Source organism: Lytechinus pictus, chromosome 1 (genome assembly GCF_037042905.1).
Source record: "Lytechinus pictus isolate F3 Inbred chromosome 1, Lp3.0, whole genome shotgun sequence".
NCBI lineage: Eukaryota > Metazoa > Echinodermata > Echinoidea > Temnopleuroida > Toxopneustidae > Lytechinus > Lytechinus pictus.
In genome coordinates, this window is record NC_087245.1 from 11967085 (window position 1) to 12075676 (window position 108592).

The window sequence follows — 108592 nt, forward strand, 5'->3', positions numbered from 1 at the left end:
TTAAATCTGTTCCCATATCATTTTTATTTTATTACGCGTGCGCGTGTGTATGGTTGTGGTGGTGGTGGGGGTCTTAAATGCGTTTTGATAATCTGACTGACCTGAAACGAAATTGCTATGTTGCATGACTCTCTTTCTTACTTCAAGTCTAAAGATACTGGTTCAAATTTATCAAAATCCGATGGATTTAAAAAAAAATATCTGAGACTTCAAATATGTTTTTTTGCTCCCAAAACCTCCCATAAAATTTAAGCATTTGATCAGGCATAAAAGAAGTCTTAAAGACTGAGATAAAAAAATAAAAATAAAAAGGGCCTATATCTTAAGGTCTCGGGAATTTAGAAAGATGGTAATTCAAAATACGGAAATGAATTGTAATTATAAACGAGCATGGTTCATCCAAAATCATTTCTTATTGTCATTTCCAGGGAGGTTGGCGGGGGGGGGGGGTGATCACTCACAGGGTCATATTCATTTGGAAGGTATTACCAGCAAAATTTTTGAATCACTGGGTGAGCGCGCGAAGCGCGCTCAGTTGCTAGTTATTCTGACCTAATAGAGACATTTTAAGCAATGTCATTGAACGGATATGTATCTCACTGATCAAATAATGCGAGCGCGAAGCGCGAGCTGAATTTTTTTTATATTCACACTTAAAAAGGGACATGATAATCAAATTTGTGTAATAATGATAGTCACCTGTCTCGCTAAACAATGCGAACGCGAAGCGCGAGCTGAAATTTTCGTATATTTTGACCCCAAACAGCGAGATTTTAAGGAATATATTTTAGGAATCCATTAAGAGTATGCATATCTCACCATAGTCATCTAATGCGAGTGCCAAGCGCTTGCTGATTTTATTAGAATTACATCTGAACACATGAAACACTTTTTGTAGTCATTGCAATCATGATTATCATGCGCATCTCACTAATCAAATATTGCGAGCGTGAAGCGCGAGCAGAAAATTTTTGATATTCAGATCAGAAAAAGGACATTTTAAGGACTGATTTTAGGAATTCATGAAGAGCAGACATATCTCACCGATCCACTAATGCGAACGTAATCACGGACAGGAAATGTTTTTTTTATATACGAAGACCTTAACATGGGGCAATCACTTTTTTAGTTATGTAAAAGAAGCATAGGCCTATGTCACTACATAAAACAATGATAACTCAAGTGCTAGGAAATATATTTGGTTTATATTGACTTGAAAACGGGATGTTTTAGTACAACATGATTATATATCACGTTAAACAGACAATGCGAGCACCAGGAACAATGAAGACGTAGGCCCTGGGCAAATTATGTTTCATAAAGTTATGATAAAAATGTTTCTTATGTAATGTAACATAACATAATTATAATATAATATAACATTATAATGAATAATACTTTCTTCTTTCCCACTACGTTTCTTTTCCTTTCTCCCTCTTTTCTCTTTTTCCCCATTTCCCCGGTTTTTTTTTTGTCAGCCGATGGCGGGAGCATGTGCCTCCCATGCCCCCCCCCCCCCGTAGTTACGCCACTGTATGTCCATATGGCAAATACCCCTCCAATATTATTATCTTTTTACCCCATGATGGTTTAATGGTTTTATTAGAGATTACATTCAAATTTTTTTGACATTCCATCTTAATCCCTCCCAAAGACCCCAACATTGATGAATTGGAAGAAACGGGGGTTTCTCTTCAATGTTATAATAAGGACATAAGTATTTCGTTTGGAAATGGTGAACTGGCTCTTTATTTGCATTTTATGATTCAATAATATTGTTTTATTTGTTAAGCGGTATTTTAGGAAGAATTTTCACCAATAAAACAATTATCTCTTGTGATTTTTTTTTACTTCTTTCGTAAAAAGTGGGGGGATGATTGTACAGGCCATCCCCCCCTCCTCGAAAAGTGGGGGGGATATATCCCCCCCCCATCCCCCCGGGATTTACGCCAGTGCATAGCATTGTAAATCCAAATCAATGGAATATAATTTCGCTCTTTATCAATTCGTATAGTCGTATAGTCGTACTTTATCAATTCGTAAGACAAAGTCGTACTTTACTGAGGCCGCAATCACAAAAACACTACATGACAACAGAGAAACGGTCATATCGTTTATGTCAAATCATATTTCAGATTTGAAAAAAAAATGAAAAGTGGAATGTATCTAAAAAATAAAAATAAAAGGTTTTCCACCTCCTAACACTCACAAACAAAAAGACCCCAAATCAACGACATGTGTATGCATGTGGCACTCCATAAACAATCTGTTGACTTTTCCGTAGTCTACGGCGTCATCTTGTCCATTTTGTTAGAGATTTCCAAATAAATGCGACTCAAAGGAAAGGATTGGAAGATTTGCTTTTTAAATGAAGCTTGACTTCTGTCATTGTTCCTGATTTCGACGTAGCTGTATTTGCGATCGTGATAAAGTAAATCTTGTTCGTTCCTCTGTAACTGGACCAGTCACAAGACCGAGCAGCAGGAGCAAATCGTTAATCGGGCACCAGGACACAAAGCCAGACGGGGCTGGGCCTGCCGGTCCGGGAGTGAATGGCCGATGGGTAGGTTGGGAGTAGTCGGTATCTCAATTCTCACATTGTATCAGACTCAGTCAATACACACAGTCCCAGGAAGAGCTAGGGTATTGCCACACATATAACAATGCCTTGAAAATCACTTCCCCACGAGCTGATGATGCCAAGAATCTTGTAAATATTTGATATCTCCAGATCTAGACTCTAGAGTAAAGTGCCCAAATATCGGACAATTATAATTGGACCAAACAAAAATACAATCATTGAATCAAATAAAAATCATGTGTATTTCTGTAGTACAAATGTTGAATATTGATGTCATGAAAAAATTATGGTAAACGGACATTATTAACTTACTACCAGAGCCAGCTCCAGAGGCTTGTTTTTTGCAAAAAATCGGACGCGTAGAGTTATGCGTCACGATCAATTTCGGCGAATTAAATGGCGCTCTAGACCCAAAAATAATTGCTTAATTGTTGATGAAATAATTCATTTTAGCTGCGCAAATGCCAATTTTAATTATTACTATCAATTTTGACATAGAAATTGGTAAATAATGATAATTTACTTACCAAACGGACCTCTTTCGGCTCTGAACATCGGACATCTTATCTCAGTTGCGCGCGACTTTGTTCTGAAAACGAGCACGTGCGTCAACAGCACGCATTTCAAATTCAATCGGCTGATATGTCTGATGTTTGGGATCGTGCCATATTTGGAAGGGTGTAAAATTTCCCGCCGTAAGGAACCCCCGCAGAGGCCAATGCAGTTTTTTTTTGCGATAGATCGAACATGTGCGATCTCAGCAGCAATATTTCCGGCGGAAATCACTCCCCCCTTACAAGATTTTTTTTGGTCATCGATCTTTTGGAGTCCATAATTAGCGATGGTCATAAGAATCTCTGGAATTCAAAATCATGGATTTTACCCCTGGATTTAACCCCTGGAATATTTTTTGGGGGCAGCAACTTGGATCTACTGTGTGTGCAGTTCAATAGCAAGTATGTTCATGTATCTTATGCATGGAAGTCCCTAGACCAAAAGCTTCAGTCTCTGTATTTTGGTTGTTCCGCTGAACTACGTTGGCTCCACTCACCATACATAGACTGAAGGGGATGGGGCCCCGTACCTACAGCCAACGTATAGTGAACTAGCGTTTTATAGATCGCGATTTAAAACTGTTTTTTAAGCAAAATTGAAAGTTTCATGGTTTCCATTATCAGGGAAATATAAATAACTTAAGTAATTGCATACCTTGGGCCGGAGTTATTGAAAAAAATCCTCTGGATGATTGAGAAATCTGTCATCTAAGACATTTTCACCTGACCTGACCGTTTTTCTTGCAAGTTGCCATCTTGAATGACGTCATTATCGTTATTAACTTAATGTCTCGAATCGATATATCGCGATTATAACTAGTACTAGTACTAGTATAACTAGTATCGTTTATCTTTGGTTTCGTTCGCATATGGAGCAGATCGTATAATATCGAAAGCAATATCGATATCACATTCGTGATTGTTGACGTTCGTTTGTAAATATTTTATAGTTTGGCTGCCATTTTGACCATTTTTATCGTGTTCAACCCAATTAAACATCGGTAAAGTATATTTTTCATGCCTTTTTCATCTATATCGTTTAAAGTATTTAAATATTCGAATATCAAGGTCTAAAAGTTTGTTGTTTATACATCCTTAGATTGTAAATTCGATGTGTAAAATTACATCAAACTTTGGACTGTGAATTGACAAAAGGGAGGGAATGAGAACACATGCGAGCCCACACGTACACCCTACCGTCGGTAAATGGGGATTACAGTAAAATGTCAGAAATTGTTGAATAAATCCCCAGAAACGACGGTTATTCCTGTCTAGGAAGTCCCCTGCCAGTGCGGGTCCCTGTAGTTATGGGGAGGGAGTTGAAGTTATTTTTGTCCGATATTTGGAACCGTCCGATGTTTGGCGACTTTACTCTAGATTAAGTAAGATCTAGATCTGTATTATAAGTTTTACAAAGACAAAGTCAGACCAAAGCCAAAAGGCAAAGTGAAAATTATTTTTTTACCTATGCTAAAGTTAGGTCTAATGTTTTGTTAGATCTAACTTTACATCATGTACATGCACAAAATTGATTTAAAATAATTTTTTCTAAAATCATACTTTTCTACCGCTACCATAACCTGGGCTTAGTACCAGAAATTATCAGGCTTAGCCTAAGGTTTAGGAACAGGGATGAAGTGGACTATTTGTGGATGACAATACTGCTGGGTAGTAGTTTCACAATGTGAGTGCCATGCCAATGCTTGCAAGGCAATAGAAGTCATAATACCATACCCATTGCAGTGTGTCAATTATCGTCTTGTGCTTGCGCAGCAATATTGTGTTCTGTGCAACTGTTTTAATTCATGCATTTCATAATACGTGCCCTTAATTTATATGACATTATTCATTCATGTATAATCCTTAGAGATCGTTCAACAAGTACGTAATAACATTAAAGGTCAAGTCCACCCCAGAAAAATGTTTATTTTAAAATAGAAATCTATAACAGGAAAAATCAAACAAAGATAATGCTGAAAATTTCATCAAAGCTGTTGTAAAATAGTGTTACATCTCCTTGTATGACATTTTAACGTTTCGCTTATTTTTCACAAAACGGTTAGATGCACAACTCAGTGATATGCAAATGAGAGAGCCAATGATGTCTCTCACCATTTCTTTTGTTTCTTTATTGCTTGAATAACACAATATTTTCAATTTCTACAGGTTTGACAACAATGACCAATTTGACTGAATCACAAAATGTTAAAACAATGTTTCCACATGTTCAGGGAGGGATAAAACTTTGTTTCACTTGACAATGAGGAGAAAATTAACATTTCATATAATGAAATTCAAAAGAAATAGTGAGTAGGTGTTGTCATCAGTCTCCTCATTTGTATACCGACCATGATGTGCAATTGTGCATATAGTGTATAACTGTTTGTAAAATTAAGCAAAACTTTAAAATGTCAACTTTTTTCTTTAACTTCATTTTAGATTAATTTTTCATTCATATGCTTGTTTGATTTTTCTATGTTTATTTAAATCAACTTTTTGTTGGGGTGGACTTGTCGTTTAATCATAGAATTTATAGGTGTTTCTTTTTCATCATTCTTTTTCAAAGAGATAATACCTCTCTTTACATTTCCCTGGAATTTCACTACTGATTAGTCCTATTCTACCCTGCGCTTGAGATTCATGTAAATATAAGCATTCTTATAAAAATAGGAACGATCCTATTGCAATCTTTCTTTTCCTATTTCTTTGAAATAATGTATTTAAATAAGTCGTTCTCTTTTCTCAAAATAAAATATCTAAACTTCTTCCTGTGTCTTAGCTATCAGGATTGGTAGGTATAACATTTTTCTTTCACTTTTGAATTATCACTAGGGGCCATGCTATCTTGTCTGTTTTGGGGGAAGGTTTCAATCCACAAGCCTCTCATTATTTTGATCATGAATGGAATATGTTGTAATAATAATAATAATAATAATAGTAATGATAATAATAATAATGATGATGGTGATGATGATGATGATGGTGGTGGTGGTGGTGGTGATGATGATGATGGTGATGATGATGATGATAATAAAACAGCTTTCATGGTTGTGGGTAGAAAGACAGAAAGACAAGACATATCAAATGCAAACTTTGCAAGATGGCTGTGTAAGCAGGAATTTTTTCTGTACCGTACTGTTCCTAAAAAAAACTTTGCACAAAAGTTGAGAATTTTGTGCAAAAAGTAAGATGTTGATCACTCAAAACTAATGCAAGGTTAGGGATTTTGATAGTAAAAACATTCAGAATGGTCATTTTACATGTTTACCAAATTGATGGTAGGCCTACCATCAGCCAGCAGAAAGGTGATTATCAGGCCTTCCATTGCTCTTTGTGATTGACTGAGAAAGTTTCCAGGGTCCCATAACACAAAGCTTAGTGATTGATTGTACGCTTGATTTTGACGACTGATTGTACATTATAGTCAATGGACTCAATCGTAGAAAAATGTTCTATGATCATTGCTAAGCTTTGTGTTATTGGCCCCATGTGTAATAGATGTAGCGCCAAGTACATCACTGAAACACTCAAATTGGGACATCTTTTGTTTGCAGTGTAGGAAGTTAAAGAACAAGTATATGCTGACATCAGGTGAATTTAACCCCCCCCCCCAAAAAAAAAATGAGAGAGAGAGACCAAGGGCTAGGAATATACACTTGACAAAAATGACAAGAATAACTGAACTTGAATTTACAAAGTTTTGAATTTGTATCCCCTCATTCTGTGAGCAAGTGCCACATAAATATGAATATCCAATGTCAAAGGTGGGGTGATGGAATAGTGTGATAAGAATTATGTAAATGGTTTTAGAGGCAGTATTTTTAATGTGTCATGGTCATCTCAGAAAGCAGAAATATAAAATTTGATCTTATATTTGTATGACTATAATTAAATCATCAAAAATTATTGGACAGTTTTTTAAGATATATTGGATGGTATGTTTTTTAAAGTGAATATTTTCCCCATCCACAAGGTAACTCATGATCATATGACTGCGCATCATTTTACGCAAGTGTGCATATACATGTATGCTGTATTCTTGGATTGTGCTACTGTAGATAATCGATTTGTGATGTTACAATGCGATCGTCCATAATGTAATAAAATACTTCACAAGTTTGATTTGCATGGTCTGTCCACGTAGTTTGGATCTGAGACAAGATTATCAGTAAATCCACAGAAAATAACATAAGTTGCCTGTTTTTGTGGATTATAAAACAATAATGGATAAAAAGCTTTTCGGATTGAGTCCTGAGATTAGTCCAGTATTGTTTCCTGACTCTCCCAATATCTTATCTAGATATATTTCCCCATTTCTCACTCAGTCTTCCAACATTATCTATTGAAAATGTGTCTGATACATGTACAAATATAATTTCATTTTTATTGGAAAATAGCTTTTGATGGAAATTGCATCTCCTAACAAATGAGGGAGCTGCTTGGATGTGATGCGATGTTTATAGAGAAAAAAATTGCATTTTGAAATGTTTCATCTCTCTTTATGTACAAAGTCTACTGGAGTGGAAAACTCACAAGCACTGATGAAATAAACAGTAGGGAATGGACTGGTGACTTATTTCATGATAATGTCATCAATCAACCTAAAAATCCATGCATAACTGTTTTTTCCATTCCTACACTGTACCTGGAATTGAATGTGAGGTCCTTCTGTGATACAAAATAGGCCTACAATTCAGTATTAGAAAAAAAACGCACCCTGATACAATACATAACTAATAGAGGGTATGAGTACTGTATAATTAGATTGCTCTCAGAGTATTGGTTGACATTGTAGTACATGTATTGTACAGTACTACCAAGCTCCCTTGACATTTACTTGAAGATTTCCCCCAGCTTACTGCCTGTCTTCAAAGAACTTGACATGATAATAATTTTTGTCATCTTTATCTCCATGGATGTGGCATTTGTTTCTAATCCTAACTTGTACACATTCAAATTTTGAAATGATCCTATCCCTTAAATCCGGTGTTGTATTGGATTATGAAGCTAATGTTTTAGTCATGTGTCATTGCTTTAATGAAAGATCAGTATCTTATTATCAGCAGTGATCTCATCAGCAGCTCTGGTTACATGCACGTACAGTATGCAAGAGAACTTGCTGGGTAACAAATTGGGAATCATCAATGCCTGGTAATTTTTGCTTTGATTCAAAACTGCTCATTGGCACGTACCCGTGCATAATTCTAAAGTGCATTGAACAGAGATTGACAGGAATTTGGGAGAAAGTGGAGATATAGAGAATGGTGTGTCATGTGTGCATTCTTGGCCAGTTCAAGAAATGAAAGCTAGATACTGCAATCTTTAAAGTGGAAGCAAACACTTGAAACCAGTTGGGTTATATGAAAAAAAAACACTATTCAGAGAAAGATCAATGAAAGTGAGAAAATTTGATAACATAGTTATGATGAACCTTGAATACTTCATATAAGGATATCAGCATATTGACAATGTGACCGAGATGTGTGATGTGATAGTTCATCTACTCTCCCCTTTGATAGAAAAAATAATTACCCATTCTCTCATCAATAAAAAATCCAGGGGTAATACACAGGGGCTCAGGGAAATTTTGCCCCAAAAATACTCAAACAGCAATGAAAATTCAAAATGGAGCCCTAGATAATCCCAATTCATTGCATTGTTATAGCTTATCCAATGTTGGAGAATTAGGCGGTAGTTTTGTGAGAAGTAGCCCCCGAAATAAAAAATATATACATATACCGGTATATGTTTTTTGCCGGGTACAATCTATTTGCCTGTGAAACTAGGTGCATTTTGTGAAATGTGTGTACACGTCTTCCCATACATGTGAGTAGAACCATGGAGGTATTATTAAAAGGATCTACCTATAGACTTGATAAGTTCAGACAATTTAAGTGATGTTGTCATACTGAATGTCGAACTAAAACATCTCATATTTTCATTCCTATTTTACAGCTCTACAGCAGTTGCTAGGCTGTTTAGATCAGATATGTGGGACGATAGGTGAACGGCAGGAGAACCAAATATTCCTCAGGAATCTACTGAACAACAAGGAACTAGCAGCTCTTTGTCAGGTATGTATGAGAATGTGTAATATTGTGTAAAACCCTTGTTCAGGGGTAGAGATCTATTTGATTTTGCATGAAATTTATATTTAACTGTGAGTCTGGAGGGTCTTCATTATTTCTTATATATTTGTATTTCATCTTTTTTTCATTATTCATACAAGTAGGCATATTCTGTTGTTTTATTCTTTCGGTATAAGTTATATATTTTTGTGGTTAGGATTCTTCTACAGGAATATGAACTATGCATATTGTAAGTTTATTTCATTTGTACGTTCACATAGACAAAGTCAGTATAATTCTTTATAAAGTTGTTGATGTTTACCTTCATTTGCTATCCAGGAGTCTTTACCAAGTTTGAAGTTAAAATCTAGATTGGTAAAATATCATCGTGTATTCAGGGTAGTGTTGGGAAAACTGCAATTTTTGTATAACAACAAATCTTACAGTACGTTGACTACTAATGATAGAAAACAGGGTTGACAATTACTTGGGACATTAAGGTATTTCCTGCCCAGGTGGGAATTACTGGGAAAATTTTGTAAATGTTGGGATAAGATGTACAAACAGGTACATGGAAATGCTATGCTTGTCTTGAGAAACACCTGGACAATACCTGAAATACTCAAGAAGTATATTTTGTAGTACTATCGTCACTTGTTGGCTTTTCCAATTTTGGCCCAAGATGCACATACGTTGAAAAGATGGAATGAGACCTGAAGGCTGCTGGACATATGTGTGTATGCTCACTATTTTTAATTGCTGGACTGGACTGAGGATACCTAAAAAGGCAACTTGACCACTGAACTAAAAATAAGAATAATAGTGAACAACAGTTATTGCTAATATGAACAATATTAGGAAATGTTGATGTGAAAAGACAGGCACACATGTCACTTGAATAGCCATCATGGATAAAGAATTTGTTTGGATAGTTTTAATGTCAATTTGTAACCTGTGTCTTCAACTATTTCTATTAATGATTTATGAACTAACATAGCAACATTCTTCTTTGTTCTGAATACCCCCACCCCCCTCTGTTGCACACTAAAATACATTAGCTATTAAGAATCATTGAAAATTATGTCCACCTCAAAATTAGAAAGGTTTGAATACATTTTGTTCTACCTGTCAGATGAATGGTTGGTTTAAGTTGAAATAATTCTGATTAATATCTTAAAGGTTATGAATACCATGATACATCACACCAAATCTACTGAACACTTTCAAACATTGGATGGTGCTGTGGTTGCTAATCCAACACATTGATAGATAGTTCAAGGGAGTAATATTTCCTGTCGATGAAATGCATAGTTCCTATTACCAGAAAGTTCAAAGTTAGGATCATTCAGCCCTTGGATCGGGTTTCAGTTTTCCGCTAGTTTACATGTCTTTCTAAATTTGTCTTTGGAGATTAACTGTTTTTCTATGATGCAATGTAAAGCCCATGACTGATACAAGTGTCATGTTATCAGAGAAATAAATGATGAAGCAAGTTTAAAACAGTAGTTTCCGGAAGATTATTTTCAGTAATTTCTAGTTTATATTTAACTTGATGTATAAAGGATACATAGCAAAATAGTGCTAGACTTTTTTTTGAAAAAGTGTATAATCATGGATAAGTGTCTATCATCTCATTGTTTACCTTTTTTAAAATTTTGTAGTATATTCTGAAATTAATGCATAAGCACAAACTGTGAAATGATAAATTTTCTAGAAACTTGGCTACATAGTTTTTATTCTCTCAGAAAAACATTTTTTAAACACCCCTTCCCTATTTAAGAAATAACAAGTGCCCTGTACAGTGAATGTGTATTGTTAATTATTCGCTGCCGGTGATCCCCCTCCTAAAAATTGCATTGAATTTTTAATCCTGTTTTGGCAGTATTCAAGTGGTATCACCAGTTTGTTTGTCAGTGCGATTGTAAATGTCAACATTTTGTTGCACACCTATGTTGTACTCTAATATTGCAGGACTTCATACTGTGTTGGGGTAAAATGTTTTGCCCATAAAATCGAGTCAAGGATTGTATTTGGTTCAATATTAGTTCACTGCAGGAATTTTGCCAAAGTTTATTCCTGACAACATTGAGGCCAGTTTACATCAGCCAGAGTTTTTAGTTTATCCCCCTTTTTTGTTCCCAACAAACTCCTGAGCAGAACAAGCTTGAGATCTGTTAGTGGGCAATTTTTTGTATAGGTTTTATAGATGGCAATCATAAATCAACAATGGCGCAATAATTGATGACTCATCCAGTGAATTTGCAAATATAGATGTCTGTGTTTTTTTTTCCTAAGCAAATTGTATCATTGTATATTCTACCATTATACTGTGGTATTACACATTATTCAAATATAGCACCCAAAGTGTTCCTGAAGGTGTCTGCTCTGTAGCGCTTCTGTTACATTCCATGCTCAAGACATAATTTCAATTGGGCTGATGAAAACAGGGTTCCTTGAATCTTTTAGAGGGCTGATTGGGCTCTAACAGATTGAGTAAACTTAGGGCTTAGGCTCTTTAAAAACTGCCTTTTTTAAATTATCATTATGAAGCATTAAGAGTAGGCCTACATAGTACATGTACATGTTTAAGTCTTCATCATACAGTACACTGAACATGTATGCATTTTTTTTTAATCAGCAAAGTGACCAGAAATTAAATCATATTTTATGAGTCACATGTTGTGCACACATTCAAGCTGTTTTTGTTGTTTGCTTGTTTGCTTGTATGTTTTTTTTTTGTTTTTTTGGGGGGGGCATATTTATAAATGTTTTGACAAACATACATGTATATGAGGAGTAAAAACAATTCTTTGCAGTAGACCTTTGAAATACCTGCCAACATGTACATGTAAATAACAAGAAATGAAGTTGAAAACCGATTGTTTGGATCTTTCTCACAACACCAATGTTTGATGAGCATTTTCCACAAGCAAGACATCTCTTAGCAAATGTCAAACGAGTGTTAAAATATTCATGAAAATATTTGGACTTTAATATTCTTGCTTTTTTACATTGGATGTGACTCATAGGTGCTCCTGTTCTATTACAGGTTGCTATGAAATTTTCTTCTTACAACACATCCATGCAGCTCATCTTCCTTGAATACAAATTAACAGATTTCAGAGTTTCCTGCCAAACATAACCAAAAAAAGTAAAGTTGGAGGAACAGCAATGAGCATTTCATTTTTCTTTCAACATCTGTTTTGTCATACAAGATTAGATTTATTTTCACTGGATCTATAGACTTCCTGACAGACAAACAGATTCCATATCACAGGGGGAAAGGAGGATTTCTTGAAAGCTTGAGGAAGAACCGTTCCTCATTTCGCTGACTCCATATTCGTCATGTATGTAGACAAAACTTTGGCTTAATACTTCCTGACAGATGAAAAAGTGTCGCCAACACTCAACGAGATGACTTTATGTAGGGTTTGTTGATTATTCATGCATTCCATTAGCTGAGTATGTTAATGACTTTGAGGCATTATCCGTACAGCATTGAATCGACCTCCACAACAGATGCAGATTTCAAGCGCCACATCAATAAGATTATTGTCATGGTAATCTTTATTTTTAACTCATATCCATCGGGCGATAGAATGTCTGCTTGGTGATTGGGAATGAAATTTTCATCAGTGTTCAGAATTTCTTGATAAGTTGTAGTGGGGCCATTTGGATGTTGGTGTCTCACTCATAGATTTATTCACAAGTGCACAAACAGTAATAGAAATAAATAGTATTACCAATTGGACTGCAAGAAGTACATACAGCTAGGCTTAATGTCATCTAGCTTTGGTTAGTAAATTTTGTACAAGATGAACATATAGGATAGGGGGACTTGTGTCACTTGTAGTATAACCAAGGCCTAGCCTACAGAGATGTGTCACTTTGATAAATCCCCTTTTTATACATGTAGCTTCTGATTGCTGTCATCATCATTAACATCTTTCTCTCAACATCCACTGTTCTGTAAAATGAAATGTTCCAGTATGAAACTATGAATAATCTTTTTTGATGATGAATGTATTATTTCCCATCAAGATATACTGCCAGTGCCTTCTAGGTATACATGTATGTCTGTAATATGCACAAAGAAAGCTGTTTAATTCTCCAATCAAATTTCATGAAAAATATAATATGAATCTTTTAGAGAACTGTATTTCAGATTTAGTTTGAAATTTAGTATTAAATGTGCAGAATTGTCCTTTACAATTGAGAATCTTAGCAACGCCAAGGCACTCTACACATGTTTTCTTGTAGTAGTATAATTATCAAATTTCAACCATTTCCTTTATGCCTAGAAGGTACCTTAGCACTGACACTCACTTTAAAGGAAACCAAACCCTAAAGAATCAGTGTGGTGAAAGATATAATATTTATTCCCACCTAGTAAAGCTATTGATTCATATATGATGAGGGATATTTTTCCTTTTGATATATGATATCATCTCTTTTCTGCCTTTCATACCTCAATTTCCATATTCTTTCTCTCATGTTTTTCAATACGTATGTGTACCTTGTTGAAGTATTTCTGTTTGAAAAACAAGAAACATTTAAAAGCTTGCTGTTAATTGGTACAGTGTATTTATTGATGTGTTTCAAATTCATTATGCAACTTAATTGTATACTGTGAACTTCTTGTGCTTTTATACAAGAGACATTATATCCCCATTATATATGTGATCTTGACACAACTGAACTGATTTCAAGACGGGGGGGGGGGGGGGGGGCATTCTACATTTTATTATTTGTGAACATGTACTTTACAATTAAACACAAATTTGAATTTGTAGAATTTAACCATTTGTAAGTTTAATAAAGAATTTCAAATCAACAAAAGAACATTGTATGATAGGCATTCATGCAGCGCCCTCTATCTGAAAATGATATTTTTCCAAGCAGATTATCATTATTGCCACTTCCAGCATTCAGAATTAATCCTATTTACCTCACCTGGGTTGAGTGCAGCAGAATGTGGTATATTTCTTGCTTCAGGAAGGAAAATATATAGATGGGATTTGAAACAATTACCCTGTTTGGAGGAAAAGAGTCAGAATCACAAGATCACAATATTTATGCTACGGTAATCAATTTTTAAGTTTGTGTTCCTCTCCTTATTTATTTTTTCTGCAGGCTCACTCAGTCATTGAAGATTTTGATGAATGGAAGTATCCCCCTGCCGATAACAATGCATTTCAAATGCTATATGAGGTAATTAATTACATCATTTTTTGTGTGTTACAACAAACCACATTCAAAATTGATTTCCTGTGGTATCCCAAGCTGATCTCCCATCAGCTTTGCCGATCTCTTTTTTTTTGCGTGTAGAGATGCAGAAACAGGAGTATTAAACAGAAAAGTGTGATGAGTGAATATGCAACATCACAAAATGAAACTTTTAATTCAATTCTTTTTATTTCAGCTTGGTAAAATAGCCCTCGATCAGCCAATGGCTGGTTTTCAGAAAGGCTGTGCATATACAAACAATACAAAGAATAATTAAACCATAGAAAAGTGAACAATAGTACAGCTTTAAAACTTAACGACTATGACATACTTTGATGGATTTTTGCCAAACCTTCATTGATATGTTTCTCTCATTTTCCTCCTTTCATTAAAACCAACTGGACTTCACAGTCAAGCAAGTTGACTCCCTCTTTCAGTTTTGATGTAGTGAGAAGTGAGACCATATGATGGTTGACTTTACTATCTGTTTTTAATTCAGATTTTGTTTGTTATATCCTTTCATCTTATCTCAGGTCTGTGAAGAGCTGCAAGACTTTGTCAACATGCCTGAGGTCATGGAACTCTGCTGCCTGCTCACAAGAGCCCACATGAGGGCAGTGTTTGACATCCATGACCAGATCGCCAACAAGGACTATGTACCAGAGCTTCCCCCAGAGTTCCCAGCTGATATCACTCCCTTGTGTAGTGATGATGAAGAAGCAGGGGTCAAGATAGTCAAACTTGTCAAAAGTGTCGAACCTCTGGTGAGGACAAAATATGAGCAAATATTGGGCATGTAGATGATAATCACATTTTTTAGTTATTCATTATGTTCATTTACTGTTGAGTTATTGTTTCGGCGATTCTGTGTGGTGTTTCATAAACCTGTTTGTAACATTTATACAACTTTACACACAATTGGAAAGTGTTTTTACTCTAAAGTGCCAAACTAGCTACACAGGGATATATTATTTAACACAAGAACAGGTCACCAGTTGTGCTCAAAATAATGAGAAATTTACAAACAGCTTTTTAAATGACACCTGGTGTTGTTTACACCTATAAGTTTCCAAGATACCTGTACAGATGTGGATATGTTGGCAATGTTGGACCAAAATATAACTACTGTTAAAATTTCATCTTACGAAGTACATGTATACAATCTACAAGTAGAGAGCGGGAAAAATTGACTTGCCTGCTGATTTCCCATGTAATTGCAAAGTCAGCCACCAATATCTCAAGGGGTGGGATCTGCTTATTATACAATTTTTTAATGCATGGGAGTGATTAAGTAAAGTGTTATGGATTATATTAAGAGTAATCTTTACTCTTTATTTGTTCGTTTTTCAGGGAGCTACGATCAAATATGATCCAAAGACTGGAATGATTGTGATTGCAAGGGTGATGCATGGAGGAGCAGCAGATAGGAGTGGTAAGTAAGGGAGATTGCATGGTCCAGCATTGGAATGCTCATTATACTAATGTCACATCAATGAAACCAACTCCGAACCGATCAATGATTGGAAATAACATAATAAATTTGGATGATCTGGAGTTAGTTGCACTGGTAGGATTATGGGATTAGCTTGGAAGACCTTCAATACACATTTGTTCATAGATGCGTTTGCATGCATATTTTCATCAACATTTTTTATAGTCCATGGAAAGGATTTTTGCTCAAGATTTAAGAGTGAAATCAGGCTGTGCTTAATCGCCTGTGCTACATTTCAACATGATACATGAATCTAACATGAAATATTTGATGAGTATTGTTCATGGTAGCATGCTTAATCAAAGCATGTGACCTATCAGACCCACAGATAGAAAGTTAAATGTGAAGTGTGATTTGCACTTGACTACTGGTATCTGTAAAATACCTCTCAGATGGTTAAATCATTAAAATGAAGCCTTGTAAATAAAATTTTGCAAACATCACGGAACAAACGTGAAGGAATGGAAGAAAGAATTTTAACTTTTCCCAACACTGCATGGCCTTGTAACTTGTATTTTGAATAACTGACCATACAGGTTGGTTCAGGTATTGTGAACCTTTGTAGGCTTTTGCACGTGCATGTTTAGAAGATCCATAGGTTCAAGCAGGTAAGGATAAAATGATGATACATGTAGCACTCCTATCCACGAACAACCTGCATATTAAAGGCTCCTCAATAACTTAGCTCGGTAACCTATTATTGTAGTCAAACTAAAGCATACATAGGGCAGGTCAACATTTACACCTGGGTGGAGACTGACAAATGTTAATCACTGTCCGTCTAAATGACATTAATGCAGTGGTGAAACTTGAACATCAGGGTTTTAAGGTCTTTAGACTTCTCCACTGTTCCACAATGCCTGTACATAGTAATGGTAATGAATGTTGGCGTGATTCAGTAGTGGGATTTGAACCCTAGACCTTATGGATCACAGTAGACTTTATCCACTGATTCACACACTTGTCCATATCAACAGTTAATGATACAGCATTGAAATGAATGTGTGGGCATGAGTCCATGCTTCAATTTCTAGGTTAGGATATAGATCTTAAATTGAATTCATAACGGGTGCAATCGGAAGCCAATGTGAGGATCAGAGGATTCAAGTTAATGTGTTCTGATTTTCTTCATTTTGTTTATTCTCGCTCACTCAGCAGTGATCTTGGACATAGCTGTAATGCAGATATATGACTTGTCTTTTATAGATTCATGTATTCCACTTTCCATGCTGTTATAGCCTACAGTGGAGCTGTTCTTGGTTTCAATCAGAAAATATATAAGTGAATTCTACTTCCATCATTTCCACATATGATGCAGCCCCTCTTCACCTACTAGTATTTTATAACTGGGTGTTGCAAGATATTTGGAATCAATTGCGGGTCAATTTTAGGTTCTAAAATCAATCATAACTTGTAAAAATAATGACATTATTTGATATAGATGTGTACAGTATGCACATCAACCAACAAGCTGCTATTAAAGGGTGCTCCAATATTACCCTGGCTTCTCTTGATGACCTATTAGTGCAAACATACATATAAGGAAATTTATCCCTGCTGGAATGCATTTACACTTTGGTCGCATTGCATAAAAGTTACTATTATAGTAACTTTGCCATCCAATGGTAACCACCATGGTGACACTGAACAACAGCCAATCAAACTCAAGGATTCTGTGCAAGTTACCATTGCATGGCAAAGTTACCAAAATGCAATGGGGACCTGATGGAATTGGAACCCTAGACCTTGTGCATCATGGTCTGGAGACTTGTCCACTGATCCATAACTCTTTGAAATTGATTGTAGATTTAATGTACAATTTATTCTTTGCTACAGGTATTATGAATTGATTTGTTATGGCCTTTATTGATCTATTCATTTCAGTGGAAACTTAAATCAGTTTCAGATAATTTGTTTGCAACCTATTCAAGATTTCTTTCATAATATTCGTCAGCTGGATAATAAGACCTGGTAGCATAAAATGTTTGATCCTGGATTTTGATTGACTTTTATAGAGGAAGATTACCATCATTGAAGTCTTGTAAGCAGAGGTCCCATAACTGGGATGTTTATAAAAGAGGGCCCTGAATGATATCATGCTGCATCTGATAAAATGATGACAAACTTTACTTGTAGTTTATGATAAAAAGTACATGTTGAAAAAAGGGGGAGGAGTGAAGGGGTGTTCAATAGGTTAATAGTAACCAATAAATTTGTAGAACCTCCAATTAAGAGGTCCAGTGAGTTTCTTCCAATCAGTTGATACCTTTCTGTCATGGCTTTTCAATAAAAAAACTATGACAGCTGTAATTTATATTCCCAAATCAATAAATGACAATTCGGTATTAAATGGGAATTAAGAAAGTGGCTATTGAGGCTTATCTATAGGTACTTCATCATCCAAGGTGTATGCTTTGTTGTCACTAAAACTTATCAAGTTGACACCTTTATTAATGCAGTTTAGGATGTTACCTTCTTTGAAGTCAGTTACCATGGAATTGCCCTCAAGATTGATTTTTATTGAGGAAATTGTTGGCTTTGCACTGATTGACTGAATTGGTTACTGAGTCAGTACCATGGGCTATAATCAGCTGAAAGATATTCCTGAAAGGACCTATTGGGAGAAAGCCAAATCTGGAAATTTCACCGCCCCCTGCTTTCAAGGGAAAATCCACTGGGATAATTAAGGGCAGAACCACGAGAGAGAAACCTGCTGAATATTGGAATTTTTTTCCTACAAAACAATATCAGAGAATAATGCACCTGCACATTTGAAAAAGGTAGTTTTAAAAGTTTGAAAAAAAAAACCATATGTTGAAGATCTCTCCTGTTTTATTCTTACTGAGTCTATTAAAATCTTGGTTTAATGATATCACATGTATATTTTCCACACACAAGAAATAATTTTAATAAATGCAACTTCTTCTACGTAGTTCTGACAGGGATATAGAGTTTATAAAGAAACATCTAGTTTGAACTTTTTGATGCCTTTACACACAAAAAAAATTGAAAGGAAGCACTCCATTGCGTGAAAAATGTATTTTTAAAACTTATTTTAAAAATAGATCTTATTCTAATTGTGAAGTTTTATGTAGAAATGATCTTGGCATTGGATGAGCTCAGATTGATTCTTTCATGACCTTTGATTAGTAGACATTGTGGCAAGTTTTTGCTTTGTTCTCAAATCCCCCACTAAAGTCTTTTCTACATGTAATTGTACTACTGCACTCCTACCAAATGAAAAATGTAAAGCAGCTGTGAATGTATTCCTTTGTCATACTGAGAGGATAAAAATTGTCTTAATCATACCATTAACTTATAATGACTTGGAATGAGTGAATAATTAAATTCAGCACTTCTTTATGTATGATTATTGTTCATTGAGCCTGAAGTCATAGCTATGATCTAACAAGAAAAGACATCCAGGAAACAACGTGTAGCTATAATCCATTTTGTGTTAACAAGACCAAGGCGGTGTACCTGTTAAGTTGCAAAGTGACGTTTCAATGTGTACTGTGAGTTGCACTGTCACGACAGTCGACTTTGGTTAGATCAGCCTTCAAGCTAAGGGTCCGTCTCACAAGAAATTAAACCACTAATGGCGTGGAAGGATTCCTCTTTGTCCGGTGCCAATTGGTTTTGTCATGTTGACCATAGTGATTTATTACTCCGAGGCACTTAGAGTCATTTCTCATCAGGTTTTCCTGATCCTGTTTTCCCCAGTCATCCAGACACACCTGCTTGGAAAATCACAATGTTGTTCTTTTTCTCTATAGATAAGGTCAAACATTGATTAGGTCGAACATTGATGGAGTCGTCCAGGTCATGTCCTGTAGTTTTGCAATTGCTCTCTTTATTTTTATTTGATTTATTTTAATTTTTTTCTGTAAAAGCTCTTGAAAAAATTTGTATTACAGATATAGTTAGCAAAATAAAATTGAATTCAAAACATGTTTTTTAGTCGATACTTTTTGCGACATTACGAGGCTAAAGGCTGAATTACGTACACTGATAAGTAAAATTTAATGAAATGATATAAAGTGAATATTACATTTAACCATTCTTGGACATTTTCTTGAAAGGGTTATATACATTGTTGGAAGTAATGCATCATGTGTTTCCACATTTTCTATGTTGAAAATGCAAATGGATCCTGATTTTTATTTAAACATGAAAATTACAGTGTTCAAAAATGCTAAAAATCCTTATTTTGAATTCTTTGACCATTGTCAAAAGCATTGCCTTTTCCGCTATGAGAAGTGGTTCTATTAGACATGTACATGTAGCTTCAGTTTCTGGGAAAACACAAATTCAGTTAAAATTCATGATATTATAAAGAGAAAAAGGTTAGATTATTCCATGGTTGAAGTTCATTTATTTTTTCGTTGCGTGCAATGGGACTGTCTGTAGTGACTAACACAATTGTCCAAGGTTCTTTTCATGACATTTGTGAGGCTCAGAACTTTAATAAATAAAGCCATTTTTATTGCATTATTTTTGCACTATATTAGGATGAATATTAGGGGCACTATTTGAGAAGCTGAAATTGATGAAATTAAGGCAAGTTATTTGCCAGCTCTTCAAGCCAGCTCATTCTAGATATACATGTAAAAAGAGAATGAAATACTAGTAGCCATTTGGCTGGTACTAAAACGTACATCCTCTTGAGTCCCTGCTAACCTTTCGGCTCTCCCCTCCCCTCCTCGCATAAACATCATGAGATACATTCACACCCACCTTGTTAAAAACTTTAATTTATGATAACCTGTGCAGGCCTTAATATACATGTACCTGATAATTGATATCACACATTCATACCTGCCTGAACAAGATTAAGTTTTTAAGAGTTCTACAATAGTACAAACCAGCAAAAAGTCTTCAAGATTCCTTGTATGGCAAATGTGTATATATTCTTGCCTTGCATTAAAAGTTTGGATGAAATGCTTTCACACCTGAAATATATCTTTGACCCTGGAGAAATTCCTGCAAAAATTCTTCTGATTAAAAAAGGTACCTACGAATTTAGGCTATTTTCCTCTAGGGATATTAACAGTTCTCTGCTTTCACACTTCCAAGATACCTGATATTTTCAAATTTGGGTAGAATTCTAAATTAGTAAAATTATAAATGATGAGGCTGGTATGGAAGGAGCTATTGAGCCTTCTCACTGAATGTTTTGGGGATGTCCAGATTACAGGACAGACATCCCCCGGAGGGTAAACTGGGAAAGACTGATAGCCTTAAGACTGTTTTATGCCTATTCATCACCTTACCAATTACCTGTTTCATTAGGATAACACATTGACATATATTTAAACCAGACGCGGGCAGCAAAGTCTCGTTAATGAAGGGGAACGGCAGAACCGCTGTTTATAACTTCCTTTGTAAAATTTTGTTTGAAGACTCAACATGAGGTCTGGGTTAAGGATAATCCTATGTTTGAGGGAAAAAAGTACTTTCATATTGATAGAAATTATTAGAAATTCACATTATCAGTACCTTAGGGATAGGTAACTTCTGCTGGATCTTAGGAAGCTTCCTTGTGGATGAAGAATTCAAACGACACATTGGTCATTGTGAAGATTTGAATTGAATTGGGAATTGTATTGAATTTAATTGGATTGGGACTCTGATGAAATTACATTGGGGGATATTGGGAATTGAATTGGGAATTAAATTAAATTGGAATATATTGTGAATCATATTGAATTGAATTCAAAGTGAATTGAAGTGGGAATTAAATTGAATTTAGCTGGCGGTTGAATATAAAATTAACATGATAACAAGTTAACGACCGTTCATGACAATGGCAAATAAAAACCATACAGTACATAAATAACAATAGCACCCTACAGTAAGCCTAAATTCAACCAATCTTGAATAATCGCTTTAGAGTTGGTGCTAATTTCATAAGGCTTGATTCACCTTACCATGACCCAACAGTTTTAGGGAAAGAATCCCCATAGAGGTTTGAAGAGATCTTGGGGTATAGAGTTGAACCTCCCACTGAAATGCTGTGACCCCCAGTGATGCAAGATCCCTACTCCATAAAGAAAGTTTGAAGGGATCTGGGGGTGTAGAGTTGACCCCCCCCCCCCTGCCCCACTGAAATGCTGTGACCCTCAGTGATGCGAGATTCCTCCTACTCCTTAAAAAATATAAATGAATCCTGGTTTACCTTCATTTTTTAGTTTCAGTTAGGGTATATTTTAAAGGTAGGGATGAATAAGTTAGTTATTACACTATTCATCGAAGGGGGGGGGGGGTGGGGGAGGGGCTGTCATAAAGCTCTGCTGGTAGCCACTCTGGTATTCATTCTAAAATCCTTGATATTTAGATTGTATGTATTTGCTTCTTATGATTCAAAACTCACAGTATGGAAGCTTCTCAGAATCTTGTAATTTGTCATGTTTTCATAATCTTCTTCCTTTTTTTATCTTCCTTTGTCAGGTTTGATCCACGTTGGTGACAAGGTTCAGGAGGTGAACGGGATACCTGTGAAGGGGAGAGACCCAGAGGAAGTGACCCATTTCTTGGTGAGTGTCTGATAACTCTAAGAGATAGAGGGCTCTGTCACCGGACGGAGAGTTACTCAATCTTGACGACTCACAATACAAACAAATGTCTCTAACCCTCCCAAGGACAGGAGGATGATCATGATGAAGCTTCTTTTGTTTTGGGGGGCAACATCTCCTTCCAGCCCCCCCCCCCTCCCCTCCTCCTTACTTCCCATAACTTCCCTCCTATCTTTCCATTGCTTGGTTAGGGTCTTATTCATTTCCCCGAACAATTATTCTGGCATTTATTGAAGGAAATCCATACAATACCGATTCTTCAAGCCTCAATATAAAAGCCTGTATTATTTAAGTTTTAGTAATTTTGAAAATGACCTCTAAAGTATGATTTTAGTGTTGGTAAAATGAAAATTAAAAAAAAATCATAAACATATGTTGTGTGAAAGATTCAACTTAAAATCCATCAAGTATGGACGAGAACACAAATTTTGGCATCCAATCTTTGTATATCTTTCTGATAATCGTTCAAAAGGCCTTTAGAGAGCATGCTATATCAATTAATGCTATATCAGTTAATGGCAATATCCAAATTTCTATTAGAAAAAAAATTGATCACGTGGTCTTTACACTTTTGTATTTTTGGAATATGCAAATGGAAGTCAAATATGAATTATGTTATTGAAACCATGGCTAAAATTCATCCAAAGCCAACTGAGTCCATGTTTTGTCCAAAGAGAATGGGGAAGAATTGAGGGAAATACAGTGTATGCTGAGTTGGGTAGACTGTGTATTGGAGCAATGGCACAAACATTCATAGGCCAGCATAAGTCTGACATCTCAGGATATGGTTTACTGCACTTCTGTTTGACCTTAGATTATAACTTGAACATATTTAATAAAATGAGATCAGACAGGTATAAGGGGTGAAGATCATTTAAAGAGAATTATATATAGCAGTCTTAAACTGAAGTCTATGCTGAATTGAGAACCTGTGAAGAATGTTCAGTAGTGGTGGAGTATGAGTGTACTTAGGCTGTGAACAGATAAGACATGGAGAGTGGTTTTGAAGCAGGTGAAGATGATTGATGTTCTTAGTTGTAGCATCATAAAATGTATTGATGATACATGTACATAAAATATGACTGTATTATGGTTTGAGCCCTACAGAAGCTATTGTTTCCTATGCTATATTTCAAAAGGTAAAAATGGACTGTAATATTTTGGTTAGGCATCTGAATAGTCTTTTGCTTGCCTTAGTGTCAAACACCCCAAGAGGTCATTATGCTGGTGTTAATCATAAAAATGGAATGAATTAAAAAGATACACAGAGTGAAATTCTTATTGACACAAGCAAGGTAGATATCCGCTCATATCCTTTGAAACAGCTGAAACCATGGCCCCAGAGAAACTAGTTTAATTAATTTCATTTGGAGCTGTGTGACGACTTTTCCAGTGGGGAAGAAGAGATATTAAAGTAGAACAGTATGTTTTCGAGGAGACCGGAGGGATTGGATGTCCCATGAAGGAGAGTATCAGTTCTGACAATGATTCATAAGACTAACAACAGAGAAGGGGGAAAGGGCTTGAGAGGAAAAGCCAGGTGTTTGTGATTGGGTAGGGTTGCAGGCTAGGACTATCTTGGGACCATTGGTAGTAATCGCTGGCATCCTCTCCCCCACCCTTTCTAAAGAGATGATCTTCAACTTGCTTTTGTCCGAGCACTCCACCATCTTGGACGTGTGTCAAGTTCCATGCTTCGGTTGCAACAGAGACTGGAGAATAGAGTAGCACTTGTTTATTAAAAAAGAATTGTTTGTTTGGTTGGGTTTTAAAATGAGAATGTAACTGTTCTCTTTAAAAGACACAATTTTGCACTCTTTATCCCCAGAAATGTCACAATACTGTAGGTTAATAGATGAAGATCTTTTTTTCAGAAAGAAGAAATACTGTTTCATCCCCCTTGAAAAATACCCTTTCCTGCCCTCAATTTAAATGCCTTTTGGCAAGTATATGGCAACCCTGGCTGCAATATTACTAATATTGTTTGACCATTATTTGTGCACATTCCCTTCTTACAAATATTTAGCTTGAAGAAAGTCTTTAATGTGACCAATACACAACCATGTGAGGGTCCTTTTTGCATGATTGATATGCTATTTTAAAGACTGACTATCTTTAGTTAGGTCCATGGTTTTGGTATGAATTACATGTATGCTTAGACCATTATTCTAAAATCTTAAAAATGTGTTTAATAAATATGTCATTTTCTTTTATGAAAATTTGAATTTCTTCATTGCTTTGCTTCAGCACACTCCATTGCCCTTTATGAAATATTATAATTATTATAAAGCAAGATGTAACATGTAAGTTCTAAGGTTTTTGTCCAATTCCATGCTTGAAATTGTGGAGCAGATTGATCCCAAGAGAGAGACAGAAAAAATATCTAGTACCTGGTTGTTTGTGTTTTACTTTATTCTGATTGTAAACTTTTGCTATGATGTTATTCCAGTAATGAATCAATGAATCAGTAAATTCAATCTTGAAAATGAAGAATCTCCGAAACAAAACTTATTATTGGTACTTGCACCATCTGTACACAAGAGATTCACAAGAAAAGTAATAATCTTCCAGTAACTTCATAGTTAATGAATAAACCCTACCTACTTATAAAGGACAAGTCCACCCCAACAAAAAGTTGATTCGAATAAAAAGAGAAAAATCCACCAAGCATAACACTGAAAATTTCATCGAAATCGGATGTAAAATAAGATAAGTTATGACATTTTAAAATTTCGCTTAATGTCACAAAACAGTTATATTCACATCCTTGTCGGTATGCAAATGAGGAGACTGATGACATCACTCACTATTTCTTTTTAATTTTATTATATGAAATATTCCAATTTTCTCCCTTGTCGTGTAAAACAACGATTAATTCCTCCCTGAACATGTGCAATTAGCATTAATACTATATGGTTCAATCAAGTTGGTCCTTATTGTCAAATCTGTAAAAATTTGAAATATTGTTTTAAAAATTCAAACAATAAAAAACAAACAAAATAGTGAGTGATGGACATCGATGTCTCATGTGCATGTCACTGAGTTGTGCATATCACTGTTTTGTGAAAAATAAGCGAAACTTTGAAATGTCATATCTCTCTTATTTTACATTCGGTTTTGATGATATTTTAATAATAATAATAATAATATAGAGTATTTCTAAAGCGCCAAATCCACATTGATTATGTGCTCAAGGCGCATAATGATTGTTTGATTTTTCTCTATTTATTCAAAAACATTTTTCTGGGTTTTTTTCTGGGGTGGACTTGACCTTTAATGATATCAGATGACATCCTGTAAAAAAATGGTGTCATTTATTGAATTTCAAAATTTTGATGGGTTTAAAAATGACAGAACTCCACAATGCATTTATAAGGAAGTGAAAACAGTAATTATCATTTGTGTCAATGTTTGTAAATATACAGGATGAATGGTAATAATCAAACCACATATTTAGATCAAACCAACCACTTAATAGCAGTTCAGACAATTTTTGTTTCCTTTTAAAATGACTAACATACCACATTGTAAACAGTTGAAAATACAATGGAATGCAATAGTGCCAAGCAATGATTCCTACATGTATATTTCTTATTAAAAGAAAAAGTCCATCCTGGCTTCAACTTGGTTCATAAAAAAAATAGAAAAAGTTATCATTGAATTTTTACAGTCTATGATAAAAACATCAAAAGTTCTGATTTTTTAAAAATATTTTTATTTTGTAATGTCACATAATGTGATGTACCAAGTACTAAAGTTACATGAATTGCATTTTTTTTATTTAAAAAAGAAAGGATTAATATTATCTGCATGACACACATTGCTTCATACAAATTTCTATGGAAAAATACTCCTTAATCATTATACATGTACATGTAAGTTATTTCAAAAGACAATTATGGTCCACATCATATGGGGAGCAGCTGGCTTTCATCATCACCAAATTGATATTTTAAATATTCATAACTCTGCATGAAAAGCTCATTCGATGGATTTTCAGCAAACCCATATTCTGCTTTTATAATAATCCACATGACACCGGTGGATTTTCTCCTTCAATACAACATTTTCATCAAATTAAATGCATGAATTATAGATCATCAAAAGTAAATGATAATTTTTTTCCCCTGAAAGGTATTTTCGCTATGCGTGTAAATGAGCCTCGTAAACTGCCGATGTTGATTGAATCTTATCCCTTAATTTTCACCTTAATTACTAGTCTCCTAAACCCCAGGGGGAATGCTTCTCCTTTCCACTTAAAAAGACACTCATCAGGTTATACCCTTGTCTATAGTTAATTTAATTTTTAGTCAAGGAGGAGGGGTGCCCAATCAACCCTGCCCTCTTTGTTGACAGCCCCCTCTTGAGTCGAGCCATCTTGAAATCTAATCGACAGCTTGTCACTTTTCATAGGAATAGACCACCGATCATATATCAGATATGATCATCATGATCATTATTCACTATGAAATTTGTCAAGAACTATTCAGTGTAAGGTGTATGGGATACATATAACCACTGGGATGTTTATTCTCTATCTTGTTAGGAAAATAACTTTTTTGTTTGACTGACTAGATAATCTATCAATTGATCATCTATCCAAATCCTAGCTTTCAATCTAAAAAAAATTAAACTGCCCTGCTATATCAAACAAAATAATTTCCTATCATAACCATATCTGGATTTTGTTTCACTCCTGAAAATGTCTATTTTTTGAGAAACATGGCTTTGTTGACCAAGGATTGATAGTCTGTAAAGAATGAAAAATTGACCTAACCACATCTTCGAAATGATTGGAGTCTTCTCTCAGCCATCCTTAAATTGTACAAGGTCTGTTGATTATCTATTCAGGAGACAACAGGACATGTTGTGAGATGTTTGATACTTCAACTTCTAAAAGAAAAAGAAAACTAGACCAACAACAGCACGGCAGTTGTGTGTGTGAGTTGGTGGGTGTATGGTGTCCTGAAATGAAACGGCCGAGAATCACAACAATATGTCAGTGGAAATTCAATTTTAGGAGTCGGGAACCCCTCAGGAAATTGGTTGGATTTCACTTTCATTTCTCTTTTTGATTTGGAGAATTCACCCCCTCCCTCAATTTCAAGTTCTGTTGAAAGGGGCACAACAGTTGCCTCGGATGAAAATCATCTGAACATCCAGGGTTTCTGAATTTAGGTATTTTCCCTTTTGTTGTTGTTGACTTTGGAAGAAAAGATTTTTTTTCAAATGCTTTCTTGACTAGATAAGCAATATGAGGAAAGCAATAAATATTTTTAAATTTGCAAATTTTGTTTTGGTTTTCCATTTCAAATTCCAAATTATTTTCATTAATATGTAACCTTGAGGACGTAATTTGTAGAAGATGATGTAATGTGGTTTTTTAGATGAGCCGATACAAGTGGGTGGAAGTTGTTTATTCTAATTTTTAATCTCCAACTGCAACTACTTTACAGGAAATTACCTCTGACATTGAAATACTCCAGGATATTTTGCCAATCCGCCTGCAGTCAGGGGAATTGGTTTGTCTCATGATTTTTTTTTAGATATGAATGCATTCTGATTCCATTGTTGTATCTTTGAATTTCACATTTGCATTAAATTCTGATGATTTTTATAACATGTGCATAATGCATTACCAGGCAGGTCATGTTTAAATCCATGAAGGAATTTTTAAATCCAGGACCCTTAATAATAAAGCTTCTTTCATTTTTTTTCTGACATTCAAAATGAAAATTCACCAGCCAATTTAAATAGTCTCATGTTCTCTGTATAAAGCGCAATGCATTAAGTTGCAGTGCGGTATAAGTAATTTCTTTGAATCTTATTGAAATTTGATCTAAGTTTACAATATTCTCTTTTTGCATTCTTGACATGGTCATTTTATAAGCTCCTGATTTTCAATTGATACTATATTTGCTTTAAAATTCAATTTTTTTTTTACTAAAGAATGAAAATGGAATAGTATGAAATTAATCTTGATCATTTTAAATCTCAGTATAGAAAAAAAAGTAGAATCCTCTTTGAAAAGATTAACACTTGTTGGGATATTCCATTTACAACTTCAAAATAATGATCATTGGAAAATTGCATCATTTGAAAAGATAGCAAGGCTTTCAGGGCTGTTTTACTACAAGATATTTACCACTTATATCCACACCTAAATATGTAGCTGAAAGTGGAATATCACTCACTAACTTTTTATTCTATGTTTAGGGATATGCTACCGTATAGTAATCAAGGAGATTATGTGTTGAATACCATATTGTTACCATGGCGACAAAACCTTATACCTCTAAATGTATGTAAATGCTTTCAGATTCAAAAAAGGAAGCTGCCATTACACTGCTTCTAATCACAAAGTCTTCCATTTTACAAGGCATAATGACTTGTTATATGCGATCAAAAGCATGGATTTCAACAGAATATCACCTCATAATAGTTATGAAAATGAATATATTCCAATCATATTAATGTGCACATGATGTATACATGTACATCTATATTTTTTTAAAACTTGAATTGAACATTGAAGCATGGTTTAGATAGATTTCATCATGTCTATAAACGTGATGTGTGGTACTGTAGTGGAGTGGTTGATATTGCTAGATGATGTTGTGTTCAAATGTGAAATGTACCAGCTTTTGTGGAGTGGTTACATGATGTTTGGTACTTTTAGAAGAGTAGGTTATAAGATGTTGTGTTTGACTCACTGACGGGAGGGTCAGATGTTAAGTTTAAGGAGGTGTGTCTAGTCATAGAGGTACAAAGAATGCCATTGGGAATACCCTAGGCAGCCCTACCCAACTATTCACCGCCTCATAAAACTTGGCCGGTCCCATCTTGTTTATATTTCTTCTTCATCTTGAACACTCATCTCCACGCTTCCTGGCATAAATAGCAAATTTCCCTCGGATTGTTGGTTAGAATAAAGGAATAAAAGGAGAAGAAACCATCTGATTTACCTTGAAATCGACCAGATTTGATCTGCGATATCTTTAGACATTATGTCAGATGGAGAATCCTTGTTTTCAGCACAAATGTCATTTATTGAATTGTTTTTATGTTGTTTAAAATTTAGTTTAGAAAGATCATGGTTTTGAGCTTCCCTTTTTATAAGATCTAAAGATTCTTAACATCATCACTTCTTGGGATTGAAAGTGTTGTGCTACATGAAACATGATCTAGACAAGACTTTCACTTTTTCTGATATCTTGTGAACTGCTGATGCCTTTGGCACACAGGGGCAGCACCAGGGTAGCCTACTAGTATTTTGTTTGGGGTGGCAATGAGACCTATTGGTGACGTCACTTTTGTTCTCAATTGAAGAATAGATTATCATAGAGTAATATGACGAGAAACTCTCTCTTTAAATACTTTTTCCCTTTTGACTCCCATTTTCAACCCTCTTTCTTATTACTTGAAAAATCACAGAGGGTGAGGGTGACCACCCTCTTCCCCCCATGACGCTGGTCCAGAAAGCAGGGATATATTTGAAGGTTTTAACCATAAATGTTTATTGAGATCTGAATCAAAGTAGTCTGATTTTTCACATAACTGAAGCTCCTGATGATACTTTTGACTCTGACTTTTTACTAGGGTGCCATCTTTATATAGCTTCCATATGCAACATGCTTTATGCAGCTCATATTTTTTACAGAGTTACATAAGTCATGATAGTTATGTTATAGTTAATGTATTTTAGTCTTACGAGTGGCATGCTTCCATATCTGCCGACTCACCTCTCTTTTTTATATTCTTTGCTCATCTGAAGTAGTGTCTTGGCCTGAAGGACAGGATTCTGTCACAGAAATTTACCATGGCAATAGTGAACAGCCAAAAAAAAGAAAAATTCTGGATGTAATGGCAAATTAACCATAAGAACTTAAAAGTATTTTTTTAATGGACATGGGCCCTTGTTCATGTGTGGTTGGGGGGGGGGGGTTGGGGGGAAAAGTGTTGAAACTTTTTTCCCCTTTTTTTAAACCTATTCTTGTTTATTTTTTATTTTTCATTATTTGTTTTATTTTCCCCGTTTTAATTATTCCATGTTTGTATTATATGATTTTAAAATTTTAATGTTGTTGACATTGGTAAAAATGTATTCTTTGTGACTATAATGATGATAATGGGGATTGATAGTGATAATGATAATATTATCAGTAATACTTGTTCATAAAATAGACATGCTTAAGAGGCTCTTTTCTGTAATTTCCATTAATATGTTTTCCTTATATTTCCATTTTCTCTAGGCTTCCCTGGACGGATCCATCACATTCAAGTTAATACCAGCTGATAATGATACAAAGAAGATCGCACACAATAGTCAGGTACAACATGCACTGATCATACAGAGTTTTATTTACTGTTAGTAGTACAGATGTAGATTTTAGCAGGGAGGATGTAGGAGGGAGAAACAGTATGCTCACCAAACCTCACAATTTTTCTGAGATTTGGGCAAACCCAGCAAAGAGTAAAGATTTTTTTTATAGCTCTTTTGACATCCCTATTTTTCCTAATACTTTTGCCTTCATTCAGGCCTATTGAAAATTATGTTATTTTATAATTGTTTTGAAAAAATATCTCTATTTTCAGTTCGGAAGGTTTAGGAGATCTGATGCTGTATGAGCAAACAGTGTTTTATGTGCACATTGGAAGTGGTATCAATATAGTTACTAAATTTACTAATTTACCAAATTTAGAATCTCAAATATTTTCGAGAGTATTATTATTGCTACCATTACACTATTTGGTTGTGAAATAAAGAGCATACATGTATCAAACTCTTTAACATGAATGGCATGCTGAAAGGAATGAATATGCTTAATAAGGTACACCATTTTGTTTTAAAAAATATTGAAAATTATTATAGAATGGCATTTTTTGTATAGCCAGCATGATGATTTTAACACTTTTATCATAATGATGGGTTTAATTTGAGTTTGACGCAGTTTATTATTATTAATTAAAACATATGTATGCCATTTGAGATTGTTTAAAATCAAGAACTCACAAGCACGACACATCATTTACTAACACATGTTCTGATTAGCAATCACTTATATACAGTGCATGGAGAATATTGGTTTATAGTGTTTCACCACTTGCCTATCATGTTGAAAACTGCACAGTTAGTTACGAACAACTTGAGATTCACTATTACATGTTGTAAACCTTGGAAACAAAATTGTCCATAGTATTGAGGCAGATAAAGGATTTAATGAATGAGGGGCCAAAACTCTTGTTGATTTCTGAAAAGCAAAGTTTAAGAAATGTTCTCAATCCTTAAAATGATGAACTGCATCCAAATCTGACAAGTAGAAAAATTGAAAAAGTTATCACTTTAAAAATGGAAGGTTCAGTGCCAATTTTGGTAGAAATAGGGATGTGTACCCCCTCCCTGATCTGCACCTGACTTAATGAAAAATATTCTTGCAATTTTAACTTTGATGAACTTGATGAAACAAAGGTGTACAGATGTTTAAACAAACTGGGTAATTTTGTGAAATATGCACCTAATAGACACAACAACAAGCATTTTCATTACTTTTTTTAATTGAGCAAGTAATTGAATTGTATATCCCCAAAACATGAGTAATATTAATTATTGCTCAGTCCTTCTAAGCCATATGCTTATCTAACTTTTGGAAACTCCCCTGTATGAACAAAAAAATACTAAAAATACTAAAAAGTTTGATGGTAAGATATGAGCAGTCCCACACCTCCAAACATAGAATTCACAAATCCCCATAGTTAACTCACATGCATGTGTATGCTCACTTACATTTGTATGATTTGATTTCATGTAATCTTCACTCATTTGCATGTGACAAAGCAGAGCCAAGTCACTACCACACCCCTACCTCCCTTTGGAGCCTCTGTTGCATCCGGCTTCTTGATGGAAGACTTCACAGGGGCTGGTGATCCTGGAAAGGTTTGTAGTAGCAAGGTAGAAAGGGCACACTGACTTGTGATCCTTTTTAGGATGATTTTGATATGAAAATCAAAATTATCAAATTTTCCACTTTTTTATGGAAGTTATATCAGTTGTTTTAATTTGGAGTTATACAGGTACATGTAACTCTGCCAAAGTCTAATCGCTAGGGACAACAAAAATCTTATAAAATCTTCCTAAATTGGTTAAAAGGTTTCGCATAGTTTAAGTCTGAATAATTTCTTCGACTTTAAGCAATGATTTGACTTGTAGATGGTAGGCTTATGCAGACTTAAGTGTATTGCATTTTTTCCCTCTTTATTACTGTGCACACATTGGAGAATGAAAATTTGCTAGAAACAAAAGGATCTGTGTGTATTGGATTTGCTATCTCTCTCTAAGAAACGTAACACATACTCGTAATAACTCCCAGGAAATACCTATTATTCCGACCACCCTCTCCTCCAAATATTTTTCCAATAGACCGGTACTTACTGACAGAGTTGGAAAAAATATATTGTGCTTTTTTTCTCCTGTGGGTAATGTATATCAGATGGAATCAATTTGAGAAGGGATGCCAGAAAATTGATGATTGGTCATTGGTTGACAAGTCCTGGGGTAGTTGATTCTTTACCTAGTAATAGATAGGCCAAAGTCATCATGAAGAATTTGGGATAAGATGGTTTGACTTTCCGGTTATTTAGTGGAGCAATATCATTTTCATATTTACCTCTCACCTTATGAAATGTATTGTATTTTTTAGAATTAGTAGATAGTCTGGCTTCAATGCAGGTGAATCCATTTTTATCAGGTTAGACTGAGATTATGGCCTGCTACACCAGACTTTAGATTACTTATACATGCCACAGAGTTTAATAAAATTTGAACACATTATGAATTAACATGATTATGGTTTGAAAACATAATTTAAATTAGTGACTACTGCTGATGAAAAATAAACTTGGCATGATCATTATTAACATTAGTTGCTACTCATTTTATTGACAAAAGTTGTAGCATATTTTCACTTGTATTGTTACGGTATGAATGCATGCTATTCTAACAAATGAACTCACTAAAAAAGGAATGCTAAAGTACTAACATCTATATCAGCTGTCACTTACAAATTGTAGTCAGGTTTTATATCACTTGTCCGATCGATCGGTAAACACATTAAGGTTTTAAGACTGTTTGTCCAATTATTGTGATGTTTTGTCTTGTTGAGTGGGCTTTGAGGAAACCCTGTTATACAGATGGTATAGTAGCCATTGTTGCCCTCGATAGTATGCAGTTGTTTACATGTGAACTGGTATGCTCTACTGATGATTTTTCCCCATTTCCACATGTCAGGGTAGATAACATACACTCACATGCACACATGTAGTCAATTAGTCAACCTGTGATGTTATGGTAGATGGCAGAGGCGGATCCAGGATTTCATAAGGGGGGGTGGATGGCGAAAGAATGGGTCTCAAGACAAAACAAATTAATTTATCACCTTCTCGCTACAAAGGGAAAGGGGGTAATATCACTTCAAAAGGGGGACACTTGACTTCTCCAAAAACTGAGACACATGCCCTCTGTGCCCACAACACAGATCCTTGCCTGGAAGGTGAATGTATCTCATCATACTTCTAAATTGGCATAATATTCTCTTGGTTTTCTGAGGTATTATTCATCCATTATACATGTATTGTTCTATTCAAATCTCTATTGGTTCATTTTCGGGACTTGAAAGTTTTCTTTCAGGGGAGCGTTTCATCAATATTTTCATCCGACAAGTTGTCAGATCTGACATCTTTCCATGATTTTGATTGGCTGAGAGGCACTGTTCCTATGGTAACTGTCGGATAAAATGGGACTTGTCGGATAAAACGTCCGACAAGTCCTTTCATGAAACGCCCCCCAGATGTCACTTTTTAATTCTCAGAAATTTTATGAAAATCTGCTTTTTTGTTTTTGGGCTTTTCCATTGGAAAATTATAATACTTACATGAAACATTTGAAATAAACTCTATGAATAGATAAATATGACATCCAAAACAACTTGGTGTAACAAGTTCCATGATATGTATGAGCCTTGATGTAAGAAGTTATCATAGTGAAATCATTGATTTAATCAGGTGAAGATGAGAGCTCACTTTGACTACGACCCCTACAAGGATGAAATGAACCCATGTCCTGATGCTAGTCTATCATTCAGGAAAGGTGATATACTTCAGATAGTAGACCAAGGTGATCCTCATTGGTGGCAAGCTAAGAAGATAGGAGAGAAAGGATTACGGGCTGGACTCATTCCTGGTAGACAACTCCAAGAAAGGTAATGTTCAATGAGCCTGTGTAAAGATCATCGTCTATCTATTTGCATGTATTTAAATATTTACGTTTCCATTTTTATTTAAGGGGGGGGACTCTACATAAAAGATAGCTATTACTGGTGTCACATTACAATAAAAAAATGATATACGAAATTACAGGCAAAATAAACATTTTTATGGGTACTGTTATATCAAAAAGTCACATGGCTTACCACTGATTTCTAACACAACCAGATAAAAAAGATAAAGGGGGGTCATTATATATGTAGTGATCAAATTTTTTATTGCAATTCTGTCTTTAGATTCACCCATTTTATTAAACCGTTTGGTCTATTATCTTTCTGTCCAGTAAATTGATGTCAGGTTAACCCTATCTAGGCGGGGGTATTTTGGGATATTTTATGGTGCCGAAAATGGGCATGCAGTTTGTCTGGGACATAATCTACAAAATTATATTTTCATTGATTTCATCCAAATTGCTATTAATTGATTATGCTAATCTATGCATAGTTAGTATGTAAAATCACACTTTTTTCTCTACCTCCCCAAATAAAGCTCCACATGTTCTGATTTTTGGTGTAGAAACTCTTTGTGGTGTTCTTAGCAAATGTACGTGAAAAAATTTGTGATATCAGATCAATTTCTTATGTATTATTATTTTTTTTCAATTTCTTATGTATTTCTTTGTGTTTCGTTTTTTTTCCATGAACTTTGTTGGGGAATCTTTTGAGATCGTAAACAGCATAAAATTAATCCATTAAGACCTGCAAAACTAAAAATAATCATACATTTATGATTTTTTATTGAAAACACAATTTGCATTAACTTTGTACACAAAATCAAATTTTTTAGCCATTTTTGGTCTGACATGCACTTACGAAATGTTGCGTAATTTCTGATCCCTGTACCCAGGCATCGCAAATTTGGTCTTAAAAGATGCGCAAGACTTGAAAGTAAAAAGTCAGCGAGCAGCGCGGTCAAAAAATTTTGTGCAGCGAAAATATTGCGCAGATTGTTGAGGGGGGGCCTGGCCTGTTAATGGTCAAAATCTATTAGAATTTATTGATATGATATGATTGTACGCCATTTAAAAGCTTATTTAAACACTGTACTTTTATGTTGTATGAATTTAAATTGTCATGTCTACATGTAAAATAGTACAGTGTGGTCAAATAATTCCAAAGACAATGAATATTTCAATTATTTATTAAGTAACCACTTTCCATAAATTTTGCAGGAGGTTATCTAATCAGCGTTCCATCATAAATGGAAGTCTCGGCAGCAATTCATCTTTAGATTTATCGTTCAAAGAGAGTAGTAAGTATTGGTGACTTCAGACAGTATATACGATTGCAATGTACTCTGTTGAGTGATATGCAAATCGATGAATTAAAATGAATGTCATTCAACTACATTTATGTTGAGATATAATTATGATGTTTATGATTGTGCATTGGCTGTAAAATTCATTCCTTGCTTATTGAATTTTATGATTGACTTATAAAAGTGTGTAGATATTTTTATATATTTATTTTAAAATCCCAGTGTCTATTTTCTTCAATCAGTTAAATGAATTGACAACATATAACAAGTAGTTAATGTACTGTGGATATGTGAATAGATTAAAATGGGCTTATTTTTTATACACAGGTGATTAAAGAGCATTGTTTTGATGTAAGGATTAATAATTAATATGTTTTGTTTTTATTACAGGTGTAAGAATCAATGTAAGAAGTAGCTTCAGAACAAATAAAAGAAAGGTCAAGAAAGTAATGTATCTTGCTAAACAAAATGAAGGTAAGGAGGTACTTTCTTTGATTTTTATTTATGTTTTGCATTTGTCTCTGTCCCCTGTCATAATCATTTCCTTATTATTTTTTGCATTTTGGTTACCCTTTCATACTTTTATTGTAACTTTCTTTAAACAATATTTTAAAGCCAAAAGTATATCAGAGCAAAGTCATTTTGTATTTGATGATCCTCATTCATGTCACAATATGAATTGATATCAAGTTTGTCAGTGTGTACTGGGAAAGAAGAAGAAAGTGATTTGTCAAAGATCAAAAATCTATTTAGAATAACATCCAAATGAGGTGATTCAAAAGGAGAAAAGAACTGCTTAAAGTAGTATGGTATCAATGCACCGCTTTTTCATCAGGTATTGTCCTCAGGTTATGGGTGTGACCAGATTGACCACATAATTGCTGCAAAGCCCTTATCCCCTCCTTCCACTATGCCATGATTCATTCAGTGCATCCTTCATCTTCAACCAAAATGTGCCAAAATACAAATCCCTTATTTCCCATATATATGCCATTGTGTGGAATATGCAGTCATCTCATATTTACAGAGATAATCCATGTGAAGTGCACACATTTTCTTTCACAAATGAGTGCTAGAAGTATAAATATTTTGTCTTGCATTCATCACTATCACTCTTACATTTTAAACCCTTTCATTATTATTATCTTTCTTTACCTCAGATTATGACAATGAAGAAGTATTAACATATGAAGAGGTAGCATTATACAAACCACCTGCATCAAGACCAAGGCCCATCGTTATTATTGGTAAGACTAGGGAAATATTTCATAAACACTACTTTGCCTTAGAAATGTAACCCCCTCCCCCCCCCCCCACCCACCCTAAAGAATGCTGGTGGCCTCATTTCCCAATGGATTTCTTTTAGACTCGCCATTGATGTTTATTTTGCTATATAATCTCCAAACCTGTAACTTTGGTGGTGCTGCCCCCAGAGTCATTTCTTCTTTAAGGTCATATGAGTCCAAGCCTTCTGTTAATTGGTGGAAGGAGATGGGGGTGTCGGGGGGGACATGTTCATGTTGTGCAGTAATGCACATTTTCTTGGTCTTGATATTGTTATTGATATAAATTGTTTTCCTTCTTTGACTTAAATGTTTCAGTAGGTCTGAATGATCTTTTAATGATCTTTTAATCTATTATCTCTTTCTTAGGTCCTCCTGGTGTTGGTCGCAATGAATTAAAGCGGAGACTCATCGCTTGTGACCCAGATACTTTTGGCAGTGCAATTCCCCGTAAGTACAATATCTTGCTTACTATATCTGGGCACCATAATGCAGTGCTTGTCTAACAACTTTTCCATGCAGTTCGTGATAAATGTTCATGCAGCATAAGTAGTGTGAACAATACAGGAACCAGTAAACTCTCTTGCTGGACACCACCCTAAATAAATGATCAAGTACATGTTACCATCATACTATTTTATTGGAGTAAGGTGTTCGTAATTGAAATACTGAATAAGGTGACATTTAAAAAATATGTCGCAGAGTCTCTTTTCTATGAAACCCATTTTTTGTAAATTTTTGTTTTCCTTTTGTTCTTCCCATCCTAGACACATCCCGCCCTAAACGGATTATGGAGGAGGACGGGATGGAGTATTATTTTGTCTCCAGGGAGGTGATGGATAAAGCAGTAGAATCAAACCGTCTCATAGAGTACGGGGAGTATAAAGGTCATATGTATGGCACCAGTATCCTAGCAACTAAGAGGGTCATTGATGAGGGTCAAACCTGTCTTCTCTGTGTTCATCCTCAGGTGAGAAGAAATATCTGTCTCTATGTTCCCCATGATAATTGCTTGAGTGGAAAGAATCTGCACATTAAACCATTCATTAAACCTAACACCAAACCTAACCCTAACATGTATTTTTAGAATTTATACTGAAGGGCATAAAATGACCATACTTTTGTACGTCTGTCCCCCATTTTTCTCAAGTCTTACTTCACTTCATAAACTGACCAAGTCATGGTCATTTGAGAGCATTACAGACTGTCAAAAGAACAAGAAATCAGAGACAGAAAATTTCATGAAGGTCCTGCATATAGGGTGCCGGATGTACATGTTTTATGGAAGCTATATTGTTGCAGGAGCAAATGACTTGTTATCCTGATTTTCTTTTCATCAGTTGAAAATTACACTTTCTAACAAGTATCTCTATTGAATGCATTTTCAGTGTGAACATGAATGAAAGTTACATGGCAATCATAAACACATATACATGTTAAGTATTTTTTTATGGTAAGTTTTACTTCACAATATATGATCTCACCCACAGTTGTATGAACAGTGTAAACATGAATGAAGTTACACTGCAATCATAAGTACATAATAATAATAATTACTTCTTATAAAGCGCTTTTTCAAAAGTTACAAAGCGCTGTACAAATCACAAGACAAATACAATCAGTGAAAACTTAAAACAATGAAATGAAACACAACTTGAAATATATTAAACATGTTAAAACAAATGAAATGTAAGCATCTTCTTAAACATATCAATAGAAGAACATTGTCTAAGTTTATGAGGTAATCTATTTCAATATTTTGGGGCAAACACAGAAAATTGTAGGTGTAATTTTTTTCATGGTAAGTATTACTCATATGATCTAACCCATAATTAAGTTGGATCTTCCAATTATCCTGTTTGTTATTTGTGTGATTTTGATGTAGGCCTTGAGGATCTTAAAGCAGTCTGAGCTGAAACCCTATGTAATATACATCAAGCCTCCATCAATAGATGTCCTTAGAGCTACAAGAATGTCCCGTAAAGCTATGGTCACCATGAAGAAATCACACACAAGACCGTTTGCAGTAAGTAGTTCCAAAGATATCTATTTGTTTTCTTTCGTTTAAAAATATATATTTACATTTATGGTTACCATAAAGAGTCACCATCCACATAAAAGCTACATATCTATCAAAGCTGATTTTACTTACCATCCAATAGCTATGATTACTATTGAAAAGTCTCACATAAGGCTTTTTAAAGTTATTGAATTGTGAATGATATATTTTTCTTTCCTTAAAAAAAATCAAAGTAGGTTTTTGTTACTTGAATATATTATTAATTTTCAGGGCCTTAATTGAGTTACTAATGATTTTTTATTGAATGATGAATGTATCGTTTTGATTGATTATTCCAGGATGAAGACCTTGTGAATATGGTGCAGGTCGGTAAGCGAGTGGAAGCAATGTACCAGCATTATTTTGATTACACCATCACCAACGACAACCTTCAACGCACCTTCATGGAACTGAAATCGGTCATCACCCGAGTACAGACGCAGGAGCAGTGGGTCCCTAGCAAGTGGTTGAGATAGACTCGATAATCCTCAGACCATCAGATGGTCTTGTTTTCACACGGTCACAGTGGACTGCATTTCAATTATAATTGCACAGATTGTAAGCAGAGACAAGCGCTTCGGTATTACTTGCCCGGACTACATACATGAGGCCACTGGACCATGTACTTCATACCAGTGACTTTGACAGAAGCCTGGCAAAGTGACCTTGTGGATGGCCTAGGTTTGTTCCCAGATAAAGAAGACTAATGCATTTATATGATTATGCTTGCACCAATCTAACAGACAGATTTAACAGAACTGAAGGACCAAGTCTTTGTTCCAAGAATATCCCAAAGACCAGTCATATCAACTTGTATTCAAGAAGCATGAAGACAAGTGTATGCTTTTTCTTATTCTGTTTTGGGAAATTAAAGTATTTCTGTAGTGTGCTCTGTTTGTATATTCATATTCGGTTCATATGCCCTAAATAGGACCAATTAGATTGTAATATGATGAATTGTCATCTGAAACTTATCCTTTGTTTTAAGACCTATTTGTCACCATTTTCAATGAGTTCTATTCTAAGCAGTAGCAGCAGAATTCTTAGTTGGTATACATGTCATCTCATGAATGGCATTGAAATATTGCTATTACAATTTTTGTTTTAATCTGAAAGATAATTCAGATCTACAGCAATGTTTCAAAAGTGTTGTCCGTCATCATATGTTGTCTTTGCTGCATGCAGGATTTCAGATCGGCTTTCACACCAATCTTCCTTTGTTTTGTATGAAGATGAGAAGAAGGGGAGGAGTAACAGGGAAAAGGAAAAAGCGAATTCTAGAAAGACACATAAAAAGCAGTTCAGACTTATATTCAATGTGCTTAGAGAAATGTACTTAAGTTGTATTGGAAGTTAAAAAGATGTTTAAATCTCTAAACTAGAACTTGTTTCTAAAAAATATCCTTTAAAGCTCTTAGAAACAACCCTGATCTATTAAGCGATGTATTTGTTATGTGGAATAAGGATTTTTTTTTCAATCTATTGAATATTTACTGCTGAGTTTGCAATAGATCATAACTTTGTATCAATAGTTCTTGCCTTCAAATTGTACTTTGTATTTATTTGTCATCATCCCCTCTCGGCATACCAAGATCCCATTCAATGATCAGATTCAAATAGTTAAAATATTAAGTGTTCATTGCAAATCTAAATGATCTTCAAGTAACAAATTTATATGTTCCTTCACCAAATGGGACAGGTTCTGAAATAAAAAACCAAACAAGTGTATAAGACTGCTAGCAATATCTCATTTGTTAATTCATTTTACATGCAGTGATCTTAGATTTCCAAGAAAGTACTGTACCTCATTTAAAAAAAAAAGAAGAAAGGAACATCTGACATAAAAATTGTAAAAATCGTATTCCTGGTAATCTGGAAGATTGTCCCAACATAGCATCAAGCATTGCATATTTACAGGAAAGAGAAATCTATAGTAACATGTTTTATATAATTTTTTTCCCCTTTCCTCTCTTTTGCCCTTCAAAATACACACACTTAAGAATGTACATTGTGATCTTAGCTGTATTTGTGTATGTATTGGTAAAACTACTTCATTATTAGATATTAAATACTTGATGTGATTATTTTGGTGCTTTGCTTTGAATTTTGTTGTTTTTCATGAATTGTAGATGGAAATGAAGGTGATTATTTGCACCAGCCTCAAAAGTTAGTGATGATATATGTTGATGTGCAGTGATGAATTGGAAATAAAATAGGGGCCATTTTATATCTACGTCAATCTAGTGGCTAATAATACTATTCAGGCGAAATTCAAGGAAGTAACAAAGATACCAAATAATCACTGATAAGATTGATGTTAAGAGTTTTTTTCTTTGATGTAAATTGATATTAATTTATGCATGAAGTGATATTACATATAAATCACTACTAATCTAAGCTTACTGTTTTATTTATAAAAAGAAATTTTAATGAGATCCTCTTCAACAGTATTTTAAGATATATGGGTTTAAATATTTAATTCTGATATATTGCATATTTTGTCAATCTTCTGAGGTTTTTCAACCTATTTACATTTCTTATTTCTAGAAATTTTCTATTACACTTTTGCAATCATATATCATTAGCTAATTTATTATTGTTTGAGTAAGCTTTGAGATAGTGAAAGGGGATTTATTCTGTATTCCTAGAAAAGACATGCAAATTGCATTGAATTTGTACACAACATGTACACTTTTATTCTGTACTAAACTGTACTTACATAATGCTATGTAATAGACCATGCACCAAGTGGGGGTACACGAGTGGTTTAAGAGTCAAGATTTTTATTTTATTTGAGGAAGGTTAAGTTAGATAGGATAAAACCTGGGAGTATTATCTTCATTATATTTATTATTATGTAATTTTGGCAATTTATGTACTTACCAGTAGCCTACTCATATGTTGAACTCAACACAATCAACACTTGTTGTTGCATGTTCAATACAAAGGGGAAAAAACTGATGAGTGAGCTAATGAATGAAAGTGAAACATGGATAACGTGCCTTGAATAATAATAGACTGCCTAGAAGAATAACAATATTAGAATATATTCATTTGAAGAGCTACAGATAATGTGAACTCATTTAATGTAGATGCTGATACTGCAGCATTGCCAAGTTAACTTGTCCAAACAAGACACCACATGAAATTCAACTGAGAAATGGTGTATTCATGGATGAATATTGGATACTGTATGTATCTGATTATAATGTTTTATAGTTTTTCAGATGTATTATTTATTTTTTTATTGGTAATATATGTTTATTTGGGGGTAATACAAGATTGAAAAATTGTGTCTCTATTAGTAGTTGAGGATGAATGAAGATGATTTTGTTTTCCAGATAAGTGTACAAATATCATATTCTCATTTATGATATACATGTAATACATTGGCTTACACTAGTGTTGTAATTATTTTCTCTCTAGTATTTTCATGTTTTACTAAATGGTAGCATTTTGCTTATTCAAGTATACCTTTGGAATGAATTGTATCACTACCGTAAGTCAAAATTCACTTCAGATATTGATCAGAGATCAGTATACAAGCATTGTATTCTCATACAGGACACATTACAATGAATCACTGTATTTAATTGATATTAGTTATACTTGCTAATGGGTAGTTTATACACAGTATTTATTGAATTGATGTGTAATTCTAAATTATCTTTGCAATAATATAGAGTATATTTCTTTCCATTCTTTTCTCCTCAATTTTATTGATCTTCGCTTAATTTCGCTATGATATTTTTCTCTCCATTATATTTAAATTCTGCCTCGCTTTGCTTTTTTCTGTCAAGTCTTTTTTCTTTCTTTATATCTTTATTCTTATCTGTTTAATATATTAGCTCTATTTCCCTTTCTACTTTAAAATCCTATATATTTTTTTCTGTGTGTTTATCTCTCTCTGTCTCATGTCTATATTCCCTTCCTCCAATATTTTTTTCAATCTTTTCACCCTTCTCTTCAATTTTCCACTAACTTTCAGATACATGTATATTTGGCTGTCTCTACTTAATTATCCAATGACAGTATTTGTATTCAGGCACTTAGATATTCCAATTTTTAACCATTTGATATAGGTAATGTACACACAACTCAGTATTTGGCTTCTTGTGTTTTTTTTCTTCTGATCTTTATCCTCTTCGTGTTTTTTACTGCTCTGTACTTTATTCAAATGTTTCACATTTTTACAATTTCAAGTTTTGAACAAAATGTATGCATAGAAGCTTATTAAGTGTTTAAATTACATTTTGAATTAACAATCCATGATTATGCTTTCAAACTAATTATGTATTCTCAAGTTTTGGTATTTTTGTAATATCAGTAAGTGACTTTAAATGCCTGATAACATTCTAATCATTTGTATAGGCCTCTAAATAGTGATGCATTTTGCAAAATATTCTGCCTATCAACAACTTAAACTACGAGTGTGTTTGTTGTATTGTAATTTGTTTACTTTTCCATAAAAGGTAGTCAGAATGGATTCATTGTCATCTCGCTTTATTATTATTAATTTATCAGGAATGTGAACCCACAATTAAAGCCATAACCACAGGTTTTCGCTGAATTCCTCATGGTGATCAATGGTGTGTGAGCTTGATAAAACTAATGCCATTCTTTAGTTTAAAATCAATATGTCATTTATGAAAAATCAATTTTATGAACGGTACATGTGCAGGAATTCTCAAAATATGTACACATCCCCACATAAAGACAAGGATGTATATAATAAAGATAAAACTAATTCATGTATATGATTATAAATCTAATCCCAGTTTGGGATTAAGAGTTTATACAAATTTATCCTATACAAGATTTGTTACTAACATTGTGATAATCATGTATTAAAGACTACAAGAAAATCATGCTTTAATATGGCATTGCAGTTTGACTGCTTATTCTGTGATATGATTTTACCATTTCTGGGGGGTGTTTCACAAATATTTAAGTATGACTTAAGTCGCACTTAAATACCGAGTTGCGTACGGTATGAAAGGCTCGACTGCTTTAGTCAGATCGTGTCATGAGGACGCGCACTACTTTTTACTGCGCATCTATCAATAAGATCGAGCATTGCATATCATGTAGGCGTTAGAATGTAAGTGCAACTTAAGTCATACTTAAATCTTTGTGAAATACCCCCTGGATGTTTAATGGTAGTTGTTCAGGGGGTGTTTCATGGAGCTATTTACATTCTAGTCACTATTAATATCATGTATAACTTATGAAGTGCCAAACTGTAAGCCTGTAGCTTTTAATGACACAAAACAGATTATGAATGTATTTCAAATTATAATACACAAATCAGTTGCTCTGAACATGTTTCCAAACATATATAGATATTATGTAGTATCAGCATACTTGCCATAACCACAGGTTCTTTCTATTTTAACTGGTATCCCTTCAACCAATTTGATATCTCTCACATCGCATGCTATACCAAAATGTCCAGGATATACAACCACAGAGCAGTATCACATTGCATTACATCACTCGCATAAAAAGCACACATTACATCAACATGTAACAACCTATCACAACACACTATATCATATTACATGGCATCCACAAATCATTATCACAACTTACTTCCTTCTCACACCCTAGTTAAGGCCAAGCAACCATACTGTCAGGTTGACTTGAATAAATGGAGTAAATTCAAACACTTCAACAAAATTTACAAAAGCTTTGCATGTTTTGTTGTGATATGTGTAGGCATGGGCAGTGTGTAAAAAGGAAATCTGACAGGTATTTCATAAAGCTGATTGAAAATTACACTTCTTTAGGCACATTGAAACATGTTCTTGGGTGCTACATCAGATTCTCTCATCAGCTAAAGTTGAAATCTGTTTGCAAGTATAAATGACTTAAGGCATGACTGGTTACCCTTTCTTGTGCTACATCACGAGGTAACTTACTTAGCACCTGAGAAAATGTTCCAGTCTTCTGTTAAGTCCTTCATAACTTTATGAACAGCTTCATGAAACACCCAACTGATCTCTGATTGAAGTTCTTGTTTTTACTGAGCATGAATTAATGTTTGTCAATGTTTGTTGAGAGTTATAGTGGTCATACTTTTGACGAGACACCAGGGAAAATTGGGATCATGTAATTTATGGATGTGCCACAAGTTGTGTATAATGTAATGGCTTCAGTCTTCCTAAGGATTTTCACACGCTTGATATTTTCAATGTAGTGTCTACATAATTTTCCTCTTTCAAATCAATACTATATTGAGATGGATTGGCCCTCAAGTATCAATAATAAAAAAGCGACCGAATTGGTAAAAACAATATAAACACATTGTGATTGCATTGCATACATTTTTTAATCTCTCACAATATGATCTTTATCGGAAGTGATAAAGAAACAATAACACTTGACAAAATAAACCTCCCCCTCTTCTGCCATTGTATGAATAGATAATTTAGGGGGCAGCGAATCATGGATGTAAAATACTATAGCCCCATTTTGACATTTTTTGTACACAGAGAAAAAAAGTCATAACATAATACCTAATATTCAAGAATTACATGATGGTAAACCACTCACTGCCATCAGTGCAGTATATAATGTGCTCTACACATGTAAAGACAATTTCATGACATAGGCCCTGTCACATACTGCTATCTATCAATCCCTTCTGCCTCCATTTCACAATTTTAATTAGATATTGTTAAACCACAAATTCAATTTTAACATGTTCAACGTTTAAACGGACAAAACCGTCTGTCAACTCCTAAATACATCTATTCATCAGATCAAGAATATAAAAAAGTCAAATATACTTAAATACTCGTTTTTCAGACAGAGTGTAGTACGTGACAGGGCTATTCATCTCTAGAAGCTAATCACATTAAATCATTCCTGCAGTTTCACTTAGAAATTGATTTCAAATATCTAACCAAAACAAAAAATGAAATGACCTTATCTCTGAAATATCTACCCCAAAAGAACGAAAATGTAAACATGTATACATGAAGAAAACAAAATGAGTACAAGACAAACTAAAATGTGTTGTGCCTGCATGAAAACAACTTACACAAGAACCAGCATAGTATTTGACATTTTCAAAACTGGTTTATTCAAAGAATATGAAACTCACAGAAATGGGAGAACTTTACTGAGAAGAATATGTTTTTCTTAATAGAGCTCTATGATTTATATTAGCTTATTGAAAACGGCAGAGCAGGAACAATGCACATTCTTAACACAATGTACTGTGCTAGTTTTTTAATACAGTCTGGAAAATGTATTCAAATGCTTCTTTCTACACTGCGTTGTAGTTATTAAAAAAAAAATCATTCACCAATGTTTGCTGTATTGTATATGTTGGAACAAAACTTGCACAAATAAAAAGGGTTCTAAAAAATAAAACAAATTGAAAGATATTGTCGAATTCCATCTTCCCTACCATTATAAATCTTATTCAAAGTATTTTTAAAAACCTAGTTTGGGAATGATTTCCCTGCACTAAGAAGTAGAATTACTGTTACTACTGATCTAAAAAGCTCTTCCAAAATCATGACAGGATGCGTCTCATACATGACATTTCTGAAAAACTGGAACCCCCCCTTACTTAAAGTTTATCCCCCCCCCAAAAAAAAAAACCCTCATTTTTCAGCATGCAGTAAATCCCAAGAAAGAATAAAACCGGATCTATTTTTTTTGGTAGAATGAAATAATCTTACCAAGTGTAAGTAATAATAATATTCAACTGCCTTTAAAATTCAACATCAATTAACATTCTTTTCTTCAAATAATTCAATAATCACAATAAAAAACCAGCTGAATCCAAAAAAGTAACACATTACACTTGCCTTTCTGTCTATAACTATGGCAACGGGAAAATGTCTCAAGAATTTGACTAGAATACTTTAGAATGTTTAACAGAAGGCCCACACAAGCAACTGCTCTTTAAAAGGCACCAAAACGTTTCCTCTATAATGCAGAAAAACAAAAGCATACACTCTTTATATGATAAGGACAAAACATTTTCATTTGAAGAAAAAAAAATCAATGACTGGATTTTATAACACCTTTGTCTAAAACAGCGAAAATCGATCAATATACTTTTCAAATTTGGGCCAAAAACTAATCCCCAGGGAAAATTGGCATTCTTGTTGTCAAATTTTATGTTTTGTATGCTTGACAGTTGGGAACTACTCTTGACACTATCATCAAGTGTGACAATAGTAATGTACATTAACAACACGGTCTCCAAGTGTCAACAATGACTTTCTGACTCAAGAGTTGGCTGTAGTAATATCAGGGATCAAGAGAATATCCTTAGAGAGATTGGGGTAGAACCTAACCCGAGATGTTTCATGTGACATACGATAATATTTCATCGCAATGGTGCACCACCCTTTTCTGTATCATCTTCAAGATGCTTCAGACAAAGGCACATCTTTTACTGTTCTGAAGTTAATGTCAGTCTTGTTTTGAAGCATTGTAAGGTGCCCCAAGTCTGAGCAGCCCCCCCCCCCCTTGTCTGTGCATACACACATCTACACCATTCTAATCAAAGACATGCAATGAATGCACACTTTCTTTTCCATACAGATACCCATTAGAAATCTGATCCCGAATCATGAAATCTGATCAATTTCACCATTTAATGCACAGACCTTACAATCAGTCATCCTCATAGAAAACCCTGAAGTGTGTGTAAAGTGAATATTAAAGTGCACAGACATGGGCACTATTGCTTTAGAAATAAAACAAGTGGAGTGCCTCTGGCTGTCTCACCTGCATCGCACGATTCAATATAGCAGCAGCGCTGACTTTGAAAACTACTATAACATAATTATTACAAAAAACACCATTCATACAATAATAAAATACTACGTTCATTGACAATAAATGACATTTGACCTTGATCATGCGACCTAAGACTTGTCAGTGATACTTGATTACCCCTATATCCACATTTTATAAACTATATCTTTAAAATTTGAAAGTTATGACAGCAATCTAATAATTACCTCCAAAATGGCTAAAGTTCCAAGGCCTTAGATAACTTTTGGTTTTGGTCATGTGACCTGAAACTCGCATGAGATTGAGATGTTCAGTGATACTTGATTACTCTTATGTCCAAGTTTTATGAAATAGATCCATACACTTTCAGAGTTATGAAGGTTATATAACAAATACCCCCAACATGGCCAAAGTCCATTGACCTTTGACCTAAGTCATGTGACCTGAAATTCACACAGGATGTTCAGTGATACTTGATTACTCTTATGTCCAGTTCTAAACTAAACCAATAAACTTACAGAGTTATGTTGTTAATTCAACAAATACTCCCACCATGGCCAAAGTTCATTGACTTTAAATGACCTTTGACCTTGGTCATGTGACCTGATATTCGCACAGGATGTTCAGTGATATTTGATTACTCTTATGTCCATGTTTCATGAATCAGATCCATAAACTTTCAAAGTTATGATGGTAATTCAACAGATACCCCCAACTTGGCCAAAGTTCCTTGACCCTAAATGACCTTTGACCTTGGTCATGTGACTTGAAACTCTGGCAGGATGTTCAGTAATACTTGATTAACCTTGTGTCCAAGTTTCATGAACTATGTCCATATACTTTTTAAGTTATGTCATTTCAAAAACTTAACCTTCGGTTAACCTTCGGTTAAGATTTTGATGTTGATTTCCCCAACATGGTCTAAGTTCATTGACCCCAATGACCTTTGACCTTGGTCATGTGACCTGAAACTCCGGCAGGATGTTCAGTAATATTTGATCAAGCTTATGTCCGAGTTTCATGAACTAGGTCCATATACTTTCTAAGTTATGATGTCATTTCAAAAACTTAACCTTCGGTTAAGATTTGGTGTTGACGCCGCCGCTGCCGTCAGAAAAGCGGCGCCATAGTCTCACTCTGCTATGCAGGTGAGACCAAAAAATGACTCGGCTTACTTTTCTTGTAGACTATGTGCATTATTCTAATTTTCATGCATTCGGCACAATTCAGAATTTAAACGAATAACATCATGAATTTTTATGGAATATGAGAGAAATTCTAGTTGATCTAATATCAAATAATATGCATCAGATATGGCCCTCGCCCCCCCCCCCCAAAAAAAAAATCATAATGCAACTTGTATAATTCTAAACACGAAGTACATGTACTAATAGGCTTTAAAGTGCACTGAAGCAGGCAAGACACAATCTTAATATCAACACCTATTACCATACTTAAAGTCCCCCATTGTCTTCCCAGGTATTTAATACATGTGCATGTGAATTCTAAAGAAAAGCTGTCTATGCCCTAGCATTAAGTAAGTGACAGGTCAATAACAAGGAATTGTTCCGAATCTGCATTCACTCTAATCTAGTTGCAGTTTGCATTTACAATGGGTTATCAAAATTTACACATACATGAAAGAAATTTAAAAAAAACACACATAAAATATGAAGGCAAAATAGTTCCATGAAACACAATTTGAAGTGGATTTATGATTCAGATTTAAATATATCTGTATCATTTTGAGTATCTAATGAATACATTGATAAACTGGTAATTATCCAATGCTTACAGGAAAGGACACTATACTCAGCCCCTGTTTCATAAAACAATTTATCATAAACACTTAGCATGACTGTTTTGTTATGAGAAACAAGACCCTTGTCTCTGGCTGGCAGAGGGGTGATGAGGTGAGGGCTCAAGTATCATTCAAACCCTTCTTGACGATGTGTCATCCATATAACCTAATTTAAATATGGAGCAACAAAGCTCAGCGACATTTTTCTCATCAGTAGTCAGATATAGTGGATAGTCATGTTAATAAATGCACGTTAAAGCCCTATGCTGCCAGTCTAAAAAGGCCCAAAGTGGACAATTTCATGACATCATAATGATTTCATCATGTCCTCCTGAGTCAGAATGATCTAGTCGGTGTACTTAGCTATTTGAAGAACTTTATTAAAAGTATACAGTTTGTCACCTTGTGTAAATGTCTTTTCCTCAGCAGTATTATTTCTGCACCTCATATTCCTTTAAATTTCTACACAAAATGGCACTGAGCTTTGCAGCACTGTGTTAAACAAGCCTTATAAACTGACTATTCCAATTCCATATACAAAATAACACAATATAGGACAAGTACTCTTACATGTCTAATCCTTCTTGAAAATTAAACTGCACTTTTTTCATCTGTGTTTCATGTTCAACAAAAAATAATATCAAAAGAAATTACACTGAAAAAAAAAATGTCACCTCATGGAATACACAAAATATGATAGTTGAACAAAAACAGATGGGAGAGGGGAAAGAATATAGGAAGAAGACAGAGGGAAGGAAAAAAGAAGCTGAGGGAAATAGAAAAGGGGTGGAAGAAACAGAAAGAAAGAAAGAAGAAAATGGAGAAAGAAAAGAGAAAGACATAAAGAATAATATAGAGAAAGAAAGATATATGAAGAAAGGAAACTGCAAAAAAAAGATAATCAATGTTGCTTTTGAAAAATGAGGGGAAAACATACCAAGGGACATCCAGCATACGTTTTGGCTATAAAGCTTAATATGCCACATATTTGAATATTCAGTGTAATGAAAATATAGTGTATACATTTTGTAAAACTGATTTAATTCTACTACCATCTTGCTGTTATGTCATGAAGGCATTCTCATTCTTCAGTTTCTCTAATTCTAGAACTTGTTTGCGAAGAAATAATACTCTGCAGAAAGAAAAAAAGAAAGAAAATAAAAGGGTTAAAAATCAGACCTAAATAGTGGGTTACAGATATGACAGAATCGGGAATTGGTTTTGAAGTAACTATCTGCCTTTTCTTTTCCTACTCCATCTTCTTTCCATTTTTCTTAAAATATTCAGCATATCTTCAAGAATGGAAAACTGTGATATAATTACAAACTATTCCATATTTTATATTATTGCAATTCAAACAAAGTTCCATTACTTTTCCAAAGTTGAAATGAGTTATTGAACATGAATAGATTCTATCATATTGTCTTACATGGTTATTTTTTCCTTGATAAAATATATGCTCTGAATATCGCTTTTCTTTAATTCTGAAACCAATCAATGATGAAATAAAGAAAATAAATGCTCATTTGAATTGAAATGAACTGAATTTGACAGTCTCAAAAATATCATAGTGACAATCTATCATACAATTGCTTGCCCCCTTCTTAACATGTTTGAAAACTTACTTTTCTCTGAAATCAAGTGACTTAAATAAATCATGAAGTAATGAAATAAGTTACAAAAATAAATTTATTTGAAAAGCCCCAATAAAAAGCTCAAAATAGATGGACACCCAAATGAAAAAATAATTCATTTTTGTGTAACAAGACGTCAATGAAAAGGGATTGGGCACATTTTGGTCAGTGTTTATACATATATTGACCAACTTCTGTGCAATAATAAATAAAATCAATCAAGTTGTACACAATCACACATGACTTGAATTTCTAGTTCAGTTTTACTCTAAATATAATTAATCAACAACTGTAGAAATACCTCTTCCAGTTGTAATATCAGGCCAAAAAAATAAAATAATCATCTTTCATTTTGAGGGCTACTTTTTACAACCTACTGCCTAATTCTGCAACATTGGATCTTTAACATTGCAATGAATTGGGATTTTCCAGGGCTCTTTTGAGCATGGGGGGGGGGGGGGGGAGTTGTCCAAAGCCCCTGTGTAACTTTTCCCTAGTAATTATTATCATTATTTTAATTGCTCCAAAAATTTCTGTTATAAAATACACCATATTCATTTAGAGAGAGATCACTTCTTTGTGACTTAGGTGTACAAGAATTCAGAAATAAGTGAAACAGACTTTTCTCACCTTTCTTCTTGTAGGTTGGCCTGAATTTCTGATACTCTCACTAACGAACGAGCAAACTTGAGATCTACTGATAGCTGTGTTGTGCTTTCAGCTCCAAGTACATGGATTTCATCACTTGCTTTGGCAGCCTGGTTAATGTAAGAAAGCACATTAAAACAATGAACTAGGATAAATATGACCCTCAGCAAAAGACAAGGAAAGAAAAATCATGTTTTAGAGCAAAGAACCAACCAAAACAGAAGAATTGGGGTAGAAACCAAAATTTGATACTTGGTTGCTGTACCTAGAAACACTATGGTCACATGGCAATTGATGCAGAATGGGCAAAATCTCTGAAACCTTTAGACCTCAGTGATCATGAGAGCTTTAATTCATTTATGATGCAATGCATTTGCCCAATACTTCAATCAAAATCATAATAGAGTACAATAAGTCAGTGAAGTGCCTATCATGCTGTGGGTACATTCTGTAATGAAAAACAAACTCAAGATGTTTGGTAGAAGAATAGGTTACCTGTTTCTCTCCAAATTCAGATGCCCATCCTGTGATATGTTTAGTCAATTCTTCAGTGACATAGGAAGTGAGGGAAGTAGATAGCTGCATTTGGGTTGGAATATTTTCTGCAGCACTGGATTCTGAGGGGACCTTTTTGTTGGAGGAGTCAATGTTGTCAGAGCTCTTCTCAGGAACAGATGACTTCTTATCCAACTCCTCGCCATTGGTTTCTCTACTAGAGATTAAAAAAAACAAAAAAACAATACCGTATATCAAGTAACTTCAATAAAGTAGTTCACCATGATTGAAATGATCAGTAAACAAAATTGCTATATCAAATGGAATTCTTTGTTTATATAAGTTAAATGGTGTATTATATTGTAATTGAAAATTATAAAAGCCCAGTAATTAATATACATTACAACTTCCAAGTTTCACCAAGGTGTCAAATTAAAGTTCTTAAAAAAATCAATTCAATAACCATTTATGCATCACTTTCAACAATCTACATGTAGCAAGCCACTTCCAATGCTTACACATAGAAATTTTGCAAACATTGTTGAACATCTAAATGAGATAACTACACGCCAAAGGTAAAAAAATAATTTTATGTCTTTCTCTCTATTCCCAAATTTTGTATTTGGTATTTGATTAGAAAAATCACAATGAGAATTCATACTTGTATAATAAGGGAAATTGTGACTAATTTTTCCAAGAAGAGTGGTGGTCATTGTTGTCATATTCACACCAAAAAAACAACTTCTCTACCTTGACAACTATTTATTTTATCCTCATACTACACAAAACATCCAAGTATGCAACATCTAATTGTAGAAATATCAATACTAATATAATAATTAATCACATCAGTACCTATTCAAGCTGTTCACATGCTGAATAAGCAACTCGTCATACAAGTACAAAATGAAATTAGCTCATGACGTTATGGACTTACTGATTCTTGATACATACATCATTCTTTAATGACAATGTTAAGTTCAAAATTCTTTAAATTTGCCAATGTTCATTTCTTGGATACTTGGAAACTCACACTCATATAACATTGTGTGTTAATCACCAATAGAAATAAAATAAGACAGTTAAAAAAAAAAGAATAAATAAGGAATGCAAATACTTCTGGGTCCTGCTTCTCAAAAATATTTGTCTGTCTCTCTAGACCATCCACAGAAAAGTGTTATATATGTAGGTGACCTCTACGGCATATTCACCAATAGGTTGTTTTACAAAAACTTACGCCCAGCGCACACTATGCTACGCAATTGCACCAAGATCCAATTGCAATTGCCAACAACTCAGTGTAATCGCATCACAGGCCAGTGCACACATTGCAACAGCTCTGCAACACGCTGCAACGCCATGGCACCTATTCTTTTACACGTATGTTGTTTTCGCTGCAGCAGCACAGCAAATTGGTCATGAAGTCATAGTCTAGGACAAATCTGATTGGCTGAATAGCAAAATTTCGGAAAAATTGCAGGAAGATTTGACATGTCAAATGTCTGAGATTGGTCTGTGATTCTCCTGCAACAAATTGGATCGCCACTGCAGCGCATTGCAGGTTGGCGCATACTCTGCGATTTTAGTGCAATCGGATCCTAGTGCAATCGCATCGCATAGTTGTGCACTGAGCTTTATAATCAATTTTAGGTCCCCAAAACAATTATAAGTCTTGCAAATTTGCGATTGATTGCTGGCCTGATCCTTGCCTCAACAAGTATTAATTGGTTTGCTTTAGTTAGGACCGACCTATCAATTCTAAATTTGCAACACAAGTTTGCAATCATTCGCATGTGTTCTCTTGCAACACCCCCTTCAACTTTTTAGGATGTTGTGAAATATTATAGTGGAAAAAATTGAAATGTTACCTTGATGATGTTGTTGGACTGCCTGTCTTCTCTTTGGTGTCCGAAGCCGACTTGTCATCATGTTTATCATCAGATTCTTTAACGTGTTTATCACTTTCAGAACTGTTCTCTGTTACAAGAGGCTTGTTGTTTCCAGAACGGTGTGTCTCCTTTGACTTGTCACCATTATGAGATGGTTCTGAATCCATTGTTCTTTCATCTTCATCCTCCATTTCAATGTCATTATCTACAATTTCATTCTCCTTTTTATTTTGAGTCCTGTCTCTTTCCTTGTCATATTTATTGTCTTTATTCCTCTCCCTTTCTCGATCACTTTCCCTTTCCTTTTCATTTCTCCTATCCTTATCCCTATCTCTGCTCCATTCTCTATCTCTATCATGATCTCTGTCGCGTTCTCTATCCCTTTCTCGGTCGCGTTCCTTATCCCTTTCGCGTTCCCTCTCCCTTTCGCGATCACGCCCCTTATCCCTTTCTCGGTCACGCTCCTTGTCCCTCTCTCGGTCGTACCTTTGCTCCGAATCCCGTTGCCTTTCCCTTTCACTGTCAATATCCCTATTCCTTTCCTTCTCCCTATATCTGTCACATTCTCTGTCCCTACAATGTGATGAGGAGTTCTTTCCACTACTTGAAACAGATGAGGATGTTGGTGTATGATTTGACGTTCCGCTTCTACTTGAGTGGTGGTTTTTCCTATACCTATCCTCAACAGATGACCCATGAGACGAGCTATCTGCTGTTCCTTTACTGTCCTGGTGAGTTCTTGATGTCCCTGGTGTTGTGTGCTGCAGCCTAAAGGAAGGGTGGGACGGAGAAGGTGACTGCGAGGCTACAGACATTGGCGACTGGCTTGATAACCCTACAGAAAAGAAGCACAAACGATATACAATATCTAAATGCAAGGAATCACTAGAACTTATTTCATTTACTTATTGGACAAATGAATGTCTGACGACTAATGTCTCATTGACTTTTGAACAGTGATTGCAATAAGATTCATATTTCATTTTGCTGCTGGGGTGATAAACCTTGTACCTCAAAATGTAAAAACAGCTAAGAGAAAGCTTGATTTTAGAGGTCTTGGTATAAGTGCCATTCTTGCCTGGGAAGAAGTTCTCTACAGGAATGGGAAACAGTTTTTTTAAGGTAATGTAAGGTTGCGGTCATTGCCATATTATTTAAATACACTTTTCCTAAGAGACCATCAATATTCTTTAATTCTAAAATACGAGGTTCTCATACCTGAGCAATTATTTCCTGTCAAAATGAATAGAACTTTAATTTTAAAAAATAAAATTTCATATCGAATGGAAAGATATCATCTCATCTCTCTGAAGAAAAGACATCATGATAATTGAAGGATTGCAAGTTACAATATGATCATAGAAAGGTCTTAAAATATGTATTATCACATTAAATGATCCATAATCATTCATGCATGACTGGTCACAATTTGCAACTAGCTGAGAAAAACAAACTTTTCTCTTCGTATTATATACAATTCATAAGCCTTGAATGCTTGAGCTAAAGCCGGGGTAATAATAATAGGAGGGCCTGCTTGGAGAACAGTTTTCAAAACTGAAGTGGCTTCACTGGGTAAATATACTTATATTATTATCATTATTATTGGTATTTCAAGCTTATTTCATCTCTTCCTTTTATAATTTTGTTAATGTATAGTGTACAATAATTCCTGGGGACACGATACATGTATCAACATGCTTACTTTCTGTAAGTTCATCATTCCTTTCATTTTGATGCGAGTGCCTATCTCTATCTGTTGAAGGTGACTTTGATGGGAAAGGTTTACCATGGAACCTAGGAGTGACTGGTGATTGAGTGTCTGCAGGAGACGGTGTGCTTCGTACCCGAGGTGAATCTATCAGGAGACAATAAAGATACAAGATTCCATGACATGAGCAAATTTTGCTCCAATTGCCCAATTAAAAATCTGCACATTATAAAACTAACCTAATTTTAAACCTTAATATGTACTGTGCATAAGTGCATGCGCTACGTGACTGACTGATGATTGACAGCTGCATGCAAATTATGTTGATCATCTTCATAATAGCCGACAGTATTATAACAAACCCATTCAACAGCGCCCTCTCAAATCCTTGGAATGCATACCTTTGAAAGCAAAAGAATGTACTTGCAGCTAACAATTATTTCATGAGTAAGTGTTTAAAATCAAGGTTAATTATCACCTTATTCTGGTACAACATAAACTTACCTTTGTGAAATCATGAAATCTTAGCTGAAAACTGACAACACTTGTGATCATTAATGTAGAAAAGCATATATGGGACAGGGTATTAATCTTCCTTGGAAAAATACCCAACATTTGATGGAATTCCATGTTTATTTTGCTCATTTCTCAGCAATTACACATTTTTTCCAGTGCTATCTAGCACATTTTTTTTTTTCTTACATACAAACACTTGGATGGTCATTATATTGGATTCTGCTTGAACTCATTTTGAGATCATAACCCAAAGTGGCGTTTCTCTTTTATGTCACTTAAGGTATCAAAGATTGACAAAGTAATCTTTACTTATTTTGTGACAAGATATTTCACTGAAGGTGATGTTGTGTTCTCAATGCAGGAGAGATTGAAGAATATTGAATTCAAACTTTCAAACTGGAAATAGATGACAAGAGTGTAATTCAACATAGTCTAGATGTCAGCTAGAACTGATCAATGGCCTAAAAGCGATCTTGAACTATTGATTCTGTTCAAAGTAATAGATAAAATAGACGAGGACCTCAAGGCATTTTTCTTTAAGTCTGTTTAAAATTTTTGTAAAGATTCAATGAAGTGACTGCTATTTGATTACTCTAATATTACAATCTCACAAATATTCATTAATTATCTTCCATTTACCATTTCTTTATGAAAATGTTAATTAGGCCATTAATCAGCACCCTCTCTCTATTTGATATCATTTTGACTCTCCAACCATATACCTCATAAAGATAGTATTTATATTTCACAAAGGTATATAAAGACATTGTTTCCATATATTTCCCCATTCCATGCTTGAAAAATGGATTTACACCAAAAGAATTATGGAAATCGCTTGGGATCTGATTTTTATGATTCAACAATCATAGATCTTAGACTGCATTTCTCATACAACCTATGTTCTATGATATACTAGTACTCTTTCAGCTAATCTTTAAGTTAATTTAAACTTATTCGAGGAAAATAAATGCGAACACTTAATACATACTTGGAGATTGGCAGAAACCCAATTGTTTACTCACCGTTATCAGACCCTTTGGGAGGATGTGAAGCAGCTACAAGATTTTTTAGCCTTCCATACATATCAGTCGCTAGTGACACTGGCATCCTTAAATTGCCTGCCTGCATATCCCTTTTTGAATGCTCATTATAATCATTCTGAGTCTTTTCTGTGTTAGGTGGCCTGGATATAGACGATTGGGGATGGCCCGTTGATTTGGGTTGATATTCATGACCCTGTTCTACACGTTGACTAGAGTGAGACGAGGATGACAATGAAGTTGATTGGCTGCTAGTAGATTTAGCTTGCTGTGATTGGCTGGTTGAGTAACCTGTATTGGTACTGGATGACGAAGAATGTGAAGAGGCCGGCTTAGCATGTGGACTGTGAAGCTGAGGTTTGCCCTTTGTCTGGCTGATGTTAGATTTTCTATCCTGCAAGTGATTGTCAGCTTGTTTCTCAGCTTTATCTGAGGTGCGAGCTTCTCGCTCAATTTCATCAGGCTTGCAATCGCTGGAATGCTTGTCATTTGGTAAAGCTGTAAAAAAAAGGGTTGGGAAACAGTACATTAATGCAACTGGAAAAATGCTTACACAAAACACCATCTCGTGGCAATACCTCATATCAATAATTTCATGGAAAATCTCTTTTTGTTTTAATGACTACATAACAATCTATCAAGTAATTAATCTTCACTGTCCTTAACATTCAACGATACATGAAAGGTGACTTCTTTGGTGGGTTTGGGGTTTTTGTAAATTTTTCCCTTTCTATGAAAGTGCTGTGCAATGGCCTTGGAGAAGACCGAAACTGAAGACCTTAATGTCAGTCAACTGGGGGTGGGGGGGTATGCAGATCACAGCCTAGCTCATGATAAAGAAACATTATTCTACTGACACAAAATATTGAACACTGTCCTCTAAAAGGATTTTGATATTCCTCTGACAAATTCACTTCAGACAAATTTGAATTCATTTTTCCACATGATATGAAAACTAGTATACAACACATAAGAGGTTTTCCTGGCTCTCTTTATAAAGCCATTGCCTTCATCAAGCAAGAAATCAACTATTTATCATACATAAGAAGTTAACTAGAAATCCACAGACTTAATTTTCTTTGTAAATGACAGGGTTTGATGTGAGTTTACATACCTTTAGAGGACGCAGTAGGGGTAGTTGATGGTTGGTGAGGTGAATCACTGGCACCCAATTTTCCTGTACCGACGACTCGTTGAAGCTTTTCTCTGGAAAAAAAAAGAAATATGATTCAAAACTTTATATCAAGAGGAAGAGTATATTCGTAAATGAGAAACATTCAATAAAAAAATGTACTTTTATCCACTTGTTTTTCTATATAACATCTTTTCAGCATTTCATTTGCACTCATGCACAAACATTTGTACACACTTCCATATTAAACCATTCATAGTAGCTAACTTACATAAACATTGTTCATTACAAGCATGCATATTGCTTGATTGGGCTATTCCATGTTGATCAGCTCACTTCTAGATTGCACTAAAAAAGCTTGAAGAGTCCCAAAGCCTTGAATGAAACAAAGCTTATCAGTTCAAACAGAAATCAAACATTCTTGTTCAGTGAAAATGGCTTATTTTCTGGTTATTTCATTTCCAAGGGTAATATCACCATGAGTGTATAAAAGTATAAAAAAACATTTGTAATGAAAGAGTTCGGTAAAATAAAACAAATATGTTCTCAGTACTGAATGGTACAAAGGAAGAAAAGGAGACACAGGCTAACACACTCTTAAAATACTGGTAACAGATTTACATTGCCCATGTGCCTATGGCTTCATACTATACAGCCTATTAACAATTCTCGCTACCCCAAATAGCGATTTCGCCGAGATCCGGGAAAATCCCTGTAACGTGCATTGCATTATGGGATAGCTTTTTCGGTATTACAACTTCCTGTTCGGAAGTCCAACGCACTGTTTTGCCATTTAGATCAACAGTGCCGTCATGCACAACAACACAACGTAGCTTTCGCTCAGAAAGTTCGTGATCACAACCCTCTCTTTCACTAACAGTTTTACAGCCTTTTCTGCTAAAGTCACTAATTCTGCCTGACGCTTTCCATTGCACGGTATTCATCTGTCAGTTAAGATTTTTTTAAGTTCCGAAACTGATTTTTATCCATTTTGTGGTCGACGAAAAATTGAACGAAATGAATGCTGAATATATTTAGTGTCTAGTTGAATACGATCGTGATGTCAGGCCGGTCGCTAAATGCAAAATTTTAAGATATTCATTATTTGTTTGATTTTTTTATAACCAAATAAAAACATGAATAAAAATTATTCTCACGTGAAATATATTTTTTATTTTTATTTATAATTCAAATGAAATCAAAACTGACCAAATGTAAAACAAAGTATTATACTCTGTACATATTACGCTGATTGGCATCGATTTCAGCGTGGTGGAAAACTCAGTATCGCGAACCTCGCGCGAGCATGACTCTAAACCGGAAGTGGTGATGACGACCCGACGGAGTGAAAATTATCTCGTCTCGCGCATTATGAGATTTTTGTTCCTATTCGGGGTAGCGAGAATTAAATGATAGACAAAAAATCAATACATCATCAAAGATCAGAATATCCAGGCATCCTGTTCATTGTGCTTTATAGTAATGCCTTTGTGTACTAAACACACTGCACAGTGAGTGTGGGGCCAACTTCCTTTGATTTCTCCTAGTTTTTTTGCTTTTTCTTATGGGATTATCATGGTCTTAGTAATGCTGGAAAGCATATTCAATTATCTGAACTAAAAAAATCAGCAACAGTCACAAGAATGTCAAATTATGACAATATCTCCTTCATTTCATTGGCAATTGAAATATATTTATAAAAAACAAATATCACACAAACAAAATTAGTATACATGTAGCAATAAATGAGAAAAAGGTTTATAAAGAGAACTCACTTTGATTCGAACATTGCTTCGAAAATTCCAAATGCAAGTTACATACACATGTATAGCACTCTAAATGAGTTTGTGAAATGAAATTTATTTTAAAATAATGTGGAGTTCTAATGGTCCACGGAAAAAGCATAGCAACCTTGTATAACATTGGCCATGTTTCTAATGCATTTTAATCCAAGACCACCAAGTCCACGGCTGAGGATGCCCACTCGACTGGGTCTCAAAGACCCTCTTATTGAGCGCCTTTAAGCCCCCCCCCCCCTTGTGTTGTAATATAGAAATGTAGCTGGTTGAAAGTTGGCCAATATTGACATCTGAGGCCAGTGTAAGCATTGAGCTTCTTATTAGGCCTATATAAGTTTTGATAAGATTTCAGCATTATTACATGTAATAAAGCTGTAATAGAAAGTTGATGGCCTGGTCAATATTTGTTCCGGTGTGTGGCCAGACTGTTAAACACAAGTTCATATAAGTCATAGTGTGACTTCTATACCTGACCATTCTTGGAACTATCAAAGTTTGACTTTCTCCCCATCTCTTGATTTTTAAAGGCACTAGAGCAGGTAAGTCAAATTGCACAAAACTTGCCATATGACTTTGCTAAGCAAGGCAACTATATGTAACCACAGTTCAATTGCTATCATAAGCATGGTTTGAATCAACAAATACCAATTATTACAAATTTACCAATAAAAATTACATGTGAATGTATTATGCAATAGAACCTTACAGAACCAAAGACACAAGCCTTATTGCAGAGAAATTGCCATTAAAGATAACTTTGATAACTTGTATGGTATCACAGCTCAGACACAAATCAAAGCAAGGTGTCTAAATGAAATACAAATGATCAAAATGGTAGATTTGATGAAATAAGATCAGAGAATCTCTTACCTCTCAACCCATTCCTTTGGCTTTTCCCATTGTGACACTTCTGTTCTACAGTTGTAGTAATACTTCTTTCCTGATGAACTCTTGTGTTCAGACCACTCTTTGGCCTTTTCCAAAATCTAGAGGGATAATTGAAGAAGGAAAACGAGAGAGGGACAAAAACAGAGATATTTAACAGTCATCCCAATGTAAGTCATGTGACTTTCATTCAAAAAATTAATCTTTGTCAAGATTAACTGCTTAAAGATTCTATTTTGCTACAAGTTACTGTCTAATCAACCAATTAAATTTGCTTGATATCAAGCTCACAACTCCTATTTCTGAAAAATTCTGGAATTCTCATTTTAAAGCCATTCAAAAAGAAAAAAACCTTTCCTGGAGAAATTACAGTGGTACTCGATAAAAGCTGACTGGTACTGTACATGCAACAAGAACCATTAGGAGAAAACCTGAACTTACTGTTTTGATATGCCGTTCATGGTCAGCTGAATGGTGTGAATTTGGAGGAGTATGGAATTGATGATTTGCCGTCTTGTTCTCTGTATTTTGAGTAGAGTTGGCTGAATTGACAGCAGCATCATCTGTAAGTGGAATATTTAAAAGAAAAAATACAGTAAAAAAGTGATCCACAGTTCAACAAAGATAAAATATCCTTTATATTAATAATATAAGTCAGTCCTAACTCTTATTCTATCCCTCAACGTTTCACAAAATATGAAATCAAGCAATTTCATGCTTACCATGAGTGAAATTACCGGTAACTATACAATTTTGTAGAATATGTCAATGGTGACAAACCTGCCTCATTTTATTGTAAATACATGTACAACACACATCCTATGACCAAGTGAGAGTGAATTATACATGTAGATCAATGATTTTTAAGTACACACTGGCCAAGATGCATTTAATTTTAAAAATGAATTCTCATGACAAACAAAATATTATCAGCAACTATACCTGTCTACTAAAATTTACTTAAATCTGCGGATATTGTACTGCACATAAAAAAAAGACACTTGAAAATGTACCAAGTGCTCTAAATTGCTTGTCATAATCATCTCAGTTACTGTCATAAGAGTACCACATGGACCACATGTATGATTGAAGCTTTATTTTCACTGAATTCAATGACCATTTGAAAACATAAATTTAAGTACATACACTTATTTTGAATAATTACATAGGGGAAGGCGGGGTAAGCTGAGCATAGGGGCAAGTTGAGCCACCACCCCCAGGCCAATAATGAATGAGTCGGACATTGTGGTGGCGTCATGTATTGATGACCCATTATATTACCCCTAACCCCACCACAATGTTTTCAACTTTGAAACAAAAAGTACTCTTTTTGAGGGAAAAATACAAATTTCAGCCAAAAAAGTAAAAAAGGGTGTGAAATAGATAAGTGCTTTTTACACACACACACACACACGTCTTTAAATATAATACAGACATGAGAACAACATTGTTAGTCCAGGTATGGATCTTCATTCTTGCTATAGTCTTTTAAATGATGGATGCATAAGAAATGTGTGGATGCGAAATTATCGCATTAAGTTCGGACTGGGGTAAGTTGAGCCAGCCAACATGGGGCAAGTTGAGCCATGGTACTTCTTATGGTAATGTATATATATATTTTAAAAAAAAACATTAAAAAGCCATAGATATGCAGGCAGAAAGGAGCAAGTTTGCATGACGTTCTTTTCCTTTTAGAGGATGTTAGTATTTATAGAGAATTAGCAAGTGAAAAGACTTTAAATAAAATAATTGACATGCTGGTTCTTCCCCCATACATTTTGTACGTAGTTTTTGTGGCTCAACTTACCCCCAGAAGGTGGCTCAACTTACCCCACATATGGGGCAAGTTGAGTCATTTGACATCTATTTTTTCAAAGGTGACAATGACTTTCAGTGTGGGTGTAGAAAGTTATGTATAGGTGAAAAATATTTCATCAGAAATAAATTTTATGGCAAGGTACTTATTTCTACAAAATTATTAATCATATCAGTTCTAACATGCAAAAAGCAAGAATTTTCACAACTTACCCCGCCTTCCCCTACTCTTGTCCTTGTTATACACAGTGCTCAAAGTGTATGAAAGATATGTATGAAGCAATGTTTTCACTTCACATTCTTGCATAAAAAAATCTTGATGTCCCATTTTTAAGTAAGAGTAAACATGATAGTTTGATAAACAATAAGAACTTAATATTTGATTGAATTTTAGAAACATCAACTAAATGTCTTTCTTCATCCCTTTTCTTTTTAAAGTATTATATTTTAAAAGTTCTTGAGTACTTTGTAATAGAATCATTTGACTTTTTTCCCCTGAAATGATTAGCCTTCAGTTTTTCTATTTGTTAGGGAAAAGGTTCATTATTTTTCTACCGTAATTGCCAAATTTACATTGAATTAAAAGACTTTCTCTTAAAATCATCGCTAACAGTGAAACAACTCGTAAATATAAGATTTTCGCATTGAACAGATTGCAACAAGAATGATCACCTGGTTTGCCTTTATCTTTCTGTCGCTGCAAGTACATGTTTTTACTGATGACGTTCCTAGGACTGTTTTGAGTAGATGCTGGATGGCCGTCAGTGTTTTGATTGGTTGATATATGGCTTCCAGTAGCCGATGATGAAGGCACAGGTTTCTTTCTCTCCCTTTCCAGTGCCACCTCAGTGATATCAAGATTGTTTGAGTGGTTCTCAACACCCTGCTGTAATATCAACAACAAACACAACTTAATCAACTACTAGTATGCACTCATGTACACGCATACAGAGATGGTAGAACTCCAACCCCCCCCCCCAAAAAAAAAAAAAAAATGGGGTCAAATAAAAAAAAAATCTTTGCACATTTTGCATTTCGTTATAAATGATTAATAAAGATATTACTTTCAACTGACCTGGAAAAGATGGGCATCATTCCTTTCATGGAACCTGTAAAAACAACAGAAAAAAGGACATACATGTAAGAATACATATTTTATACTCATTTTACATGAAGTATGGAAGGGTCATGTGCTTCTTATTTCCCCTTTAAATTATGGGAGATCCCTCTCCCTTATGATTGCATTACTAAAAAAACCTAGAAGTCTTTGCAGTGACACAAAAATTCATCTATCTGCAACGATGCATGAAAAATACAAGTGGAACACCTTTGGCAGTCTTGCCTGCATTATGTAAATAGCAGCAGTGCTGACTTTGAAAACAACTAAATGTACACATATACAATTTTTTTTTCAATAAGAGAGGGGGGAAACCCCCATGACCTTTTCCTAGTGACCTGAAATTAAAATTGTCTATTTGCTGATACCTGATAACCATTATAGACTGTAGAATGTGGAATTGGGGATCATGCTTGCAAAGTTATCAATTGAAAATTGAATTTTTTAAACCTTTGTTGAGTTTTTTTTCTTCATACAACACGGTCAAAGATCAATAATCCTACACAACCTTTAACCTTGATCAAGTGACATGCAACTCATGTGGATGGGTCAGTGTTAGATAATGACCCTTATGTCCAAGTTTAATGAAATAGGCCCTCATACATGTAATTTCAAAGTTATGATGAACCTCTTCATGTGGGATCACAATAAGCCAAAATCTGGCAAGTTACGTCATTCTTAGTTCTTACATGTAGATTAGACTTAAACTTACATTTTGTGCCAATGAATTCAGAAGTCAAGAATAAGTCATTGAATCATTGATATCAAATTTATTCATGCCTTTGGGTCTTTTTTTTTTATTTGGTAAAAAAAAATCGAGATAGAGTTATGAGACAAGTCGAACTTTTGCTTTACATGTAGGAACCTAATAAAACAAGTGGAACGCCTCTGGCAGTCTCGCCTGCATAACGCGATTCGATATAGCAGCAGTGCTGACTTTGAAAACAGCTTTTGAATAATTATTCACAAAAGAAAACATTAATATGATAATAAAATACTATGTCCATTGACCCAAAATGACCGTTGACCATGATCATGTGATCTAAGATGTGTGAAAAATAATCATTTATACTTGATTACCTTTATGTCTATGTATCATGTACATGTAGATCCATAAACTTTCTAAGTTATGGTGGCAATTCAACAAATACATGTACCCCCAACATGACCAAAGTTCATTGACCCTAAATAAACTTTGACCTTGGTCATGTGACCTGAAACTTGCACAGGCTGTTCAGTGATACATATACTTGATTACTCTTATGTCTAAGTTTTATGAACTAGATCCATAAACTTTCAAAGTTACAATGCTAATTCAACAAATACCCCAACATGGCCAAAGTTCATTTACCCTAAATGACCTTAGTCGTGTGACCTGAAACTCGGGCGAGATGTTCAGTAATACTTCATTACCCTTATGTGCAAGCTTCATGAACTAGGTCCATGCACTTTCTGATTTATGATGACATTTCAAAAACTTAACCTTAGGTTAAGATGTCGATATTGATTTCCCCAACAAGATCTAAGTTCATTGACCTTAAATGACCTTTGACCTTGGTCATGTGACCTGAAACTCAGGCAGGATGTTCAGTAATACTTGATAACCCTTATGTACAAGTTTCATTAACTAGGTCCATATTCTTTCTATGCAGTCATTCAAAAACTTAACCTTCGGTTAAGATTTGAAAATTTTTTTAAAATGTAGCACAGACTTTGACAAAGTATGTTACCCCATACCCAGAATGCTCTACAAATCCATCTAGAAGGTTATACAATTACTTGCAGTAATTTTCAGGAGATACTACATGTACATGTACATATTTTCCTCAGTAGACCCATATTGCCCCCATCAACACTAGGACACTCAGGCAATATGGTACTACATGTACATGTACTTTGGGCAATATGGAATCTCCCTCAAATCCAAACTTGATTCCTAGTTGGCTCTCATTCATAATTTTCAACTTCTACAAAACCCCTGTGATAACAGTTTAATATTTGGTATACCTACATGTACAGTGAAATTAATTGGCAAGAATCAAACAAAACACTTTCAGAAGTCATATAAGGGCAAATTCCATAAAATATGTATGTCCGACCCCCTATACATGTACATGGGACCTTCATGAAATTTTGTGTCCATGATTTCTGGTTCTTATGATAGTCTGTAATTTTTTTTAAAGGACCATGACTTGGGTCAGTTTATAAAGTGAGGTATTATAAAGAATTGAGAAAAATGGGGGTCGGACTTCCAAAAATGTTGATCATTTTATGAAAGTGCCAATAAATATCTAGAAACTGATTACCAGTTGGTGTACAAAAGATAGGAAGTAAAATGCACAGGCTCGCATTACATGTACATTTTGTAGGGCTTTCACTTTCGATTTCAAAGTATTCAATTTGGAGGATGTGACATGTCACATGTGAACAAACAAAAGATTTCACTTTGGTGTGCCCCTACTTTGAAATCTACATGTATGTAAAACGATTATCCCAAAGTTTTTTTGTATTTTTTTCAATTTGGGGGTCTTTTGAAACTGTAAACTTTTTGTTATTGATGTAAGCGACATCGAAGGCATGCAATGCAACAGCACATCGATGCAGTACAATGCTGTAGCTTCACATACTTTATAGATAGCCTATAATCTTGGCAGAGGCTGAAGCTATAAAGTAGTGTTATGCTTCAAATAAATGCAAGCGATCATTCAATGCAGAAAGACTAGTGCCCGTTGCCTTTATCCTCTCATCTAGCTTTATTTGTTGTTTTCTTCTACCAACAAATCTGGTGGCAGTTTCTTTGTATGAAAAATCTTCATCGAATGATCGAATTATATTCAATAAAAAAACATAATTCTAATGTCAATACAAAACTGTGATCCTGGTTGAAATTTGGTCTTATCCTGACACTCACAAAAACTTGATTCAGAGAAGCATAAACATAAATAAAGGTCATTGAGTGACTGTCTGAAGCTTCTTCTTCTTCCTTCACTTCTTCAGTAATCTTCAAAGGGCTCTGCAGTCTATCTCAGGCTGAAATTAAATTTGGATACATGTTTATGAGTGAAAGGTACATTCTAAGAAATTTTGAAGGAGAAATTGGAAGAGTTAACTGCATCTACTATTTGCTTATGGATTTTTTTTTTCTTCATTCCGGGACAGATTGTTGGGCAAAGGCAAACTTGTAAATATTACATCTTGGAAAGGATGTCTGAAAGCACTTGTAATTTTTTTCTGGTGACGGAGGTGCTTAAGGTAAAGAATTTGCCTTGGGTTATTGCGACAAGGTCATTCATGACCCGGAAACCTGTAAATTTGAACATCTGGGGAGCGTTTCATTAAAGGACTTGTCAGACGTTTCATCTGACAAATCCTGTTTTATCCGACAGTTACCACAGTAACAGTGCCTCTAAGCCAATCAAAATCTAGGAAAGATGTCAGATCTGACAACTTGTCGGAAAAAAAATGTTGATAAAACACTTCCCAGGGGAGCATTGCATCAAGAATTTTTGTCTGACAACTTTCCTTGGTTTTGATTGGCTGAGATGCAGTTCCTATGCCATGGTAACTGTCGGATAAACAGGAGTTGTCAGATAAAACATCCAACAAGTCCTTTCATGAAAGGCTCCCCCAGTGACATGTAGTTTACCATTGAAAGTGGAGAGAAACTGTAGACATCAAGTCTTCTTCAAATGGAGAGGTTCCTTTTCTCATCCATGTTAACAAGTGAATCATTTGTTTGAATTCAAACTTCACCAAGAAATACTTTACTCGTAAGTCCAGTGTTTCCAAGATGCTAAAACAATTAGAGTGGGAAAGTCTTGTTGACAGACTACTCAATGCCAGATTGAGCCAGTTCTACTTAATTCATAAGGGGGAATCTCCAGTAACGTCAACCAAACTCCACCGTAGAAACTCCAGCCGTCCAAGTCGACGCTTCACACCTGATGCCTACAATATCATCGAATCCAGAATTGATAGGCACCTGTACTCATTCCTGCCCAGAACCATACGGGACTGGAACGACCTTCCCTTAACCACTACATCAATGCAATCCCTTGACAAATTTAAGGCTGCTCTAAACTAATCAATGTCGCATCTGCACCCGGCCACAGCGTCATGGAACTTTCGTTCTGTTGCTGTGTACCCGTGATAATGACTCCTGGCAACAGGAATGGAAAATGAGCCTCAACAGATATTTCAACCACAGTTATATGCACATATACTTTGAGCCTTGATGGAGCTTGATGAAAATATTCTTCATGAAAATATACTTGATACCATTCTGATCTAAATCAAAAAGAAGTTAGCACCTTGTATATGGTGTGATAAATTAACTTCACTCGAATTCTTGCCACGTACTTGTAGTATGCATCATTTATGTAGCCTAATCATGTGAACAAAGATAAGGACATGTACATGTATGCACTGTAAAAGCACAAATATCTAGGAAACAGTAAGTGGAAAGTTGGCTCACAATATTTGTATGTTTCCATTTTTTGTCTTCATTATTTCAGACAAGTGCCAAAAAATGTTAGACCTTAACTAGAATATTAATACATGTACATGCCTAATGGGACTATTGGTAGCACCAGGAAAAAGACATTTGGCCATTGTTTCTTACTGGCAAATGTCTGCAACATTTTTTATAGCTAGGCATCTCATCTCAGTCAACCACACTCGGAAAGAGAGACGGGTATCGCCACCTAAAAAATGCTTGGAAAATCACTTTTCTGCAGGCGCCGGCTGATAATACATGTACCATCAACCTGGTATACATGCAACATGTCGAAATAATGTGAAAAAATTAAAATGTTTACTTTTCTTCAAAAGATTCTAGACCTACATTAAAGGTGCTTTGAATCCAGGAAAAAAATTTGCTCCTGGTTATACGCTGTATTAACTGTCATAACAGTTACGCAATGATAATGGGCCAATAACTTTAAACCATACCGTGTTTCAATCAATTTTCTGGAAAAAAAAGTGATCAACCCATGGATTGTGCAACTGCAAGATGAAGGACATGATGTAACCATCTCCAATTATTTTTCTCTTGCTATCTTTGAAAGTAGGGCTCCTATTTTATGACAAAAAGTGAGATTTTCATAATCGTTTTTGACAGGAAAGTGATTATCCAGGCCTTGTTTATATGGTTATCCCTTGATCTGTGTGATTGTTTAAAACAAGTATCAGATGTCCTGGAGAGTAACCTGAAGTAATGTTGTAACCCGCACCCGTTGCGGTACGGGTTAACCTGCCGGTATGCCCCCGATCGCTGGTTGCGGGCCGGGCCGAGTTCATTCTGAAACCCGCAGACCGTCATGCGAAAAAAAAGGGAGAAGTAACGACGCATAATAAAAACATTAACAATGAAAATTGAGTTAGGATCATGTGCTTCTTACGTGGCGGATTCTTTTAGAGACGTAGATATTTCCTTTTAAAAAAATGCTGGCGTATTTTTGTCTTGTGAACAGTGAACAGGACTGAGACAGTTCGACATAAATACATCGAGTTGCTCTTTCGAAGAAGGAGCGCACGCCAGTGCAGCGCAGCACAGTCTAGTCAAAAGCAATTGCATAGGCCAATGAAACTCGATGTCGAGTTTCCCGTCCCATTTTTTCCAGCTCATAATGAGGATTTCATTATTCATTATTTTCCAGAAGATGAAAGTTTGACCTTTTGTAACCTTTGAACGCACTTTTATTCTGTGGAACTGTCTTGAAGCCAGGGAGCAAATCAATCATTTTTTTCGGGGGTTCCATTTTCATTTTTTTGGTAATATTTCAGGGTCTCCATTTCTACCGTTTTGGAGGCTACTTTTTTCATTTCGGGCTCTTTTCAAATGCTACGTTTTTGTATTTTGAGGAATCCCTGTTCACTTATTAAATTAATTATTACTTATTGTTTAATATTGCATGATTTTAAAGTTATTTTTTTCATGCTTAGAATCTTGGATGTGGGTGTGTTTGTGTGGGTGTGACTATGAGTTGAACTTGGATATAAATGAATTCAATATCTACTCCATCTAATTCCAGTACTTGGCCATGTAATAAAGGCCCACATACCCTAACTTTTCCTGATGTTCTTTGAAAACGCAGATCTCCACGAAAATTGCATTTCTCTATGAGGGAGTCTAAATTTGGTGAGAATGAACTCATTAATAACTTAAATATACATGACAATGAAGAAATCATCTAACTTTATTGGCAGTTTTGAATAATATTCCCGAAATATAAACTCTGTCTGAAACATAAAATCACCATCATTGAGGCCTTTACAGAGTGAATTGTCCCCCAGAGCTCTGGCAGAGAGACAGAGCTCAGACTGGCTAGCTAGTACAAGTGCCAATGCGTACGTGCGTGAGCCTCCCGTCGGCCTTGTAAAACAGATTGAGTTTTGTTTGATGATTTTTTTGTCTGATATGCCGTATGACAACTCACCAATGCGAGGTTACTAGACTATGGGATTTATTGAGGTAGCTCGACCAAACCTCGAGCGATGTTCGTGCAGGCTCCACTCCACTTCACTACCGCTACATCGGGTAGGTAGAGCGTAGTGTAGCAGAAGTGAAGTTGAGTGGAGCCTGCACGAACATCGCTCGAGGTGTGGTTGAGCATGCAGTGTCATTCCATTCACAAGAAAAAAACAAGAAAAGAATTACAGGTATTTACATGATATACAAGTAATTGTGACTGAAAAGCTTATATTAATGTTTTAGAAGTTCTGAATCTATATCTATGTCAAAATAGTAAAATAATGGATTATTTTCAGAATTTGATTTTTAAACGCGGTCCAAATTTCATAACGCGGGCGGGCGACGGGAAACTGAACATCGAATTTGCTGGGCAGCCTGGGCTACATGTAGCTAGCGCGCGCTGAGCTGCGGCTCCGATCCGAGGAGTTAATTGCGCAATGCTTTCGATTACGAGATCAGAGCCGACCCATTTCGGGTACAAAGTAACCCAAAAAAACATTTTCTCTCCGGAATAAAAGGCGAATTTGCAAATTGTAAGTAAATTCACTCTAGGCTAGGTTAGTAGTTGGCATATATTTTCGTGATTTGAGCCTGTATAGTGTGGGGATTGCAGAAATAATTTTCACTTTTCAAAGATAAATTTACTTGCGGGTTAAAACCCGACGGGTCAGCGGGTCCCGCTTGCAAATTATTGGATTATACGGGACGGTACGGTTCGGGTTTTCACTTGCGGGTTACAACATTAACCTGAAGTTTGGTAGTGATATTTTTAACGCCTTCTGGCTAACTTGGGTATACTACAAGTACCAGGTGGTATGTACCTCTGGTGTTGGTTCATGCATGCTGCTCTACACGAACCCTCAGGGTGAGTCCATACAAAATTTGACTGTTGATTCTCAACTTGTACGATTTTTTCTTTTTAAGAAATGAATATAATTTGTGCAAAAAAATGAACTTACCAGGCATCTTTAAGATGTACTAGACTGATAAACAGCCAGTTCAATTCTTTGCAATGGTTCTATATCAGTCTGAAAATTGATGATTAAACGCATGTACCTATTGCTTCACATGTTATAAATTCACTGCCAATTTGAAAACATCCCATTCACAATCACAAGTATCGTTGTGGCCACCAGCCATGCAAACTTGCGATTGTGTCGTTTTCAAATCGTTTATAACATGTGAAGAAATAGTAGGAAAAGGTTTTAAAGCACCGATATCAGACTGATAGAACTGTGGAAAAGGAGAGAACTGATGGCTCATCACTTGAGTACATCTTAAAGACTCCTGGTTAGCTAATTTTTTCATATCTACAAAAATTACAAGTTGTGAATCGACGGTCAAATTTCTAGGGACTGACCCTGATGTGTAGCATGCACAAACCTACCTCAGGTGCATGCGCGGAGGTCTGCAGCAATTTGTATCTAAAATCGCTGCAGACCTCCGCACATGCGCAATTCGTCTTCGCCATTTTCGAATCGGCAGAGTATTTAATACATGTGATGAATCGAGAACCGGTTTCAAATCACTGATTTTGAGACGTTTTCAAGAAAGGGCATGGAGTGACTATGCGTCCGATGGTTAAGTTTAGTAACTGTAGAGTAAGCTGAATGTATGTTTAGGTATTGATATGTTGCCTTTGTTACCATAAATTGCCACAATTTGTCTTTTTTTTTTTTAGAGCAAGTATTTGTCCCCCGAGGGTTCGGATAGGTGGAGCGGAGGGTAGCGGTAGTGAAGTGTAGTGGAGCCTATACGAACCCTCCACTGAGGTACATGTAGCATGAACCATCATCTGAGGTGTGTTATGGGGAATAACTTCTAGTAGGCAAATGATTTTTACTACGCAAAATCCTGCAGACTGGTCAGGCTTAATAACCTCAGCTCAGGCTGCTCAGCTGACGTTAGCTGTTTGATTTTTGCTCATGGAATGCCTAGCCAGGCGGCTTCTTGAGAGTAAAAATCATTTACTAACGTAGGCTTACTCTAAACGAAGCCAGGGAGTCCTTCCTATTCATCTGCGTGTACCGCAAAAAACCCTGAAACTTTCGCCCCCGAGATTTCTACTTTCCTTCTAAAAGATCTAGTTCTAAATCATGTACATGGGATAAAACTTCATTTCCAACATTTCTACGCTCTCGTTGTTATTTTTAAACAAGAATTCATCAAAAAAATGAAAAAATATTGTGAAAAGACGAAAGAGACTTGCCCGATGTTTACGCCGCCATCTTGTTTCTTATTGTACTTCCCCAACGTTAAAATAACAACGAGAGCGTAGAAATGTCGGAAATGAAGTTTTATCCCATGTACATGATTAGACTTAGAGCTAGATCTTTTAGAAGGAAAGTAGAAATCTCGGGGCGAAAGTTTCAGGGTTTTTTGCGGTACACGCAGATGAATAGGAAGGACTCCCTGGCTTCGTTTAGAGTAGACCTACGTTAGTAAATGATTTTTACTCTCAGTCTCAAGAAGCCGCCTGGCTAGGAATGCCCCCAATCCAGGTTACTGTACTACTAACTCTACTGTGTCAATGACTAGACTGTGCAAGTGCAATTACTGTCTCCCATTTCTTTTACATTAAATTTTAAAAGAGTGAGACTTGGTCACTTGCAATGTCTTATCAAAAGACACAAACACAGTTCTTCATGACATGTTCACAACACAAGCACACACATCACAATCATGACAGTCACACTCACCGACTCAGACCCAGTTAAACTTCCATGACCATCCTGTTTATAAATACAGGCAAGGACAGGACAGAAATTATTTATATTGACTACAGCCCCCCAAAATATTTTATATTGATATATTCATGTTAAATTAAAACCTAACTTATTAAAGACAGACCACTTTTTTACAGAGTTGGCAGGCAGCACTGCACTGCATTTCATTTTCATGATTTGTGCGATTCCGATCAACTCAATTTTCAGGCCCAAATCTTTATTGAATTCATTTACCCATCACTGAGCCTTGGATGTTTACTTGCATACATCACCATCAATGCAAGAATATAAGACTGGAATCACCGGAAACATTACAAAACAGCGAGTTGACGAATGATGCTCCTTGTTCCTGCTTGCACACCTCTTTGGCTTTTCCACTGCCGCACTGGAATCTATAGACCGGACCACAGCTGCATTGTCGCCATTTTCAATCCGGGACATTTCATTTGGGCGCGCACGCATGCAGTGCAATGTACGTACTGCACTTTGTTGACGTGAAATCGTGTTTTACGCACGTACGTACGTTCGTAACATGTAGCTTCAACATCAGCGAAGATGATTCGAAAAGTAAAGAAGGGGGGGGGGGGACAGGGCCCTGGGAACGATTTTTTTTTTTTCACTGACGATGCTGATACATTTGACAAGCAAAAAATAGACAAAAGAGTTTTCACTACAAAACGTAGGTCACTTTGATTACATTTCCCCATGTTTTCACACCTTCCAGAATTCGAGGGGGTGCTGTCTATATTACGGAGAATAATGCAGCATCCCCGAAAAATTCTTGGGGGTGCTTCAGCCCCTTTTCAGCATCCCCAGCACCCCCACTTCCCAGGGCCATGTGGGAATTGCAGATTTCCAAATCAGATTCGATTGCCTAACGTCAATGAAGAGAAACGCAGGAGGGATAAGAAATTGTCATGGGTTAGAACAAGGAGATAGAGTGATATCTCCTTGGTTAGAATCGGATCCCATTTTTGATCCAAGAATGCCTTTCTCAAAATGTCAGATTTTACCTTTGAGGGTGTCCATTGTCATAAAATTGCCCTTCTTTTTTTGCTATTCCCCTCCCCCTTTTTTAATGATCTTCTTTTTCCCTATATAGAGCATACCTTCTAAGTCTTATCATTCATTATGGATTCACTCCCGCCTGGCAGCAGTGTAATGAGTCAACACTGCATGAGGGGACATGCTTGAAATTTTCGGCGAGTTTGACATTTTTTTAAATTAAAAATAAAATAATTTTGTGATTGGTTTTGACACAATATTCAGAAAATGATATTATATTTCCCCCGTTTTCCTTTCCTTCTCTCCTTTTTTCCTTTTTTTAAATATTTAAATTATTATAATTACATGACTGTAGTGAGAATTTCGGGGTCATACCCAGCCCGCCACCATCTGTACGCCAGTGCTGCCTGTGGTTTATAAAAAGGACACGATTTTTTTTTTAACACCTGTTGATTATTTCCATTTTCTATTCGACTACATCAAATTTCCCGTAATCTGGCCCGGCATTCTGATAAGTTTCACTAGCCTGAGTATCCCTTCTATGGCCTTATTATTAGCTACAGGCCTACATCCACCTTTCAGTAATAAATTCTTCATTTCTTGTTTGATCTTCTTTAAAATGCGCGTTTTCTTTTTATTTCAAAAGCAGTAAGAGTTAATTTGCTTTCATTGTTTGTTCTAGCAGTGTATTTTTTCTTTCTGATTTATGGGTAGGCCTATATCCGCCTTTAGTCTTGCCCTGATCATTTTGACCCTAATCTATACCATGGACCTAACCTGTCTATACACAGTGGCGTTAATGAGCCAAAAACTTTGAGGACCGTCAAGCATGACATAAGGGACAACATTTCTTGAAAGCTGCGAGCGCGCGTACATTATATTTTGATTTTTAAAAAAAAATCTATACTTTGTTTAATATTTAGAAAATAGATATTTTGTCCTCAGTTCCTCTCCTTTCTTTACCTTTTCCCTTTTTTTCTTGGTCGTGAAACTTTTTTGGGTCCATGGGCCTCCAAGCTATAAAGCACACCCCCCATTGTGCGCGAGTGCCCGATCAAAAAGGCAACGTTCCTCAGATATAGGACGTTAGCTCTATCGGGGGGAGAGGCTAACCCCACCGGTCACTTATTATTATTATTATTATCTTTCATTTTTTTCTGTCTCTTATAGCAAGCGGTTTCTGTTATCAGTGTTTGACATTGTGAACAAAATTAGTAAACTATTTCGTTCAATATTCTGTTGTTCGTCTGTTCCGTTTGGAAACAGTAAAACGAATTTTCTTAGAGCATCCTATCCAATGCACCACTTAAGCCGCCATAATTTTTGTTAACTATAATATCTTCAAGTTCGATGATAACCTGCCTGTCCACTTTTCATATACTGGCGTACATATATAATATTTAACAAAATTTGCCTCTTCTTTCCACTTTTTTTTATTGAGGGGGGGGGATTTGCGAAAATTTGCGTACATATCATTGCAATACTCTCTATCGATTATATTTGTATATTTAATGAATACAAAGGTCAACAATTCAAGTCTCGTGGATATTTTCAACCTTTTATGTAAAGCTATTTTCATAATTTAAAATTTCTAGATGTTTTTATAATCTTGAAAAGGGCGATTTGGGGGAAAATGAAATTTCATTTTTATTGTTATCATACGATTATTGCACTTTATCCTGTTACAATAATAGGACTCATTTTTAACCAGTGGTGTTCAGATGGGGAGGGGGGGACTTGTGGCGCTTTCCCTCCCCCCCCCCCCCCCCAAAAAAAAGAAAAAAAATTGCACGACCAAAATAAAAATAAAAAAGAAGGTAAAATTAAAGGAAAGAGAAAAGGGTAAAATATGATATTACTTTCTGAATATGTCAGAATCTATCCAAAAAAATGATATTTGTAATAAAAATAAATGTAAATTTTCGCTAGCTCGCTTTGCTCGTTTGCTGCTTTTTTACAAATTTTTCCCAAGATGCCATATCTTGGCAGGATAAAGTGGAGCGTTGTGGCCCAGTGGATTAGTCTTTGGACTTTGAAACAGAGGGTCGTGGGTTCGAATCCCAGCCATGGCGTAATTTCCTTTAGCAAGAAACTGATCCACAATGTGCTGCACTCAACCCAGGTGAGGTAAATGGGTACCGGTAGGAAGTAATTCCTTAAAGGAGAATGAAACTCTTGGAGCAAGTTAGCTTTTATGAAAGCAGAAAAATCTAAGAATAAGATCAACAAAAGTTTGAGTAAAATAGGACTAGCAATAGAAGAGTTATGAGCATTTGAATGTCGAGATCACTAATGCTATGGAGATCCTCCCATTGGCAATGCGACCAAGATCTATGATGTTACAGATGAACAACTCTCCCCTTTTGGACACTGAAAATATACCCCAAAACATATCTTTTTGCTCATTCTAATCATATGACAAACGATTCATCAATGATATAATGTTATGAAACCTCATGTACTTGTCCTCTCATAAAGAGAACACCTCACCTTGTGATAGACTCTATAAAAGTGAGAATATAAGTGAAATAAGTACTAAAGTAATGAGGGAGTTGTACGTGTGTGACATCACAGATCTTGGTCGCATTGCCAATGGGAGGATCTACATGGCGTTAGTGATCTCAATATTCAAATGCTCATAACTTTCTTATTATTCATTCAATCTTCCTCAAACTTCCAACAATATGTTTCTTTGATTTTTCTCTTTGATATGGATTCAGCTGGTTTCAAGGGTTTCGTTCTCCTTTAAAAAGCTGTGTGCGCTATGAACGCCTAGCTTAGCCGGGTAATATAGGAGCGCCTTGAGCACCTATAACAAGGTGGATATGTGCGCAATATAAATACCCTATATTATTATTATTATATCTAGCCCCCCCCCCCATAATTTTGGGCTCATTACGCCACTGCTTTTAACATACAACGTTATGCATCATGATTTGGAGATACAGAAAACATGATGACGATCATGTGAGCTTTGAAGGTCTGCATGCATGATGGTGAGACTAGATGATATAGTTTTTGGTTTCACTATATTAACGTCGTCCTAAAAGGGACTGTTGGGTAATTTTTCTTACAAGAATTGGTGGCCTGCTCTTCGTCAGGAGTCCAACAGTCCTAAAATGGTGAAACCGAAAATTTCATCATCAATGATAATGATCTTTATTAGATCACCCCCCATTAAGATCTAAATGAAATGTGTTATTTATGAATCGATGAATGAATAGGCAAATGGACGAGTGAATGGTTGAGTGGACGGATGAATAAATGAATGAATGATTGATTGATTGATTGGTTGAATGAATGATTGATTGAATGAATTGTGAATTATTCTTCTTCTTCTTTCCCTCCTTCTTATTTTTCTTTCTCTTCTTCATTATTATTACCATCATTATCATCAACATCATCATCTGGTAGAGTGTAGTGTATCAGGCATTCATGGCATTGGTCATCGAGTTACCGGAGAAATACTATTGTACCTCGACTAAAATTTGCTGAAAACTTTTATCGATAGAGGGCGCAAACTAGAAAAGTTGATAGATGCAGAGACGAATCGGATTTTCACGGTTTTCTCGGCGCTCTCGAGAGCCTGTCAAATTGCAATAAACAAATTGAATAATTTGAATAGAATTTAAAATGCATAGTGCATGGTCTTCTTTTTCTCTAACATTTTTTGAATAAATATATTAATAAAAATATTTATAGATGAAAAGTAAAAGTGGATGGTAAAATCAGTATGTATATTCTTTTTACAAATTAGTTCGGAACAAGTCATCCATAGTCCCCCTAAAACATGGACAACTTTTTTATGATCTGATTTTTAATGAAAATAGACAAACTTTATTAATTCAAACTCTAAGTTCAAGGGAGCACTTGAAAGAAATTCCTTACAAGAATTTTGATATAGGAAACGCCGACGGGTAGGAAAATTACACTTTATAAATTCCTATTGTCGCGTAGAATTTCGTCAAATTATCAGAGAAAGAGACGCTGGGCTTGGAATGATTTGAATACATAATTGTAAAATAGATAAAATTACATGCAATTTGTAAGAAAAAACACAGTGTTGAATTTTCATTAAAAAATACTAATACTAGTACGTCTCATGTGTAATGATAATAATAATAATCATAATAATAATAATAATATTCCGCATTTATATAGCGCTTAATACATCGGAACGACGTCTCTAAGCGCTTTACAGACATATTATTACCCCGGTCATCGGATCCTTGCATACCCGCATACAATGTATGCACCTTCTCCACTCCCTGGGGAGCATTCCAACAAGAGTTCCAAGACTCAATTGCTAGGCAGACTACATATAGGCTTTCACATCCTACCGGGTACCCATTTAACACCTGGGTGGAGAGTGGCAAAGTGTGGATTAACGCCTTGCCAAAGGACAATAGGCCATGGTGGGATTCGAACACACGACCTTCTGATTACAAGGCGAGAGTCAGAAGCGCTACACCACGACGCTTCATCCGCTATCATGCAGATACTCACGATAAAGAAAACCAATACGGTATTTACTCACATGGAAATTCCTTGTTAGAGATGAAGAAAATATATATTAATGGTTCAAATTGAATGTATTATTGTCCCCCATGCAGGCTACAGTGGATTTATTTCAAATCCATACAATTTACAGTGTATACGGGGGGGGGGGTGTGTGGATTAGTGTATAAAAAGGCACACAATGTGTGAATATTACGAATATGGGGCACTTATGTTTTACTATGCTAAAAGAAGCACTCGCAACATAATTTCTCATCATCTTCATATCACGTTGCCTGTCGCAGGGGGGGGGGGGGGCTATAAAAAGCCTATATATTATCTTTAAAGATTATTTTCTTCACCAGAGTAAAGGTGAAGTATAGACAGTATACCGTTTAAGAAATGACCTTAAAATACCGGGAACTTTCTTCATTTTTTTTTTTTTTTTTTTTTTTTGGGGGGGGGAGGGGTTACTTTAAAATGTAAGCATAATTACCTGTATTTTTTCCTAAACGTCTCCCCGTAAAAAATGTAATGTTTTACCATGAAGACACTGTAATTTGAAGGTTAATAATAATTCATCTTTAAACTGATAGACCTCGTGAATCACCGTCGCACCAATGATGATTATTATGTTGTCGATGTTGTTGATGATCACCGTGCGTACATTTTTTTGAGGGGGCGGGGGGGGGGGGGGCATCAGGGGTCATGCATTAGGGGTCAATTCGCAAGACGAGGGGGGGGGGAGAATGAAGGAAAAGAAAGGGTGTGAAAAATGAAGTATGACAATATTTATTTCCAAATTTGATTTTTGTATTATGCCCTCTTACTTCGCATGTTCGCCTCTTTTTATAAATGTTTTGGATCAATATACGCAACTGATGATGATATCAATCATTATTATCCTTACATTTTCGCAGCTATTACTGTAATTATTATCTCCATTATCATTATTACTTTCATTATCAGTATTATGATCATTATTATTCTTATTCATTTTATTTCATTAATTACTAGCATTATTGTCATATTCATGATCATCATTATTATCGTCATCAACATCATTATAATCAACATTGTTTATTTTATTTATCATATTTCATATGTCCCTCCTCTTCAAACTCCAATTGCTTTCCAAACGTTTTACCATAAATTTATTCCCTTTTCTATTTTTTATAAAACATATTCAACAAGTCACCTCCTGAAATTTTGTCAATAGCATTTACCAATATCATATTACGTTTCTTGTCGAAGACATCCCCACCTGGAACGAGAAAATGAATCCGAACCTTCTCGAATTATGGATCTCAAGTTATACCAGAATTTTTCTTTAAAATACCTGCAAAAGATGCATAAATACGGACATCAATTTCTCAAGGTGTTTTCGGGACGAAAGCAACTCTGATACTGAACTTCATCTTCTTCGTCTCTCTTCCAGCTTATATACTGAGCCAAAAATAGAAACTGATATATTTCTCCCCATTATACCAAATAAGGAGCCGACCCTGTCGGCCAACAACCAATCAGCAATGAAATGAATAATGCATATTGATAGCGAGTCAAACGGCCTCGTCAATTGGCCTGTAGCATAATTGTTTATGAACAGGTGCATGTCATGATGTAATTGGTCGATCGTGTGGGAACAAAATTATCATAAATGCATATTCATCATGCCGATTCATGCGAGAAGATTTCGGTGTTTGTGTGCATGCGCTGCGACCGGAGCGAGGGGGCCGGGTCGGTTTTTGCAAATCAGGCTGGACCAGCTTATCAAAACATTTCCCTATTATCACTCTAGAAATCGGCGAGGTATCTGGTTGAAACCTGGTGAATTTCTAGAGCCAATTTCTTCGGTTTTCTCGGCTTTTGATCAGAAACTGGACAGTGCCTAACTATGGATGCATTACCCAGTGGTGGCATTTTTAACGAGCTGGAAATTATCGGTGAAACTGGTTGCTTTTCAGCTCTGCCTTCTGTGGAAGAATCCTGGAGTCAGGTATCGTAAAATGACATTGATGGAAAATTATATTATGTTTATGGTAGAATTTCATTATGATCGCCTTCTTCATTATAAGCAAGACATCCAAGTCATGTTCTTAAATTATTGATGATTTTCCGCCTACAAATTTGGGGATATATGTGTGAAACTTTCCATGTAAAAACGTGTTTTTTCACTACGGAAGAAAGTGGTCATTTTCTCATCATGTGAATTGTACATGATTGCGAGCGCTCGATTACCAATGCAGAATACTACTACGGTTTACGAGACAGCCTTTTCGAGACGGCCCCTGTTTGAGAATACACAAAATTATAGTGTGAATTCAGTGCACATGATTTCAATGGAGAGCTCGTGTGTGTATGCTGTGGTACGATGTTGTTCCCTCTGCTCTGTAACACATTTTTTCGTCTCTATTCGTCTCCTGTCAAACTGGATGACATGAAAACTGTAGATATATTCATAGCATTAACCTGTCTGGAGCCCTTTCCATTTCTCATTGTTCCGATTGTCCACACTGATTTTAGTCAGTGTTATGTCACAATTCAGATAACATATTGTCAACAGATTACATTGAAAGAAAATCAATAATTTTCACACGAACTGTCCAGGTATATTGTGTGCAAACTGAAAATAAATATACTGCACCTGGAATAAAAATACAGAATGTAATACTAATACCATGTGCTGCTGAACTGTTTCCATGGGGGGGGGGGGGGTACTAGAGGGTTCAACTTTCTCTTATTTAGGCAGTCTCTAGATGTGATTGTAAAGAACATTGTTAAATAAATAGGCCAACAAACATAGTATACATATATATCAGCATCACCTATGATTTAAAGGCAATATATGATCTAATATCTTGTTATTACTTTATTCATCTTTTTAAAAAGAAATGTACACTATTAAATATAAATTAATAAGATAGTGCATTACATCTTGTTTGCCAAGAAAGAGAAGATAAACTGACAAGTATTGACATGTAGCTTGTACATTGTAAGTTCTTCAATTATATAGGCCTTGATTTAATGATAATCTATGCTAATGCAAGTCTGTACATTGAAAATTTGATTAACAGCTCAAAGCATTAAATTAGACCCCATATAAATTACCCCACTTTGAGAATCAATCATAGAAAATATCTTCATTTGGGCCTACAATATTATGAGGAAATATGGTTTGAGCCTATATAGATGCTATGTGAAATGAAAAGTAGAATTAGCATGAATACAATATGGGCCTATGCAAGTAATGCATGCACATATCCTACTAGGAGGGGTAATGTATCAAAACAATGAGGTTTTGTTTTGTCACAGACACTACATGTATACTGGGACAAAAAAAAAACTCCCATTGTGGGGGAAAGGTGAAGATTTAGATCATTGTATTCGCTTCAAGTTAATTTTCTAGACATGCAGTAATAATAACCATTTGTCTTGGGGAATACATGTATTTTTTTATCAGTAATGATGATATATGATAATAAAATGTTAGTAGGCCTATTGATAAAATAATTTCCCAGAATAGATTATTATTGCAGTTACACATGAGCCTACTCTCATTTTCATGTTATTTAGAAAACTATTATGCAAAGGATTGCTCTTGACATGTCTTACCGGTACATTGAAATTGGTTGAAATGTTCTGGGCCTTCATGTGTGTGGGGGGGGGGGGGGGGGGGGGCTACATAATATGTCACATACAATATATGTACATATGTACATATTGTATGTGACTCAAAGTAAAATAAGATTTGGGGGATTTCTTCAGACATAAATTTATGCTTAGGGGCTATTATGTGGGTGTGTCGTGGTATAGTGGTTCTGACTCTCACCTTTGAAACAGGGTCATGGGTTCGAATCCTAGCCATGGCGTGTTTTCCTTCAGCTAGAAATTTATCTACACTGTGCTGCACTCAACCCAGGTGAGGTGAATGGGTACCTGGCAGGAGTAATTCCTTGCATGCACTGAGCGCCGGTGATGGTAGCTCGAGCTAAAGCCGGGGTAATAGCAGCGCTTTGTATCCTCAGGCAAAAAGCGCTTTATTAATTTAGGTATAATTAATATTATTATAATCGACATTTCCTAATCCATAGTCCAGTCATAAATCACAATATCCATTCAAAAATCAATATAATGATCAGAACCAGTTTACCTTTAAGAAGGGAAATTCAGTAAAGTTGTATTAAATGAATATATACATGTATTTAACAGTAATTTATCTCAAAGGATAGTGTAAACTTTTCTAATTGTGACTTGTGAAGACTCCAAAATCTCAGTTTTGTAACATAGCACTGGCATGTAGCCTAGTGCATGTACATGTAGGTGAATCTACCCCAGTCAAATCAGAAATCTGTTTGACTTAAGCTTAGTTTGACTGAAGCAAATTTGACTAAGAAGATGTAAATACTAAATAACACATACTGTTTGCATTTTATGGTCTGAACAAATTTATATATGATTTGGGTGACTATTCAATGTAGACGTCAACATAAATAATGCTAATAATAAGCCAGGCATTTATATAGCACCATCTATCTAGAAGTAATCTATTCCAAGGCTTTATTTTTAGCTGCCTTTCAGCACTCAGTGCATTCAAGGAATTAAACCTGACGGGTATCCATTCACCTCACCTGGGTTGAGTGCAGTACAATGTGGGTAAATTGCTTGCTGAAGGAAAACTCGCCCTTGCTGGAATTTGAATCCAAGTCCCTCTGATTGAAAGACAAGAGATGTAACCACTAGACCATGGTGCTCCCAACAGTAAACAGTTTATTGTGAGCCCCATTTCATTATGATTTTTTTTTTTATATGGTATCAGGTTTGTTTATTAGTAAATAAAGCTAGCCAGGCATACTACCCATTTCTTCTTTATGTATTTATTTTCTTTACAATATGCTCACATTGCTCCTTATTCTTTAAACCACAAAACTATTCCTGAGCATGCCCTGTATTATTTGTTCCTGGATTTATGGTTGCTAGAGATGTGGTAAATTGTTTTGTACACTGTAGGTTGCTTAGGTCATTTCCAGGTAATTTCCTTATATTTGCTCGCAGTACCAATATAACATACACCCCCACACACTCGCCCACACTCGCGGTCCCACTCACATATTTTATATAATACATGCATTATGTATACAATAATACATACTTGAGAAAGCCCTCGGGGTTACAATTTGTAAAGCAATTTATTTTGTGGAGGAGGAGCCAATTTCTAATGTTTTTGTGTACAGTACATTCTTCTGTACTTGCTCAAATTCCAAGCATAATGCAATAAATAATTTCTGTGTGGAATAGAATGCAAACATATATATACTGGTAGGTCTATACTGTATGTGTACAAGATAATATACATGTCTGTTTACACTCAAAGGTGATACAGATAGAGGTCAGTTATTTTGACAGCTGGTCAACCATCATCCCCTGTCATTCTAAGCCTGCACAGTTATGCAATTACTCTACATGTAGTATGCCCGAGTAGAATGCAGCAATTTCAATATGATATGAGAATGGACCTCCACGATTATGAGGTATATTCTAGCCTGCCGGCTCTGATTTCGGTTATTTAAGTTTTGTATGATACTCAACCTTAAAAGTTATTGTCACATTGATAGTGATATGATGCTACAGTAGAATGGGTAAGCCAGGGATGAATGCTGGTAGTCTTAAACACAGGGTTACATTATGCAAATTAGCAACACGGAGTAATTGGATTATATTCAGGCGAGCAGATGATTCACCCCCTATGTTTGTTTATTCTTCGCGTGGGTTTTTGTGTGGAGTATATTGGATTTTCAATCAATATATTCCTCTCTAATCTAGCATTGAGCTTTGGTTATGATATCCCAGTTCCATGCAGACACTCATCAGACTGTGTGTACGCTAAGTTAGTTCTTGCGTGTATATATAGTCGTTATGGCCTTGCTTACAATACTATAAGCCCATCTGATTTTATTATTACCTGCATAATAGGTTTTACCTTAATTTTTCATTCTCGTGTCACAATTGCATTGTTCCTAAAGCATGCAGTCTTAAAACAATATATGAAATTGAAATGAACATACTGTATAGTATACATGTAGGCCTAATGATATGTCAAGGGTATTGTAACGTAATCGGTTGCGCATGGTTTAGTGAATATATTTTTATTTGAAAAACCATGTACTTTATCATGATTTATTACATTAGGCCTACTATAAAATGTATCATTGTTCGCACATGTCATGATGAACAAAAAAGGAGGCTTTTGGTTGCCATGAACATTTTCAAAACATCTCGATTCAATTCAATTTATCATAGTCACAACCTTGTGATTTCTTCAACATCTACATGTACATGTAGGCTAACATGTAATATCTTTGAAGATGGAAAGAGAGAATGATAATGTTCTTCATTTGTATGTTTATTACTCACACTGGGGATCTCATACCAAGGAAATGTTTCTGTTAATTGACGTTTTGTAAAACTATCAATATTTCTTTTAAAACTGGTTGGCTGCTGAATTCGTTTGTTAACTACCACAGACTAAATTTGCTGATGGTTCCAGTAGGCAACGTTTGAATAGTTGATCTTGTATTTTTTTTCCAAATGTCTGGTTGCTGCCGATATTATTAATTTCCAGTAATACATGTACATGTATGAAGAGTCCCAAAATATCCCCACTGCATGCATTTTGTTAAAGGACAAGTCCACCCTGGCAACAGAAAGTTGACTGAAATATAAAAATATAAAAATCCAATGAGCAGAACACTGGAAATTTCATAAAAAACAGATATTTTGTAAAATAATGATGTTGTGTGATAGTTTAAAGTTTCGCTTTATTTCGCAAAACAGTTATACACACATCCTGGTTGGTATGCAAATGAGGGGACTGGTGACATCACCCACTCACTATTTCTTTTGTATGGCTTGTACAAGATATATGAAAAATTATAATTTTCTCTTCATTGTCATGTGAAACAAAGTTATTCCTCACGTGGAACTACCATTGTTTTATCATTTTGTGCTTCAGTTAGTACTTTTTGTCAAATCTGTAAGAATTGAAATAAATATAATTCAAACAAAAATCAAAGGAATAGTGAGGGACTCTCTCATTTGCATATCACTGAGTTGTGTACATACAATACTGTACATGTAACTGTTTTCTGAAAAATAATCTTTCATAACTTTTTTATTTTACATCCGATTTGATGAGATTTTATGCTTGTTTGATTTTTCTCTATTGATTCAATTTTCTGTGAATATGACCTTTATAAGTTGTCTGTAGGCCCTACTTTGAAATGTATTCAAGAAATAATACAACTATTAAAGTATGGTATTCTAGTCCTTTCATTGTAGCACCAATCTAGGTTCAAGTATATACATATAAGCTATGTTTTTGTTTGCAATATGCAAATTTGTTCCCAGTTCTTGTTTTGATTGGGGAATTTTGAGCTTGTGGTATAGCATCACCACAAATCCACTGAGAGACTATCTGAACTTGGCACACGACTTCCTTGTTCCTTTTAAAATGTATACATACAACAAAAAAATCACTTTTGCTCTGTTAGACAGTAGAAAAAGATAAAGAAACTGGGAACTGGAACTTACTCAGTCAAAATATGAAAAAACCTAGCTAGTACAGGATTAGATGAATCAGATAGTTCCCTGTTTATTAATTTAATTGTAATGATTTGATTTAAAATAAATGTACAAACAGGGGACAAAAGTAGGAAGTACAACAACTTTATCTACATAATCATTTCAAGTTATCTTTGGAAAAGGTCAGTCCAATAACTACAGTCTCCAGATTATTCCTTACATGTAGAATAGTTCTAGTTTTTCTTTAAAGAGAAACTGATACAAACTGGTTAACCACTTGAAGCCAAATAGATTCTAGTTTTAATATTTGGCTTTGTAGTGAGCTAAATAGGAAGAGATAGTACACTGTATTAACGATGTATAGCAGGGTCCTCACGAAGATTCTAGAGGGGGAACCTCTGATGCAGAGATGTACATGTAGTTTAATTTCAACTTGGTTGTCTTGTTCCTATGATCTGATAATGTATTTTTAAAACTGTTATTTGAGCATATATACAGTAAGTCCTAATCTTGAATCCAACATCTTGCAAACAAAGACCATATTTTATGAGGGGGTTGCCTTTTTTAAATGTGCATCATACATTGCCATCGTTGTTGTGCTTGGTTACACGAAGAAGTGATTCAAATTATTAGTGATGGACATTACATACAGCATTCATATGCAAAGGGAGGAGTTTTTAGAATAAGGTATGTCCTTTTTTCAAAGGTAAAGTACATGTAATATTTGTTAGAATTTTAGACATATTGTTTTTAGCTCTCTGATATCAATCTGGAAGAAGATGCATGCTGATCGTTCAACACACGATTGCAGTTTTAGAAAGAATTTATGATTCAGGCTTTCCGGAGGGGAAAATAATTTCAATTGAGAATGGGGTGACAGTGTTCGGTGCAATCATTGATTTGCGAGCCAGTGAATGATGAACCTTTTGAATTAGCCTTTGGAAAAGATGAGCTCTACTCAAAATAGCAGCAATGCATTAGAAAAGTGAAGAAAACTGTGTTAGTATGACCAATTGTGCACTGACCTACCTTTTTTAATGTGCTAGGAATGATTTGAAAATATGTACATGTAGGTTATTGTTTTCTTTATAAATAAATTCTGCATGTTGCGGTTTGCATTCTGAGTAAAACTATATTGACAATTTGACATCAAACATAAACTTGTGAATTAAAAAGCAATTCTCTTATCATAGGAGTGTTTATGATTGGCTAAAGGCTATATAATAAAAAAAAAATCTTTTCACATTTTACATGTACATGTACAGTACGTTAAAAAAAGATGTGCCAGAAGACTGGCATTGAATTACACTTAAAAAGAGCTTGTACTTATAAAATTAATTATCATTATCTGTCATTCAATCTGATCAAAGAATTACATGAAGCTCCTTTGTTTTATGTGTACAAGTCTTGTGCGACCTGAATTATACTATAGTTTCATCATTTGTAGATTATATCATATTATTAGACATCAATTATATAGTAAAAAAGAAAAGATTTGAAGAGGGATATTTTTGACTTCTTGTGAACTAAACATGTAGGCCTGTTTATAGAATTCCAATAAACATTTCCTTGCAGCTATGTAGTAAAAAGGAGTTAATTACATGTATACATTCATTGTGTCATTATGAATGAACACTTGTCATCAGGGCTGCTTGTCATAGAAACCTTACAGTACTAGTGTTGCACATTTAAAGGTTTCTTGCAAGGGGGGGGGGAGGGGTTACATGTAATTTAAAGTAAGCAGTGATCTCCTATGGTAGTTTTTCACTTAGTTGGCGCAGGTATATTTAGGAACTTGTTTGGTAGTGGGATTTTCTTTTTGTAAAGTTTTGTTGTAAACAGCCACTTAAAATTCTTATATGAAGAATTAAAAGGACTGATGGTACATTTTCCTAGCATGGCCCCTTTCCGTTTACCTTTGGAAGCAGATGTGATGACACATCCTGCGAGTGGATGAGTATCAATGAGACTATGGCATGCAAACGCTCTTAAGTGTGGGTCCAATGAATTGAAAGTTGTCTGTGACTTTTCTCCCCCTCCCCCCCCCCCCCATTCCTGTCAGACTCATCTGAAATGCAGCTGACGCTAGTGACATCTTTTAGTTCCTGATGAAGAGATGATCGAAACATCTGACTTGGGAAACTAATGACTTGCATGCTGCTGTCTCTGATCTGTGACTGACATTAGGCTCCTCTGTTGATTGCTCCTACCTTTACTAGTTACTATGGAGATATAGGGTTAGGATTTTGATATGATTTGGGGTCCTGAAAACTGAGTATAGATGGGATTAACAGAATTCCATAGATTGCTACAAGTTCAAGCAAGCAACTGGTGAGATAGAAGTGAATACTCTGTTGCTGCCTTATGCATACATGCCCTTCAATATGAGGATTGTAACATGTACATGTATATAGGCTACATGTACAAGTACACTTTTGTTTGTCCTCTAAAACCAGAATGTTTCTCTGAATATTCAAAGTAGGCTTAGATTCTTATCATTGTCACATCCTCGATGAGTGGGCCGTCATTGCAAAATTGCTGGATTTCTCCATAGAAACCCAATGAAGGAATCCAGGGATGCCCCTTATCTGCTGACAAAATTAGGGTTCCTACTTTTCAATAGGTTCTTTGTCTTCAAAAACACATTTTTCAAGCATGTATAAAGTGCTGAAATCATGGTTTTTCATACTTTTTATAAATTGGCATCCCTGATTATTCCCTCTTCCACTTCCCTGATACGGTTTTGAAAACCATTTCCGTTGGATCTTTAAACTTTGGATAGTTAGGAAGGTAACCTGATGAGTTGTAGGATATAGTGCTTCCTCTATTTTGATGAGAGCTGTAACAAGACTAACTGAAATCCAGATTGATTGCATTTTAATAGTTTGGATGGCACAATGTTCCTTTTGATGTGGGTGACAATGTAAAATTGCATAGAAAATGTTGTCATTTCACAATGTATGTATTCAGGAACAGTGGACTGAAATGCCCAAGGTTCTGTATGTTTTCTACTTTTTTTCACTGGGAGAAATGAACAATCAAAGAAGTAAATGCATTCAACTAATGAAAAACCTGATGTTTAATCAGAGGCCATATAAAAGATCGAGACTCCTGCCAAATAGTAAATTATACAATATGTCAGAAATATACAAAAAGGGAGAGAAAATCAAATAAAGCATTATGGTCATGAAATCAGATCAAATTGATACACAGTGTCAAACTGATGTAGGCCCTGTATAAAAAAAATAGTTGTTATGATGATCCAATATTTTTGAGAATATATAAAACTGCATTGTAATTTGATGGTTGACGAATCTATTGTTTAAAGAAAAGTGTTGTCTTTTGAAATTCCTGTTTACCACATACCACATTCATCCTTTCCTCCTCCAAGATTTCCGCCCAGATTTACTAATGATAAATGTAAAACTTAGTATTTGCATCAATAAGTCTTTAATCTTTCTATTTCATAAGGTCATCCGATGCCATGCAATTACAAATACTATTTAGTTTACACCAAAAAAAAACATCAAAGCTTCCTAAATACGCTATATTGCCTAGCTGCCATTGGGATCCTTTGCATGGAACCAGCCTTGCTTTACTCTCATTGTGAGATTACTCTCAAGTGTGAGACTGGCCGACCCTCTCCACTTGAATTTTTCTACCCAAATATTTCAATTAAATAGAACTTATTTTTTTCATCAAGAAGTCCTAATCTTTCATTTTCATAAGGTCATCCAATGCTATGCAATTAAAGATACAATTTAGATTCATACCAATATAACATCAAAGCTACCAAATAAGTTCTTGCCTGGATACCCTTGGACTCCTTGCCTGGGATAATATTTGGACCAGCCTTACTTTTCTCTCACTTTGAGTTTGAGGCCTGCCCTGGGCAGGACTGCCTCATAATTTTAGCAGGGGTTTAGTGCAATTTTAAAAAAATCTGGGAAAAAAATTGAAATTTAAGCAAGTGCTTAAAATGAAGAGAATTGAAAAATCAGAAGACTTCAATATTCATGGCTCTGTCTCATGCTTAATTTACTCATAGCCAAAAGGCATGGGGAAAATAATCAATTTTGAATGACATTGTAAAGATGAGGTGTAAAATAGAAAGAGAGTGCACAGGGGTTGAATAATGTAGCTGTTGTTGCATAGATAGAGGTCAAAGAAGAACTGTGAGGTTTGATTTTATATATTTTCTGTCATTCAAGTTATTTTGGTCATGGCCATTTGGATGTATGTTGAATGGGGATTGGGTGCGGGGTTGAAAGCAACAATTTGTATGGGGACAGGGCAGTGCCTTGAAGTTTCATCTATAGTTTTTAATTATCTGAGAGAAAAAGGGCATCCTTGCATATCATTTGCAATCTTTGTTGGTTTGTTTCTCTTGAATTATTTGAGTGTTCCTTTGGTTTTTGATAATAAGTATAAATCAAGTGAACTAGGCCTTCTGTTAAAAAAAAGATTACTGGTGAAGAATTAGGTGATCCACCTTGCCATGACCGAATTTGACCTGGAACGTGCATTTGATTCTTTAATTCACCAAAAGAGAACGATAGTATGCTTCAGTGATAAAAAACAGATCACATACATTATTAAAGGCCTACATCCCTGTCAATAAATTGTACAAAAAAAAATCAGGGAAGTAGTGCTGGGTCTGACACAAAATACCAATTCAATTATTTCCTATGTACATGTAAGCTTGATAATTGGTAAGATAGAAATTCTAAATGGATGTGTTTTAATATTTCTAACCATATGACTAGTACTACATGTACATCAATATAGCAAGCACAATGCAAACATCTTAATAAGTTAAGACTTTATAGCATTTCAAATTTCCCAAATTAAATGCTGAGTTCCATGTATGCCTCTTTTTGTCCTGCTTTTTTTTCTAATTGGATTTATAACCAATAAAGTTTGGATACCCTTTAATGGTACATGTACATGCATCCCTTCCTGGATACATGCAAATAAGGGTGTGCTCAAGACCAACACTAACATGACGACTGCTAGGCCTACTTCATGTACACATTCTGTTATTAAAAAGGTAGACCATAACATATCACTGTAATACCATTTTTAAAATAAAAGAAATGCAATGGATAGTATCATCCATAGGTGAATAGGAATTTGACATTGGCATTGAAGCCTGTAAATCAAATAAAGATGATTAAACAGATGACAGAACCAAGATGGGCCTGCCTTGTATGAATGTCAAAGATCACAACAACAAATGAATGGATGGGATGGAGATAAAGATAACATCATAGACAAAATAAATCTATTCTGCCTTCGAGGGAGGATCGGCAGGGAACCTGACGCTCAAACAGCCGTTCTCAGCGGTCACCGTGGCAGCCAGCGAGATAAATTTGTAAGGATGAGCAGTTGAGCACGATCTCTCTCAGGCTGCGTTTATCCGACCTCAAACCAGAATCGTGATTTGAATCATGATTGGAATCATGATTCAAATCACAAACATGAATCACAATTACTACAGAATCAGGGTTTAGACGACCTTCGTTCCAACGCTGTTTCTCCTCGGATTCGGACCGATCCAGTGCGCATCACAGTGCGCAGTTTGACCCAGGAAGTATAGGTCAACGTTGGACACTTAATTGGAGGTCGGCGACGTACATGTGATGTGACAACGTGGGGCGCGCGCCTTGGCAAGAACCGGAAATAGCTCGACACAATGACGTCATATAATCATGATTCAAATCACGATATCGTTTATCCGAACATTTTCGTACGTGATTCTGCAGAAACGTCTTTCCAAACGCCCTTTTTTTCGTAGTTCATGTTTGTGATTCTAATCATGATTATATTCAATTTCGACTAAACGCAATCGTGATTCTGCAGAATCGTGATTTGAATCATGATTGGAATCATGATTATAGGGTAAAAAAGTGGCGGATAAACGCACCCTCAGTAGGCTGACCCTGTCGAATTTTCTTCTTCAGTTGACCTTGTGCTGCTTCAGTTCAGGCCCCATAGGACATGCCATGAGCTCCTCCGCTTGCCGTGGTTGACTGTCGTTCACTCATACAATTCATAGCTTTATTTCATTTATGATCTCTGTCGTTTTATCTCTGTGTTATATCGGCTAATTTGAGATGCAGAGATGGATGACTGGGTGTGCGTTGTTGAAGGATGATTTTTTGGCTATGACTCAGAAAAATGAGATGGATGAGCTTTTAGGCTGATGAATGAAAGAGAGTGGTAGACAGTACATGTAGTAGTAATAGTATTGACTGTAAAGAAACATTGGGTTTTAGATTCATTCATGTTGGGCTGATTTTGATATGATTGATCAGGCACTCCTTGGTTCTTAATAAAAGTATAACATTTCTGAATATGATACTTCCTTTTTTTATATTGAAGCTTCATAAACCGAGCTGGGGGGGGGGGGGTAGATTAGTATTTGGATAGAAATATGACATCATCAAAGCCCCTCCCGCTGCCTCTCGAAATCGTTCTATAGTATTACCTTAATTTTTAATTCCCGTAATTATTATTTTTCATTTAATCCCGTAATTATTTCTTTAATGTAAAAATAAACAAAAAATCTTTCAAAATTGTGATCCAAGGCTGAAATTCTGTGACCGATAAAAAATCACTTGAAAGCAACCAACATGACCAATTGTGAGTCAAGAGTGAAAAAAAATAACATTTTGTTTGCAACTTCAAATTTCTAAATACGCTATAGTACCGGAAATAGAATAAAGGAAACATCTTCTTGAAGTCCATCAGAACAAGTTTGTGTAGTGTGTACCCTCTTGCCAGACTGACAAGGATATTGTGTACATAGAACTCTCTGATATTTGGTCACTGGTTGTTAAAATTCCATAAGAGCCCTAAATACCAATAGTAGTGTAGTCTGTCTACAAGCCACTGTTATGTACTTCTTAGTCGTCTTTTAAAACAAATGCAAGAGATGAGGCCTACTTTTTGAAATTTGTAGTTTTGTATTGTCATCCTAGTGTTGAAAATCACGATCTACATGGTTAATAAACGAGGTTATAAAGTGTGTTTATTGATCAAAGCATCCATTAGTAGCTCCATGATCAAAGCTACAGAAGGCTTGATAAGTCAGTGATCCAAGACAAGTTCTGATTTTTATTAACTTACTCTAAGATTTTCTGACAGCAACTTATACCAAATCAGCATTCCGACTTCAATTCCACTAAAAAGGAAGATTTTATTCCCCATTGAAAAATGTTACTTTAACTGCAATTTGATTAGGTTCTATTCTGTAGGGGCCTAGATACTACATGGGTGTCAAGGTTGAGTGCATGATGCAGATTCCTGTCTGCCAAGATGATAGGCATGTTGGGTTTTGGAAACTTAAATTGCAATGATATATGACATCCAGAGAGACTATTTGTGTCTTCGAGTCAAGTACACACATTTCTGATTCATAGAGTTTGAATTCCTGCAAGAAACATACCTGTTGGGTGTGGAGAATAAGACTACAGATACTAGTTTGTTTTGGTCAAAAAGTCAATATCAAGTCAAAACACTCAATTTACCTCAACAAATAAAAGACACAATAGGTGGTTTCAAACCGCCTCGATCACAAGAATCCCCGTTAAATTACGAGAACTTTTTTAGGCTGAAAAATACCCATTAATTATTCCTGCATTCACACCGCCCTGAAACATACCCCTTCGGGATAAGTTCCTGAAGTTACGAGCATGCGCAGTATGGTCTGATAAGCAGCAAGGCGCGAAATTCAAAATCACTAGCCCAGCAGCAACCCATGCACGGCGCCGCACCCAACGACACGCTGGGCTAAAAGTTCCCGTAATTTGCTTTCAGACCGCCAAAATACCCACGACCTTGGAAAAATCCCCGCGAAAGTTCTCGTAATTTCGCCAAGTACCTACTATTTATCGGGTATTTTCTTTCGGGGATATTACGCGTAATTTGCTTTCAGACCGCCAAAATACCTGGTATTTTCTGATCGGGGTAAATTTCCCGATCAGAGAATACCTGGAACTGGCGAACTTCGAGGCGGTCTGAAACCACCTAGTATAGACCTAAACACTTTTGGGCTTTCATCCTCCCTGATACTCTGGAATGATTTAGTTCTTTGGCAAGCATCCAGGCACCATGGTATTTGATTGATAGCAAACAAACGAAAATGAAAATGAAATTGGGAAAAATGCAGCCTGTTAGAGTTAGAGAAAAACCCAATTACAATACATGTTCTAATATACACTGTATATTCTAATATGCATTTATCTTTTAGGAAAATAGTAATTTTAGCTCATTGTAATCAGTGGAAAGATTTATGATTTTCATCATTATGGTGTTACATACATGTACTTAGTATCAAGAATGTGATCATAATGTAAAAGGGCTATTTTTGGTAAATATATAGTGTAGGCTCACTACAGTACTTTTAAAATGTGATAAGATTATTTTGTTGGTAACTTGAATTCACATTCACCAATTTCATCCCAGGGATGAATGGGAAGGCGAGACAGGAAGGAAACCCTTGAATGTTAAATGTAGCAATAACAGTCCGTACTTTCACACATTCCTGATTAACAACAAAAAATCTGGGTCGTGTAACATCAAGCTTAGCGATTGAGTGTGGGGCTGAATTTTATGATGGATCACATTGACCAATGCAATCGATCCTAGAAATCAGCTCCATAATCAATCACCAAGCTTTGTTATTTGTCTGTGGTATTTTGCCAGCTTAAAAGCTAATTACTGGCAATATCTCTAAAAAAGGAAATGCCTTCATATTATAATTTAATGGAAGGTTTGCAGAATGGGCATCCTTTATACTGTGTAGGTCTGTGAATGTAAAAGTTCCATTACAAAGTTATATAAACATATAACCATGAGAATGTTATCTTGTTCAGTCAAGTAATTGTGTGATCTGTTTTGTTTGTAATCATGAAAATAAATAAAACATACAAATAAAACAAAGACTGCACAAGATAAATGTTCAGGTATTTTTTAAACCAGAACAAGGTTTCATAATTTACAGCTTTTTTTCTTTTCAGGCAGGTCTGAATATGCCTAGTGTGATTGCAAAGATCAGAGGGTTATGTGTATTGGACCGAGTCAGGCTAATAAGAATATCAGAGTACCTTGTAATGAGTATGATGATTGGATGGATCAGAATCAGATACCAGAAATATTCCACAACTTAGGTCCAATATTGCACAAATCATAGATGAGTGATATAGGCCTTTGATCTGGTATTACCTAAAGAAAAGCCACCAATATAATTATTCTTGCAGAATATTTGTCCTTAGACCATGTAATACAGTATGAGATTGCACTGCAAGTTTCATACAAGCCTAAGCGGAATTATCTAGATTTCAGCTCATCAAGCAATACACTCTGATTCTGGACAGGCTAATCATACAGTTCAAAGCACACATTTTTAATGCGCCGCTATTTAAGTCACCCTTCATGACTGATGATGAAACAATATTCCAATTTTACATTGGGTTCTACATAAGGTCCTACACTCTAGTTCTTCAGGTACATTACACAGGGGCCGCGGAATGGTTTTCAAAGTGGGGGGGGGGGCTGAGCCAAGACTGGGGGGGGGGGGGGGCTGACCATGCAAAAAATCACAATCATATGGTAATTTTTACGTTTTTGTACACGGTTTTGGAAAAAAGTGGGGAGGCTGGAAACCCCAGCCCCCCCGCTTCCGCGGCCCCTGTTACATGATGATAAACTGTATAAAAGCACCTTCTGAATTACTCCATGCATGCGGTCATGTGATTCCGGCTTTCCTGCACATCGTGCTAGTCTTTATTCTCATCAATATGACTGTAATTATTTATGAGGCTTTATTGTCAAGTGTATAATTTTGCTGCTATGTGGCGTGATGGTTGTCGAGAATAGAATTATGTCCCCCCCCCCCCCGACTGCTTTGAATTCAAAGGAATATAAAGGAAAAAAGGGAGTGAGAGTCCCAAAGTAAAGTTGGTGAAAATGATAAAGTAACCTTTAAAGTGACAGGAAAAACAACAGGAAATATACCGCAGATCAAGACAGGGAGAGAATGAATGTACAATTAGACAAGGCTTACAAGGGCAAATTATACTGTACAAAATGTGAATTCAATGCTTCTTTTTATCTTTGTTTCAATCAACATATGAAATTTCACATTTTGATGCCAAAAATGCAACACCTCTCTCATGTTAGTGAAAAACTCAACAAATTTTGAAGCCTGGAATGTTAAAGGCTTTTCGCTGTAGTAGTTATGAATGTCAGCTTCGCTTCGCTTTCCCACACACAGATTTCCCCCTTCTTGTCAACATTATTTCAAAAGCGGCAATAGGTATTACAGTCAATCAGCTTTCCGCTGTCGCATGAATAAATCTGTACTATGTGGAACAACAATTGTGGTTTTCAGCAGGGCAGGAAAAAAATCCTATTGAATAAGAATAGATGTAGGGTTCACTATTGTGTGTGCAAAAAGAAGCGAATTCCATTCTGCCCTCTGCTTTTCTCTCTTTTCTCCTTCATTATTCCTTTTTTTACCCTTGAGAGATTTAAATGACTTGTATAAAGCCAGGAGCATATTTCTATCTGTGTTTATGAATCACGACAATAGAGCACAAAATTATTTGAGAACTAGGCTAGTATAATTGGTAAATATGATTTGATATTGCACTTTAGCAGTTCCAAAATAGTACAGATAGACCTACTGATAAAATACTGGAAAGACTGAATATGATATAAACAAGATCTTTATATTGGGAGGGGGAATGGGTATACTTTTTATTTACTTAGATGCTTTTGGCACCTCGAAATTGATCTCAAGGGAAATGTAATACCAATATTGAATGTTTTGAAGAGAGAGGTGGTTGGTACTTTAGCCCTAGGTGATGACCCAATTTAGGTCAAGGTCACAGAGGAGCAGTCACGCTATAGTTTTTATATGACCCTGGAATTATTCAGTCAATATTATACAGTATTATAGCTGCCTATGTTATGCATTGCATCCTTCCTTTGAAGTGGCCTACATTATAATTGTAATTCTTAAAAAGGAGGAACAACATTAAAAAGTCATTTGTAAATGAGTTAATTTATCTGTGTGGCTGGATTGGCAGGTTACTTGAATGTTAACTGTAGTGTTTTGGGGTTAATATGATGAACTGAAAAATAGGGTACTTAAAAGTTGCCTAGAAATGGCTATGTAATGGAACGGATCAAGATTATGGACTTGAGTATGGCTAATTTGATGATATCTTACTGCTATTATTGATTCACGCTCAAATTGACCAGATCAGAATAATGTGGACCCAGCAAAATTGTCTTCATTATATAGGCCTATAACCAGAATAGTTTGCATCATTTTTACAAGTGCAGCGAGGAAATAGTCTGGATTGTTGTCATGGTAACCGCTAGTGATAAAGTGCACAACATTTTTTGTTTGGTCAGATCATTTGCACCATGGATGTAGTATGTACATGTACATGTTTGCACTTAGTGCATTGCAGCGATGCTTTGGGAACAAGTGATCTTTGACCGCACAGAGTATGCAGTGTTTTAGAATCCCATTCATTAACTCCTAGATGAGATAGAGTTTTGGCTAGAGTTAGGACTGAGGCGTAATGTTATTTTCAATCTCTTGCCCCCCCCCCCATTCATCTTTGGAACAAAATTCCTCCATCTCTCTGAAACATCTCTTCTCTTGATGTCTTAAAAAACATCTTAAAACGCACCTGTATAGCTAACAGCACTTTGTATCATCTGGAAAAAGTGCTATATATCCAATCATTATTATAAGCTCTTATTAAAGTTGTCCAGACTTTTCTGGTCTTTATTTATATATATTTTTTTTAATACTGTAGTCCACACCCTAGTCTGCACCACACATTTGTGAAAGGGGTATTAGTAAGTGTACATGTACGTTTAAGTTCAGTGATACCTGGTTACTACCCCCCCCCCTCTTCATAGATTATGCAAAGGAGATGCTGATAGTTAAGTTGCAACATCAGAACTTTAAAAACAAATGTTCTTTTGTGTACATAATTATTACCCGTGAAACTTCATTTCATATGTCTGCTTGTCGTGAGGATAAATTTCCCCTTTAAAATGGACTGATCAACATGCAGTCAAAACATGGTCTATGGCACGCACTGGCTTTATCTTGTTATTTACATTATGATAGTGAACATTCTTGCGAGATGAGTCTCACAATTTTTCTGTGTGTGTGTGCCAGATTTTCATTGTACACCAATGTCCTAGTTGTGACCTGTTTACGATTGCAGTTCCTGGTTTGATCAGCAAATGAAAAGTTTTACGATAGTAAAAACAGGAACCAAAATGCAACAGAAATAGATATTGAATAACACAAAAGGAATTGAAGTGGAAAATGATAAAATGATTGGAATAGAACATTAATGAACATGGAGAGAGAGAAAAAAACATGGTTTAATCATAGAGACATCAAGCAAGAGAGTAAATCAAATAGACACACACAAGATAATTAGCATAACATTTATGTAGGCCTATCCATGCATACTGACCTGTCCGTACTATCAATTATGGAAAATCTGCAACATCAAAATATAATTTGGAGTAGAAGATTTGTTATCATGATCTAACCACTATGTGATGAGCAATTAAGCAGCAAGAGGGAAGGGAGGGGGGGGGGGGTTCTGTTGGCCGGACAATCCGATATGTGTACAGTGAGGATATGTGCCTACTCTACATTGTATATCGTAAATAGGCCATTTGGCAGCATTTTATAAAATTTAGCTGACATGCTAATATTGTAGCCACCAAACATTTTTTTTTTTGTTGATTTTGGTACTGAAATTATGGTACTGTACCTGTATTTTTTATAGCAAAAGAGTTCGTAAAGATATCAATTATGAACAGTTGCATGTACATGGTGTAGATCTAAATATGAAAAGATTTTTTTTTTGTATTCCGGATTTTTTTTCTTCAAGTGATATATATATCAGAGTGTCACGGCACATCCCTTTTTATATTTAAAGTCACCTGAGATAAATGAATAGCCATGCATGTTAAGGTTGCAAAAAAAAAAATGCAAACGTATTTATAGCTTGCACCCTGCAAATTAGATGGTATGCCAAGGCCAGGTGTGGATCCAGAATGAGACTTTCATGGGGTACAAATTAGTCTGAAAAATCTGACAAGCAAAAATTTGAAGAAAATACAGTACAATGAATATCATCGCTCATTTTACGGGGTGCTCAATGAAGGCATTCCACATTGTGCATGTGGAAAAAATGGGTTGTAATTGTTAATCAGTCAAATTTCAAAAGGATGGTTCCTCAACTTGTTGGATTTGAGAAGAGAAGCAGATACAGAAATCTAGATAGTTTATCAAGAAAAAAACCTAGTTTCAACCTGAGGGTGAAGTGTTATTGAATGGCATCATCTATGGAATGTCTCTCTCGGTATTTCATAAAATTCCACTCTTCTTTCATTTTCTACTCATATTATGTGGCTTACATGTACATGTCAAGAGATCACAGGTATGAATGGAAACCATTCTGTTCATAAAATACCTTTGAAGCCCTCTCTGAAAGATTTATAACAAAACAGCCAGTCAAGATTACGAGGTCTAATATTTTCTGCACAGTATTGTTCAACATGGATACAATAATATAAACTGTATTTTACCTGTATTATTATTAATGATATGTATTGAAATGATCAATTCATATCTAGCATCACAAGAACCTTATAGAACTTCTGCTAAATCAATTTGGAGGCTGTGTACAAGATTTTAATTAACTGTTCAGATCCTAGCTGTTCAACTATGAATCGGTGATCATTACTATTAGTGAATGAGTCTGTCATTAGAGTCCTCTTCCTCTCTCAAGAGCGTTTACCTTCCATTCTTCCCCCTGAGCTGTAATCCTAACATACTGCTACGTCGGATGTTATGTGCTGCTGATTTCCTCTTCCTGTGGTAAAGAAGATCAATTGCATCAGACTTTTGGCTGCATTCAGTCTAACTCAGAAAGCGTAAGAAACATGTTTCTCAAAGACGTTTAGTTCAAACCAAGCTTCTTTTGTTATATAGGTGTAAAAATAACCATCATCCAAATTATTAAAAAATGTGCATTTTGTCATGTGATCCAATAGAATCATGGTTGTTCAAAATGGCTTGAACATAATTATCTAAAGATCAGGGGCCATTTCATAAAGGTGTTTGTAAATTGCGCATGACTTTGATATGCATGAATGATGACCCTTTCTTGTACTGTTATGTACAGGTTGCTACATTTTATTAAACTGGCACCCAGTCAAATATGTAAAAACATGTTCCAGTTGTGCATAAAGTCATGTGTAACATTACGTGGAGCAACTTAAAGAAACACCACCCTAGCTGATTTCCATTTCAGACTCTTTTAAAAAAAAATGTAAACCCCAAGTTGACCTATATGCTTTTCACACTGTACTTTTTTCCTTAACCCCGGGAAATTGGTGGGGCTAAGGGGGGGCCTTAGCCCCACCAATTTCCCGGGGTTAAGCTTAGCCCACTTTGTTTTCACACTACGTTTTAGCAAAGTGGGCTAGCACGGTAAATAGTACGGTACTATCTGACCCTGCAAAAAAGCAGGGTTAGCTGGCTTATACCCTTTTTACACACGCTAAAATTTCCTTAACCCCGTACTATAGGTGGGGCTAAATTGCCATTTAGCCCCACCTATAGTACGGGGTTAAGCTTAGCCCACTTTCTTTTTACACAGCATTTTTGCAAAGTGGGCTAACCCCACCTTTAGTACGGGATTATTTGGCCCTGCAAAAAAGCAGGGTTATCCCAGCAATTGCGGTGCTAAGAGCGATAGTACGGGGTTAAGATCGCTAGTGTAAAACGAAAGTGGGCTAAGCTTAACCCCGTACTATAGGTGGGGCCAAATGGCAATTTGGCCCCACCTATAGTACGGGGTTAAGGAAATTGTAGCGTGTGTAAAATGGTACGAGTGAAGTACTTGTACTACGAATGATCGACAAAAACCACTAGTCCAGGGTTAGCGAGTTTCGTGTGTGAAAAGCAAGCATTCCTTATCCGGGGTTAGCAATAACAATTTGGCATGTGTAAAAAGGAAAAAAAATAGTACGGGGTTAAGGATAGTACGGGGTTAGCGATAGTCCGGGGTTAAGAAAATCCTGTGTAAAAAGGGTATTATTGTAAGAGATGCAGTGTGAAACAAAACCGGGCTAAGGAAAAGTGGGGCTAAGAAATAGCCAATCACAGAAGTCGATATTGCACGTTAATCACGCTCTGTATGGTAAAATCATCAATATTTATGAGCTGTGGGATAGTCCGGGGTTAAGGCGTTAACCCCGGCTAAGCAGATAGTATGGGGTTAAGAAAGACAGTGTGAATAAAAAAAAAAGATAGTATGGGGTTAAGGATAGTCCGGGGTTAAGGATAGTATGGGGTTAAGGAAATGCAATGTGAAAAGCATATTACGGACATCCTTCCAAAGTAAAATATGGTGCACAGTGGCATGGTCTTTGGGGAAATTTTTCCTAAGGATGCTCTTCCACATTGTTTGATTATCCATGTTTTTTATTCTTGTTCAAGAAAACTGCTTGAACGCACCATTCGGTCTAATTCCTCTTTGCTCTTCCTGTGCCTTATCCTGGACTCTTCACAAAGCTGGCCCCGACAGGGGTCTGTATGTGTTCTTGCAGTCTTTTCGTGTTGAGAATTTTGGTAAATGCCACAATGCTTGACAATGAACAAGGGAAAGGAGGTAACTATAGGCCTGTCTATCTCCATTGTTAAGGAGAATTGAACTTCCAACACTTTTTTTTTTCAAATTTATTGTTAGGCTGATATGGAGCAATTTTCATGTCATAAACACGTTGTGAATGCATTTACATTTGACAAGTTGAATTACCTTTTCTACCACCCTTTTCACTCATTTCTCATTCCCTCACGCAGTCTGTAATGTACCTTTCTGATTTTGAGCCTTATGGCTTGCCAAAACATTTTGGCCGGTCACAGAGGGGGGATTTAGGTCCTACAAGGAGTGAACTATTGCAAAGGTACAAATGATGTCTATTACATGGATCCTAGTGATATTTTGGCAGAACTAATTTTTACAACCTGAACAGAGAGCTTTTGGTCCGCCGAAGGGTTGGTACATTTAGGTTGGTGGGTAAATGTTGGCCAGTCAAAATGATCTTTTGTCTTGCCAAAATCTGCAGCTATAGGAATGGATAGGTCTATATATTTACAAGCATCTTCCTCCAACACCCCCCACCACTTTTGGATGCCTGCTCCCTTCTGTTTCCGTGGTTTTGCTCTGATATTGATTCATATTAATAACCACGTGATGAAATCAGAGAACACATTTCCTTTTCTAGCAAAAACACATTGTTTTTTTCACGTTGGTATCATATTCCAACTTTGGCGGAAACTTTTACTTTGCAACGAAGTGTGGCATTCACAGTTACCATTTGACTTGGCATTCTTTTAGTCATTTCTTTCTCACTCTAAAATAATTTGTAAGCAATAGGTACTTCATATCACTATTATTTTTTACTGAATTTTTAAAAACTCTAAAGAAATAGCCTACATGATCTGTAGCCTATTTACTTGTAACAAAATCCAAAAAAGTATTCATTCATAAAAAGCGAAGAAATGTTTTCCCAGCGAACGTACATCCGCCTTCACCAAACCTAGTATTATTTCATTTCAATCCCCCTCAGGCCAGAAACCATTAGCTTGTTAGGTATATAATTGAATCTCTGTGGGATCAAATCCATTTGCACTCATGTTATTATTGCTGGAACATGTACTGTAGCCTCCATGTACATCATACATTTAAGCCGAGCCTGCACCTAAGTCCTGTTTAGAAACGTTCATCCAGGTGTCACCGGGGTGACATTCCAGAAAATCCATATCAAAATGTGGGTGACATGTTTATAGTGTCCATTTCTGTTGACCTGGGTGTCACCCTTACAGCTCAGTGCCTAGATGAAAATAAGTACCTTATCAAAAAAATATTGCTGGGGTCACACAATACCTTATGATATTGGGATCAAAATGATTTTTTTTTTGGTTATAACAAGTATGTAGGCAGTTCTGTAATCGTGTTGTGTTTGTATATTAACTTGTATATATGTTAATAAATATATAAAGAAAAAAAAATGAAAGCTTAAAGGCATACAATTGAAAAGGGTGTTTTAATATTTGTGCGCCCACCTCTTTCGTTTACACTGAAAAATGCCGATACCTTAGGCATTTTTTAAAAACTATTTTTAAAATGATCTTTAGATACAATTGAGTACATGTTGATTTACAGATGAAATTCAAGAGATTTTTATTTCTCAGATGGAATAGTTAAGTATACAGTTTCAAAGTGACTGTAATTTACTGCACTCTAAAAAATATTGAGTAAAAGTGCCCCATGAGGGTAATTATGTATCCAACCAACATTGGGCATTTCTTTTGGGCATTTTTATTAATCCAGTGTGACGAAAATATTGCCCATTCTAAAGTAATTGCTGCTTATTTTTTAACCTTTCTGGACAACATGCATCCCGCAGTGGGTAAAATACTGCCCCAAATTGGTTGGACACATAATTACCATTGTGGTGGTAAAACTTTTACCCAATATTTTTTACAGTGTGTGAAAATTACAAGACATTCAGATTCAGCTACAAAATTGTTCAGCTGACTTTATAAAAGAATTTTCCAGGGGATAGGCCTATATACTATTGAAATACCAGAATGTGCCATGGCTCAAGGAAAGAAAATGGTTGTAAACAAATAATTCATTCATGGTAGATTAAAAAAAAAACTGATTTATCCAAAAGCAAATCTGCCCATTTTCAACAATTGCCACGCTACATATACATAGTCTTGAAGTGCCACTAGGCACTACAGAATCGGGCTGTCTAGACTCACTCTAGAGCTTAGCAGCACTTGTCAATGGTTTTTGTGAATGTGACCCAATCATTTCCAGGTCCCTAGTAAATACACAATAGGTATTAGAAGGAGACAGCCTTGTATAGAAATCGATATTGGTCTCATTTACACATATAAATCAACTCATATGTTCATGTATAGTGATTTGGAAATCAATGTTTTATTTAAATCATATTTTTATGATTTATTTATGCACTCATGGGGCTTAAGTGGGAATATACATTGTAATTGGTATTCTTTTAACCCAAACATATGTATGTAGATGGTGGATAGAGCATGGATTAGGTGCACATCTCAACAATTTTCTTGTTCATTGATCCATTATGGACCGCTGGCTTGCGCACAAATTTTGATAGGACCTAAAAAAGAAGAAAATCAATTTTCAGCATTAGAGTTCACGCTGAAAAGCAGGAAACATGTCAGACATATACTGCTGCAGCCCAAATACGAAGAGTTGCAATGTCATTTGGGCTTGATTTCTATATTTGTTTTTACCTTCAATGGTTCATGAATGTGTAATTTTATATTACCACGGGTTATTCGAAATGGAGAGTGCATTTATGGTGCAGTCACATTTACCCTTCTGCAGCCGTGCGGCGAGTCAAAAACAGCCGTTTTAAATTTTTTTATATCAGCTACATTGGTGGTTTGAATAAAAATGAATAAAACAGCTGTGTTCAACTCGCCGTACGGCTGCAGTAGGGGAAATGTGACTGCGGCATTAAACATTGAATTGAATACTTATAATATGCTTTTCACATTGCCATTCCTTAACCCCATACTATCCTTAACCCTGGACTATCCTTAACCCCATTCTATCTTTTTTTGGATTCACACTGTCTTTCTTAACCCCATACTATCTGCTTAGCCGGGGTTAACGCCTTAACCCTGGACTATCCCACAGCTCATGAATATTGATGATTTTACCTTACAGAGCGTGATTAACATGCAATTTCGACATCTGTGATTGGCTATTGATAAGCCCCACTTTTCCTTAGCCCGGTTTCGTTTCACACTGCATCTCTTAGCACCGCAATTGTGGTGCTAGCACCACAATAAGCCGGCTAACCCTGCTTTTTTTCAGGGCCAGATAGTACCGTACTATTTGCCGTGCTAGCCCACTTTGCTAAAACGTAGTGTGAAAACGAAGTGGGCTAAGCTTAACCCTGGGAAATTGGTGGGGCTAAGGCCCCCCCCTTAGCCCCACCAATTTCCAGGGATTAAGGAAAAAAATTGTGTGAAAAGCATATTAGAGTTTTCCAAAGGACTTGATATGTAAAAAAATTCTGCAGAAACACTTGAAAGAGTTTTCGATGGTGCTTACATGTAGGTTTACATTTAAGAACCACCAGTTATACCAACTGTTGATAGAGTTCAACTTGAAAGGGTAGCAATTTCACTTATCTTGGTTTTTAAACAGATTTATTTTGCTTCTTAAATCCTCTCTGCTTCTAGCTTCACAAAAGAAAGGAATGTGAAAGTGCCTTTCGATAGAATGTGGAGACAGTATGAGAATAGATGCTAAAACTGTCCATGAATGGGATGGGGGCTTAAGAATGCTTTGAATGATATTTGCTCTCTCCACTGGAAAGAGACAAACTTTGATTGTACCCAGAGCTCAATAGGGTGAGCTTAGATGGTTTCATGAATGGATTCTCAAAGGGGCTCATATTGATCCACTCTTTCATCTACCACTCTTTGCACTTATTTAACGACTTAACACAAACAAAACTGAAAATTCAACCATGAAAGAGATTTATAAATAAAATCTTCTTTTCATCTTCTCCTCGTAAAGGAAAATCCAAACTCAAAGTCAAACTCCACACACATTCCACCACCCCCTCCCCCTTAAAGGTCAAGTCCACCTTAGAAAAATGTTGATTTGAATCAATAGAGAAAAATCAGACAAGCACAATGCTGAAAATTTCATCAAAATCGGATGTAAAATAAGAAAGTTATGACATTTCAAAGTTTCGCTTTTTTTTCACAAAATAGTTATATGAACGAGTCAGTTACATCCAATGAGAGAGTCAATGATGTCTTTCACTCACTATTTCTTTTGTTTTTTATTGTTTGAATTATACAATATATCAATTCTTACGAATTTGACAATTAGGACCTCTTTGCCTGAACCACAAAATGTTAAAATAATGGAATTCCACGTGTTCAGGGAGGAATGAAACTTCATTTCACATGACAATGACGAGAAAATAAAAATATTTCATATTTCATATAATAAAATACAAAAGAAATAGTGAGTGAGTGATGTCATCAGTTCCCTCATTTGCATACCGACCGAGATGTGCATATAACTGTTTTGTGAAATGAAGCGAAACTTTAAAATGTCATAACTTACTTATTTTACATCCGATTTTGATGAAATTTTCAGCATTATGCTTGTTGGATTTTTTCTCTTTTTATTCAAATCAAGTTTTTGTTGGGGTGGACTTGTCCTTTAAAAATGATAAAAGTGGATTGCTGAAAGTTTAGAAAAATAGGGGCAAAAATCAACTGCAGTTATCGAGTTATTGAAAAGTGCTGATTTTAAGCAATAAGTAGGCGGGAGGTAGGCATAGCCCTCCTTTTTAGTTCTAGATGTAATTGTAAAGCACATGACTTAAGTAATAATGTCACTGCATACCATTTTATTTTTTATGCTGTTTTCAACAGATAAATTAGTTTTAATGTGTTTTTCTCATGCATGCTGAAATCTGGCATCAACAGAGCAAACATTTTTTGGGAGAAAATATGAATTGAAATTGATGCCTATGTTTTCAACACAAATGTAAAGTAATTTGGCTCTTTTAGTCTTTTGTATCCAAGTCCAAAGGTGGTCATAAGATATTTGTCATGTGAAACTTTTTCACATGTGCCAAGCTACAGTATAGTCCAGTTTCTCTTTCAATTCAGTTCTATGAGAATAATTCCTGTTTACATCATATCTCACACAATTTGAATTGTATTCATGAAATATTAGATTGACTGTTCTGTCAACTCTAATTTGGACAACCCCAGCCATCAATTGAGGGGTTGTTTTGGTTGAGTGGACATGCTGTTGGTCACCCGTGAACCCTGACCAACTGCATATCTACTAGATCACAGGATTCATGGTTCAAGTCACACAACAGCACCAATCAATGTAGTGTACCTTTCACTCCAGTTTTATATGCAACTGGAAGTAAATGACACATGTAGCCTAGCAGAACGAGAGTTATAACTTTATATTAGAGCGCCTTCAATTTCCTATATCATGTATATGAACCATGAACTATCAAATATATTATTATTCAGATGTGCAATATGCAGGCAACATCAATGTGCTCGCCCCCTAAATAAAAAAAATGTTGAAAATAATTCTGTAAGTTGAAAAGGATCACCATTAAATTTTATTATAAAGTGTTTCTGGCAGAAATTTATAGAAGAAGGAAAATTTATACAGACAATTTAAACATCCGCCTCCTATATCATAAACAAAAGTCATGAGTATGGGTCTGTAACAGCCGTATCATTGGAAGACTTATACCCCCCCCCCCCCCCCCCCGCACATGTACATAATTTGATTTCCAAATGTTTGGATATTTTTGTCTTTATTTAGGCTGTGTTGTGAATTACCATTCAAGAAATCCTTGTTAGGAAACATCAAAGATAATTGAATCAGACTGTCCCCTAGACTATCAATGCATCATTCAGGGTGCTTCTCAGAAAATGGATTTCACAGATGATGCACATGTAGTAGTACTCT

General features: G+C 35.5%; 2 protein-coding genes across 5 annotated transcripts; one reads left to right on the forward strand and one right to left on the reverse strand.

Moving 5' to 3' along the window:
• The first annotated feature begins 2249 nt into the window (after nucleotides 1-2249).
• On the forward strand, nucleotides 2250-44289 carry LOC129257447 (MAGUK p55 subfamily member 7-like). 3 transcript variants are annotated; one of them, XM_054895770.2, is made up of 16 exons: nucleotides 2250-2563; nucleotides 9091-9209; nucleotides 14337-14414; nucleotides 14963-15193; nucleotides 15780-15861; nucleotides 22372-22457; nucleotides 30749-30826; nucleotides 32332-32430; nucleotides 34554-34750; nucleotides 35986-36065; nucleotides 36462-36545; nucleotides 37232-37318; nucleotides 37724-37804; nucleotides 38122-38324; nucleotides 39240-39380; nucleotides 39713-44289. In XM_054895770.2, the coding sequence occupies exons 1-16, from the start codon at nucleotides 2560-2562 to the stop codon at nucleotides 39887-39889; spliced, it is 1827 nt and encodes a 608-aa protein (XP_054751745.1). In that variant the 5' UTR covers nucleotides 2250-2559; the 3' UTR covers nucleotides 39890-44289. The 3 variants fall into 3 exon arrangements, with proteins under 3 accessions (XP_054751745.1, XP_054751753.1, XP_054751760.1); XM_054895778.2 differs by having other exon boundaries at nucleotides 32335-32430; XM_054895785.2 differs by lacking the exon at nucleotides 32332-32430.
• A 1429-nt stretch (nucleotides 44290-45718) lies between these two features.
• LOC129257468 (WW domain-containing adapter protein with coiled-coil-like) lies at nucleotides 45719-74327 on the reverse strand. 2 transcript variants are annotated; one of them, XM_054895804.2, is made up of 12 exons: nucleotides 74088-74327; nucleotides 64614-64647; nucleotides 64211-64424; nucleotides 62165-62286; nucleotides 61709-61824; nucleotides 59022-59113; nucleotides 57890-58405; nucleotides 56346-56498; nucleotides 54623-55478; nucleotides 52755-52971; nucleotides 52242-52369; nucleotides 45719-51109 (listed from the first exon to the last, which is right to left on the reverse strand). In XM_054895804.2, the coding sequence occupies exons 1-12, from the start codon at nucleotides 74126-74128 to the stop codon at nucleotides 51040-51042; spliced, it is 2559 nt and encodes an 852-aa protein (XP_054751779.2). In that variant the 5' UTR covers nucleotides 74129-74327; the 3' UTR covers nucleotides 45719-51039. The 2 variants fall into 2 exon arrangements, with proteins under 2 accessions (XP_054751779.2, XP_063952141.1); XM_064096071.1 differs by having other exon boundaries at nucleotides 52755-52968; nucleotides 74088-74307.
• Between the last annotated feature and the right edge of the window lie 34265 nt (nucleotides 74328-108592).

What these genes read in the sequence shown, in the direction of transcription:
- LOC129257447 (XM_054895770.2), top strand. An exon ending in AAGGCCCATCGTTATTATTG is followed by an intron (nt 37,319 to 37,723) that starts GTAAGACTAGGG and finishes TCTCTTTCTTAG; the next exon opens with GTCCTCCTGGTGTTGGTCGC. An exon ending in TTCTCTGTGTTCATCCTCAG is followed by an intron (nt 38,325 to 39,239) that starts GTGAGAAGAAAT and finishes ATTTTGATGTAG; the next exon opens with GCCTTGAGGATCTTAAAGCA.
- LOC129257468 (XM_054895804.2), bottom strand. Translation starts at nt 74,128, where the DNA reads ATGGTGATGTATGCAAGTAAACATCCAAGGCTCAGTGATGG. An exon ending in ATGAACGGCATATCAAAACA is followed by an intron (nt 61,825 to 62,164) that starts GTAAGTTCAGGT and finishes TTATCCCTCTAG; the next exon opens with ATTTTGGAAAAGGCCAAAGA. An exon ending in AGTCCAACAACATCATCAAG is followed by an intron (nt 52,972 to 54,622) that starts GTAACATTTCAA and finishes TTTAATCTCTAG; the next exon opens with TAGAGAAACCAATGGCGAGG.